The sequence below is a fragment of the Urocitellus parryii genome, chromosome 13 (assembly GCF_045843805.1).
Source record: "Urocitellus parryii isolate mUroPar1 chromosome 13, mUroPar1.hap1, whole genome shotgun sequence".
NCBI classification, from domain to species: domain Eukaryota; kingdom Metazoa; phylum Chordata; class Mammalia; order Rodentia; family Sciuridae; genus Urocitellus; species Urocitellus parryii.
The window spans coordinates 61,280,023-61,401,918 of NC_135543.1; the positions used below are offsets into that span (position 1 = coordinate 61,280,023).

General features: G+C 45.5%; 1 protein-coding gene and 3 pseudogenes across 1 annotated transcript; 2 read left to right on the forward strand and 2 right to left on the reverse strand.

The window, feature by feature from the left end:
- The first annotated feature begins 55,678 nt into the window (after window positions 1–55,678).
- On the forward strand, window positions 55,679–61,320 carry LOC144249969 (telomeric repeat-binding factor 1-like; annotated as a pseudogene).
- On the forward strand, window positions 57,074–59,063 carry LOC144249993 (C-terminal-binding protein 2 pseudogene; annotated as a pseudogene).
- A 1,480-nt stretch (window positions 61,321–62,800) lies between the features above and the next one.
- On the reverse strand, window positions 62,801–99,439 carry Ralbp1 (ralA binding protein 1). The gene is made up of 10 exons (XM_026381776.2): window positions 99,343–99,439; window positions 79,940–80,230; window positions 77,473–77,931; window positions 72,304–72,653; window positions 70,383–70,544; window positions 69,344–69,475; window positions 67,810–67,911; window positions 65,384–65,505; window positions 64,659–64,782; window positions 62,801–63,103 (listed from the first exon to the last, which is right to left on the reverse strand). The coding sequence occupies exons 2-10, from the start codon at window positions 80,181–80,183 to the stop codon at window positions 62,894–62,896; spliced, it is 1,905 nt and encodes a 634-aa protein (XP_026237561.2). The 5' UTR covers window positions 80,184–80,230; window positions 99,343–99,439; the 3' UTR covers window positions 62,801–62,893.
- Window positions 99,440–99,907: 468 nt separating this feature from the next.
- Window positions 99,908–110,098, reverse strand: LOC113177230 (bromodomain-containing protein 7-like; annotated as a pseudogene).
- Between the last annotated feature and the right edge of the window lie 11,798 nt (window positions 110,099–121,896).

A 121,896-nucleotide genomic window follows, 5' to 3' on the forward strand; every position in this document is an offset into this window, starting at 1 on the left:
AGATTATTTTAAGAAGTCAGCAAAATTTCCAGAGCACTCATTGTGCTTTGAGCTCCTTTTTGTTGTAAAGGCCAGATTTCTCTTTCTTGTAAGTGTTAGGCCTCCAGGGCTGGGGTTGCGGCTCAGTTATAGAGCACTTCCCTCGCACATGTGATGCCTGGTGTTCAATTCTCAGCACCACATATAAATAAAGGTATTGTGCTCATGTACAACCTAAAAAAAATAATCTTCCATCAAGTTTGTTGATGTGCGAAAATTTCTGTTTTCTTTGTAAAAAATTGTGAAACCTCTGTTTAACCTGTGAATGTGGAACAAAATTAAGTTATATTAAACATTGTGCTGTGTAACCACCCACTGAAATCTTGGAGAATTTCCAGACCTGGGGTCCAGAGCTTGTTTGGTGTTAGCCCCTCTGGGTTGCTGCAGCTTAAATAAATCTGCTTCCTCTAAATATCTCAGGTGTCCAGACTCATCTTTCATGCATCAATCCCTGCTTGAAATGCTAGAATGTCCTAATTCTTGAAGGGCCTGAAGAGACAGTCTCTCAGACTCTGTCACAGTATGAATTCTAGGAAATGTAATTCATCACAATGAAACTAAATTCAGGTTTCATTATAGGGACTTCCTGGATGTAATATCAAAGTTGCATGATAAAACTTGTATAGGTCTATTGAGTTGCCATAATATACCCCATAAAGATATATAAATGATATATTTGAAAAAAAATTTAATCTGGGGGAAAATATGTTTTGTGAGAAATCTAAAGCCATGCTTGCATTTTGTTTTGTTTTAAATATTATGCTGAAATAATATTAGATTATATTATTTCATTTTTAATCTGAAAAAGACATCAGAATTTTGTACCATAATATTGTCAAAAAGGGAAAATTTTATTGATTAGAAATATGCTTTCCTGTTTTTAGAGCTAACAGTTGAATTAAAGTTTTGCACCAGACACCAAGTCCATCAGAACCTCACTCTGGTGAAACCACATCTTGGTGCCTGCCCAGGCCAGTGCCCATGTGTGCCTGGCTCTTTGCCACCCAATAGATATGAGCCCTGAACGAGCGTGGTGGAACCTGAATTCCAACCCCCTTAGTGCTTATGTTTGGGCCACTTGGACAGCTGTGCTCTGCTTTAATTTCTTCTCTATGAGGACTTGAGTCTATTCAGCCCATGGGGCTGTTGAAGGTCAGTGAAGAACTTCACCAAGTTTTAGGAAGCCTGGTTGCTGTACAGTGTGATAAGGGACATCCTGATAAAGGTAGCTCTGTGACTGACCCCACTCTCTACCTGCTTTCCTTCATGATCTTTGTGGAAGGCAGGGGGATTTTGTTCATCTGCCAGCTCCAAGGCAAAGGGACCCTCCTCTGACCTCTACCTGCCAAACCAAAGAAGGCCATTGTCAGTTCTCTCAGTGGGTGAGAGATGTTAGATTGCAGTTAGTAGTGACCACTGAAATGCAAACAAATAACAGCCAATGTCATGGGTTTCTTTATGTTGCTCTTAAGGCTTTCTTTAAATTACTTTTAAGGCAAGTGGGTAGACAGATAATGCAGAAAAACAACAGGTACACAAATAATCAGAACAAAGAGAGTCAATTAAGAAATACACCAAGAAAGATTAATGGGGCTATTACTAACTCTTGTCAGGGTCAATTGGGGTCATTGTGAAGCTAGAATTTATGGTCATAAGTGTCTCAATAAATTTCAGAAGAGACATTTTCTTAGCATTACAGGAGAAAAAAGTTAAGTTCTTTCTGGTCTTTGACCCCAATACTCACAGTAACATAGTATTTACTTGTAAATGAAGCCCCCCACTTAATATGATGGCCAATATGACAGTTCTGGAGAAGAACAACTAAGTAAAAACTCTACCCCTTGACATGAAGGAGTTGAACACCTGATTGTCAAAAAATGGTGAATGTGGACCCAGTTCCCAGGGCAACCATAAAATACCAATGAATTTGGAGACAGCACTCTTTCCTTCATTGTTCTCTGCTGGGAGTGAACCACTTTTTGGAGAATGCTCTTTGTTTGAGCCTTACTTTATTTTTACTTTAAGAAAAAGTTATCTTGCATTATCTTTGGTTTCTGACTTCAAATTTTCTTTCTTTGGAACACAAGACCTGAGGTTTGGAGTTTCAATCCCCCACTCTCCAGTGACATCTAATCAAGTGCCTTGACTCAGATTGACAGCCATCTACAGGAAGGAATTTAAACTTCACCTTATTCCTCTCCCAGCTTTGGTTGAGATGATGTCTAACTTAGCCTCTGATATCTTACAGTTTGCTTTGAGTTTCTCTGTCTACACTTTCCTCTGCTGAAACCTCTTCCATATGTCACATTCATGCTTTGTCTAATGTCATTTATGTTGTCACTGTTCATCTTTTTTTCCTCTTAATAACAGTGACATTTTTTTTCCTACTGACATGTAGATGTACACTTTCTCTTGCTTTTTGTGGCATTCTTTTGTGCAATGCCATCAGAGAGGCAATGAGGCTCCACTGTTATGGCTGTTGCCTTATGGTGTCCCCCGTCTCTCTTCAGTAATGGGCATCACACCACCATTTGTATAGGTTACTTCCAGAATCTGGAGGGCAATGAGTTAACCACCTTTATCTACTTACAAATCTTCTCATGGGGCACTAGTTGAAGATCCCTCATAGCTAAGAAATATATTCTCAGTTGGTATCTTTTCTTCACCCAAATGGTTGTTATGGTCCTTACTCTATAGTGCCTTTGCATGGACCCCATGTCCCCTCACATTTATTATTCCAAAGGAAAGCCAAGGAATACAATGATTCTTGCTCTTTTCTATGTCAGTAATCCTGTTGTTATTTTTGGACTATCTATGTTTCCAATAGAGTGACACAAAAACTCTTGCTCCCCTACCCCACTTTTCAATACCATGCCCATCCTACTCTGATGAGACCTTTCTAGTCAAATGAGTCAAAACTTTACTGGCCTAGGAACCTCCAAACCACACCTTCCTTCCTCTCAACAATGTACCTAACACTCATCTGTCAATATCAAATTCTCCCACTCTCCTCTGTACCCACCATTACCTGCTCCCATTCCCGCAACACTGGTTTCCCTCATCATGAGTCTGTCCCTATTTAGCCTACTACCAGTTTATACACATTACAAGAGGAAAATGGAGAATATTGACTGGTAAGAACACAGGTACATTTTTCTATGCAAGATCTAAAACAGGCCCAACAGGATTTAGGAAGATTTGCTGATGACCCTGATAAATATATAGAGGGATTCAAACTCAGGCCTTGAGGTAATCTGGAGAGATATAACAATAATTTTGAGTCAAACTCTAACAGAGACCTCAGTTTGCTAAGGTTTGGAGGATGATTTATATTTTCCTAACACTTTATACCTTGTGGGCCCTTCTGCTGTTCAAACTGAGCATCCTCATTGGAGTTATGATGAGTCACTTTGAAGGTGATACAGAGATCACCTGATCATTTGTCTCAAGGCAGCACTTAAAAATTATAGGATGAAACCTATTCTATGACATTGGCATCAATTGATCAGGGGTTGGGGTGAAATCCCAGGACTTTTGTAGAAATATTGAAGGAAGGCTTAGTAAATATACATTCTTAGATCCTTCATCTCTTGAAAGGCAACTTATTTTAAAAGATAAATTTATTCTTCAATTTGCCCCAGATATTAGAAATTACAAAAGTGGTAGCAGGCCCTGGGACTTCCCTTAAAGTTATCCATGCAGGTCTTTTATGATCAAACCAGGAGGAAACATGAAGGGACCTAAGAAAGGAGAAAAGAGGGCCAAGAGACCAATACAATTATTGACTGCAGCTCTTCATGGCCACCCTCTTTTCTTCCCCACAGAACCCTTGAGCCTCTGTAGGTGTCTGTCATCATTACAGAAAGTGAGGGAACTAGAAGAAAATCTGCCCAATTAAGGACAGGTTTCCAAAGACTTCTTGCCCTGTATGTGGCAGGACAAGCCACTGGAAAGTGAAGCACATGCCTGAGCCCCAGTGGCTGGGGAAACTCAGGCAGGAAGATTGTAAGTACAAAGCCAGCCTCAGCAAAGTAGCAAGGCCCCAAGCAATTCAGGAAGACCCTGTCTTTGAATAAAATATAAAAATTGTTGGGGATGTTGCTTAGTGTTGAGTTTCCCCTGACTTCAGTCTCTGGTAACCCCTACCATAAAAACCAGATTTACATTCCCCAAAAGATGCTCTGTCCTCACCACCCTTGCCATGGATAGAAGTTTTAGTTAGGGGTTTTCTAGCACTTTCTGGTGGAAGAAATTTCTGGTCTTTGGAACAGCTCAATGTATCTAATATTTCTCTGTCTCTTGGTATATCAATTTTATGTTGATAGTTGTATCTTGTTGTTTTTCTCATAGGGCATTTGCCTCTAAAGGATTTCCTCTATTTCAGATGTTGAGGTCCCCTGGATAGAGCTTAACTCATAATCAAGAGCATTTCACTGACAGCAAGTATGGAAGATACCTACCCTTATCAGCAGAAAGTAGATATTAGTCACCCTTGTCCCAGATATGATTTAGGGTCTTGAACCTTGGCAGGGGGTATTAGGTAGCAGTTAGTAGTGACCAGTGAAATGGAAACCAATAACATGGCAAGGTCATGGGTTTTCTTTAAAGTTACTTTTTACCCAGCTAGTGCCCTTCTCAGACTATTCTCTGAAGACCTTAAAAGAGCGTACTACAGGGATACTGCCACATCGATATTCATAGCAGCACAATTCACAATAGCTAGACTGTGGAACCAACCCAGATGCCCTTCAATATATGAATGGATAAAAAATGTGGCATTTATAAACCATGGAGTATTACGCAGCACTAAAAATGACAAAATCATGGAATTTGCAGGGAAATGGATGGCACTAGAGCAGATTATGCTTAGTGAAGCTAGCCAATCCCTAAAAAACAAATGCCAAATGTCTTCTTTGATATAATGAGAGCAACTAAGAACAGAGCAGGAAGAGCAGGAAGAAAAGATTAACATTAAACAGAGACATGAGGTGGGAGGGAAATTGCATGGAAATGGAGGGAGACCCTCATTGTTATACAAAATTACATATAAGAGGTTGTGAAGGGAATGGGAAAATAAACAAGGAGATAAATGAATTACAGTAGATGGGGTAGAGAGAAAAGATGGGAGGGGAGGGGAGGGGGGATAGTAGAGGATAGGAAAGGTAGTAGAATACAACAGTTACTAATAGGGCATTATGTAAAAATGTGGATGTGTAACCGATGTGATTCTGCAATCTGTATTTGGGGTAAAAATGGGAGTTCATAACCCACTTGAATCTAATGTATGAAATATGATATGTCAAGAGCTTTGTAATGTTTTGAACAACCAATAAAAAAAATTTTAAAAAATAAAGTTACTTTTATGGTTTTCTTTACGTTACTTTTAAGGCAAATGGGTAAACAGATAACTTACAGAAAAACAACAGGTGTGGAAACCTTAAAGAATAAACAGGGAAAAGAGGGCCAATCAAGATATATATCCAGAAAGAAAGATTAACGGGGGCTATTCTAACTCTTGACAGGGTAAATTGGGGTCATTGTAAAGCTAGAAATTATGGCCATAGGTGTCCCAATATATTTCAGAAGAAAAATTTTCTCAGTAGTGCAGGAGCTGTAAGGTGAATTATGCCTTGTCATTAACCTGAATATTCATATTAACAGAAAACTGACTTGTAGATGAAGTCCTCTGAACAAGAAGGCCACCATGACAGTTCTGGAGAGGACCAACTAAGGTCAAAACTCCACCACCCAACACAAAGGAGGTGAACACCTGATTGGCAAAGAGTGCTGAAGGTAGACCCAGTTCTCAAGGCAACCACAAAACACCAAAAAATTCAGAGATAGCACTGTTTCCTGTTGTTCTTTGCTGGGAGATGACCTACCCTCTTGGGAGTGCTCTTTGTTTGAGTCTTAATTTAGTTTTACTACTAATAAAATTCTCTTTTCTGGTTTTCAGTGACTGACTCAAAGTCTTATTTCTTCACAACAGAAGAACTGGGGTTTGGAGCTTTAGCCGCCCCCCCCCCCCCGCAGTCTCCTATGACAGGAGAGACTCCTGGCCATCTTTGGCCAGGAGAGTCCCCAGTAGGAAATAGGAGATTTGAGGTGATGCTGAGATAGGTTTTCTTGAAAAGCTGGGGAGCTCTGCCCTGAGCTCTCAGAAGTCTCCAAGAGTTGGGTTCCACTGAGCAGCCTGGTTCCCAGCACAGCTGAGTTGTGGGGAGGGGCCAGCTGTGTAAGCGTCTTCACTCCAGGGTTCTGGCTACCTTATCTCTAAGCAGGCCAGCCCCTGGATGTGTGACAGTGAATCCCTGAATCTCCCAAACAGAAACCTCTTGAGATATGCCCATCTTGGGAAAAGAGACACAGTTGTTGGCCAGTTGGTGGTGTTTCCTCTGTCCCTCATGGGCAGTGTTTTGCAATAGATTGTCTTGCCTGGCTTCTCTATGCATATAGGACTAGTTTATACCCCAGAGGTTTGCATGGGTCAGGTAGCCCAGTCCAGAGGATCGTGGGATGCCCATAACAACCAAATTTTTTTAGAAGAAGGATCCCTGTCCAGTCTCAGACTGGAGTAAACATCAAAGGAGATTTGCAGTGCCTTTTCTTCATGGTGCCCATAGGCCCACTCTCACTTCTGAGGCCAGGCCTCTCACAACGGCCCTGTCCCCATGAAAATAGATGCTTCCTGTGTCTCCTCCCTTCCCTTCCCCTCCAAACTCCCCACAATGTTACAAGTCATCCAGAGGATAGCCTCACATTAAGACACAGAGTGCACACAAGCCAGACATAGCACAACTGTCCATCAACAGAATCAGGATGCATAGCTTATGAGACTCTCAGGCACAAAATTTAATGCAGGAACAGTGAGTAAACAGGCTACATACAACCAGAAGATGACTCACAAAATACTGAGTGGAAAGAACAAAATGTACTCTATGTTCCCATCCTTAAGACCTTCAAAACCAGGAGACATACAATTAATCTTTGGGGTGTGAGGACATGGTAATGACAAAATCCAGAGCCAAGGCCACCTTATGGATGTAGCAAGTAGGTCAGGAATACTATGTGTGTGATTCTATGGTGCTGGGGATGCTGTAGGTCCTGACTGGGGAGGTGGGTGTCAGCCCACTCATGTTATAATTCGTCAATCTCCACAGATACATTTCATGTACTTTGCATATGTATTTTATTTCACAAAGATCACACAAAAATAAGCCACTCCTCCTTTAGGCCTGTGTTGGTGTTCTCAGGGCACTGGCCCCCTTATGTCTTTCTCAGATGGTCTTAGTTGGGAAGACAGGGTGGGGAGCTGCCAGGGCCAGAGGACAAACAACTCAGGTGGCCCTCAGCCAAGGAACCTTCTAATACCACTTTCATTCCTTCCCCTGGGGTTTTCTCCTGCCCTCTGCACTGCCATACATTTGCTCCATACCCCCTGTGTTCTGTTGTGTTGACCTGAGAACCTGGATTCCTGACTCTGACAGGCCTGCCTGGAGTGTCATTTTCTGACCAAGTTCTGTTTCTTATAAAGGATTGGCTCTGGTGAAGCAAGCACACCAGCATCCATGATTAATGGAATCTCTGGAGTGGTATTTTAGTGTGAAATTACTCACTTACTTAAAGCTGAGTATGTATGAATATATTAGTTATATAATGATGGGAACTCCATCTCTTTGTCAGGCCCCTCATTAGGTATACAAGGTCAGAATACTTGTCCTTTTGGAGAGGACAGGTATGAGAAGACAGATTCATGTGATGAATGCTGCAGAGCAGTCTGGGGCCTGTGAGAGCCATCACTGAGCATAGCAGAAAAGGGATCCCTAAAGAAGTGATATTTAGCTGGGCACAATGGCAAGCATCTATAATCTCAGTGGCTATAGAAGCTGAGGCAGGAGGATGGTGAGTTTAAAACCAGCCTCAGAAATGATAAGACACTAAACAACTCAGTGAGATCCTGTCTCTAAATAAAAATACAAAATATGGCAGAAGATGTGGCTCAGTAGTTGAGTGCCCCTGAGTTTAATCCCTGGTTTAAAAAAAAGATGTTTATAGGAAATCAATGAACCTTAAATTATGCTACAAGTGATAGTAACAAAAACAACATGGTATTGACACCAATACAGACATATAGATTAATGGTACAGACTAGATGGTACAAAGACAAACCCTCATAAATTCAGTTATCTCATACTAGACTAAGTTGCCAAAAACATATATTGGAGAAAAGATAGCATCTTCAACAAATGGTGCTGGGAAAATGGAAATCCATATGTAGCAAAATGAAATTAAACATGTTTCTCACCCTGTGAGAAACTCTGCTCAAAGTGAACCAAGAATTTACACACTAGAAGAGAGAACCTGTGCCTAAGAGAAGAAAAAGTAGGCTCAATTCTTCACCACTTTGGCTTAGGAGCTGACTTTATTAACAAGATTCCTAAAGCATGAGAAGTAAAATCAATAATAAATAAATGTGATGGAATTAAACTAAAAGGTTTCTTAATAGCAAAGGAAACAATTATTAAGATGAATTGAGAGTCTACAGAATGTGAGAAAATAGTTATCATATGCATAATCTCCAGGATATATAAAGAACTCAAAAATCTTTACACCTAAAAACCAAATAATCCAGTCAATATATGGGCAAAGGAAATGAACAGACATGTCAGAGAAGAATAAATATAATCAACAAATATATGAAAAAATGTTCACTCCAGTTATCTCACTCCAGTCAGATTGGCAACTATCAAGAATATCAGCAACAATAAATTTTGTTGAGGATGTGGGGAAAAAGGTACACTCATACAGGGCATGTGGGGCTGGAAATTGGTGCAACCATATGGAAAGCAGTATGAATATTCTTCAGAAAAAAATGGAATGGAATCACCTTTTGACTCAGTTATCTCACTTCTCTGTTTATATCCAAAGTAACACAGCAACATCAAAGTTTACTGTTGTTCAATTCACAATATCTAAACTATGGAACCAAACCAGGTGCCTTTGAATAGATGAATGGATAAAGAAAATGTGGTATATATATGTGATGGAATATTACCGAGCCATAAAGAATAAATGATGGAATTTGCTGACAAATGGATACAGCTAGAAAATACTGTGCTAAGTGAAATAAGCCAATCCCAAAGAACCAAAGGCCAAACGTTTTCTCTGATATGTATATTCAAATTCACAGTAAGGGAAGGTGTCTAGGGAAGCATGGAGACACATTAAATTAGATATAGGGGAATGAAAGGAGGAGGGGGTATAAAAGTATGTGGGTTAGGAGAATAAATCATACATTATTACCTCATGTGTAAATATGAAAACACAACCACTGTAATTTTATGTCATATACAGTCAGAAGAATGAGAAGTTATACTCCATTATATATGAAGTGCCAAAATCCACTCTACTCTCAAATGTAACTAATTAGAACAAAAAAAGGCAATATATTTGAACACGATAAAAAAAACTTATGATATTTTCACTGGTCCTTTTAGTGACTATGACCCTACATGCTGCACCTATGGGCCAGAAGGGATAGTTGGCTCTTTTTCTAGAGAGTCCACTATCTGTACCGGAAGGGGAGGCCTGGTAAGCATGTTGCTGGAAGGATTTCAACTACAGTTGTCAAACTGAGGGCTGAAAACAGTGCCTAGGCCTGCAGGGATTGCAGAGTCATTGAAAATTGAGTGGAGTCCTTTAGGAATTTACTGCCAGTGTCCATTCTCTACACCAGCCCCTAATATACACCATGGCCAATCAGAGTTCCATGTGTGGCATAGATAGCATTTTGTATTATTGATAGACTTGTTTATTTTCTAACTTTTGAAATACCATACATATATTTTTTTTCAAAATCACTAAATCAAGATAATTAGAATTCTCATTACCTAATTCATTACCTAATAATGAAAGTGATAAAATCAGAAAGTTCCTCTAATTTGTTAAACCTTAGTAGGAACCATTATCAACAGCACCAGCAGCAATGTTCACACAGGCACATCTAAAACAAGTGACCACTTTAACAGGACATATTTTAACTCCAGATTTGTAAACTTGAAACTGTAATTTGGGGTCTTGGAGGAAAGAAACAACTTCTGACCTCCTTGTGGTTCTTCTTCAGATAGGCCAGCTCTTCAGGCAGGTTCTCAACCTGCATCTCCAGGTCACCTCTGGCCAGGATCAGCTCATCCAGTACCTTGTACAGGCCAATGATGTCAGACTCCATTCTGGCATACAGCCAGGTCATTCTCATACCTGAAAATTTGTTTATGGATTTAACACAATGAGTTGGACAAGGCCAACATTTCCAATTCTGGCAGAAATGATCTGGAAAAGTAAAGGGAGACATGGAAAATAAAGTCCTAATATACTAATAGCTTACAACTATATTTTCAACACAAAATCAAGTGGTAATATTAAATGCTTTTATATTAAGAGTTAAAAAATGTTACATTTAAACTATGGCCTGAGGATACAAAAGCAAGGATGATGGTAAAGCCCTACTCTCATTTCACGTTCTATAATTACACTTAAAGATAAGTAGTATTATTCTCACTTTATTGAAGAGGAAACTGAGGTTCAGTGAAGTCACCCAGCTAATATGTGCAAAAGGAAGACTCAAACTTCTGTCTGCATGGTGCAAAAGGTAAGAATTGAAAAGTGTGTTGTCAGTCATGGCCAGGAATAATGGTGGCATCCATGGAAAGGACCTGTTTTGCCTAAAGAGAGACACTGATGGTAGAAGTGATAGGATATTAGAGAGGTGTCAGAGATGACTACCTGTTTCTGCCTTGATCAATGAGGAGGACAGTGATTAAAAATTAGCAAGGTAGAGAAATGGGAGGAGTAGGTTACAGGAAAAAATGATTTATCTAAATTAATTTATCTGAATTTGATGCATTGTACTTCATTAAAAATAAGAAAATAATGTATGTGTGCATGCATGCGTGTGTGTGTGTGTGTGTGTATCAAATAAACACACACACAAATACATATATAGTTGATTCAATGAAAACACAATGGGGATAATTCCCTGCCCAGAACCCCTGCCTTGTGTCTACCCCTTCTTCAATCCCAGCATGCTCTTGCATATTAGATTCTTTCTTCCTTCCAATATCCTTCTGTCATTATCTATTTTCTGATCTTTGGGCCCTGTAGTACCCAACTCCAGGCACATCAGGACCAGGAGAACCACTAGGGATGAATTTGTCCTTGGCCACCCCTCCTTCTCCCAAAGAAGCCACCCCAAACTTTCTCCTCATCTTCTTACAGTCTCCATTGGATGCAGAGGCCAGGCAAAGGCAAGAGTCTGCTTGAGGCCTTGACCTTCTGATCCACAGAGCATCCTGCCTGTGCAGACCTGGCTCTGCAGACATGCCATCTCTGCAGCCACCCAGCAATCTACTCAGAAATTCCCCACCTTTGGTTAATCTGCTGAAGATTTGAAATTCCTTAGATTTTTAACAAGAGGTCCCACATGTTTATTTTGCACCAGGACACACAAATTCTGCAGCCAGCCCTGTACACATGTCCACATCCCAATGGCACAAGCCAGTGAAGGCAACATCTCTGATCTGTGAGTAGCAACCTCATTTCTATCTAGGAAGACACACTGACTTAAATTACAGGGAGGTAAAAAAAAATTACAGGGAGGTACAGGGAAAAAAGAGCTCCTTCTTTTGTTTCTATGAAGTACACAGTCTTATGTGCAATTTCATGTTTCTTCCTAGGTAATGACTTAGGAGGGAACCCTTGGGAACAGAATACAGAAATATCAAATTATGGCCTATTAACTGTGCCTCATCATTTTTTAATGGCTTAGAGTGAAGGCTGCTCTCAATGTTGGTGGCCCTCAGTTACAAGTAGGGAGCATGGGCTGCTTAAATATGACATGGAGCCCTGGGGAGGCACAGGGAGAAGTGATGAAGTGATCCCAGTCTGAGTCTTGAAGCCCCAACTGCCACCCAGTTCTCCCTAGGATGGAAGATCTTCTTACCAGCTTGGGGGATTAGGGGAACCTGACTTGTGGTCCTAGCTTAGCCCTGAATGACATGAAAATCTGTCTTACCAATTCATCACATTGGAAGATTTTTGCTTCTTTCAAAGTTCTTCCTGAGATAGACAAAAAATCCTCATCAAGCCTAAAACACCAGCTTTTAAATTATCTTTTTGCATTCTGCTTTGTGAAAATTAAAATATTTCCAGTATGATCAAATCAATAAAAATCAAAGCAATGGCAATTAGATATTTGCTAGTCATAACTATTTTACTTCAATCCAAGATCCATCACTGCTTGTCTTCAGTGTTGAAAATACTGAAATTCAGCAGTGGAAAGATTTCTGTTCACAGTGGGAGTCGCTAGCTGACGAAGGATGCTCTGAGTTCATTGCTGGGAGTTTATAGTATGTAACTATCTGAGGAAGGATATTCATCATTACAGGGAGTTCCATGAGCAGCTCAGCAAGAAGGTCTAGGGAGAGTTACCTCCCCACTCCAGTCCTATCATTGTATAATAGCCATACAAAACTTCCTTTAGAGAAGACTAATAGGATTTTGGAATAAGACAGTGCTCTAGTTTCAGTAATATTTTCATTTTTTATCTTAGAAAAACATCAATTTAATCAGTAGAACATATTTTAAGACACTCAATTCAATGACTTGTATAATTGTGGGCCTTTCTCCTCTATTATATTCATCACTGTTGGCCTTGATTCTCAGTAGGATTTTAACTGTGTTACAAAAATTTTCTTAAGTGCTTTGTCATTTTTCCTGAGATAGGCACAAATTGCAAACCTAAATCAATTACCATATAATCAAAGCAAATTATTTCCCAGTATAGTTATATTTGAAACTAATGTCTGCTCCCTGCCCAAATACCACTATCTTTAGAGGAGTAAAAGAAAACAAAGTTCTCATATGTTGTTTCCTGAGTCTATTCAGAGAATCCTCTGAAGTGGAAAGAGCAACTGGTGTGGTTCCAGAAAAAGCATGTAGCTTCACATAAACCATGAACTCAAAACTTCTGCTGATGATAGTGCAGTTAACATGGTATCATACTTGGAACATCAACCCAATAAAAAGGCTAAGAGAGATGAAATAATTTCATCTTTTGCAGAAAAAGTGGCAAAAGATTTCCATGTTTCCAATCTGCCAGGTTCTGTTTATTACCTCTCTAAATATACATTTGTTCAAGATACAATCCATAGATGATAAATGTCTGATTCTTCTCAATTATCAGTGGCACTACTTGGAATGCACCCATTGGGCACATTTAGTTACATAAGCTTTTCAACATTTGAAAAGGAAATTGCAAGACAATACTTTGTTCTTTGCAGTTCTTTGCAGGCTGCAAAGTTAGTCTTGGGTCAAGTCAGTGGTAATATTTTGAGTAGAAAGCACTGCTGATTTGGACCCCGTCTTCTCAACACAGACCTATATATCTGTCAACATACATCCAACTTCTCACTCAATTGCCTCCTGTGGAATATGTGGTATAATAAGCAATCCCAAATATCAGAGTCATATTTCTGAATTTCCTTTGGGTATATATTGTTTTTTTCTTTGATTTTGTATCTCTGTTGCTAGTCAACATTCTCCCATGTGCAATAAAAAATGATTACAACTTTGATAAGAATCTATTTTAGATATCCAAAAGTAAAAAAATTAAAACCAACCAACAAACAAAGTACAAACTGTGGTTTTCAACATCACATCAGGTCTTTCTTCCTTTGTAGCTCAAAGGTAAGAGAGTTGGACTGTGATTTATTTGGTTCTTGGTGACTATTCTGGCCCACAAGGTAAGCCAGTTTATGGGTATAGTGGCAAGGAGCAGGAACTCAGATGATGCCCTTTAGTAGAGAAAAAAAAACTTTTACTTTACATCTTAAACTTACATTTACATTCTCTAAGTTTACACTGTCATAGATATCAATTCAGAGGTTGAAATTTGCTCAGTTTTGAACAGCACATTTTAGAGATCTGAAGGCAAATCAGTAACAAAATACTCACTGGCAAATTGTAGTTCTTGTGTACAGTTTGTAAGTTAAACACTGTCCTGTATCCAGGTCCAAGCAGATGGTGTCATAGAAAACATCAATAATGAGCAGAAGTAAAGTACTAGATTTTGAAGACTGATTCACAATGTAAAAGTCATAACTGGAATTACAGAACACGGGGGTGTCAGCTTATTTCAGAGAAGAAATACGGTAATCCTTGTATCAGATGAAAATTTTTCATTTGCTGATTTACAGAAATGTGATTTATAGACAGATTTATAAGCCTGTCTAACAATGATTTGATAAAGCAAATCCATAAAGGACAATTAAGTGCAGGCAGAAAATAAGTCTCCTGAGATTGAGACTTGAAATGTAGGTACTGATGCTTAGGGAAATAAATAGAATTGGCATATTTACATGGCAATAGGAAATTAGATGCAAAATTCAAAGATGAGGCTTCTTGTTTCTCCCTAAGAATTGGTGGAATACACTCAAAGTCAGTAAATGACATCACTAGTAAGATTAATCTATTTTCATTTGTTGTAAATACTGAATTTTATTTTTACATGTAGAGTCTTATGTAATGTGTTGGTTGTTCTACTTGTGCTTTTTAAAATAGTTCTTTCCTGCATTTGACTATATTGATCCATGTTTCTGCCCTTCCTTAATGCTACTTCATTTCTTCCCTTTTATTGATATATATCATATTTTATTTCCCATTGTGATTTCACACAACTCAATTATGCAAATGAAACATCTAAGTAAACTTAACCAGAATCTTTTTTTCCCCAATAACTGGGAACCTTAAAATGTTTAACTTTATAGCCCTTTCCTGTGTAAATGTTATTATACTATCAGAGATCTACCTTGTTTGTTTTTTTAAACACACTTACAACCACAAGAATGAGACTCTTTTCAAACATGAGTATTTTCATTTCATTTTCAAACATGAGTATTCATCCAAACCTCAGAGACTGTCTTTGATTATTATTCCTTCCCACATTTTTCATACAGAAACTTTTATTTGATATACAACAAGTCTTATTTTGACTTACAATTTCCTGAATGCTTTTTTTCTTATGTTCTATATTATATCTTTATGGCTCACCATTGCATTACAGATATTTTAATGTATTTTCTATTTAACCATTTTCTTTCTGTGTAAACTGCTCTTTGGTACTTCCTCCAATTTTTCTTCATTTTTGTAAAGTTTATCATTATTAATTATACAAATTTAAATTGATGTTTTAATTCACCATTTCTTATTTACTTTTCTAATGACTTTTATTCCTTTAATAGTCTTCCCCACGTCTAGGGCTGTAGCTCAGTGGCAGATCACTTGCTTAGCATTTGTGAGGCACTGGGTTTGATCCTTAGCACCACTTATAAATATGAAAATAAAATATAGGAATGTTGCAAATCTTCAACTACAAAAAATAATCTTCCACTGTAAGCATATTTTATTTATTTATATTTTAATATTTATTTTTAGTTTTTTAGATGGACACAATATTTTATTTTTACAGGGTACTGAGAATCGAACCCACCACCTCATGCATGCTAGGCAAGTGCACTACCACTTGAGCCACATCCCCAGCCCTAAGCATATTTTAATATGGAGTTTTTGCAACCATTTTATTTTCTAAGAATTTTGGATGTCTCATCCTGTTGTCATAATGCATCATTTGTCCAGGTTCTTACAGGATAATTGTCATAAGAGAAACTGGTTTTTTAAATATTGTTCCCTTTAAAAGCAGCAAAATGTTTTTAAAAACAGAAAAATTCTTCAAACTATTACATAAGTAAGCATTTTGATAGGGCATATTTCATGTTCATTTTGTGATGGCTCCAAGCTATAAAACACATAACTTGCTACTTTCATATTCATACTTAAAGGCATTTTAGGCCCACAATAAAATTAACCTTTATTTATTATAGACACAAATACTTGATTAAGAAAGTTAACTAATCACAATTTCTAAACCCTAATGAAGAGTCCCTGGCCAAGAGTGAAAAACAGATAGACAAAATTAGTCATCAAGGTTCAGAAAATGTTTCTAAGGTGAAGTTACTGGGATTAAGTGATTTGGCCAAGGTGAACTGAGAATGTTATAGATGCAGATGTCAAAACAAAACTGTCTCACCACTGCTCCCTGATTAACACCATGTCAATAACAGTTCCTGGAGATGGATTTCCAAGTCGATTATTATTTTCAACAAGAAAAACAACAACAACAAAAAAAAAAAAACCTGAAATTTATTCATTTCTTCACCATAATGAAAATTAGCTTGATATTTTAAAAATTAGGATGTTTACTCAATCTCATCTCAGAAGGATTCAGAGTGCTAGAACATCACACATTTAGCACCTGTTTAAAAGCTTGAAGACATTGGACACCCATCCATACAGCACAGTTGATAGTCTTGATTGCATGTACCAAAGTAGGGGAGTAAGAGGAGGAGTCTCTTCAGAGCCACCCATATCCTATGAGAAGGGACCTTTCCTCTCAACCTCAGGAAGAGTCCTGCTGTCTCTCCTGGGCAGCAAGCCCTACAAACAGATGAGGCTGAGGAGACAGCTGGGAGGGAACCCCTGCCCAGAGACTTAAAAACTCTGGGATCAAAGGAGTGATATCTGCAAAACACTGACAGTGTGTTCATGGACATCTTTGAATCTCAGAGGCCTAAAAGAGCTCCACACAGCACTCCATGAAAGGAAAAGGGAAAAGATATTGCCATGACACTCCAATCTGTACCATGACTCAGTGTAAACCACAAAGTCAAAGGGTTGAGGCTGTTATCTACCCACCCAGCCACATGTCAGTTAGGGCTTTTTCTTCTCCCCAGAACAGATTTTTCACAGTACAGCTTACATCATCTCAACAGTACAGCTTACATCATCTAAATTTATGTATTCACCTGTGTGTGCAATCATGGTCAAGCATAGCTTGAACCGGACCACCTCCCACTCTATCCTAATAGACTACAATAGATTGTGGTGCATGTGATATGCTTCTAAACCAGGAAGTCAAGGCACTTGAAGGGAACCTGGAAACATATAAGTAAACCTCAACTTGGGACAAACTGCCCTCTGCTACTTTTTACAATATCAGGGTGCACCTTACTGTAGCTTTCAGGACTGTTTCACTCACTGAGTCCAAATTCAGACTAGTCCAAGAGGTCTCTTTCATTTATTTATTTATTTTAGTCTAGGGGTTCTCAATGACAACACCATTGAAATTTGAGACAGACAACTCTTGGTGGTGTGTGTGATTGTATCATTGTGTTGTGTGGGGGGTATTTTGGATCATTTCTGTTCTCTACCCACTGGACTACATGCCAGCATACCACCATCCCAGTGTGTCAACAAAAAAGTATTTTCAGTCACAAACAAATTGTCTCTGTGGGCATTGTCTCCACTTGTGGAGGACTACAGATGTACAGTTGGTACACCGACCCCAAGGCTGACCTTGCAAACAGCTCTTCAATCTATCCACAATCTCCTCTCCCAGTTCCTGGAAGATACATTCAGAGTACCACCTATTTGCAGAAAAAAATAAATTAGGTGGTATCTTAAAATTTCAGAATCATTTGGATTCTGAATTAATCCATGACAAAAAATATGTACATGTGTACATGTGTATTTATACAGACATACATATACACAGCAGTAGCCAAAGAATCCAACTAAGGATCAATCCTTTCACATATGTACTTTGATCAAGGTATCAGTCTCTTCTGATATCTTAAGCATCTTAGAAGGGTTTTTGAATACACACAAATAAGAACTGTCAAAATTACTACAAATTACTGATGTTGTCAACATGCATGACTGCTGCAGTTTTGCCTCCTGGAGAATGGAACCAACTGAAAATGCTGTTCCCAGAGATTCTTCCTTTGGGGTCAGTACCTTAGGCAAGGGCTCATCCATGATAATCATATGAGGGAGCAACTTGCTTTGCAAGAGTGACAGCTATTATGACAACTACAACATGTCCAAAAAATTATAAAATGTCTCAAGTTTTTATCCCCTGAATGTTTACTTCAGAGTTAGCACACCTGACCATTGACATTATGTGCTATATTTATTTGTCTGCCTCTTTATCAAAATTTAACCTTCATGAGATACCTTATTCAGCATTTGGTTCTATGTGTTCACTGCTGAACCTAGAAAACACTTCAGAATGTCCATTCAGTGCATGGTGACACTGTTGTCCCATTATTGCAACATTGTTTTCTAATTTCAAAGAAAAAAGCTGTACCAAATAATTTTAGTGTTTTCAAATAGAGAATAGGGAAAATTATGACTTTTGTGGAAATGGAAGATAGATTTTCCCTAAAGAACACTCTGGAATTATCCTCAATTGGGCCACAAGCATCAATGGGGAGGGGCATCTATGAGGGCCATTTATCAAATACTTAAGGACTACAAACTCATTTTTAGGTGTGGTGTGGTTTCCACTCTAAGGATGAGGAAAAGTAGCTCCAGGAGAAAAGGAAAGGTGTGAAAATAGAGGCACATCTTCATTTATGGGAATATTGCATAGAAAGGCCTAAAGAAGCCAAAATTCTATACCTACAGGCTTCTAGAAGAACAAGTACTTGATGTGCCCTGGCTGGTTGGAAGATGGGAGAGGTGTGTGGAAAGGAACTTGGACATCTAAGAGCTGAGATTGGTCTACAGCTGACAGAGAGCAAAGCATTGGGACCTCTATGCTACTTCCATAAGGAAATGGCTTCTGTCACACCCAGAAGAGCCTGAAAGAGAACCATAAGCCTCTAGAAGAGATTGTGGCTTTCCTGACATCTTCATTTTTATTTCATGATGTCCTGAGAGCCTTGTGGTAACAACTGTCTCACACAAAGAACTACACAAAAGCAGGAGTTGTCAGCTGCTACTTTTGCACTCTGTAAGAAATGAAAAAAAGCATAGCAATAACAAAAACAAACATGGACCCAATCATTCCTGCAAAATATTTTAGAAGTTGAGAGTATAACTTTGCCAGAAATTTGGGACAGTTCTTGGCTAAGAACTATTTGAATGAACCCCCAACAAATATGAGTCAGGTCCACCTATTCTGTTTGGTAACCAGGCAGCTGACAACTAAATGTCTGCCAAGGCTTACTTACTTGGTTAATCCCTCATCCATGATTGCCACAAATCCTGCTATTGACTTCCGCTGATTTACAATATCATAGAAATAATCAATACCAATGAACGTTGTTTTTCCAAATTTTTTTCAGAAAAAAGTAAATTCAGAACAGAAATATGAACAAAACTTAATTATTAGTTTAAAAAGTAGACTTTTAAACTTCACTTTGCACAAATAGAAGAGAAGTTAATGAAATTCCTACATACATGTCTCCACCTTCAAGAAAGCTCCTCCCATCTTGCAAATCATCTGGTAGGCAACCTTTGTGGCCACAGTCAGTAATGACCAGGTTCTGTCCATGGGATGTACTACCACACACTGGATTCGAGTCAGGCATTGAACACATAAGTATATATATTTTTTAATTTCATCACACCTGTTTTTCCCACCATTGGACAGTATACAAACCACCTGGAAAGTAAGCATACATCAATATCTTTAAGACTGAGTAACGATAAGAGAACTGAAAACTATCTCAAGGTGGAACACTGACAAACTAGTGTCTATTAAGTGACTATTGGAGTCTAAGAAAGCAGACGGTGTAGAATCACATTCCATCCCATAACTATGAGGGGGTGAAAGAAAAAGGCTATAGGATTGGCTATTTGGCAATGTGCAACCAATGTTTAAGTGTGCAAAATCCTTTGTGCCAATGACTCAATTTCTAGGAAGTTAGTGTGAAGTTAACCAGGATAGTTTGAAAGTATTGACAGAAGGATACCAGGATTAGGACAGTCACCATTTGCAGGATGACCTTTATATGTAGGGCACTTGCTAAATACTTTTCTTGACCCAATTTATTCTTTTAGAGACCCACTAATAAGTACTATTGTCCTCATTTTAACTCTGGGCAAACAATCTTGGGAGTTCACAGAAACCACCTGACTTACAAGGTGCCACACATTGCACATGACCTCCAGCAGGACACTAAGCAGTTAGGAAGTTGGGCTCCAACTTGGTCTGTTCCTGATTTAATGAGAAAGAAAAAAACACATTTTTTTTTTTTACTATAAGGATACCTACAGGAAGGTTTGGGAAACATATTTTCTTATCAGATTATAAACTTAATTATATATTAAGTGAATTTTTCTTCCTTTCACTAAAAAGGATGTAAAATTTCAACTATATTGTCTAAATTGATCAAGATTAATAATTTTTCTGCTACTCATCACATTAGTTAAACATCATTCTTTTTTTAGAAAAGTCAACTTTTTCAGGTTTTTAATTACTGGCACACGATAGCTTGTGAAGTTTTTTAAAAGTTTCATAAGAATGAATTCTACTTGACTCTCATATTCTTTTTCTCTTCCATCTTGACAATGTCAAATGCAATATTTTCAAAAAACTAGCCTTCAATTTGTTGTTTTCCTTTTGTTTGCGGTACTGAGGATCAAACCCAGAAGGTTTTACTAGAGCCTCAACCTCAGCCTTTTGTATTTTAAGACAGGGTCTTACCGAATTGCCTTGGTGGCCTACAGAGTTGTGATGCATAGCACTTTCATGCTCTTTCAGTTTGAAGTTGTCTTTCCATTGGGTAGTTTAAAGTAATCTCTAATATAGCTGTTCCTTGGAGGCCATCTAAGATTGCAGTTTTTTGAATAGCCTGGCCCTGTTGCCTCCTGAGAAAACAGAGCCAAGCTGGATCAAAGTACAAGATTGTGGGTGTTTAAGGCTCAACCCGATTTACAACCAGTAAAGAATCAAGGGCTAGGATAAGAGAGAATAGGGACTCAGTGAGATGATCTCAGCAAATGAGGCTGTGATTTCCCAAGGTACCTCCCAATCCCAGTACATGTGGCTGGGAGAATTTAAAGAAACTGACACACCTCCTAGAGGAAGAAGTAGAGAAATTGAAGACCAGGACCTATCAAGGAAAGGCTGTTCAAGTTACATTTTGAACATTCACCACATAGAACTAACCAGATTAATTACACTGAGTGCTGCTGATGATATTTGACAATAGGAATCTTTAAGCTAATTGTGGATGTAAACACTGGTAGGTACAACTGTTTTGGAACACTGATTAATAGTATCTAATGACCTTGAACATTCTACTCCCAGGTGTATCCCCAACAAAATCCCATACTTGTGTGCATAATAGACATGTGCAAAAGAGTATCTATAGTGGAGCTATGAGTAATAGCAAGACTAGAAACATCCCAAATGTACACCTACAATGGAACATGTTAAATTCACTACAATGATATACTAAGCAAAGCAGGAAAGTGAATTTACTAAGGCTATGCCCAAAACTGAATTCAAAGATTGAGCAAAAGACAAAAAAGACTATGCAAATATGATTCTGAATAGGGAAAATTAAAAAAAAAAAACAAGCATCACTAAGGTATGGTGACAGAAATGGGGGTAATATTTTATTTGCAGGATATGACTGAGAGAAACAAACTAAACAAGTACAATGAAGGAAAAATGGTATAATCTATTAAGAATTCATGTCTATGTAAGCAAATGAGAAAATAAAGCATGAAGAATCCCCCAAAACTCCAATAAATACAGGAGGAAAGTTGGGAGAAAAAAGATCATCAGTTGGTAAGAATTGTTATAATTAGTAGCAATTACTTCAGGCAAGAATCAATGCATGCTGAAAAATGGGTGAAACTTAAATGAGAAACAAAAATTTGCATAGCCTTAAAGTATCTTCCCTTTAAAAAAAACATCATAAGAAAAAAATCATAAAATGAAAAAATATCCTCTCAACCAAGGGTCAAAATTAAAATTACCATTTAAACCAACAGCCTGTGCTTGCATATAAAATGGATTGAGAAAAACCCACAACCACATGTGTGGTATTCTGCAAGAATGCATTACTTGAATCTAATTAGGAGGAAATTCACATTGAGAGACTCTACAAAATAACTAGCTAGGAGTTAATTTGTTCCCAGGATGTAGGCTCACTATTTACCTCTCTTATTGTTTCTCTTGCTGAGAAAAAACTTTTTAGTTTAAGTAAGTCCCATTTGTTTATTCTTGTTATTAATTCTTGGGCTATGGGTGTCCTATTAAGGAATTTAGTGCCCGACTCAACAATATGTAGATCGGAGCCAACTTTTTCTTCTATCAGATGCAGAGTCTCTGATTTGATATCAAGCTCTTTGATCCATTTTGAGTTAACTTTTGTGCATGGTGAGAGAAAGGGATTCAGCTTCTTTTTTGTTGCATATGGATTTCCAGTTTTCCCAGCATCATTTGTTGAAGATGCTCTCCTTTCTCCATTGCATGCTTTTAGCCTCTTTATCAAATATAAGAAAGTTGTAATTTTGTGGATTGGTCTCTGTGTCCTCTATTCTGTACCATTGGTCCACCCGCCTATTTTGGTACCAGTACCATGCTGTTTTTGTTACTATTGTTCTGTAGTACAGTTTGAAATCTGGTATCGCTATACCGCCAGATTCACACTTCCTGCTTAGAATTGCTTTTGCTATTCTGGGTCTTTTGTTTTTCCATATGAATTTCATAATTGCTTTATCTATTTCTACAAGACATGCCGTTGGGATTTTGATTGGCATTGCATTAAACCTATAGAGAACTTTTGGTAATATTGCCATTTTGATGATGTTAGTTCTGCCTATCCATGAACAGGGTATATTTTTCCATCTTCTAAGATCTTCTTTATTTCTCTCTTTAGGGTTCTGTAGTTTTTATTGTCTAAATTTTTCACCTCTTTTGTTAGGTTGATTCCCAAGTATTTTATTTTATTTTTTTTGAGGTTATTGTGAATGAAGTGGTTTTCCTCATTTCCATTTCAGAAGTTTTGTTGCTGATATACAGGAATGCCTTTGATTTATGCGTGTTGATTTTATATCCTGCCACTTTGCTGATTTCATTTATTAGCTCCAGTAGGACCTGGAGGAGTGAGGTTGGAGGGAGCCTCACCTGGGACTGTTGTCCCAAGTGGGTGCTCCTTGGGCCCCTTGCATTGCCCGTGGCCTTTTCTGGGTCCACTGGACCTTCAGTAATCAGTGAAGGCCACTGGGTGAGGTTGTGGCAGTGCTCATCTCTCCTGGTGGGATAATTCCTGGCATGGTATCCTTCTGAACCCAGTTTGAGGTGCTGCCCAGAAGGCTGTTGGGAATCAGGGTCCTGGAAGTAATGGAATCACCTGATGGGCCAGTGCAGCACAGACTTGCAGTGGGTGACAAAGTTGGAGTTGGGTTGCCAAGAACAGGGTCCTGGGGCTCAGTGTATAGGTCCTTCCTCATGCCACACAGCTGAATTGGCACTTATCTTGAACTTTCCTCTGGAGTGGCCAGAACCAGAAGCTCCTCCACTTCCTGAGTGTCATGAAATCATAGTGCTTTTGAGAAAATGGTTGGAAGATGGGTTTATGTCCCCCAACATAGGCCTCCCCACAGGCTTTCAGGCTGGGAAATTCTCAGTTTCCTCTTTCTGTCACCATTTCCTGCTGCATAGGGAGGAAAAATGGACACCCTCCTAGATCTTGCCTGCCTTTGGAGTCAGGGTACTGACTGCATTGATGGACAGGGTGACCAAATGTGGGCCACAGCTGAGTGGTCCTGGGGTCTGAGGTTGGCCAAACTCTTTATTTTCTACTAACAAAGTTAAACACAGTCTTTATTTCTTGTTTTACTTCTTATTAAATCAGCAATCCATGCTTGGGGTAGATCAGATAGAAAGTACAGATTGCTAAGATTCCTTGGAATGTGGCCTTGGGTTTGAGTCTATGGATAGTGTTGTGTACAAGTGTTGTTCAGTCATTTAAAAGGAATACACATTGTGGTGGTAGCAAACATACACCTGTAGGATGAACTTGCAAATATACTAAGCCACACGAAGGCCTCACTGTGGTTTGTCAAGATCATCCTGATTCACAAGGACCCGTCTTTCCCTCGCCTTAGAGGGAACAGACCCCAAGTCCTGGAAACTGCCTTTAAGACTCCAAATTTGTTTTGGAGAGGGTAAAAAAACACCAATGTTGGAGAGGACTATGATGAGTTTTAGTTAAAAATTGATTTCTAAATGTGGAATCAGAACAAAGTAATACATGTATAATATGAGCATATATCATTGTTTCTAAATTGTCATGTTAAATTTCATAAATATCTATTAGATCTGCTAGAGTTGATATCATCAGGAAAAAAACTCCATTTTTATCCTCTTCCTGGGAAATATTTTCTATTCCCACACTGAAATTTTTTCTTAAACTTGGTTTTAGCTTTTATTTTGACACCTGTGTTTGTATATTCCGTTTTTTTAAATGGAGGATTACTTGCATATATCATCTAATCACCTGTTTTTAATTCAATGTAATCATACACACACACACACACACACACACACACACAGGCACATTGATCAGGAGTTATTACCATCCTTTTTCTTTATGAGGCAGCAGAAGCACAGAGAAGATACAGAATATGCCCAAGACTCCACAGTGCATTTCCTACTGAATGTTTGTGTCTCCTCCAAATTCATGTTGAAGCCCTAAGGCCAATATGATGGCATGAGAAGTGGGGCCATTTGGAGGTAATCAGATTTCTATAGGCTGGTGGAGGTGGGGGGGTAGGAGCGGGGCATGTCTCCCAAGATGAGATTAGTTTTCTCAGAATTTCAAAAAGAGACCAGGGCTTACTTGCTCTCCACCAATTGAGAATACAGTGAGAGGCAGCCAGCTATGAGCAAAAAGAGGGCTCTTTCCAAGAATTCAATCTATCAGTACCTTGACCATGAACTTCCCACCCTCCCAAATGGGGAGAAATGTTTCTTAAGCTTAGAGTATTTTGTTGTAGCAGCTAGAACTGACTAGGACAGTCAGTGAAAGGACTTTGTGAATATTCAATGAAATAATGTATGCAAAGTGGTCTATGAATATAAGCTATTGCATTATCACCTTCATCATCATTACCATTTTTCCTAACCAAATGGCATAGGAGCTATTTTTCACACCTAATTCAATTCCAAAAGAAGCCACTGATATTTCTCCAGCAGAAAGAGGTTATGACTGCTCCAGATGAGTTACTACCTAGATTTTCAGGTTGTTTGTGGCCATTTTATGGATCTACATAGACCTTTGGCTGCTCTGTAAATGAGTTTTCGGGCCCATCATGAGATTTATACCCCTGTGCCATCAATACCATCCCCTTTTAGGGTGTCCAATATGACCAGTCATTTACATCTTGAGCCATTCTGAAATCCATGTGGATTTTCTCTTCCTCAGAGGTCTATAAAAACATGAATGACAGGTGATGTCACTGAACAACAAAGATGGGAGAGGACAGCTTGAAGAGCATGGAGAGGAGCCAAGCAATCAGAGAAAAAATAACACTAAGAGTGGAGGAGGCCAACCTCTGTCCAGAGGGCTCTGGGAAGAGCCAGCCTGATTTCCTTCTGGGACCTGCTCTTGGGCACTGGCCTGGGCAGGCACCAAGATGTGGTTTCACCAGACTGAGGTTCTGATGGACTTGGTGTCTGGTGCAAAACTTTAATTCAACTGTTAGCTCTAAAAACAGGAAAGCATATTTCTAATCAATAAAATTTTCCCTTTTTGACAATATTATGGTACAAAATTCTGATGTCTTTTTCAGATTTAAAAATGTAATAATAAAATATAATATTATTACAGCATAATATTTAAAATAACACAAAATGCAAGCATGGCTTTAGATTTCTCACAAAACATATTTTCCCCCAGATTAAATTTTTATTCAAATATATCATTTATATATCTTTATGGAGTATATTATGGCAACTCAATAGACCTATACAAGTTTTATCATGCAACTTTGATACTACATCCAGGAAGTCCCTATAATGAAACCTGAAATTAGATTCATTGTGATGAATTACTTTTCCTAGAATTCATACTGTGACAGAGTCTGAGAGACTGTCTCTTCAGGCCCTTCAAGAATTAGGACATTCTAGCATTTCAAGCAGGGATTGATGCATGAAAGATGAGTCTGGACACCTGAGATATTTAGACGAAGCAGATTTATTTAAGCTGCAGCAATTCAGAGGGGCTAACACCAAACAAGCTCTGGACCCCAGGTCTGGAAATTCTCTAAGATTTCAGTGGGTGGTTACACAGCACAATGTTTAATATAACTTAATTTTGTTCCACATTCACAGGTTAAACAGAGGTTTCACAATTTTTTACAAAGAAAACAGAAATTTTCGCACATCAACAAACTTTATGGGAGATTATTTTTTTTTTGGTTGTACATGAGCACAATACCTTTATTTATATGTGGTGCTGAGAATTGAACACCAGGCATCACATGTGCGAGGGAAGTGCTCTATAACTGAGCCACAACCCCAGCCCTGGAGGCCTAACACTTACAAGAAAGAGAAATCTGGCCTTTACAACAAAAAGGAGCTCAAAGCACAATGAGTGCTCTGGAAATTTTGCTGACTTCTTAAAATAATCTCTTCTTGATTAGGAGAGAGACTTGTGTGTTACAGTTAAGATGGGAGTCTTTTGGGAACTATAGCATTACCCCCATTTGATGCTCATTATTTAATCCTTTAAGTCAAAGGGCATTATTATCTTCTTGGCTTAAAGCTTTATATAATGTAATATCATAGTAGTTGTTTCTCTTTTTTAAAAAAAAACACCTGCTTGTACTGTAGAACCACTAGTTTTAATGTAAAGAGGAAACAAACATGGAAGCAATAAACAAGTTCATAGCATAATCCATGCTATGTCAATTAAGCTTTTGAATCCACCAAGAAAAGGAAAACATCCTCCAAATAGTGAGTTTGGATCTCAACTGCAATGCCCAGTAATAATTGAACTGGTATATGTGTTTGTTTTCTGATATTATTAACTATGTGTTTGATTGTTATCAGTCCTAGAGTCAAGACAAAACAATGGACTCTGTATATGACAGAGGTAAGGGGTGGCAATGACAGTATAAGAGTTGTCTGAAAGAGTGAAACAGTCCATTTTCCTTTTGGTTAGTATATCTTTCACCTTGTACATCCAACCCAGAGTGGCTGAAGAAGGGTTGATGTTTCCTCAACCTTAGGGCACATTCAGGTTAGTCAGCATCCAGAGTGACTTGAGCAGGGTTGGTGTCCTTCGGATCTTTGAGTTTCTCTGATGTTTCCTTCTTCCTGATGCTCAGCTTAAGGGGTACAAATTAAGGAGGGAGAGCTGCAAAAGAATGTACATAAGAAAAAGAGATTTTATTTTCAGGAGGTTCCAAAGCAGGCTAAAAGGAACAAAGTATTACATAATGTATATCTCTGCATATGTACATACATGCATTGACATATTTGGTGACACTCTAAAAATTCAAGTAAGGGACTGTAGATAGTGCTCTATGTGGGGGTGTGACAAGAGGTGGGAGATATCCCAGGAGGCTTGAACTATGTAGATCTAACTCAATGTAACTTTAAACAAATTTCAAAACAGCCTATAATTTCACAAGCCTGACCCAACATTCCATATATTATTATTCCATCTAAAAAATGAAGTCAATTCAACCGCCTGCTCACAGGTCAGTTGCCTTCCAAAGGTGCACCTCTAAGTGGGTTGACTTTAATCTCAGAATATATTTCTGCATGGAAATCATGTCAAATGCCTTCCTGGCTCCCAAAGTTTAGGTACTGCTCAACAGCATAATTTTACCCCTGGCTTATCCTCCTCACCAACTTTACTTTACCAGATGCAAACCCAAGGTTGTACCTAGTTCTGCACCCTGGTCAAGGTCACCCAGTTAAGAGGGACTTAAATCCAGCTCTACCCAATCTGAAGTCTTTACTTCTCCTCACACCACCCCTTAGCCAGATAAACTTGCTTACTTCTATTTTTCCTTTCTTGATAATCTCTTGGAAGAAGCCAGTGTTAGGCTAAATTTGGTAGATCTAGGAGGGTATTTTCCCAATAGGCTATTTTTCCTACAAGTCCAGGTATGGCCAGTCTGGCTGTCCCCAGCCTGCTGCAATGTACTGGGGCCTCACAACACTGCCGAGAGACCCTGTGCCCAGATGACCCTATGTCCAGGACACAGAGTCTCCTCAGGGAAGAGTGGAGGAGTAGGAGAAGGAGACACCATGGAAAGTTCAGGAGAAAGGACCAGAAGGTTCTTCCAGGGCTAGACTCCCAGAGCAGCCAAAGATCCCTCTCTATCTTGCCCTACAGGATCAGGTCTAGACCTTGCCAGCAGCTCCCAGGCTCTAACCCCACCCTCTCACCAGTGAGCTGGACCCACCTAGTCCCACCCACTGCCTGCTGTGAGGACTGCAGCCTTTATTTAGAGTGCTCACTTGTTTATTTGGATGAGTTCCCTGAGTCAGAGCCACAACTCCTCAAGGGTCCTGAGGACTGGTGTCTGGACCTGGGGTGACAAAAGGCAGGCAGCATGCAGTGGAACTTGGTGAGGTGACTGTAATGGAGAATGATCAGTTTCCCAGCTCTTATACATCTTGATAGAGAAGCATCCTTGGGCTCAATTCACTGCAATGGCACCATCATGAAATGGTGGCATATGGTGGCAAGAGCAGCATCCAGCTGTTTTGGGCATAGGGCATCAGGCGTCGAAAGTCAGGAGTTGAGTATTGGTGTGAGGTGGGGACGACTGTGGCGGTGTCAGCATGCAGCTGTGATTTGGGAGTTCCTTGCTTCCTACTCATGGTGGCGGTGACAGTGGAAGAATCCAGAAACAGTGGTTGTAACAACAGATGCATCCAGCCATAAGTGTTTTCATCTGCCACAGTGACAAGGGTTTGGCTGCAATTGCAATGAAGTGGGCCCCAGTACTGAGTGTCACTGTCTAGTATCCATGTTAAAGTCTGGTGGCAGCAGGGTGGAGCTCCAGAGTCTGGCAGGTGCAGGAGCAACATGCAGCTGCATCAGGGGTCCATCCTCAGTATAGGGGTCGGGCACCAGGTGTGGTGTAAAGTACAATGACATTGGGGCCTTGGTGGGCATTGTTGGAGTCCATCTGGAGTTTGGAAGTTTGAGTGCTGCACAATGGTGGTGGCACCATAAGAGTTCAGAAGCAGGGGCAGCAACAACAGGCAGTGTCCAGCAGTGAGCATCTTCATCCTGCAGAAGTAACTGGGGTCCAGCTGCAGGACAGTGAAAGTGGCATCCAGTGGCCATGTGGGGAGTCTGGTTGGCTGCAGCGAAGAGTTCCAGGCTGGCATGGCAGCAAGGGCATGGGATAGTGGGTGTCAGAGTGATAAGGTAACCAGTAGCTGGGATGTCCTCTGTGGTGGAGGCTCCAGGCCCTGGTCTTGCACCTGGTCGACTGGCCTGCTCAGGAAGAAGAATGCGGGAGGCAGTGGTACCCAGGCAGCTGCCCAGGACCTTATGCTTCCCACAGCTGCCATGTCTCGCTCTGTCCATGAGCCCACTGTGTGTCTGCTCACCCCATCGCCTGATAGAGCCTCTCTACTGAGGAACTAGGCTGTCTGCTAGGTTGGGGCGGTCTTGGGAGAGAACCTCACCATCCCCAGCCACTTCCTGAGTGGACTGTGGGTGCAGAAAGCAGAGGTCCTAGGACATCTTCACCCCCAAAGTGCATTTCTGTGGCTGGGGGTGGCAGAAGACCAAGACAGAGAACTCGTTGCCCTTAGACTCCCACTGCCACCTGTGCCCTCCACCTTGTCCCAGCCCAGGGATGCACTTGGAGGGTGAGGATTTTTTAGGCCCCCCCACCTCCCACCTCTGCATTCTGCTACCCCAGCCCAGGGGAGATGTAGCTGGGGAGGGTGGGTGCCTTCTCCCAAGGCTGCCCCAGCTGGCAGCAGGCCTACTCATCCCTCAGAGGCTGCAACTCAGGGAGGGGCAGGGTGAACTCAAGGATTAGGTGAGCAGCCTGGTGGACTCAAGGCCAATGCCAGGCATTGTTGGAATGGGCAGCATAAGGTCCTCAGCAGGTGTCTGGGTACCACCTGCTCCTGCGCCCTGCTTTGAGGGCAGGCAGGCCCTACAAGGAGCAATACCAGTTGCCTGGAGGAGCCACTGCAGAGGCCATCACAGCCTCCAGTCACCCTCTGACTCTGAGGCCTGCTGTCCCAAGCTGTCACCATCACCGCTAACAGAGCTCCACACTGAAGCCACTGGAGTCCCCACAGGGCCACCAGTGATGCCGCAGCCACCATCACTGCACTGGGACCAGACTCCTGCCACTGCCAGAGGATGAGAATGCAACTCTCCGGATGCCTGGCTTGACGTTGCCACCTACAGACTCCTCAGTTGCCTTTGCCACCACTGCCATAACTGAACTTCAGACACCAATACCTCCAAGCACAACACATCTTCATGGAATAGCTTAGCAAGACCTTCTAGACAACTTGCAAGAGCTTCTCCATCAGCACTTGTTTCTTTGCCTTGCACTTTCACTTTATGGAGAGGGGCTTCTTGGCAAAAACATAATGGACCAAACTCTGGCAGTTGCAATGAGGTGGGCCCCAGTACTGAGTGTCACTGTCTAGTATCCATGTTAAAGTCTGGTGGCAGCAGGGTGGAGCTCCAGAGTCTGGCAGGTGCAGGAGCAACATGCAGCTGCATCAGGGGTCCATCCTCAGTATAGGGGTCGGGCACCAGGTGTGGTGTAAAGTACAATGACATTGGGGCCTTGGTGGGCATTGTTGGAGTCCATCTGGAGTTTGGAAGTTTGAGTGCTGCACAATGGTGGTGGCACCATAAGAGTTCAGAAGCAGGGGCAGCAACAACAGGCAGTGTCCAGCAGTGAGCATCTTCATCCTGCAGAAGTAACTGGGGTCCAGCTGCAGGACAGTGAAAGTGGCATCCAGTGGCCATGTGGGGAGTCTGGTTGGCTGCAGCGAAGAGTTCCAGGCTGGCATGGCAGCAAGGGCATGGGATAGTGGGTGTCAGAGTGATAAGGTAACCAGTAGCTGGGATGTCCTCTGTGGTGGAGGCTCCAGGCCCTGGTCTTGCACCTGGTCGACTGGCCTGCTCAGGAAGAAGAATGCGGGAGGCGGTGGTACCCAGGCAGCTGCCCAGGACCTTATGCTTCCCACAGCTGCCATGTCTCGCTCTGTCCATGAGCCCACTGTGTGTCTGCTCACCCCATCGCCTGATAGAGCCTCTCTACTGAGGAACTAGGCTGTCTGCTAGGTTGGGGCGGTCTTGGGAGAGAACCTCACCATCCCCAGCCACTTCCTGAGTGGACTGTGGGTGCAGAAAGCAGAGGTCCTAGGACATCTTCACCCCCAAAGTGCATTTCTGTGGCTGGGGGTGGCAGAAGACCAAGACAGAGAACTCGTTGCCCTTAGACTCCCACTGCCACCTGTGCCCTCCACCTTGTCCCAGCCCAGGGATGCACTTGGAGGGTGAGGATTTTTTAGGCCCCCCCACCTCCCACCTCTGCATTCTGCTACCCCAGCCCAGGGGAGATGTAGCTGGGGAGGGTGGGTGCCTTCTCCCAAGGCTGCCCCAGCTGGCAGCAGGCCTACTCATCCCTCAGAGGCTGCAACTCAGGGAGGGGCAGGGTGAACTCAAGGATTAGGTGAGCAGCCTGGTGGACTCAAGGCCAATGCCAGGCATTGCTGGAATGGGCAGAATGAGGTCCTCAGCAGGTGTCTGGGTACCACCAGCTCGTGCGCCCTGCTTCCTGAGCATGCAGGCCCTACAAGGAGCAATACCAGTTGCCTGGAGGAGCCACTGCAGAGGCCATCACAGCCTCCAGTCACCCTCTGACTCTGAGGCCTGCTGTCCCAAGCTGTCACCATCACCGCTAACAGAGCTCCACACTGAAGCCACTGGAGTCCCCACAGGGCCACCAGTGATGCCGCAGCCACCATCACTGCACTGGGACCAGACTCCTGCCACTTTCATAGGATGAGAATGCAACTCTCTGGATGCCTGGCTTGACGTTGCCACCTACAGATTCCTCAGTTGCCTTTGCCACCACTGCCATAACTGAACTTCAGACACCAATACCTCCACAGATTCCAAACGCCAAGGCTTCACTGCCCAGGCTCCTGCCCATGGCTGTCCTCCAAGCCTGAGTGCAAAACATAAGACTCTTCCTTTTATTTAAAGTGTACAGACCATTACTGAGTCATTTATGGTTCTAACTTCAATATTGTGTCTTGAAGAATAAGATGATGGTGAGCCATGATCTGTGGAGCAATAAGAATGTACATATTAAGGTTTTTATCTTGTATGAGTGGGATTTGTAGTGCCACATGACAGTTAAATTAGATCATAGTATGAGTTATAATGGCCTAAAATCTTCAACACTCATTAGTCAGTCCCTCTTGCTCCATAACTGGGGCATCTATCTCACCTCCTCCTGGATGGCCTGTTTATATCCTCTCTCACAGCACCTATGAGCTCTACATGGGCTCCATCAGCAGCTATGCAGTACTGGTGGTAGCACAGCCGGGGGAATGGATTAAACACTTTTAGGTCAACATAAAAGAATGCCACTAAAAATACTTACAATGCCATAAGAATTAGCATCACAAAAAATAAAATAGAAAAGGCGAAAGATTTATATGATCTGAAGAGAAATAAAATAGATGGTTCAGCCAATTTGGAAAGCAGTATGGAGAGTCCTTGGAAAGCTGGGAATGGAACCACCATTTGACCCAGCCATTCCCCTTCTCAGTCTATTCCCTAAAAACCTAAAAAGAGCACACTACAGGGACACTGCTACATCGATGTTCATAGCAGCACAATTCACAATAGCAAGAGTGTGGAACCAACCCAGATGCCCTCCAATAAACGAATGGATAAAAAACAATGTGGCATTTATACACAATGGAGTATTACTCTGCATTAAAAAATGACAAAATCGGGCTGGGGATGTGGCTCAAGCGGTAGCGCGCTCGCCTGGCATGCTTGCGGCCCGGGTTCGATCCTCAGCACCACATACCAACAAAGATGTTGTGTCCGCCGAGAACTAAAAATAAATATTAAAAAATGACAAAATCATAGAATTTGCAGGGAAATGGATGGCATTAGAGCAGATTATGCTAAGTGAAGCTAGCCAATCCCTAAAAAACAAATGCCAAATGTCTTCTTTGATATAAGGAGAGTAACTAAGAACAGAGTAGGGACGAAGAGCATGAGAAGAAGATTAACATTGAACAGGGATGAGAGGCGGGAGGGAAAGGGAGAGAGAAGGGAAATTGCATGGAAATGGAAGGAGACCCTCAGGGTTGAACAACATTACATACAAGAGGAAGTGAGGGGAAAGGGAAAAACACAAGGGGGAGAAATGAATTACAGTAGAGGGGGTAGAGAGAGAAGAGGGGAGGGGAGGGGAGGGGGGATAGTAGAGGATAGGAAAGGCAGCAGAATACAACAGACACTAGTATGGCAATATGTAAATCAATGGATGTGTAACCAATGTGATTCTGCAATCTGTATACGGGGTAAAAATGGGAGTTCATAACCCACTTGAATCAAAGTGTGCAGTATGATATATCAAGAACTATGTAATGTTTTGAACAACCAACAATAAAAATTTAAAAAATAAAATAAAATAGATAATCTCAGAGGGGAGGGAAAGGATAGCTGTGCTGGGGGTTCTGGCACTGGGTAATGCTCAGGAGCTCACATGTGGGAGATGCCTTTGAAAAGTTTAGAACTAGGGAAGTGAGGATACATTCTAGGAGATTGGAGGACTGTGGCCTAATAGTTTCTTGACCTCCTGCCTCTATTGTTTTGGACCCTGAATTTATATTGCTGCCAGGAAAGGTGGTTCTCTTTCAGAGGATGGGATGGCAGCTTGGAGCACCATATGTACCATACATATATACCAAGTGGAAGATAGTGTTCAATATCCACTGACTTGCTTATTGGCAGCTAAGCTTCCTCCTCTTCTTGAAGGTTCAGTGGCCACTGGTGGCTCCATATCTTCCTGTGTGGTCAATGCTGGTGTCGGACCAACCTCTGATTTTGAGGGCTATTTCTCCTCCTTCACAGGGAATGTGATGATATGCTCTTCCAAATGTAAGCAAGTAAATTGGGCCACAGCTGCTGGAGGCAATTATATCACTTGATATGGTGCTAGAGCTGCAGGAGAAAACACCCAACATGACTGACTTTCCTTGGGCCTTTCCCAATTCACACCAGAACCCTGCCTCTGAGAATAGTCCTGGCCCTCCTCCACAATTGGCCACCTTCCCAGACTAGGTTCCACCAGCTGAAGGATGTCAGAGTTGTGTGTCTTGGGAACATATGGCAGATCCCAGGGGCACCAGCTGAGATTCCTCTGCACACACCTTCAGTCATCCGCCCCAGACCCCATCATCAGAGAGCTCAGACTTACAGGATCCGTGTTCTTCAGCTGGGGAAGCACATGGAAGTTCCCCTCTGATTCAGGCATAATGATCAACAGGAAGGTCCTGAGAAGCTGCAGGTTGTCCAAGTCTTGGGACCTCAAAAATATTCTGGATAGAGGTACAGCTGCATTTTGATGATGGAGCAGAGGGTGCTGTGGAATGTGGAGTGAAACAGGGAGTCATGATGGACAGGGCCTCTCTTTTAAACTGGAACCTACCAAGGTCCCTGCATCATGGGTTTCCAAAGAGTAGCCAGGCAAGTCCATGCACCAGATCAGAAGGGCAACCTGTGAGGCACATGTGTGGGGAAGGGGCTCCCCACACTTGCTCTCCGGTCTCTGTACAGAAAAGTAGTGGCAACCTGGGTTTGGATTGGCTGTGTTGGAAAGGGATCCCCACAGGGCTTGGCTCTGAGGCCCCAACCACTACTCTGTTCCTTTGGTGCCCAGAATCCAATGCAGAACAATATGTTCTTTCTACAGGGTAAACCCCAGAGTTGAGTCCTCTGCAGGAAATCACACAGTCCTCTGCCCAGAATCCAATGCAGAACAATATGTTCTTTCTACAGGGTAAACCCCAGAGTTGAGTCCTCTGCAGGAAATCACACAGTCCTCTGCCCAGAATCCAATGCAGAACAATATGTTCTTTCTACAGGGTAAACCCCAGAGTTGAGTCCTCTGCAGGAAATCACACTGGGTGGAAATTGGGATTTGCCCAGCCATAATTTATAAGAGCTCCCCATGAAACAGGAGCCCTCCTGACTGGCCCAAAGAACACCCACTTCTTTCCTTGAAGCTACTCCTCACAAACATCTGGCTACAGGTTTCTATACCTAGAGATGGTGAGGATGCTGACACAGCTCTAACATCCTGTGCCCCTCATCTGCCAAGATGGTTGGTGGGCTTGACTAGCTTCCTGACAATACTGGAACTCCAGGAGGACTAGTAGGTTTGTCTGAATTGATTGCTAAATAATAGGCCAAATGATGCCCCATGGTGGTGCTACACATACATTTGAGTGATGACTGAGCCAAACCACCTACTGCCTAGCTATTCAGGGCCAGGACCCTATTCATTTCTCCCCAGGTGTCCCTATTCTGGCTACATGCAGGTTGGAATGCTCCCAGATGCAATCCACAGACTCCTTCCTAAATGTGGAAATTGTTTTTCCTGAAGCCTCAGAGTGGTGAGGCCTGAGGCAGAGAACTTTCTCACAGGGAGGGGATATGCTCACAGGGTAAGGCCAGAGCTATAGGCTGCCTATAGTTACACAGAACCAGACCTGAGGCAGACACTCTTTGGGCTCATCCTACTCGGTTTTCTAAACATCCAGGCAGGATGCTCCTCTGAAAACACTACTTTCCCCAGAGCTGACTGAGTTCCCAGCACCAAGCAGGAGATGGCCATGTGCCAGGGCTTGGAAGCAATACACATCTTTTACACAGCAGCTCCAGCACCTTCTGAGGAATGTCCAAATTTTGGGAGGAATGCAGTACCTTTCAAGAATTGAAGACAGTAGCTGCCGCATAGTAAGTGTGCATACATTTGTTTTAGTAGCACCACCTACCACTGTGTTTCTGGCCCATGCTCATGGATATGGTTTCTTCATCTCTTCATGGTAACTCAATGTGATGGTTATATCCCCCCTCTAGAGATGAGGAAAATGAGTCATGGTCAGATGAAATGACTTGCCACAGAACACTCAGCTACAAGTGCCAGGGGGGGAATTCAAATCCAGGCTGTCCCACACCAAGTCTGGAAGAGAGTACCGTTATCCACTCATTCAACAAACCCCTATGGGTGCCTCCTGGAAGTGAGTGCTTCCTGTGTAAGCCCAAAGATTCATAGCACCCATGTAATGTAGGTGTCACTTTTACCATTCCCAAGCTTCCAATGAGGCTGCTGACCTAGGAAGGCAAGGCCCATCAGGCCTGTGAGGAGGCTGCACTTTGCATCAGTGAAGCTCCACATGGATTCAGGCTGCTCTGTCCTGATCGCCAACGCGCCTGCTTCCTAAGATCACAGCCAGTAAACATCATGGTCATGGCCAAAGGTGGGTTCATGTCATTCTACAACTGTCCATTCCCACAGAATGTGCATCAGCAAGACGAAAGATTAAGGTTAGCTCCAGACTCTAGGTGACAATGATGTGGGTTTCTGAACTGGAACAAATGTGCCTCTCTGGTGGGTAGTGGTGGTGACAGAGGCAGAGGCTGGGCAGGGATGGGAGCATTTGGGAAATCTCTGTTCTTCCCCTCAATTTTGAGCTTAAAAATCCTCTAAAAAGTTATCAAGTAGAAAACAAGAGGAGGAAGAAGTGTGCTTTGTCACTCTGCACTGGGAGAGGCTGAGGGCAGGCAACCAGAGCTTGGGGCAAACAGACCCAGCACCTCCTTCCCAACCTGCCTCTCTCCAAGCTCAGCACAGCATGGTCTTCAAGGGGCTTTGGGGTCTTTATAGAGAAGCTGTCTGATGGTGACAGCTCAGAAGCCCTGCCTGACACCTCCTCAGAAGGCCTTGAGGGGAGACTCAGATTTAGGGTGGCCCACCTCTCCCTCTCTGTCCCTGGGCTGTCCCTACTTATCTCCATTCCACCCCTGCTCCCTCAGAGGCTGCCAGCTGCTTGCTGCCTGAGCACCTTTGAGCTGCCCTTACCACTTCTTGGCCCAGCAGCTCCTGTCCATCAATAAGCTCTCAGCGCTCATGACACTTCCTCTGAGAAGCCCATTCTGACTGCCACCTAGGAACACCCTGACCCTCTGTCTCCTCTGTTTCCTCAACCATTTCTGAATTCATCCTATTTCTTCATCAGTTTACTTGTCCTTGCTCGGTCTCTCCTACTAGACTGTGGGCATCAAGAGGGTAGGGGCCTTCCTTGTGCTCACTGTTGTCTCCACAGCTCCCCCAGGATTGGAAAGGAGGGCTTGGAAGCTGTGGAAAAGTCATAGGGTGAGGATATAATGAGAAGTGGGTCAGCTGCAACCTGAGGGAGGGCCCTCACCATACCCTGCCATCCTGGCCCCCTGATCTTGGCCTGCCAGCCTTCAGATCTGTGAGAAATCAGTTTCCGATGTTTCAAAGCCACACAGTTGATGGTCGTAGTTACAACTGCCTCCACTGATTAAGACCTGGGCAATCGGAGCCAGGCTTGGGTACTGCACTCTGGACACTTGGAGGTACCCAGGAAAGCTGAGGATGCTCTCTCCATGCAGCCAGTTGGTGTCTGTTTGTACAATATCAGGGTCTGCTCACATGATCCAGTGGAACAATATGCAGAACAATATGTTCTTTCTACAGGGTAAACCCCAGAGTTGAGTCCTCTGCAGGAAATCACACAGGGTGGAAATTGGGATTTGCCCAGCCATCATTTATTAGAGCTCCCCATGAAACAGGAGGCCTTATAACAGGATTTTGGGGGAGGATTTTGTGTCCACTCCTTATAACAGGAGTGGACACCTGGAAAATAGTAAGCCTGCAGGCAGCACTTAAGACCAAAGACAGGCACAGGGGCAAAATCAGCCACCTCTACTGCAAGGGGCTGTGCTCTAAATGCAGCTGCTCTCACCCCTTCAGTGGGGACATCTGTGGCTTGCCTGCTTGGCTTTCATCTCCCTGTCTCATCATTTACCCTTGAATATTTTGGGTGACTCTTTCTTTCTCTCACACAATGATTCAGCCCCTCCAGGCTTGACCACTGAGATCAATCCATCCCACCATGATGGGCAGGAAGAAGCAGTGACCCAGGCTGGCCCATGACTTTCACTATCATCGTTAGGACACTGTCTTTTCCTCCAATGCCAAACTAGAAGATTGTGTCTCTAAAGCTGCTTGGCAGCATGCCACCACCCCCAGAGACAGGGTGGGCAAAGAAGGCAGTGTCGGGAGATGGAGAGAGGCAGTGTCCTGATGATGACGCTGCAACCTCTGGATAAAGCTGTGCCTGAATCTGTTGTGTTCAGCCCACAATTCCCAAACATGTGAACCAAAGCAACGCACTTGTCAGCCTTTCTTTCTCCTGTAAAGTTATGCTTGTTTACTTATTGATCTAGCTAACATTGTTAGGGTTTATCCAATTTGAAAGGTGGACCGCTTTGCTGCTTCATAGCTGTCTGGCCTTGGCTCAAGTCCTTAAACCCTCAGAGCTTCAACTTCCTTGCTAATAAAGAGGAGTTGCTACTTTCACCTACACAAGAGGAAGTCAGCCTTGTAGATTATAGGAGACAAGGCAAAGCACTTAGGATTGGTGTTTGATGAACTGAAGATTCTATAATTCTAGTCTACTAATTAAGCATAATTGACTGAAGAATAACTACAGGGAATGCTTTCAAAGACCCCAGTATCACTGAGTGTCGGACTCCTAGGGCCTCAGCTATCTGATTTTTCAATGTGGCCTCGGTATGACAGCAACTGTTGCATTCCATAGAACACCCACAATCTGAGCTCCTAAAATATCAGGAACAGAAAAAGCATAAAAATATGTATCTTCCATCTTCTCATATCACTAAAAGAAAAACACAGTGACCCATCTGAATTTACAACTCTGAAACCCCTCACCCAAGGGCTCAGGACAACTCCATGGCAGGATCAGGAGGCTCCCCCCAAAGAGCTTGTCCCTTTGGACATCAAGAAATACCCCTTGCATTCAACATATAGCACAGCTCTGGGGCCTGCAGCACCCCTACCAAGGGCTTATCCAGGTGATCAAGCTCATGCTCTGAGAGCATCTGCAAAGTCATCTGTAAGCAGAGGGCAGAAACTGACCCCCTGCAGCTGAGTCCATCTTGCTCCCACTGGAGTGAGCCAAGCAGTCCTTCCTGCATACAGATGGCACCACGAGAACAGGTCAGCAACACTGCTGCACAACGGAAAAGAGACTGTCATTCCAGAGGTTCAGGTGCTACTAAATGGGCAGGACCACAGTTTGAACCCAGGACCGTCTGATTCCAAACTCTGGCCCTTTGCCAACTCCAACTCACACTCCCAGCATAGGTCACAACCACCTGTGGGCTGTTGGTTGCAGCTGCAGAGCAATGTAAAGCACGGTTTGCAGACAGATCCCTGGGTGAACCACTCACTAGCTCTGTGACCTTAGGCAAGATACCTGCCATGTCCTTGTCCCAGTTTTCTAATGCACCAGTGAAGGTGTGTTGTTCACTCCACAGAGCATGGGGGTGGTTAAATGAGATTGTCTATTGAACAGCTAGGTATCATATGGTAATTTTTTGTTTTGTTTGTTTGTTTTTATGCCTTTATTTACTCAGGATGTCTTTAACTGAATCCTGGGCTTCCTGGAGGGGAGCAAGCCTTATCAGCTGCTGTTTTATTATATCTTAAGTACAGCCTTGGCAAATTCCAGGGAGGACCGGTCACAGAGCGTGGTGCCAGCTGGTGGCTAGAACCTAGGGCCCACCAGAGGTGGTGGTCAGCTCTAGAACCTCCTGTGCTTAGAAAGCAGGAACAGGGGGATGTGAGCAGGGACTTTTTAGGAATCACATGGTTGTTAGGGACAGAGGCCTGGGAACAAGGCTCAGGCCATGTCCTGTTGCATCAGGTGCCTGAAGCGTTAGCAATTTTGCAGGCCCCTGGGGGTGCCAAAAGTGCCCTTTCCTACTTGTTATCCCATGACAAAATCCTCACCCAAGCTACTACAGCACCTCATGAGGCTTCTGCAGGGAGACCCAACAGCATGGCACAGGAGACACAAGCAAACAAGAAAGCCAGGCCCCTCTTGCCACTCTCACTATTGAGAACCAGGAAGATCAAGGCTACCAGACACCCAACACTATCAAAGCTCCCAGGAGCTGTGCTGCCAGAGTCCTGAAACAGCCTCAAAACACATCATATGGGTGGGACTGCATTATTCATGAGAAGTTCTGCCCCCATGAGCCTACACACAGGCTCAACTGAGTCAATCCTACAGGACTCAAGGGACCCAGAAATGTCCTTCTTGGAAGTTCTGTGCCCATTCAATGAACAAGGATTCTGCCAGCCCTACTCTGAATGCTGAAAAGTGGAGGCTGAGCCTGGGGTTCCCAGCCCAGAGGCAAAATTCTGCAAAGAATAGGCCGAAGTTTCCTCTTTGGCCTGACACCCTAGTGACCGTGCTTCCTTCCTACTGGTCCCTGATACTTCCATGTTCCTCCTCTGGTCCAAACTCCCCCAGGGCTCCCATCTTACCCAGGGTAAGGGCCAAACATCTCAGCAGCCACGAGACTCTGCAAGGTGGACCCTGTTCTTTCTCTGACCGCATCATCACTCTCCTTCACTCTGCTCTGGTTTCATTGGCCACCTTCCTACTCTGTCTTCCCAGCTCAAGATCTTGCAGGTGTTGATAATTCTGCCAGGAACACCCTTCCTGAACAAGCGTATGTCCTCCCTTCCTTCAACGCTCTGCTCAATCATTATCCCCTCAGCGAGGCCAAGCTGACCACCACCTCTGGTGAGCCCTTTCCCTGTCTTTCTGACCTTTATTTCTGCCATGGAACTTACTATTTATCTACCTGTCCTCAGACTGGATTGTACTCTCAATGAAAGCATGTGAGTAAGTGCTCAATTTGCATCTGCACGGGGAGGGGAGCCTCAGTGGTGCTCAGTTCGTCTACCACATGATGCCATCCCTAACACACAGACACACATGCACACAAACACACACACACACACACACACACACACACACACACAGACCAGGCTGGCCCAAAATGTCTACACCATGCAAGATCTCGAGCTGACAGCTCACAAGATGCAAACATGGCTGCAAAGGGGTGCCAAGCTGAGCAATGGTGGGGGGTGACAAGAGAAGGGCAAATCTCACACACACACACACACACACACACACAAATAATAGCCTTATTTATTCATATATACTCATGCATTACACTAAACAAACTCACAAAAACAGTTCACACCGATTCACATGCAATGTCTGGAAATGCACTTGGACATCTGCAGACAGATGCACATACATTCTCTTACTCACACACTGCAGCCCAAACTCCACACATATGCACACTACACACACACACACACACACACACACACACAGCCATGTGTGTACCCATGCACACTCAGTCCAGACCTGCAGATGCCATCCTCAGCCCCACCACTATAAATGTTCCCTACCTCTACAGGGACCTCAGAGGTGACTAGCTATAAATCCAGAGGCCAGACTAATCTCCACCATGGCCCAAGGGACAGTAAATGGGCAGCAGGGCAGCAGAAGTCTGTTTGTCATTCTCCTGTGTAAGGTGGTTAAGATGATGGGACGCTGCCTGCCAATGGAGCAGTCCACAGACCTGAGACCCCCAAGAAGTGGCCTCTGTCTCCTGGTGGTGGTGGCTCTGGGTACTGCGAATGTGTGCATGCAGGAGGAAGTCTTTTTGTCCCCAAACTGAACCTCTCCTTTGCTGAACGCTGGGCCCTCTTTGGCATGGTCCTCCCCAAACAGGCCTACCTGTCCCCAGGAGCTTGTCTCTCCTTTAAGGCCCCCTCACTGAGACCCACACAACTGTTCCTGCAAAACAGGGGGTCCCAACCAGACACCTCAAGATATGCCCCCTACCTGGAGGATCTTCACACTGCATCCACCCCTGCACACAGCTTAAAGACACCACAGGTACCCCATACTTCCAGCCCCAGAACCCTAAACACATGGGTCACCCCTCCAGGCCTCCAGAGGTAGATGTTCATCCTGGGTGTGCCTGCCTACAGTGTGGCAGCTCCTGTCACCAGGGAGCACCCCTCTAAGAACCATTGGCCCCCACCCAAGTTGGCTGTGCCTTCCCAGATGTGCGGCCTGCACCTACCTTCTTCCTCAAGGTCAGCAGCAGCTTCAATACTCTACAGCAGCTTCTGCCTTATGCCAGGTCTTCATCTCTAGGGGACAAGCCGGTGGGCATGGGTGACCACATGGTAGGAGCATCCAGGGCTGTCCACTCCCCAGCCCACCTTGACCTTCCTTTCCTGAGGGAGCAGGAGCCATGGCTCTCACAGCGTCCTCTGAACAGAAAGGGATGGGGGACCCTTGGGAATATGTGCCTGGTAAGGGCAGTGTGTTTGGTGTGCTACCACTCAGGTGGGCATGGGTAGAGCCAGGGACTGCCAAGTTCTGAACTCAGAGCCAGGTGCCTCCCACTACAGTTGGACCATACACTAGGAGGGCACCATCACCTAAGATCAGCTTGGAAAGTGTTGGGAAATTTTCCTGGAGACCAAAGCCTTCCTCAGGATCTGAGGATCTCCTCACCTGATCCACGCTGCCCTCACATGGACTCATACCAGCATCACAGAGCAATGGTGCAGTAGCTTAACCACAAGAGGCCTCTGCTTCCTGCGGTGTCACTTCAGCGCCCTCTACTGAGGAAGCCGACAGCGTGCACTGTGTAAATGGGAAATGGTGTAAAAGCCAGGCTATGGTGGAGGAGCAAACACTGAAGGAAGGAAGGAAATAAAATCAGAGCCAACATTAATGAACTTGACAACAAACATAACAACACTAAGGACCAATGAAATAGTTGTTTCTTTAAAAAGGTAAACAAGATTGAAAAGCCCCCATGCTAAAATAACCAAGAAAAAAGCAGAGAAAAGCCAAGTTTATAAAATTAGAGATTAAAAAGGTGAAATCACCATAGATATCACAGAAATCCAGCGGATCATTAGAGACTATTTTGAAAGCTTGTACTCCAATACATTGGAAAACCTAGAAGAAATGAATACATTTCTAGATAAATAGGATCTCCCAAAACTGAATCCAGAGCAAAAGAAAACCCAAACATACTAATGACTTGTAATGAGATGGAAGGCTCTTCATTACTGTCTCTAACAAAGAAAAACTCAGGGCTGGATGGACTCCCAGCTGAGGTCTACCAAAAATCTTTGAAGAAGAAGTGATGCCAAAACTCCTCAAATTACTCCATGAAATACAAAGGGATGGAACACATTCCACATTTATAAAGCCAACATTGCATACATACCCAGACCAGATAAGGACACATCAAGGAAAAAAACCTACACATCAACATCCCCAAAGAACTTAGATGCACAAATATTGGATGTACGTTTTCTCTGATATGCAAAAAATAAAGAACAAAAAGGAAAAGGACTGTGGGAAAGATGAGTAGAGAAAAGGGACCAAGCGATAGGGGTAGGGGAACTGAGCCATATTGCATCCGTAAAAATATGGGGAAAATGATAAAGATTTCCAGGAAGTCTTGATACTAACCCCAACAACTGAGACAACCAGTCATTAAGGGAATGGAACAGCTCTCAAAAACTGAGAGGTATCTCATTTCACATGAAACCACTGTTTGCTTGTTTGGGGGGGTGGGGAGAGAGGGGACTTGTCAATTAGCCTACCCTTTAATATAGAAAAAATGCCACAAGATATTTGTTTGATGACATCGGAGGAAGCCCTTAAAGAAACTCCAACACAAGTCTTCACAGGTGTCAGCTTTCTGAGGCAGGCAACATGGCTCTCAGTAAATTAAGTGTCCTGGTAGAAATGTGAAGTGATCCAAATCAAGCTAAAGGAGAGCTGGAATCCTAGAGGTGATGAGCCAACCAAGAGCTGCTCCTGGATACTACATTCCCCCACCGCCACTTTGAGTGGTAGTTATGACCGTTTAATTTTTTCTCATGAAATTTATAAAATAGGTGCAGAATAACCATCGTAGTGTATTCTGCTGTGATTAAGTTTTTTGTTCACACAGAAAACACTCTACTACCATCCCAATTCCAGAAAGTGGGAAGATGTACTCAGGGGGTGCTCTTCCTCTGTCAAAGCAGAATGACACCAATGCCTCAAGGATATGTTACACCCTTGAATTGATTTTTCCCTAGGTTCAAAATAAAGTGAGTTTTCTTTTCTTGTTCTTCCTGGCCCAGGTGTTCTGATGCCAGGCCTGCACTCTCTTTTAAGATGTTTGTGATGGCGATTGGCCCAAGACTCACAAACTGCACAAAGGATCGAAAAGAAGAGGCCACCTCAGAAAGGGCAAAGTGTGGGCAGTGGGGCCCCTAGTGGATGTGACAGATGATTCAGACCCTTCAAGATCAAGGAAGTGGGTGACAGGTGGCAGCTCGTACAGCAAGTGTGAGTCTTCCCTTTACACTTACAGTGGGGGCAAGAGATCAGGGGCCAGCATCCCTTCAACTCAAGAAATATTTTGAATAGGCCAGAAAAGGGGATGCTTTATTTTGCAAGAATGCATCTATAGGCCAAGGCACACGGTCTCCTTTGGGGTGATGGTTGCATTCCACATCTTTAGGGAGTCCAATCTACTCGGTGGAGAGTCCCACAAAAGTCATGTAGGGCACCAATACATGAGGTGGATCTCTCACCCATTCAGCTTCTCCTGCCAGTAGCCATCTGGCTCCATTACCTACTCCATTGCCTTTGTCTGGAGTGGTGTCGAATCCTTCTCTTTCTAGAAGAGACATATTTTCTCTTCTCAGCCTTGATTTTTAACATCTCAGGACTCTCCTGGTTAGAAGGGGGAAGGAGGCATTTTCGGTTGAGCATGGCAGCATTCCCCGCTGATCTGAGCCAGTTAGGAGACTGCTGCCGGGTACTTTGAATGGCTGCCTGAATTTTCCAAGTTAGTCAGTGTCCAGCAGAGGGAGCTCTCTGAAGTCCCAGCCATCTACCTGATGATGGAGACCAGAAACTGAGAGCCCAATCTGTAACCAGGTGGAAAGGAATCTGACCTGGATTGAGGGAGGGATAGAGAAGGTCAAGAGGAACAGTAATTGAACACATGAAAGCTTGGTATGTTCCATCTGGGGCTTGCCTCCTGAACAGACATGTGAGATTTGTAGAGGGGTTGTCAGCTAACCAGGGACTGTGGATTCCCAGGATGAGCAGGACAATCATCTTCTGGTGGTGTCCTTCCTCTTCAGATGTGGTGAAGGAGGGTTAGAAATGTGTGAGTGCGTGCTTAGGAGAAATTCATGAGGGCCTGTCCACTTATCCATGAGTTGCACTTCTGATCTCTGGCTTTTCTATGTCTTAAGTAGGATTGAGTCTCCTGCCTAGAATGTATGAGAAGGGTCCTGAGGAGAGGGCGTTGTCCTAGAAAAAGGAAATTCCTGCATGGAGGTCAGAATTAGTTTCGGCAGCTGTAAAGAATATTGAGTGCTGTCTTCATATTTTCAAAATGGAGAATGCATTCTTCTTAGTGAGGTCTGAATGATCTCATAAGGGTTCAACTGCAGCCCCATTCTGGGGACAGACAGGATGTGGAGCTGGGCAGTAGGTAATATCATTTCCCCTATCAATCTAGTTTCCTGACATAATCAGTCTTCAGTGATTTTGTGACACACACCATGGAATTGACTGCGTTCTTTGCCTTGTTCATCCATTGAAGGAATTTCACAGACACAAATAGTGAAAGTGTGAGAGCAAAGTGTCAGATTATACAAAAACAATATAAAGAAAGCAGAACTCCTGCATGGGTGGGGTCCCAAGGGAGGGTTGCCAATGAGTGGCAATTGTCTCAGGTTTTATAAGGATCTAAGGGTTAAGAAAATAAGCCTCCAGCCCACTCTTGGTAAGGCACTCAGGGACAATGTGCACTTCATGTGCCATTTCTTCCCCTCATGTTAAGGTCACTGTGTTGAAGTTTATCCCTTTTTAACAGATGTCTCACCCTTTGTTTGAAGCTCAGCCTTGCATCTGTGGTCTTTGTATTCTGTTCCACTCTCGTCTTTCTGTTAGGAGAAACTTGACCTTGGTGAGTGCAAGTCTCCTATCTGCCTACCCAGCTCTTTCCCTACCTACAATTTAGGGTGTGAGTCATATTTTGTGTGTTCCATGTTGATTGAGACTTCAGGCATCACACAGTCTCCAAATAACTCCTCAAGATTTGCTCAACTGGTGAATTACTTTGGAGACAAAGGTGAGAACATAATTACATTGAACGAGTCACCTATACTCTCCCTGGGGAAGCTGTCTCCCAATAGTCACCCTCAAGGTACTTCTGAGCCCCTTTCCATTCAATTTTCTACCAGTCTTGGGCATTTAGGTGAAGTTCATTGCCAATATTCAAAACAATATGGCCCTCAAATTGGGCCCACTATTTTTGGCAGCTCTTTCATTTTCAGTCTCTTTTGGACACAGAATTGGCATCTGAGTCACATCTTTTTTCTGTCATAAGCATTCCAATTCCTCAGAAGAGCTGTCTGGATAATTGCATACACATATATGTTCCAAAATGAGATTTTAAGGGACAAAACCAATGTCCTTCAGTGCTCAAGAAAACCTCTTCTAGTGGTAGGCACTTCCCTACCAACTGCAGGAGGAAGTAGAGAGGCATGACCCACAGACCCTTCTGTCTACATCACACCACAGGAACACCAGAGGCTCCCCACTCTCTTGACAAACAGAGAACTCCACTCCTTCACACTGTGGAACTCAATGCCCAGGGTCAGTCCTCGCTAGTCACAGCTAGAGATGCAACAAGGAATAGAGGCAATGGAGTGCATCTGGAGTGAAACTCAACACCACACACCAAACCATCCTTAGCCGACTGCACCAGGAGAAGGCAGATGATAAGAATGGATCCAAAACAAATGTGAGACAAAACTGGGCATGGCAGTGCCTGCCTTTAATCCCAGAAGATGGGAGGCTGAGGTAGGAGGATTGAAATTTCAAATCCAGCCTCTGTAACATAGTGATTCAAATTAGTGATAGCTTCTCTCAAAATGAAAATGAAAAAAAAGTGGCTGGCTCAGTGCTTAAGCTCCTCTGTGTTCCATCCTAGATTAAAAATATATAAATAAAGAAATAAATAGCAGAGACACATCCATCTCATCGGCAGGGCAAATTTAGCACAAATACAAGAAATTTCACAATACAAGGAAACCTGACACCTCCTACATTCTATAACTTTCTTGGCACTGATGCCAAATATTTGAACTTGCCAGACAAACTATGCAAAACATTAATCTTTTAGAAATATCAATGGAATCTGAGAGAATTCAGCTGAAAGACTGAAGGGGTTTAAGGCAGAACATGAACCCAGAGAGAGAATGTTAGAAAAAGAACCAGACTTAAACAATGAGTCACAATGGCCGCCAGAAGGAACTTTGATTTGAAACCCTCACTGAATTGGACAATTTTTGTTGCTGGACAGGAAAGTGGGCAAAAACATTCAGGCTTTTTGAGATATGATCCTGTCCTTCCCTCTACTCTCTGCTCTGTCCTCCTCTCTGTTCTATCTGTTCTCCTGATCCAGTCTTCCTTGCTAGGAAAATCCCAAACTCCTTCCCATTGTTCTTCAACCTCTCTTTCCACATCCTTAGAACCACCCGAGCTGCTCTCAGCCCTACCTTACCTGTCTTCCCCCTCCCAATACACAACAATCTGCTCCTGCCACCCCTCTTACCCCTCCCACCCCTCCTCCTGCCACCACAGCTCCTCCTCCCTCGCTCCATACAACTCCCTCTTCTCCTGCAGCTAAGGCTCCTCTGCCCACCTCTTCTACTGACACAACCTTTCCCCTCCCCCTCCATCCCTCTCACCCCCCTCCTTCCTCCTCTCCTGAAGCCATGATTACCTCCACCCACTCACCCCTCTTTTTCCTGTCAGTGTCCACACCCACTCCCACCAGACCCTCTTACCAGATAACCCAAAGTTCCTTTGTCCCTTCAGGGAAGTGGCTCATGCTGAAGGGATTGTCCAAGTACATGTCCCATTCTCACTTCAAGATCTTTCCCAGATTGAAGAGCACCTTGGGTCCTTCTCTGCTGACATTTCTACTTATATTTCAAAATGCCAATACCTCTCCCAGACTTATGATCTTATCTGGCATGACATCTCTGTTGTTCTGTCCTCCATCCTTACCCCCATGAGTGAGCCCGCATCTAGCAGACTCAGTCAACCTATGATATCAGAAAAAAGCTCAAACAAGCTGAGGAGGGCCCTCAGAACCCTATCCAATATCTGGTGAAAATGGCCTTTAAAGTTTATAATGTCCAGGAGGAGTCAGCTGAACTAGCTAGGTAGGCTCAATTACAGAAAAAGGTAACACTTCAAACCCAGGCTTTACCAGAGCCCTGAGGCCTACAGCTCAAGCAAGAGCTCCATGGAGGTTCCATCATTCCTCTACACCAGGTACTTGCTTCAAATGTGGATGCAAAGGTCACTGAAATCACCAATGCCCAAAGCCACACCCTCCTTCCAGGCCATGCCCTATCTGTAAGCACACAGAACATTTGAAGAGTGACTGCCCCATGGTTGGCCCTTCCTTGTTGCCTCTACATCGGAGTATGACCAGCTAGGTGGTATCTTCTCTTAAACTATTGGGGTTCACAGAAGACTGAAGAAGCCCAGACTTGAGGACCTCCATTACACTCACGGAGCCCAGGATAACAGTTCAGGTAGTGGTTAAGTCCACAACCATCCTTGTGGACACAGGGGCTACCTATTCGGTCTTGCCTGCCCACTCTGGGCCTGTGTTTTCTTCCAAGGACTCAGTTATGGAGATTGAAGGCAAACCCTCCTCCCCAAACTGAACTGCTCAGCTGACCTGTGCCCTGAAGGGACACCCATTCACAAACTCTTTTCTAGTCATTCCATCCTGTCCGATTCCTCTCCTAGGCAGAGGTGTTCTCAAATTACTAAGAGCCACGGTCCAAAATACATCCAGAGAATACTACCACCCATGTCCTTCTTCTGCCTCTAATCTTTACCTCTCTAATAACCAGACAGTATCTACTGTGCCATCGTCCCCTGATCTAGTCGATCTCCAGGACTGGGACATCTTCAAGCCGGTCATAGCCTCCCACCACAAGCCAGTACATATTTAGCTGAAACTGCAAACTAAACTTCCTTTATGTCCCCATTTTCCCATCTCCAAAACCTATAGGGAGCAATTTAAACCCATTATAGACTGCTTACTTGCCCAGGGACCCCGCTTTCCTACTGACTCCCCCTGCAACACTCCCATATTGCCAGGATGCAAACCCTCAGGAGCCTATCACTTAGTCCAGAATCTTCGCCTAATGAATGAGACAGTTATTCCCATCCACCTGGTGGTTCCCAACCCTGACACTCTTCTTTCTCATGTCCCCGCTTTGAGCACTCACTTTAGGGTCCTGGATCTTAAAGATGCCTTCTTTATAGTGTCCCTCCATCCTGACTCTTATTAGCTCTTTGCCTTCACATGGGAAGGTATCATCAGCTGACATGGACAGTCCTACCCCAAGGCTTCAGGGATAGTCCCTATCTCTTTGGGCAAGGCTTGGCATGGGATCTAACTGCTTGTGACTTAGGGGGCAGCACACTCTTACAATATGTGAATGACCTTCTATGCGGTTCATCATTCAAGGCTTGTGAACTCACACTGCTCAGCTCCTCAATTTCCTGGGGTCCCTGGACTCTTGGGCCTCTCCAGCCAAAGCCCAGCTTACTACCTCTTCAGTTAACTATTTAGGTGCACTTCTCACTTCAACCTCTAAAAGCCCCACATCAGACAGAATTCAAGCTCTCCATGACCTACAACCACCCAAAACAGTGGAATACATCCTCTCTTTCCGGGGTCTGGCAGACTTTTTCAGGCATTGGGTTCCCCCACTTTGCACTTCTTACCAACCCCTTATACAAGGCCACTAAGGAGACCCCTCATTGGACCCTCACCTCCCCTAAGCTAGTAGCCAATTCCTTTTAAAAGCTCAGGAATGCTCTTACATATTCTTACACACTCTCTCTCTTCCTAACCCTAAACACCCTTTCCACCTCATTATGGATGAAAGACAGGGTATCACCACTGGCCTGCTTGCTCAGCCAACTGCACCCTCCTATAAGCCGATGGGTACCTCTTCAAGCAGCTTCACTCTATGGTTCATGATGACTACCGAGAAATGTTATAAAATTTTATGTTCTCCTGAGAAGTCAACTTAAATATATCTCTAAAAGACAACAAAGAGAGCCTAACTTATTTAAAGTTTAAAAATGTTTTGCCTCTTTCCCTTAAGAGGGAATTAAAGGCTCTCTTACCTTGTCTGTTTCATGTTTCATATATAATGATAAATTACGTTCACTAGTTAATATTAATTTTAAAATTCTGTATAATTTTTTATAAAATAATATTCAAGTAAAAAATTAAGATTAGTTTCAAAATCAAACATCTTGCCTAAGATTGAACAAGTGGCCACCATACCTAAGTTAAAATTCTTTCATATCATTCCAAGTTAAGACAATTATTCAAGTTTATTTAAAATTAAATTCAGAAGATAGGCTTTTGTTATAAAGATTATTCCTAAAGTAAACAAAAACACTATATATAAATAAGTAAATGTTTCAAATTATAAAAATTATATTCCTTAATTTATAACTATTATAAAATAGTAAATAAGTAAATGTTTCAAATTATAAAAATTATATTCCTTAACTTATAACTATTATAAAATTAAATCTTTTACTCTTATTAGTTTTATATTGTATTATCCTTACAAGATTTAAAACTATTATCTCGTAAAGCCTTATGCAAGTACAAATTTTAATGTAACAACTGAAGGTAATTTATAATAATAAGGTGATTACTTATAAGACAAACAAGTTGTAATTCTGTATTTTAGTATCCATACTGGCCCCAGTTCATACTTTTATTGTTTAGCCCAGTAGTAGAGACTAAGGAAAACCATAAGACTCATAAAAACAAATAAAACAACAAAAATCTAGGCCTCCTTTTGCTGTGGTGCCCTCTTTAGTTCCACAGCATGGACTTTAACAATCCTCCCTTGCATCACAGGTCCCTCTTGCTAATTTTCCTGGCCAAATAAAAATATGTATTGTCACTTCTTGCTGTTTAAATACTTGTACAGTGCTGGGCCATTCTCTAAAGCTAATGGTGGTCCAGTTTATATCAATTTTTTTCCTACAATTTTAAAAATAAAAAGGGGGAAACAAAATCCCATATAATCCCCATAAATCTCACAATTATGTTGAAAAGTTTCAAGATGGTGATATTAAAAGTCTCACTCCTGCTGAGTGACACATGGAGCTTCACTGGGGTGGATGCCCTGGCCAAATTGAGTGCCCTCACAGGTCTTCAAGGGCTACAGCATGCCAGACTCACCATCCTATGGTGGAGGTGATAGGATGCCCAGTGGCCCCATGGAGTGGAGGCAGGGCCAGCTGAGGCGCAGCTGAGGGCAGCGGAGGACTGTTGGGATCTAGGCAGTGTCAGTCCTATCCTGGGTAGGGGGGCTGAAGGTGTTAAAGCCCAAGTGTGTTCTTAGCGCTTTCTCGCGCTTCTTGTTTCTCCACGTGGGCTGATGACCATGGCTCCAAAAGCAGAGATCAGATCTGGGAGCCAGTCTGGGCTCCCAGGGCTCCCAGATGGAGTATGGGTGGACATCAAAGTAGAGGTTGGTTTTGAGGATGTGGTGTTGGTTCCCCCAGGAGAGCTTAAGCCTTTCTGTGTGGGCAGGCTTTGGGGGATGGCAGTAACTGTGGCCACACCAGAGGTTGCTTTCCCTGGGGTGTGCCTTGCATTCTGTCCCTTGGCCCCCATGGTGGTGCTCTGGCTAGGGGCACTGGAGGTGTTCTGTTCTAACTGTGCCCCATGTTGCTGCCGGTTGCTTGGGGTACCTCCTCTTTTGGAGGAGATACACAAGGCCTCAAAAGCTACAATGAGTTCAGGGAGCATGTCATGGCTCCCAGATCCTCTCGATGTCATTGGGACCAAAGGGTAACTAGAGGTATCTTTACTGGCTGTACTGCTTGTCCCGCAAGGTGGGCTTAGGTGTTTCTGGGTGGGCAGGCTTTGAGGAGTGGCAGTCAGGGTAGGAACATGAGTGTTTCCTTGCCCCTTTGTTCCCTTTTCTGTGTGTTTCCCGAGTGCCACGGTGGTACTGTGGCTAGGGGCACTGGAGGTGTTCTGTACCAACTGTGCCCCATGTTGCTGCCTGTTGCTTGGGGTACCTCCTCTTTGGGAGGAGATACACAAGGCCCCAAAAGCTGTAATGAGTTCAGGGAGCAAGTCTTGGCTCCCTGATCCTCTTGATGTCATTTGGACCAAAGAGAAACTAGAGATACCCTTTGTAGTGCTTGTCTCCTGAGGTGAGTTTTGGTGTTTCTGGGTGAGCAGGCTTTGAGGGATGGCACTCAGGGTAGAAATTCTACTGTTTCCTTGCCCCTTTTTAACCTCTTTTGTGTTTTTCCTGGGTGCCATGGTGGTACTCTGGCTAGGGGCACTGGAGGTTTTCCGTTCCAACCTTGCCCCATGTTGCTGCCTGTTGCTTGGGGATTCTCCTCTTTGGGAGGAGCTACACCAGGCCCCAAAGGCTGACATCATTTCAGGGAGCAAGTCTGGGCTCTCTGATCTCCTTGATGTCACAGGGGCCATAGGGAGACTAGAGATGCCCTTTTCAGTGGTAGTACTTGTCCCCTGAGGTGAGCTTAGGTGTTTCTGGGTGGGCAGGCTTTGAGGGATGGCACTCGGGGTAGGAACTCCACTCTTTCCTTGCTCTTTTTTACCCTCTTTTGTGTGCCCTCTGGGTGCCATGGTGGTGCTCTGGCTAGGGGCACTGGAGAGGTTCGGTTGCAAACTTGCCCCATGTTGCTGCCTGGTGCTTGGGGTTTCTCCTCTTTGGGAGGAGCTACACCAGGCCCCAAAGGCTGACATGAGGTCAGAAAGCAAGTCTGGGCTCTCTGATCTCCTTGATGTCCCAGGGACTGAAGACAAACTATAGGTACCCTTTTCAGTGGGAGTGCTTGTCCCCTGAGGTAAGCTTTGATGTTTCTGGGTGGGCAGGCTTTGAGGAATGGCACTCGGGGTAGGAACTCCACTCTTTCCTTGCCCTTTTTTACCCTTTTTTGTGTATGTTCTGGGTGCCATGGTGGTGCTCTGGCTAGGGGCACTGGAGGTGTTCTGTTCCAACACTGCTCCTTGTTGCTGCCTGGTGCTTGGGGTTTCTCCTCTTTGGGAGGAGCTACACCAGGCCCCAAAGGCTGACATGAGGTCAGAAAGCAAGTCTGGGCTCTCTGATCTCCTTGATGTCCCAGGGACTGCAGGGCAACTAGAGATACCCTTTGTAGTGCTTGTCCTTTGAGGTGAGCTTTGGTGTTTCTGGATGGGCGGGCTTTGAGGATTGGCACTCGGGGTAGGAACTCCACTCTTTCCTTGCCCTTTTTTACCCTCTTTTGGGTGTTTTCTGGGTGCCATGGTGGTGCTCTGGCTAGGGGCACTGGAGGTGTCATTTCCCAAACTTGCCCCACGGTGCTCTCTAGTTTTGGGGGTTTCTCTACTTTCTGAGCCTGATATTTGCTTGCGTGATGTCCGACCCAAGGACAAGTCTCTCCTCCCATCTGCCTTTGAGGTCACTGAATGTGTCTGGGTGCTGCCACGAGGACCCACAGTGGAGTTTCTATGCTTGTCAGACCCAAGGGCTGAGTAGTTTAGGCTGCCCACGGTTGTTGGGTCCACAGTCAAGGGTGGCATCGGAGCTGCCCCTGGACCTGGAGCTCCTACGTGTCCATGCTGACGACAGCTGACAAAGCTAGGGGCTCCAGGCTTCATCCCACCAGGAACCCCAGAACTGGGAGGGACGGTGGCTCCAGGGGTGAGAGGCTGCTTCCCCTGCAGAATGTGTCCTCGCACCCTTGGAGCTGGAGCGCTGGAGCTTGCTGCAGGTGAGGGCCTGTGAGTACAGTAGGGCTTTGGGCCCTGGTGAGAGCGCCGGAAGCTCCTACCCAAGGTGGAGGGAGGCCCCAGATGTGGGGGCTGTGGAGGCAGAGTGGCGTTGAAGGGTGTGACCCCAAAGGGGGCCACTGGCTGTGCAGCCAAGCCTGCCAATGTGCTGAGAGAGGGCCTGGGAGGAAGGGCCAAAGCAGCAATTGGCAGGCTGGGGGAGAGCGGTCCTGTGAGATTGGTGATGGGAGGAGGGCTCTGGGAAGAGACAGCAGAGCTGACCCACACTGGGGTGTGGGCCACCATGGTTGTGCTGCTGGGGGGATGGGGAAAGGTCTGGCTGAGGCCCACTGATGCCAGAGGCCTGTCCCCTCCCGGTGGAGAGGGGACCCCCCCATGGGCTTGTGGGGCCATGGCACAGCTGTTCCCAATGGCCTGGGTCTCACCCATCAGAAGACCGTTGATGTGCTGCAGAGCTTTCTTCTTCTCCCTGTCTAGGTCCTCAGCCGTCACTGCACAGGCCAGTAACAGAGGTGGTGGCAGCTTCAGAGGTTCCCCTCGGCGGCATTGCAGGAGAGGAAACTTGCGTTTCCGTGGCCTACTGGTGTCTCCCGTGGGTGAGGACTTCTTCTTGGGAAATGGGTGTCCCGCCCTGCCTTCTGCCACCTTCTCACCCTGGGCCTTCTTTGGGGGAATCCCTGGGGATGAAGAACATCCCAGGGGCGGCTCCCCGTTGGATGGGTCTGGAGCCCTCCTCTTCAGGGCTTGGAGACCTTGCGTGGAGCTGTAGGAGCTGCTGATGGGGTTTCTTTTGGGGCAGGAGCTCATGCAGATGGCCCGGGAGCTCTCAGCTCTGTCTCGGGAGCTCTCAGCTCTGTCTCGGGAGCTCTGGGTGCAGAGGTTACTCCACAGAGGCCCAGGCCTGGGCACAAAGGCAGCCACACAGCTATGGGTCCCCAGGGGCCTAAAAACAGATGCTCTTCCAGTGACCTGAGGGCGCCCCCTCTGATGGTCTCTGTCTACAGGGTGCTCTGCTTGCTCAGCCACCACTTGGCCACTGTCTCCAGGGGCTGTGATCACAGTCCTCCCTGGGCAGGGTTCTTGGGCTGCTGGAAGCTGGCAAGGAGCCACTTCCTGCCCCTGCACCCTACAAGGCGGCTGTCTGAGTCTGCGGCATGGGATGCAGGAATTCATGAAAGCTGCAGTTGACAGCAGCGTCCTCCTCAGGAGACCTGGCATGTGGAGGGAGGAGGCAATAGCCAAGTCTCCCAGAAAAGATCGCAGGGTCCGCAGGACCCTGGAAAAGCACCGAGCAGGCACATTGCGCAACCGCTGAGGAGCAGTTGCAGGATGGCTGCAAGATGACCTGCGAGTGCTGCCACCAGCCCAGGAAGCCCTTAGCAGCCAACCAGTATAGGGATGTCGTCGGCGCGGCCCATGACCCGGCTCCTGGTGGGACCCTTCTGGCATGTCTCTGCCTCTCAGCGCTGGGGGCAGCGGTGAGGGACAATACTTGCTGTGAGAAGTCTCCACGGCAGTCTCAGCGAAGGCGCTAGTGGGTAATTGTAGCGTTGATCTCAAGAAGGCCTTCTTCCGTTGCTCACGCAGCTTCAGGCGAAATGGCTGTCAGACCTGTTGCCAGGACGCAGCTCAGGAAGGAGTGAGTGGAGAACACGCGAGCAAGTGAGGAAAACCGTTAATACTGGACAAGAGGCAGGCTTGCGCCAGGAACGGACGCGCGCGTGCAAATTCCGCGTGCATGCAAATTCCGCGTGCATGCAAATTCCGCGTGCATGTGCAAAGTCTGCATGCACGTGCAAAGTCCACGTCCTTGCACCAGATGCGGAAGAAATAGGCACGTGCTGATGGGCTGAACTCCAATGGACGTGGGGGCAGTCAGAGGGCTGAGAAGGCTCTTGCTGCGGGTTGAGGGTAGCTCTTGGGGCGTGGAGCACTTGCGGACTAGGGTGATGAGCAGGTGTTTGGCTGGCAGTACCTGCACAGGGACAGGTCGGTGCCTCTTCAGGAGTGCTCTTCTCTGAAAAGGCGGGAAGTGCCATGGCCCCAATAGAAGCGCCCCCCATACCTCCAAGCTTGAAGCAGGGGGTAGCCTCCCTGGGCCTCTGAAGGGGAAAGCAATGTCATTAGATAGGCGGTGCACCAGTAGGTGAGCAAGTGGTGGTGGCATCTCCAGGATCTCGCTTGCTGAGGCTGGGAAGGACACCTTGTCCTCCCTTGAAGGTGTGAGCCAGTGTTTGTATCTAGCCTTGCTCTGGTGAGGGTGGGCGGGACTTAGTTTGACAGCCAGGAGCTCTTGCAATGGCAGGAATCCCTCAGCCCATGCCCCGCCCCTGAGCTGTCAGAGGACTTCCACCGGCCCGCGACAGCGCCGAAGCCATAATTCATGGATTATCCAGTCTTACAACTTCTCAATTGAAAACTGTAGACATATGTCCGTTTTTGACAAGAATTGCAGCAGGAAAATCCCTTGACGCACCATTTGAAAATGATGAGCGAATTACACCCTTGGAATCAGCCCTGATGATTTGGGCTTCAATTGAAAAAGAACATGACAAACTTCATGAAGAAATGGAGAATTTAATTAAAATTCAGGCTATAGCTGTTTGTATGGAAAATGGCAGTTTTAAGGAAGCAAAAGAAGTCTTTGAAAGAATATTTGGATTTTAAGGTGGCTCGGGAGAGGCCCAGAGGAGCCGGAGGCGGCCCGAGGAGCGAGGGACAGAGCCGGGAGCCATGCCGCGCTGAGGGGGGGCAGCACAGCCACCGCCACCGCCACCGCCGCAGGGTGGGGTGGGAGGGGCGGGAGCGCCGCCGCCGCCGCCGCCGCCGCCGCCTCCCGGGTGGGCGCCCTTCGCGGTGGACGCCAGCGGCCCTGGACGAGGGTTTCACCACCTTAAATGGTTTTGAGCCAATGAAGCTGTATCCCCTTAAAAAGACGGACAGCCCGTCGCGTGAACTGTAGAATTTGCAGACAGATTGATATTGGGTGCATAGTGGCGTAATGCGCGCAGACTCCTGCGAGTTCCCCTAAGTTCTTAGAGGACCGCTTTGCCTTTTGACTCAGAGTTGCAAAGTTCGATAAAGAATGGCCCTTGTGGATAAGCACAAAGTGAAGCGGCAGCGATTGGACAGGATTTGTGAAGGTATCCGCCCCCAGATCATGAACGGCCCCCTGCACCCCCGCCCCTTGGTGGCACTGCTGGACGGCAGAGACTGCACTGTGGAGATGCCCATCCTGAAGGACCTGGCCACTGTGGCCTTCTGCGATGCACAGTCCACTCAGGAGATCCACGAGAAGGTGTTAAATGAGGCCGTGGGCGCCATGATGTACCACACCATCACCCTCACCAGGGAAGACCTGGAGAAGTTCAAGGCCCTGCGGGTGATCGTGCGGATCGGCAGTGGCTATGACAACGTGGACATCAAGGCTGCCGGCGAGCTTGGGATCGCCGTGTGCAACATCCCGTCTGCAGCTGTGGAAGAGACGGCCGATTCCACCATCTGCCATATCCTCAACCTGTACCGCCGCAACACGTGGCTGTACCAGGCCCTGCGGGAAGGCACACGGGTACAGAGAGTGGAACAGATCCGCGAGGTGGCCTCAGGAGCGGCAGGAATCCGTGGGGAGACACTGGGCCTCATTGGCTTCGGTCGCACGGGGCAGGCGGTTGCTGTTCGAGCCAAGGCCTTTGGATTCAGCGTCATATTTTATGACCCCTACTTGCAGGATGGGATCGAGCGGTCCCTGGGCGTGCAGAGGGTCTACACCCTACAGGACTTGCTGTATCAGAGCGACTGTGTCTCCTTGCACTGCAATCTCAATGAACATAACCACCACCTCATCAATGACTTTACTATAAAGCAGATGAGGCAAGGGGCATTCCTTGTTAATGCAGCCCGCGGTGGCCTGGTGGACGAGAAGGCCTTGGCGCAGGCCCTTAAGGAGGGCAGGATACGAGGGGCAGCCCTTGATGTGCATGAATCGGAGCCCTTTAGCTTTGCTCAGGGTCCTTTGAAAGATGCACCAAATCTCATCTGTACCCCCCACACGGCCTGGTATAGTGAACAAGCATCACTTGAGATGAGAGAGGCAGCTGCCACAGAGATCCGCCGAGCAATCACAGGTCGCATCCCAGAAAGCTTAAGAAACTGTGTCAACAAGGAATTCTTTGTCACATCAGCTCCTTGGTCAGTAATAGACCAGCAAGCAATTCATCCTGAGCTCAATGGTGCCACATACAGGTATGCGCCGGGCATAGTAGGCGTGTCTCCGGGAGGACTTCCTGCAGCCATGGAAGGGATCATCCCTGGAGGCATCCCGGTGACTCACAACCTCCCCACAGTGGCACACCCTTCCCAAGCTCCCTCTCCCAACCAGCCTACAAAACATGGGGACAATCGAGAGCACCCCAACGAGCAATAGCAGAGAATGCTGAAAGGTAATCATTCAGATAAACTTGGGACCAAGAGACAGTGAAAATGGATGAACTAAAAGAGAAGGAATTTGACAGTCTTTTTAACTGACCCTGGACATATGCATCGTTGGTGTTGCAGTGTTAAAAGCTACAAGAGCTAGAAAACTGAAGATGTCGTCTGCTTCCGGAAGCGCTGAAAGAATAGGACGTGATTTATTAACGACCAACTTCTGTTATTGTGTGTTAAGTTTTCCATCTGTGCATCAAATCACAAAGAATAAATAGAGCTTTTTCCTTTATCAGTTCCTTGGGCACAGCAGGTCCTGAGCACCTTGCTCTAGAATGTTGCATCAAGAGTTCCAAACATCAAAATAAAAAAATATTAAGAGGAAATCCCCATCTTATGACTCTAGTCCCTTTGGTCTACAGGGGCTTGTTACCTCTTTTTGCTAATAGGAAGACAAAATTGCTACAAAATGGGGAAAAAACTGTTTGCCTGTGTTAGACACCTGCACCCATAGGATTGAAGACAGTACAGGCTCCTGTACAGAAGTGTCTCCCTCACAGCTGAACTGCATACCGAGCAGGCAAGTTGGTTGTAAGTTCAGTTGTACCCTCTGATGATGCAAAAAAGAAAAAAGAAAAAAGTATTAAGTTTCACAAGTTGTTTATACTCAAATATATTTTCTCAGTTTCAGATCCTCAGCTATTTTATTGAGTGGAAAGTCTTGAACTGCTAAGGGTTCAAGAATAATGTTGCATTTCCTTATGTCTCAGGAAACACTTTTTATGGTAACTTGTCAGATTGTCTATGAACAAACCCACTTTTTTAGACATTGATAAATTCTTTTTTTCACGTGATATTTTATACAAGAACACTTCAGATGTGTTATTAGATGTGACTGATTTTAACAAATCCTATTAGATTTGTATCAACTAGTTACATGTTCTATTCATAGTCTTTTGTGAATCATTGCCTTTTTGTTTAAAAAGATGGCCTATTTTGAGCCTTTGTATAGGTACATTCCTGTTTTTGTGACAAAGAAAAACTTTAACCTGTCCCAAAAGGAAAAATGGCTATCAGAAGTATGTTTTGTTTTAGTGTGAGTTACCGTTACTGTACTTGTTTATTGTAAAAGGTGGACATTTAGCGTTCAGTGCAGTTTTCAATAAAAAGTAATTAAAATTTCTGCTAAAAAAAAAAAGAATATTTGACGCAAACTCTCACACGTTCAGCTACAACCACATGATGAAGAAAATTAAGAGTTATGTGAATTATGTGCTTAATGAAAAATCATCAACTTTTCTAATGAAGGCAGCAGCAAAAGTAGTGGAAAGTGAAAAATCGAGAAAAATAACTTCTCAAGATAAACTTAATGGTAATGATATTGAAATGCAAACTGAAGTCAATTTGGATTCTGCAAGAAAACAGGGTGCTGGATGCAGGGGTCCTGGAGGCTCCCACCAAGCTTCAGAGGAAGGCCTGGGGCCAGGCAGAGCACAGGGGGCCGGAGTCCTGTGGCTGCTGCTGACAGGGCGATGCATGGACACGTGGGAGGGAAACCAAAGCTGTGGAACCACCTGGAAACAGGTCACATGGGCCACCACCAAGGCCACAGGGACAAACCCCACGACCTTGGAGAGAAGTGGAGCAGGTCACAGGTGCGAAGCCGGCTGGTGTGCAGCTGTCCCTACACTTGCTTGCCAGTTGGTTTCAATCTTTGTCCCATCCCAGCCCCCCATGCCTGGCTTCTCCCCTTCGGGATGGAGGTTTACTCTTTGCCATTGTATATTAGGCACATGTGACTTGTCCTTCAACTTTTAAAGAGGCTCGTGCTGAGAGTTTGAGTCTGAGGAGGTTTGGGATTTGACATTGGGGTAACGCTGAGACTGTTAAGCGTAAAGGGAATCTTGGGCTGGGCTGGGCTCAGCAGCAGAGCCCTTGCCTAGCACATGTGGCCCTGGATTCGCTCCTCAGCACCACATATAGGTAAATAAATAAAGGTATTGTGTCCACCACAACTAAAAAAATTAAAAACTAAAATTTAAAAAAAAAGCATATGGGGAACCTCTTGGCAACGCACTGCATGGGTTCTGCACTGTGAGATGGGCAAGAGCTTTGGAGGGCTAGGGTTGAAGGGTTATGGCTTAGACATGAGATGTCCCCCAAAAGTTCACGTGTGCTGCAACTCGAGAAGTTTCAGAGGTGAAATTAGATAACGAGGGATGTGACCTAACGAGTGGATTAATTCACTGACATGGATTAACCAGGTGGCCACTTCGCTTAGGTAAGGTGTGCTGGCCAGAGCAGGTCCTCCCGTGGCAGGTCTTTTGTACCTGGTGAGCAGGGCACTGTCTGCTTCCTGTGCCACGAAGCTCTGCATCACCCTGAGTCCAGGCATATGGTGTCAGCTGACCATGGGCAGTCCTCCGAAACACGTTTCCTCCTCTAGGTTATTCTGCCGGCTGGTCTGGCCACAGCAGTGGAAAAGCTGACCACACACACACATATCGACCTCTGGTCTGAAACACCCACTTCTGTGAACGCATCAACTGGGCCTTGCTGGGCCGGCCGCAGGTGAGAGGAGCCCTAGCCTCCCCTGCAGACCACTGGCAGCCCACGGCGGGGTTTGCAAACCCAGGCTGGGTTAGTCACTGGGACGGGCCACTCTGTACATCTCCACCGGAAGTGAGGGCAACAGATGTGAACAGACGCCAGCCTGGGACCCCCACCACAGTGCTGGTGGGGAGCACTCCCTGCTGGGGGGGACACCTGCCTCAGACTCCCTGTGCCGCTTCCTAGGTTCCTCTCGGCGGGGCGGTGAAGAGGGGTGCAGGACTGGGGTGGCCATTAGAGGCGCATGGGGGGACACGCGAGGCAAGGCACTCCTGCCCGTGAGGAAGTGCCCAGACCCACCCCTCAGCCACAGCCTGCTCGGCTGTTCCAGAGAAAGAAGGTGCACGAGGTCACAGCAGGCGGTGTTTCCCCAATGGCTGTTGAATTTATTTGCTCAATCAATAATGGTCCTGGCAAAAATTAGTTCACCAACGCTGAGACAGTTGTAACGAGACACTGATTTTAAAAACCCATGATACCGTTGAAGAAATCAGAGTTCACACCAACAGAAGAAACCTTCAGTATTGCCAGCAAATACAAAATGAACGTAAGATGTCGGACAGAACAGCAAGAAGGCGTTTATACATTTATATTTGACACCTGACCATATTTCAGTCACCATAATATCTTCTCTCCAGATTTAAAAAAATAGTATGCTGATTTCTATAACAAAGCTTTTTTTCGTACAAAAATCAAATAATGGCCGACAAGTCACAACAGTGCAATAGGTAGAGGATAAAAAACCGCATCAGACAGGTGCTGGAAATAAATACTAACCAGGAGGAGGACAGGGCCTCGGGGTGCATGGGGTCTGTCTGCAGAGCTGCAGGCGGCCTCTCAGGGCCGGCCGGCGAGCAGCTGCCTCAGGAGCCTGGCCTCCCAGGAGCCTCCCGGCAGCCATCTGATCTGACGGGCCAGAAGCAAAAGGGGCGTCCCAGTTACCCCCAGGAGGCGTCTCTTCCTATTGCTCGATCCTGTCGTCTGGGGTCCCTCAGCGGGCTCACTGAGGGCAGGGACGACCTACCTTGGTGTAGGAGCATACATATGGCTTATTCAGGCAGAGACGGGTACATTCTAGCCCAAGCAAGCAATCCAGGTCACTGCTGACGGGAGGGTCTGTCACAAGGAAGGTTTCGGGTTTGAGAAACATTGGTGGGTGGATGCCTCGGGGCGAGGGGGCCGCCTCCGGCCGCCCCAGTGCAAAGGCCTCTGCTGATCACTGGCAGTGAGTAGCCGGAGCCCGCGGGCAGGGCGGGCAGGCTCCACGCAGCCTCCGCCTGCCACCGAGGCCACCTGGTATCGGGCTGCGGACTGTGGTTCAGAACTGTGGGAGGGCTACAGTGGGCAAAGGGACCCGAGAGCCACCGGCCGGCCGGCACACGGGAGGCAGCTCCCCGAATGGTCTGCACCGAGGAGGTGTGAAAGGCACAAGCAGGAGCCCGGGCCGCAGCCACAGGCGGCGCAGAGACCTGGCTTGGTGTCCCCACCTTAATGAGATCCTGATTCTGCTGTGATATAAAAGCAAAGAAACACGATTTTTTTGGTTTAAAAAGAAGCCACTCAAGGGTTAAAATAGTAATTTTAAGTTAACAAAGAAAATTAATTCCCCATAAGCTGACACTATCTGGAAAACGTCCGCTGCTCCGTCCCCGGGACCCTGAGCCTGACGAGCCAACGTGACGAGGAGTCTGAAGAGAGAAGGCGTCTTTACAGAAGGGACAGCGCCGGCCACGCTGGACACTCTGGGCCACAGGCGCCTTCCAGCGCCACTGCCCAGGCACTCAGAGAGGCGTCTCCCGGCGGTCTCTGCTGGGCGACGGCTTTGCGGGCTCCTTAGCCGCCTTCGCCTCGGGCACGCCGTCGCGGGGCTCCTCGTCCTCGGGCTGCTCGGCCCTGGCACGCTGTGTCTGGAGCAGGCGCAGCTGCACCCGCAGCTCGATGATGGCCTCGCGCTCCTCATGGACAGCCTGGTTCAGGTGGTTGTTCTTTATCTTGAGAGTGTCAGAGAGAGGAGGTCAGAGGGCGGCCAGCAGGGCAGCAGAAGGACTCCGCCCCACGCCAGCCCAGGACCTGACTCCAGGGCACGACCCCATCTTCAAAGCGTCACCCCAGCTGCAAAGCATCACCATGCAGAAAGGACATGGTGGCCTGAATGAGCACCCTAGTGCTAGGAACAGAGGGACAGCCTAGCTTCCCAAAGCTTTAAGGACAAAAGAGAAGGGACATTAGCAATAGAGAGGGAGGAGTTAGGCAGGGTGGGAGCGGATCCCTCTATGACAGGGCTGTCCCTCCTGTGAACGGGGCCACTCGGCCTACAGAAAGCCACCGTCCACCCTGGATAGCAGCACCCACTCCGCAGAGTCGGGGGTGCTGGGCGGCAGTAGACCCACACTGCCCGCCCCCTTCCTCCCAGGTATGCCCAGCTCCGGGCAGTGGGGCTGAGGGTGTCGGCCTCGTAAGGGTGGGCACGGCGGGCTCCCGCGGCACCTGGCTGAATCCTCCCTCCCACCCGAAGGGGAAGGCAGCGCCACTTGGCCCAGTGGAGAGGCCACCTGCCTGGAAGGGAGATGGCACTTGGGACCCACCTGTCACTCTCTGCAGCTCACCCCTGTCCCCACCCTAAGGACTCGCTTAGGATTTTGCTTCTGTGCTTCAGGACTGCAACATGCCCAGTGACATGGAAGGGAAGCAGACTAAGGGCCCCTGCGAGGCCTTCCCAAGGCCTCCCCCTGCGGTGGTGACTATCCCAACTTTGGGCCTCCAGGGCAGCTGCTCGGCACTCTGCCCTGCGGCTGCTGGAGGACTCTGCGGTCCTGTCTCGGCTCACACATCATCGCAGACCACCACCTATCTGTACTGGGGACGGAACCCCAGGCCCATCATCCCCGGCTGCCCCCGGTCTGTTTCACTGTAACATGTGCCAAGACAGGGGCCTGCCCTGTGGCCGAGCAGCCCGGAACCTGCCATGTTCCTGCCTGGCCTTCTTCTGTCCTCGGGCAGGCGTGGCACGCTTGGCCCCAGCCACCGAGCGAGCCACCGAGGGGAGTGGAGCTGCTTCACTCAGGGAGGAGGGGAGGGCCTGAGCACCCGGCCTGCCGCCCGCTAACTGTGCCCTGGCCCCAGTTCCCAAGAGCCACGGCTCACCGCTGCTTTGTGGGCTGAAGGCCAGGGAAGCAGTCACCACTCGGCCCTCAGGGAGACCCGGGCCTGCTCCCTCCACTAGCCTGACTGTGCTGCTCCTGACTGGGAACAGAGACCGTCTCCCTACCAGGCAAGTGGCCTCTCCCCTGGGCCCAGAGTGGCAGATGTTGGCCCCATGGGAAGGCGGCCAGGTGCACTGGCCTCTGCGGGTGGGTCCAGGAGGCGCCCCATCACTGGGGTCACCAAACGTCACACCCGCCTGAGGACACCCTGCCAGCAGCCCAGGCCCACCAACTCTGGGGTGTGATGCCCCCTAAGATCCTCTGAGCCAGTGGCCCAGGAAAGCCCAGAGGCAGAGTGCACCCACAGCCTTCCGGAAACCCCCGTCCAGCCACCCGCATGCACCTCCAGCTCCTCGTTCTGCCTCTGCAAGTCCTCCAGGATGAGCTGCAGCTCCTCCTCATCCTCGCTCTCGCTCTCGCTCTCCGAGGAGTACTCCTCTGTCTCGCTCCGGCCATGCTGCTGGCGACTGTGGAAAGAGGCCAGGGCGCTTTATGAGGTATGCTGCCCTGCCCCAGACCCAGGAGCACTTTACGGGGTGTGCCTGTCCCCCATCTCCTCAGACCCAGGGGCACTTTATGGGTTGCATCTGTCCCCCACCTCCTCAGACCCAGGGGCACTTTATGGGGTGTGCCTGTGCAACCCCCCTCAGACTCAGGGGCACTTTACGGGGTGTGCCTGTGCCCCCCCCCTCAGACTCAGGGGCACTTTACGGGGTGCACCTGTCTTCCCCTCCTTAGACCCAGGGGCACTTTATGGGGTGCGCCCGTCACCACCACCATCAGACCCAGGGGCACTTTACAGGGTGTGCCTGTACCCTCCCTCCTCAGACCTGGGGGCACTTTACAGGATGCAGCCTGTCCCCCCCCACCCCAGACCCAGGAGTACTTTACGAGATGCGCAAGTTCCCTATCCTCAGACCCAGAGGCACTTTTCGGGGTGCGCTTGTCCCCCGCTTCCTCAGACTCAGCCCTGCTCCTGAATCTGCAGGAGCCAGAGGCTGCTACTCAGGGGGGCCTGGGGGCAGGAGACACCGGGGCAGCACCAAGCCCTGGGCACCCCTGCCCTACCTCTGGATCTCGGCGATCTCGGCTCTGAGGCGCTCGATCTCCTCCTTCTCAGCGGCGATCTGCCGGCGCAGGAACTGCTCCATGGCCAGGAGCTCTTCCTGCTCCGTCAGGATCTCGTTTTCCTAAAGAAAGAGCACTGTGAGCCCTCGCAGCTCCCAGCCTAGGGGACGTCACTGCTCTGAGGTCTCTTCAGCCCCATTCTGTGTTGAGCCCAAGGTACAAAATGTGTGACCAGAAGAAGGAGTTCCTGGGCCGCACACAGAGCCTCTGGAAGGAAGGACTCTTCTCTCCCCCTCCCCTGCAGCCAAGGCTGCAAGGGAGGACTCTGCAAGGCCAGGTGTGGTTGGCCCAACAGTGGCTTCCCGGGAGGCAGAGTCCCCGAAGGCCTTCTACCACCACAGGGAGGGAGCCAAGAGCGGGCAGCTGAGAGGAGAGGAGGGCACGGAAGGCGCCCTAGCAGGCCATGCTGTCCCCCCACCCTGTGAGGAGACGGTGAACTGTCTGCTTTGGCAGAATTTCCAGTTATAAAACAGCTTTGGGAAAAGAGAATGGAAAAATCACTCTCTGCCCATGATCCAGAGAGTCCAACCTAGAGGAAAGCAGCAGTGCTGGTGAAACCCAGGACGCCACAGACCCTGCCTGTGGGAGGAGCAGCTGGCTGTGGGCCTTCACCGCTCGCTCTTTCCTTCCCAGCAAACAGGAACCAGAGGAGTGAGCAGGGAGGAGTGAGGGGGAGGAGTGAGGGGGAGGAGTGAGCGGGGAGGAGTGAGCGGGGAGGAATGAGCGGGAGGAATGAGCGGGAGGAATGAGCGGGGAGGAATGAGCCGGGAGGAATGAGCCGGGAGGAGTGAGCCAGAAGGAGTGAGCCAGAAGGAGTGAGCAGGGAGGAGAGAGCCGGGAGGAGTGAGCGGGAGGAAGCCCAGGTGCTCCTGCTTTGGCCAACCCACCTAGGCCGACTCATATAAGCTGAAGTGGTTTTAATAAGATTTAGTGATATTTATGTAGCCACTTTTTTTTTTTTAATATTTACTTGACCATTATGACTTTTAATTCATGGCATCTTTACCAGTAAACTGAAAAGGTCTATTAGCAGAACAAGTTGGGAGACAATAAGAATTTGTGATAAGCATTTGAATGAAACTAAGCATTGTAAATATTGCATGTTATTTATAAATCAAAGAGAATATTTATTCTCAAACTCTCAAATGTGTATGAAGTTCTAGGCTGTAAGAGTTGATAGTTTTATATATGATTTTATAGGTTATTTACATATGAAGTAAAATAGGAAAATATATTAAGAAAGGATGATGTTTATAGAGGCCTTCTTAATGTGTCATATTTCTTAGATGTTTTTTGATGATACTGGGGATTGAACCCTGGTACATTCCACTAAATCACATCCCCAACCCAATTTATTATATAAATTATAATATAATTTATTTATTATATAAATAAAATATATATATATATATTTATTTGAGACTGGGTCTGGTGATATTGTTCAGGCTGGCCTTGAACTTGTGATCTTCTTGCTTCAGCCTCCCAGATAGCTGGGATTAGGTGTGTGTCACTGCTGCTGGCTTCAAATGTATTAGTATTTTTTTAATGCATACTCCAGTAATATTTAAGAAATAAAATGATACAAATCCAATGTTGTACATGTTACAATAACAAAAATAAAACCATATTGGTGGGAAAAAAAAAAAAAAGAGTCAGGCTGAAAACCCTGGGGTGAAGGCCTGGTCCAGGACTCTACTCCTGGGCAGTTATGTGCCCCCACTGGACCAGGCAAGGGCCAGAAACACCAAATCTGCAGGACCGGGACCTACACTGAGCTTCTCAAAAGCCACACAGACCAGGTAGGCAGAGCCTCGATGCCATTCCTTTCTGGTTGGATTCTGGAAACTTCCAGAACAGAGTACCTGACCTGAGAATTCAGAAAGACATGAGCTCAGGTCTGCTCTGTACCAATGAAAGATAAAAACCTGCCTCTGACAACTGATTTCACCTGCACAGCAGACATGGGACCAACCACATGTTGTCAGCAACAGCCATCATTTAAAACTTAACCTTACACTTCACGGATCTTACATTTTTAGACAGTAGGAACACATTCTAAGATACTCAAGTCTGGTCTCATTAATGTGGAACAAATGCCAATAACATGTAGATACACCTCAGACTTGGGGTGAACTCAGGGGATTAAGCAGGACCTTTAGGTAGCATCCTGTAAGGAGAATCAGCACAAGGCCACCCCTCCTGCAGCTGAACCTGCAGCACACACGAGGCAGTGCCAAAGCCACAGGCTCGGCCCTCGGACCCCTTCTGTGATTTTGGTGAAAAGAGCCTATAGTTGAGTTTCTTATACTGTAAGTTAAAACTGACGGTTCAGAGACTGACAAAATGGAGACAAAGAGTTAGCTTACCTGGGCAAGGAGAATGTTTATGACTTCTTCATTTTCATTCATTTCTTCTTTGGAAATGTCCTCCTTTGAGGCTATCTCTTGTGCAATCTTGGTTTCACACTCCTGTGGAGCAAGACGAGTGAGTGAACCCGTCAGTCTACAGGGAACACATCCTTAGCAAATCCACACCACCACAATCCAGGATCCTCCCTCTCACTTCATAGGACTGGAAGGAGTCATAGGAGCAGGTAAACCATGTACACGGGAGGGCAGCTGCTAACTGGCCCGGAACAGGATACAGGGCCCAGTCAGCCTGCACCATGCAGACGCACCTTCCAGTGGGTGTGCCTTCCAGCTCTGGAACCCTTCTGCATAAACGACCCTCTGTGGGGCTCTGAAGGGCTGCTAGCATGTCCATTTTTAGTGTACAATTTAACTAGTTGTGACAACTACAAAGTCAAATGACCACGATGACCACCATCCACAATGACCATCATCATGCTACGGAACAGTCCACCATCACAGAGCCCCGTGGTTGTGCCACCACCTGATGGCTCCCAGCAGCCACCCACCTCCTCCCACTACTATGTATGGTTCTTGTTTCTCAAGTCTCCTATAAACTAAACCTATCACTCATCTTTCTCTCATTTTTGTTTTTTTGTTTTTTTTTTTTTTTTTGGTACTAGGGATAGAACCCGGGGGGCTCTGAGCTATACCCCCAGCCCTCTGTAATTTTTCTGACAAGTCTCACTAAGGTACTGAGGCTGGCCTTGAACTTGTGACCCTCACGTCTCAGCCTCCAGTATCACTGGATCTCAGTGTGGGTACCACGCCCAGCTTCCTCTAGCTGCTTTATCACACCCTGCTTTAAGACTCCTATTAGGCTTGCATCACAGCAGATGAGATGAGCTTCAGCCTCCTCATGAGGCCTGGGCAGAGATCACTAACTCCAATTCCAGGCTGATACACCAAGGGAAGAGTTTGACTATGAAAACTAGGCACGGGAATGGGAGAAAAGCTGGGGGCTGGAGAGGAGGAGAGGGCCCATCTGTGGCGGCTTTTGTGGGCCTGTCCTCTGGGCTACTGTGAAGCACAGCAGTCGAGACGCCCTTAGGGCAGCACTCGGTCTTCCCACACAACCCCACAGTGCCCCTTCTGCTCTCTCAGCCTGGCGAGCACCAGCTAGTGTTCTCGGGACCCGCCGCTGGGTCTCAGGATGGGCCTAAGATGGTACAGAAGTGGGGGGCGTCTTGTTCTGGTGCCACTGGGAAGCTCCAGTCCCAGCTGAACACTACAGGTGAAGCCAGAAAATCAGAGTCCAGCTGTGGACTCTTCCTAGAATTAGGTGACAGCGTCCCCCATCTCCAAGACCTTCTAGGCGGCCCTCATCATAACACTTTCCAAAGAGCCGTCTCTTCCCCTGGGTTTCTGCTACCCCAGCAGGGCCTGAAGACAAGTCACCCACCTGCCTGCCATCTGCAGAAGGCTCTATCCACAGTTTTACTTATTTTATTTTAGTATAAACATGACATGCCAAAATAATAAATCCACTCACCTGTCTTTTAGCTTCTCTCAGTTTTCTTTTGAGGGCTGTCAAAATTCTTTGTACTTCCCATAATCTTTCTTCTTTAAATAAATCCTTTATCCCACCCTGCAGATCTCGATGTAAACAATTCAAAAGAAACTCCTAGAAAACAACAGTACATACCAAATAGTACTCCATGTCTCACGACATAAAAATAATGTGCAGATTAGCTCCTTCTCCGTCCAGCGGTGGCATGAACAGTAGTGCTGCCTTCCAGGGGGCCTGTAAGTCCCGCCTGGCCCGCCTGAGTGGGGTTCCCCCTCACTGATGCAGCTCGCTCACTCCCCGTGCCCTTCCCTCACACCATCAACTGATGAGTAATGGGGACTTGAAGAGATAAGGGAAGAGAAGCAAGGATTTGATAATGTGCATGCACAATAAGCAAATGCATAAATCGTCAAATATATGTAAATTTCCTTAAAAGTCCTGAATGTTTTTCTCATCTATATACCCAGAGCAGCCCTTGCATCAAGGTAGCACAGTGAAAAGCCAGGATTTGGCCTCACTCTGGTTGCACAGCCTAGCAGTCATGTGACATAAATTATTAACTTCCCTAAATTCAAGGGTGCTTATCACTAAGATAAGAACTTCCAGGTGGCAATTTCAGCAACTCTGTCCATACAACAGAGGTTTCTTAGAGACAGTGACTGTCCTGGGCTGAGACTTCTCACATTATCTCACTGGGAACTCCTGACATCAGCCCCATATGGGTATCTATTTAAAAAATAAGACACCAGCGCCTCAGGAGGTTGGCGATTTACCTGAAATCAGTACATTAACAAGAAGCAGAAGAGGAGTTCCCACCAGGTCTCCAGTTCTCAAGACCAAAGCTCTCCCACCAGAACATGCTGACCTATGTGGCACCCAACGCCAGCTGGAGAGGCCTGGCTTCCCACACAGGGGGACAAGTGTGAGGGCTCGCACTTGGAAGTGCAGGAAGCAGAGACTGTCCTGGCTCCACCATGCTGGGCCACGGAGTGGCAGGCGTGGTGCAGCGTGAGGCACGCACCTGTCTCCGGATCTCCTCCTTGATACCCGCCTGGGTCTCTGGCAGCGTGGGCATGGTGGCCATGTTCGACCACCGCAGAGGTCTTGTCACTTGCTTTAGTACCACGTTTCCAAAGAGCTCTTGCACGTGTGTGAAGAGCACATACAGCACACGATTGCTGATCTGGGGATGAGATTGCAAGGAGATAGTTAAAACTGTCATTTTGTTTCATTTGCATCTCCAGGTCGTTCAACCTTTAACCCTAGACACAGAAGTACAAGGCAGGCTGTGCTCATCAATGGCCAATTTAAGAAGAAAAATCACAAAATCTGAGTTAAATCATATGCTCAAACACCATGAGGATGGAAGCGAAAAATAGGCCAGAAAAGGGACACAAAGCTGACGACTCTGTTATTGTTTTTGATGACTATGATATTAGCTGATACAAAAAACAGATGCTCTTCATTTCCAACACGTAGAGACACCACGTCCACCCCATACCAGCAGCTCCTCCCGTGGACCAGGCAAATGCTAGAGCACCCACAGGGGTAGGGCTGGCCGGGACCCAGCGTGGCTCTAGAGTACACCTGCATGGCCAGCATTCAAAGGTGGCGGCCACCCTGCACTGAGGACGGGACGGGGCCAGCTGAACTGATGTGAGAAGCTCTTTCCCACACTTACTCCTACAACTCACTGGAATCTGCCGCAACAAGGGTCCACAGCAGGGTAACATTAAGTAACAATGTAACATTCACCAAATGCTAAACTCCCAACTAGTAGAAATGATCATTATATTTTGAGAAACTTGAAAATATTTTTCTCCCAAAATATAATAAATATCCGGGCACAGTGGCACACGCCTGTCATCCCAGCAGCTCAGGAGGCTGAGGCAGGAAGATCACGAGTTCAAAGCCAGCCTCAGCAAAAGCACGGCACTAAGCAACTCAGTGAGACCCTGTCAGTAAATAAAATACAAAATAGGGCTGGGGATGTGGGTCAGTGGCCAAGTGCTCAAGTCCAATCCCTGGTACCAAAAAAAGAAAGAAAGAAAAAAAAAAATATATATATATATATATATAAAATCAACATACAGTAAAAGAATCTTTAGTGAAATAAAACATACTCTTATAACAGTGATAATGATTTATGGTCAGTGCCCTGTATGCTTGCCAAAAAGAGGACTGAAAATAAAAATTCACCACTATTTCCTGAGTAAAATATCAGTACAGGGCTGGGGCTGGGGCTGAGGCTCAGTGTAGAGCACTTGAGTCGCACATGTGAGGCACTGGGTTCAATCCTCAGCACCACATAAAAATAAATAAAATAAAGGTATTAAAAAATAATAAAATAGATATTTAAAAAAGTATATCAGTAACTTGAGAGGAAAACACACCCTGACGCAGGCTCACCTGAGCACAGTAAAGGCAAGCCAATCACAGGTACAGAAAGACACCAATGGACACACCACCCCTGATGCCCTGTGGTGCCTTCTCACGCTACAAGCCTACAGATAGGTCTCTCTGGGACCCACTTTTACAAGCGAAAGCCTGGTTAAATCAATGAACATTCGGTCCTCTGTGCCTGAGTTTGATGTGTACGTGATATAATTAGGCAATGATGCTATTTGATGAAACAGCAGAAACTTTTACAAGTTTATAGATGAAGTCTGTAACTGCAGGCACATGGGCTCTATCTACTCCAATAACAGATCACTGTCACCAAGAACTGCTTTATAACTCCACAAAGACTGTATGACATTCAAATTTCACAGCTACAAGCAAAAGGGCAAACATATTGATCATCTTTCATCTGTTGCAACATCCACCTTATGAAAGAAGACGTAGTCAAGCCAACCCATCCTCCACCACCTCAGGCTCCCAGCTTCACGTACATCTGAAACAGCAAACATGCCCCAACTCCCAGGGCCGCTGGCCACGGGTACCTGCACAGTGGGGCTGAGCACGATGGAGATGTTCTGTATGTTCATCTTCGTTTCCAGTTCCTTGGCAATGACGTGGTCCATGTGCACAATGAGCCAGGAAATGAGAAGGTAGTTACATTCCGGCAGTTCCTGGAGCAAGCGCTGGAACTCCTGCACTTTCTCGCTCTCTGTGGCCTTCCCGCAGGCCTCTTCGAATCGGGGCATCAGCTCTTTGGTAAGCAAATTCTCTGGCAGGTCTCGCAGGTACTGCTTCAGCAAGCTGGCGACAGTGTTGGGCTCGTATTCTTCCAAATTTGGAGACTCCTCTCGGTCGTAGGCTGCTTTTAGTTCATCCACCTTTGATTTAATTCCTTAAACCATTCAAATTCAGAAGAAAGAATACTGAGGGAAAAAAAATCAAACACACAGGCTTTCTTCTCTAGGACATCCCACCCCCACCTTGCTGGGCAGATCAAGAGCAGCCACTGGCCACTAGCAGAACTCTTGACATGAACAACATACCTGCCCGTGGGCCACACAGTCCCCCTGTGGATACAATCGCAAGACAGACTGCACTTCAGCCAGGTGCTGACACACCTGGAACCCAGTTACTGGAAGCTGAGGCATGGGGGTCATGACTTTGAGGCCAGTCTCAGCAACTGGGACAGACCTTGTGTTGAAAAAATAAAAAGCACTGAAGATGTAGTCCAATGGCTGAGTGCCCCTAGGTTCAATTCCTAGCATTAAACTAATTAAATAGAAGATTACCCTTCAAGGGTGAACTTAATCACAACCTAAGTGATAACTGAAAATTTTAACATTCAGAGCAACTGCAAATATGTTAAGTAAATATGCTAACGGATTCAAGAAGAAAAAGAAATTTTGGAAGAATTAAACTACAACCCAAGTGTAAGTCTTACCCTCACAGCCAAATGTTTTCTCTTCAGTCATAAGACTGAAACATAAAATGTAACTTTGTTTACCTAAATGTCCAATAGTTGTAGATAGGCTTACTCTTTTAAAAGTAAAAATTTTACCATTAAGTTTAACTGTTATCTCTTTGAAAACTATTCTCTATTAAGTAATCCCCTAATTCCTGTATAGTTTCTACTTTAAAGTATAAATTCTTTTTCTTTTTGTTTTGGGGCGGGTGCGGGTGTTATCAAGGATTGAACTCAGGGGCACTTGACCACTGAGCCACATCGCCAGCCCTATTTTGTATTTTATTTAGAGACAGGGTCTCACTGAGATGCTTTTTTGCTGAGGCTGGCTTTGAACTTGCAATCCTCAGCCTCTCGAGCCACTGGGATTACAGGTGTGTGCCACTGCGTTCAGCTTAAAGTGTAAATTCTTAAGTATCCCCGCTTCCTACATTTTTGCAGTACCAGTGAACCTGGAGACACTTTTCTACTAGCTACACTTTTCTACTAGTGTTTATATAACCTAAACAGAGCTGGAACTCAAAATAAAATGAACTTTGGGCTTCTAAAAATCAAATCATTTGCTTTTCTTATTGAACAGAAAGAAACTACATAAACTAAATATTTTTCAAACATTATATCAGCTTTTCAATCTTTATGAAATCCACCTGTACTGTGACATGATCCAGTAACAACACTGATCCCAAACAGCACAAAGTAGGTTTGTGCTGTTTTTTTTGTTTGTTTGTTTTTTAGTTTTGACGGACCTTTATTTTTTATTTTTACATGGTGCTGAGAATTGAATCCAGTGCCTCACATATGCTAAGCAAGTGCTCTACCACTGAGCCACAACCCCAGCCCCAGTTTGTGCTGTTTTTTTGTTGTGCTGTTCTAGTTAGTTATACATGTTGTGCTGTTTTCAATACTTAAATTTTAGGCCAATGGTTCAAACGAGCCATCTAATCTGAAAGCATCTATAACCCACACAGTGCTTGCATTTGTGCTCTGGCACTTCTTAACTTTTGTAAAAACTTTTAATGGCATTAAAATAAATCTGTAACTTATCCAGAATCACAATGGCACCATATATAAAAATAGCAATGTGGATCTTATTTTTGCATAATCTTTGAGACAAAAAGTTAGAAAATAATTCCTATTTTCTTACTTTGATGACAATATGAGTAAAACAGGATGAGCAACTGTGAGTTCTGTCAAAGACCTCCTCTCTCCTCTTATGTGATATGTATGTGTATATATAAAACCCCCAACAGTACTGACCCCACAAACCACCTAGGTACCCTTAGAAAGAAAGACCTCCCTGTTCTGGATAGGCAGAGTCCATACTGTTAAAATGACCACACTACCAAATGTGCTGTAAGATTCAAAGCAACCCCCGTCAAATACCAAGACAGTCCAGCACACAGGCACAGGAAGGACTTTCTCGATAGAACCCCTAAATCTCAGGATATGATGCTGAGAACTAATAAATGAGATACCATCAAGTTAAAAAGCTCCTGCACAACAACAACAAAACAATTAGCAATGTGAAGAGAGAACCTACAGAATGAGAGAAAATCTTTGCTAGCTGCTCTTCTGACAAAGGATTAAAATCTAGAATATATACAAAGCCCAAAAAAACTTCACTTCAAAAATTATAACTTAATTAATAAATGGGCAAATTAAGCAGACACAACTCAGAAAAAGAAATACAAATGGCCAACAAAAAGAGTTTAAAAATGTTCCACATTATTAGCAATCAGGGAAATGCAAATTAAAACTACACCAACATTTCATCTCACTCTAGTCAGAATGGCAACTGTCAAGAATACAAACAATAGTAAATGCTGTGGAGAAACGGGAACACTCCACACTGCTGGTGGACTATACACTAGGAACTACCATGGAAATCCTCAGTAGACCAGGCATGGACCACCACAGGACCTAGCTATGCCACTCCTTAGTATTTATGCTGAAGAAATAAAATCATCCTTTCTTTTGGTACCAGAGATTGAACTCAGGGGCACTCAATGAGCCATATCTCCAGCCTTAGTTTGTATTTTTATTTAGAGACAGGGTCTCACTGAGTTGCTTAGCACCTTGCTATTGCTGAGGCTGGTCTGAACTCATGATCCTCCTGCCTCAGCCTCCCGAGCTGCTGGGGTTACAGGTGTGTGCCACCATGCCCGGCTAAAGTCACCTTACTATAGAGATACATGCACACCCATGTTCACAGCAGCCCAGTTCACAAACAGCTCAACTATGGAGCCAGTCTATATGTCTGTCAATGGATGAATGGATAAAGAAAATGTGGTATATATACACAATGGAGTTTTATTTACATAAAGAAAAATGACCACACACCCCACCATCAGGTACGAGCATAATGCACCAATAAAAATACGGGCAAAATGTTTTCCCTTTAAAAACTGGACATTCAAATAAAGAGTACCTGGGAGAGAAAGATTACACAGATACAGTAAAATGTAGATGAGTAAATTAAAAACATAAAATTGCTTCAATTGTCTTTCACATTGGTTTTAAAGTTGGGAATGATATATGAGTGAGGACCAAAAAATCCCCAGCAAAAATTGTTAATGGCATTGAAAAAGGAAAGTCTCTAGCACCCACCACACCACAGCAGGCTGTGCTGACGTACTGTCCAGGTGAGCGCTTGGCCCAGGAGGAGACCAGGGAGACAGCTCAGTTTGAATACTTTCAGAAGAGAGAGAACCTGCCACTCTGACTCCCCAGGAGAACGCACACATCAAAAACAGGTCAGAGAAAAAAAAGAGCCCTTTGAACAAATCCCAGAAACTCTTCAGAGAAACTTTCACCTAATAACAAAATTTTTCATGCCTATCAAGGTGATATAAGGAAAGCAGCTTGTATTATTACTGCTTAAATCTTTAAAAACACAATTCGTCATATATTATTCTTGGGGTTTTTAAAATTTTTTCTTTAGTTATACATGCACACAAGATCTTTATTTTGTTTTTTCTATTTTTATGTGTTGTTGAGGATCAAAACCCAGTGCCTCACATATGCAAGGCAAGCACTCTGCCACTCAGCCCCAGCCCCAGCCCCATACACTATTCTCTAAAAAATCAAAATTGCAAAAAAAAAATCAAAATTGCAAATATGTTTAAGTGTTAATTCTAGATAATATTAAGGAAGTATCATTCAAATTCATTTCTTGATTGACTTTGTTTTCTATAAAATAGTAGCTCAACTACTCTTTTAAATTTTTTTTTTATTTGTAGATGAACACAATACCCTTATTTTATTTATTTTATTTTTGTGTGGTGCTGAGGATGGAACCTGCCCCAAGTACCCTAACACTGAGCTACAGCTGCAGCCCCATAGACCAACTACTCTTACGTGTTAAATATTCAAGGACAAGTTACCTATTAGATTGTGTAAAGATTTTCCTAAGTATCAAAAATATCTGCCCCTTCTCAACAAACTTAAGTATTAAATCTACCTGCTGCAAACGTGTCAGAACCCAGTAAGTGGAAAGCTTCTTAAGCTCTGCAGATGTCCCCAGTGCACATGACTTAACTCACAAAAACATGTGACCAACAACTGATTTCATAAAATAACTCTCTGAACAGAAGTGGGTGATGCTGGAGGTGAGTCATGGAGCTGAGGGACGCAGATGCCTCCAGCTCAGAACCTCACCCAGAGCAGCATGGTGTCTATTTTGGAAGAAAGAAACCTGTTTACTTTTAAATAAGATACCATTTGCTTGATTTTAGACACCAAATATAAAATAAATTTGTGCCAACTATGAAACAAGTTTTCATACACACTGGATGTAGATAAATGGAAAACTCTCTTCAGTGATCCACTTACTAGCTGCAGGGGGCTAGCGGCAGCATTTGCACCTGGGGCCTAAGCATTCAGTCAAGCTCAGAAGCCACAGTGCAAGGCTGTCAGAGCTTCCTTCACTGCCCACCACCTCACTGCAGGCCCTGCCACCACTGAGCTTCACGCAGCCCAGAGGGCAGAAGGGAGAGCAAGCGGGCTCTGAGCACAGCCCTGCTGGACGATGCTCCCCAAATGCTTCCCTCCATCCTGTCCCTGCTGCTGTGAGCTATGAACAACTCAGGTGCAAATGCTTACAAAAACAGACTGTCAGACAAAGAGGTGGTGGCGGCTGCAACTGCAAGGGCCAGGGAGACGCTCGGGCTGCGGCCCAGGCCACAGCGCTCCCTACAGGCTGGAGACAGCAGCTCAGGTCCACAGCCCAGCAGCGAGGCGCACCCCATACCTGACACTCTGTAGATGCCCTCGCACTTCATGCCATGCTTCTCCACGTGGTCCACACACTCGCGGAACACGGCCGGCAGGCGGACGCCGTCGCACATCATGGTCCTCTCCACGGCAGCAGCCAGAGGGATCCCAAAGACAGGCCTGAGGCTGGGTGTGTCCACCTGAGGCACCTCCGGCTCCTGGATGGGCTTCTTCTTTTTCTTCTTTTCCTTCCACTGTTTGACAACGTCAGCTGCCGTCAAGTCCTTTGACTTCTTCTCCTTATGCTTTTCTTCTTTGTGCTTTTCTTCTTTATGCTTTTCTTCTTTGGGTTTCTCTTTTATTTTAAAATCCTTCTCCTTCTTTTTAGAAAAGCTGGGCTTCTTGAAAACATGGATTCCCTTAGACCTCTTCATTTTGGAAGGGCTTTCGGCTTCATCTCCAGAACTATCTTCCTGAAAGGCAGCATAGCCTTCAGCTGCCAAAGAAACGCAAGGAGTGTGAGTTACGCGTGTGCTCAGTGTCAAAGTGGCCATCTGCTTTCTGAAAAGAGCACAGCTGCAGAGGTGCCCGGGCACCAGCTCTCTGGCTTTCCTCCTCAGCCCTGCAAATGCAGGCTTTGTGCTCAGCTAGCTGCAAGGGATGGCAGTGCCCCTGCCAGCCACACGAGGGCAACAGGCAGAGCACAGGCCTTGGCCCTACAGTGCAGGCGTGTGAGTGGGGTGCTAGAGGTCCACACTGAGGACAAACATGATGGGCCCTGCAGCAGAGTGTCCTCTCTCCCGGTGACCCTGCCCTCCACCCAGGCTCCTCAGCTGGGCTTTCAATGCAGTCTCAAGGCACCACAGAAACCGCTGTGATGGTTCCTGACAGACTTGGCTCTCCTGTCACCAGCTACTGGGCTCTTTCTGTGACTGGGGCAGGGACCACAGCCACCTCTTGGGAGGACTGCTCCAAGAGGTTCTCCCCCTCTTGGATGGTGGCCAATGTGTCACCCCTTTGCTGGCAGAGTAGCTCTGCTCTCTCACACTGACCTAGAGCCCCATGGCCTTAACACCAGGTCACAATTAGCTTTTGTGTTTTGACTGTTTTTGAGACAGGGCCTGCTCTGCTGCTAGGCTAGCCCCAAACTCCTCGGCTTAGTGACGTTGCACCTCAGCCTCACAGCCCATGGCTTCTGTTTTTAATGTCTCTAACTCCCCCATTCCTTTTCTTAGCTAGCTATAAGCTACTTTATAATAAAATCAAAGGTATTTCATAAGCTACCATCTAACTAAAATACCATGAATCTTACACTAACCAGCAAAAATCTTAAGGACAAAATACCATGACGTAAAGCAAGAAGAATTGTCACGCACTGCTGTCGGGAATGTGAACTGGTTTGACCACCTGGAAAGCTGTTCTGCGAGATCTCCTGGAGCTGCGAGACTCAGGGCCTACAGTGTGCATTTCCACGCCCAGGCACACACAGCAGAAATGCATAAACCCGCTCACCAAAAGACAGGCATGAGGGGCTGGGGCTGGGGCTCAGTGGCAGAGCGCTTACCTAGCATGCATGAGGCACTGGGTTCCATCCTCAGCACCACATACAAATAAACAAATAAAATAAAGGCATTTTGTCCATCTACAACATCAATAAATAAATAATAAGGGGAAAAAAGGTAGGACTGCAGGGAAGTGCTCCTCACAACAGTTGAAAAATGAAAGTAGCTAATGATAATGCAGCAAAGCGGGTACATCCATCCTAGTGTGTGAACACAGTGAAACACTGTCGGGCCACAGAGGTGCACAGTCACTGCTGGGAGCAAGGAATAGGACTGGGCGGAAGAGACAGCCGAAGAGGGGGCAGGCCATCAGCCGGTTGTCTCTTGAGTCCCTGGGGCTAGGAGCTGACCTGCTCCCCAGACTGCAGCGCTGAGCCATGCGCTATGCCTGCTCCACAGGACAACCAACACCATGAGATCCAAAATAAATACTGAACTTAAACCAACTCACCCCACCTGCCTTTAAAACACCCAAGAGGCTGCATCCTCCCAGTGAATGGGAGCCTCAGAAGGTTGTGGCACTGGCCAATGACAAGGAGTAACTACCTTTTTCAGTTCCAACCAAAGTGTGCCCCCAAATGCCCACAAAAACTACTGAGAACGTAAGGCTCTCTCAGCCAAAATTCCAGTGTCTATTTTTTTTAATATTTTTTTAGTTATACATGGACACAATATCTTTGTTTATTTATTTTTATGCGGTGCTGAGGATTGAACCCAGTGCCTCACATGTGTGAGACAAGCGCTTTGCCACTGAGCCACAATCCAGCCCTCTTTTTATATATTTTAAAAGATGTCCTCTAGAAAACTTTTACCGTATTTGGAAATTTGGTAATTTGTGTGTCAAATTAAGACCCCAAAATACAACTTCAATAGGTGAAAACTGAGACTCTGAAAGCAAGAACGTGGGCCACGCCAGCCTGACTGTGGGCAGAGAGCACTCACTCCTCTTCTCCTTCTTCTTGAACTTTCCTTTCTTCTTGCCATGGTCCTTCTCATCCTCCGACGCCGCATCGGCGGGCTCATGCAGGGCGTCATGGGGGGGCGAGGGCTCGCCCGTGCGGTACAGTCCAGGGAATTTTGTGGGGCTGATCTCCTCGGAGCTGGGCGTCCGGGTCAGCCCGCTGCCATGCTCGGCCCTGCGGTGCTCGCTGGGGCTGCTGGTGGGGGGCAGGAAGCACTCGGTCATGCTGAGACCAGACAGGGAGGTGGCTTCTCCTCACCTGCCCATCACACCTGTGCAGAGAACAGAGGCATCAGTCTGACCATCCACCAGCCAAGGAGCGCAAGATCGCCCCCAGCAGCACGCCATCAGTCTTCGCCGACAACCAAAAGTAGTTCCCCCACAACTCCCCTTTAAAAAGCCTTCATTTTATTATCTCAAGTTCCCTTCTCACAGCTGAACACGCTAGGACCTTCAAGTATCAGTAAAGTAAACCAACTGGAAATCAGAGTTGGGGTTCTCCAGGCAGAACCCACAGTTCCTTGAGAAAGAACTAGCTAATGTAAAGGGCCTCGTTTTGACTGCTACGCACCATAAAACCTCACTGAATAATATATTAGGCTACTTACGTAACTACATATGAACAGCTCACATCATTAAAATTTACAATGCTTCAATGACAGACTGAAGGAGTCACACAATCACAGGTCACTGACTGTGACTGCCCGCTGCATGCGATTAGACAAGCCTGTGTTTCTAAGAGCCGTTGTATTTTGTGCGGCAGTTACACTTAAGCAAAGGAGCCCTCCCTGATCGACCCTAAAACACACAAAAGTTTTACTACAGCAGACACCACCAAAGGACAAACAAGAAGAGTTCAAAATCTGGTTGCTTTGTTTTCTTCTTTAGACACAGAGTAGTCAAAGTGCCAAGTTTAAAAGCTACTTAGATTAATTAGTTCTTCCTCCTCTTTAACATTATTATGATACTAAGCTGAGGTTATTTTGCAGTTTTAAAACTCCATAAGCCAAAAGTGAAATATCTGGTAGATCTGACCCTGTAGTCAAAAAGACCTTAAAGTTAAAAGACAAGCAAATATCAAAAACGTCTGTCAGCTGAGATAGGAAATTTCTTTAAAAAGCAAAGAGTTCTTACAAATGAATGAAAATAGAAATAAACCAAGAGAACTAGACAATGTGAATAGGCAATTCATCAAAAACTTATTCACATTTCACAAATATACAATGAAAACAATGTTAAACTTCAATGATAATTTAAGAACAATAGCTACTTTTCTATTATTAGACTGGCAATGTTTGAGGCAGGGTCTCACTAAGTTGCCCAGGCTAGTCTCCAACTTGCAACCCTGCTGCGACCAGCCTCCTGAGTCGAGCGGGGGCAAGCACCACAGTGCCTGGCTCAATCCTTGTGTTCTCCTTGATGGACCCTGTCTTTTGGCTATCACTTTTTTGGCAGGGGGTACTGGGGATGGAACTCAGGGGAACTTGGCCATTGAGCCACACCCCCAGCCTATTTTTTTGTATTTTATGTTCAGATAGGTTCTCACTGAGTTGCTTAGCGCCTTTTTACTGAGGTTGGCTTTAACCTCGCGATCCTCCTGTCTTAGGCTTGAGCTCCTGGGATTACAGGCGTGTACCATGCACTCAGCTGGATATCACTTTTGAAAGTGCACCCTATCTTTCCACTAATCCAAGGTACCTTAAATTTAGGCAAACATAGGACTCAAGAATTCAGAGGGAGGTACAGTTCAATCAGACAAGTGATTACATCTCACAGATAAGCAAACAGTCCCAGCATCCATGGAGGCTGACACACAGCTTGTGGGAAAGAGCACAGCTTCCTGTCAGACACACAGCCCTGCTGCACCCGGCCATGCTCTCAACTGTGCTGCACGGCTAAGTCACTCCATGCTCCACATCAGGCCTGAGACAGGCAGGAACCTTCTGGATGGTGGAGAACACTCATGGCTTCGTCAATGGCTACATAACTTGTACATTTACTAAAATCCACGCAACTCTTCACTTCAGGTAGATGGATTTCTTGGGATATAAACTGTAACCCAACAAAGGTGCTTAAAAATAAAAGATCAAGCACCAACAACCCTGGCCCCAGGAGTCCTTCCTGTGATTTGACCTATTCAGCACAGGTCACAGGGGCTGCCCCCTGTGGGGCCAGGACCCTCTCAGCAGACCTGCACCACGGCACTGACTGCACCCCATCTTCTTCTGAACACAGGCCCACTGGGTCCATCTGAGTCCCACACTTAACCCAACCCATGGCAATGCTTGAGGGCTTGTTTAATAAACTAACAGAACCTCCTCTGTTCTCAGCAAATGTACCGCCAAGACAAAGATCAGAAAGAATGAGTCTCACGGTTGGCCTTAAATTTCAATTCAGGATACAGATCCAAATTTTATAGGAGTTCTTAAAGTTTCCAGAACTTTCCTAAATTAACCTTAGTACAGCTTGTAAGAAAATTGGTACTTTTCCCCCTTTCCACAGAAATCAAGGCTCAGAAAGCTTAAGTAGCGTACCTAAAAAAAATCACAGAGCAAGAGGTACGGCTGGGAGCCACTTGACTCAAAAAACCTCTTCCCACCACACTGCCCTCAGGAGGACACTGCAGGGAAGAGTGTGGGGCGGGGTGTTAGATATTGTGGGTAGCCCTGTGGGCGTGGGCCCTAGGCAAAGGCAGGAGACCAGCTTAACAGCAGCAGCACTGCCAAGGCACCCTGGGAAGGGCTTCGGGAGACAAGGGGGGCTGGGAAGGACAAGGAGCTATGGTGGGGGTTGTCACCACCTGCAGAGCAGGCAAGTGATGAGGCCACTGTGAGGAGGAGGGAGGGGTGCTGGCAGCAGCACCAGACAGCTGCTGTTCACTCCTGCTCCTGGGGCACCGGCAAGTCTTCCTGGTGCACTGCCCTCCTTATGCATCTTCCTTACTAGATGGACAAAGAACATTTTGATCATAAAGCATTTAACAGACTATGTTGTAAGAACTACTCAGAATCAGTAGTTGCTACGTGCTATGGACTGTGTCTCCCCCAACCCCAAGTTAAAACGTAATCCCAAGGGTGATGTATTAGAGGCAGGGCCTCTTGGAGGTGACTAGTCATGAGGGTGGGGCCCTCATGAACACATTAGTGTCCTGGGCAGAGGCTGAAGAGACCAGGGCTTGCTGCTTCCACCCCTGGGGACGCAGGAGCACCACCACCTATGGAACAGAGAGCTGGCCTTCCCAGCCTCTAGAGCATGGCAATGCCGCCCTCGGTGCTGTTCCAGGAGTCTGAAGGGACTAAGAGGACCTGATCACCACAGAGCTGGGGCAGCTGCAGCAGCCCTGAGGGCCAGGGCCAGCAGGCAGGTGATCAAGCAGGAAGGGAAAAGCAGCGTGTTCACATGAGGACAAGGGTGCAGAGTAACCTGGGGGGTAGAGACACCACAAGCCTGAACGCCATGGAAGCAAAAGACTTCAAATGGCCAATGGAAAATTCGAGTATAAACATCCAGAGGTAAGGAAATACCAAAACCCAGAAATTCCTATTTTTGTGGCAAGAGATAATTTGGTATACATTTTTAAAAATTTAAATAAACCATATTTATCCCTATTCCTCCTGATAAATATAACTAAAACCCCTAGGTATCAGATTTTTTAAAAGAAGATGCCAGGTGTGGTGGCAGACACCTGTAACACCACAGCCCGTGTAACACACAGCTAGCTACTCAGGAGGCTGAGCAGGATGTTGGAAGTTCAAGGCCAGCCTGGGCAACTTAGCAAGACCCTGTCTCAAAAAACTTTAAAAAGAAATTTGAAAGGAGGCTGAGGACGCAGCTCAATGTATAGTGCTTGCCTAGCATGTGTGAAGGCCTGGGTTCAATCACAGCACCAGGAAAAACCGCTGGGAACTCAGCATCTCCCAAGGCACCTCTCCCACCTCTCAGGGTCTTGTGTGCATTTAGCAGTGCTGGGGATGGACCTCTGGGCTCCTATGGGCCAGGCAAGTGCTCTGTCACGGAGCTCTGTCCCTGGGCCCTAAGGTCCTCTGGCCTCACATCACAGAGGTAGAGCAATGATGCTGGAAACGCTAAAGCTACGAGGACTCTGTGTGGTGCCAAAGCCCACATGACACACAGACGCATCCTGGAAACAAAATGGGGAACCCAAGAAACACTCCAGGTGTAGAGCTAACTGGTTTTCAATAAGACTCCTCCATGCTGGATGGGGAGGGGAAGCCCTCTGGACACGTGGTGCTGGACACACACAGATAATAACGTGACTCAATTCCTTGCATCAAGTCACACACAATTCATGACAAATCACAGACCTAAAATGTAAAGACTAACAACTATAAAACTTCTAAAACACATTTTTGAGACCTTTCAGCAGGTAAAAATTTCCTGGAGAGTACCAGAACACCATAATGATATTATCAATAAAAACTGAACTTCTCGTCAAGGCGCTACTATGAAAATGAATGGCCAGGCCAAGACGTCTAAACACACGTACAGTCAGCCCTCCAAGTCCAGGGGCTCTGCTTCCCTGGAGAGCCAACCACACATTAAAAACCTGTGGAAGGAAACCCATGTGTACCGAGCATGTGCAGACCCTCCCTGCCATCAGGCCCCAGGCCACACAGGCATTCACATGGTGTCTGCACATATCAGGTGCTCTGAGCAGTCTGGAGAGGATTTACATTACATGGAAGGATGTGTATACGTTGTATGCAATAATATGCCATTTCTTTTATAAGGGACTGGAGTGTCCGTGGGTTTTGGTACCCACAGGGGTCTTGGACAAAACATCCAAGGGAAGCAATCCCCTGTGGAAAATGAGGGACAGCTCTGTTTATGGGTGTGTATCAAAGGATATTATTTAAAATTACAGTAAGATGTCCTTCAACTCAAAAAAGAAAGAGACATAGCTTTCCATCACTATAACAAACATCGAGAAGAATCAACCTTAGCTGGGCTGGAGTTGTAGCTCAGTGGTAGAGCGCTTGCCTTGCATATGTGAGGCACTGGGTTCAATCCTCAGCATCACGTAAACATAAACAAACAAAATAAAGGTATTGTGTCCACCTACAGCTAAAAAAAATATATATGTATATAAAAAGAATCAACCTTAGAGAAAAGGCTTATTTGGGCTGGTGGTTTTGGAGGACTTGGTCATGATCCAGGGCCCTGCTCCTCTGGATGCCACGAAGCGGTACATCACTGCAGGGAATGTGTGGAGCAAGCCATTCACCTTGCGGCTGGGATGGAGAGAGAGGAGGGGGACTGGTGTCACTGTTCCCTCTGAAGAGCCACCTCCAGTGATCCAAGAAAAGGCCACCTCCATGGGCACCACACCAGGTTCTAAACCCCTCACAGATGAGTCTCTGGGAACATTCCAGTTCAAACTACAGAACAACCTAACACACAAACTGCAGAAGTGTGCAGTTTAAAATGGAAATATACCAATGGCCAGTAAGTACACGATGAAAGCCCCGCATCACTAACTATCCAATACATGAAACCGAAATCACACTGAGCTACCAACAACAATGGGGAAAGGACAGTCCTGACCCTGGCAAGGACCTGGGGCGACCAGTCTTACACATCAAAGGGGCACACAGTTTGAGCGCTCTGGAAAACTGCTTGAGTGTCCTGGTAAACACACCTTGGCAAGACCCAGCAACTCCACTCCTGAACATCTACCCAAGAGAAACGGAAACAAAAAGAATTCCGATCAGATCAACTCTGCCCACAGTGTGGACGCTGGGCTAACACCAAACCACTAAAAACTAGAAACACCCCAAACCTCCTGAGCACCAACAGGACAGGAGGAGGAAGCTCCACACCTGACCTGGGATGGGTCCCAGTCAGAACGCAGATGCTCCAAAAGCAGGCTGTGTGTGCACAAGAACGCAAATTTCATGTTTAGACTTGGTCACGGCCCAAGACATCACACTGCCTTTGTGCACGTATTCCAAAGCTGCAGAGAAGTTCAAGACACTTCTAGCCCCAGCACTCCAACTAAGCAAACTCAGCCTCTACTCACAAAGTTCTAGAACATGGCTTCATCTAGGTGTCAAAGGAGCTGAGAACTGGGGGGAGGGGAGAAGAGGCAGCAAGCAAGAAACAAGTAGCAAGAGAAAACCCTCAGGGTCCGCTCATGGCTGCGTTCCCCTCCTGGACAGGCACGCCAAGTGTGGCCAGCACAGTGGGTAAAACTTCACACGGTGTTTCACCGAATACAAACTGTATCTCAATAAAAACTCTGAGTAGGAAACTAAAAAGGCCATGGATGCTTTATAAGCCATTAGCTCTTCAGAGCCATTAGCTCTTCTCTTGCTGCTCCACTTGTGTGTCAGTATGCCACCCCACACACACGCACACACTCAAAACACTACCACAGGAATATTATCTCCAAATCACACCAACATAAAAGCATGTGGCTGACACCTGGGGAAAAAAAAACAACTTCCCTCCAGAGAGAACAGAAGGTTAAGAAAGTCACTTCTACATAACCAACAGAGAGTATAAGTTAGAAGTGGAAAGCATAAAGCCACAAATCTGGAATTACTCGTTAGAACCAAAACATTTCTACCTCTGAAACTGAATGATATTTCAAGTTCAAGAACAGGCATAAAATTGAGATGAAGCAAAAAAAAAAAAAAAAAAAACCTCAAACTGAACTAAACAACTGTTTCAATTTCTCCAAAAGAAGAGGATATATATGGTTCTTAAAATAGTTTTTCTGCTCAAGCACCAGTATTAATTAGCACATATAAAAAGAATCACTCACCTGTGCAAAAGGACAAAGCAGCATAGAGAAGAAAGTAATCAAGATGGCTAACTTAAAACCTCCTGGAATGACTTGAGAATAAATCTCCTGGTGTACTGAACTTAATATCATCTAAACATTAAAAACAGAAGCCAGAAAGCCAAGAGCCTGCTGGACTAGCTCGCAAGTTCAGATCCAATATTTTGCAAGTGCTCTTTATTAATAAATAACAGGCTTAAATTTACCAGCAGTTTTTTCTTATCTTATGGTTCTTAAAAACAAGCAGCAAGTCTCATCTCCAACTTGCGGCCAACAAGGGGATGTTGGCCTGGCACGGCCTGAACACTGAGCGCGGCACAGTGGGACCTCCTGCCCGGGAATGCTGGACTCCCCCAAGCAGTCTCTATACATAGCTCTTCCAGTGAAGTAGAAAGAATCTGCCCCAAGCCTACAGGGTCCAGGTTGTATAGACAACTAAGTGCCCCACACTGAAAGGAGAGAACGGCAGAAGATGCCCTGACACGTCAGGGAAGAGGGATTACAAAGATGGTATGAAGGTTTCCTGCTGGTGAGGGAGCCGGAAACAGCTGACACACAGGGTGGGAGCACCCAACAAGGACACTGGAAGCTTTAGGGTGCAAGGGAGTAGTTTCAAAACTAATGGGTTCCCAAAATCATTCCAGGTTTTAATAACCATAAAATAAAGGCAGTTATATTTTATGAGACATGCATCTCATGTCTTCAAGACCCTACAAAAACAAGGCAGCAGATGAAGCAATAGGGAGACCTGAGATTCCACCCTGGAGAGCCCCAGCGGGAAGGATCAGGAAAAGCCACTTGTGCCCAACCAGTCCACAGGGAGACCAGAGAGGAGTCCCCAAGGGCAGGAGAAATGCACACTGGAGACTGGAAGCGTGGAACCAGGGCAGAAGAGTACCAAATCCTCCTCCATCATGCTATCTTATTGATGGATAATGTCAGCCACCAGGATCTCAAGAACAAGCAGCTGGATTATATGACTTCAAAATAAGAAAATACCAAAAGAAACACCTAACAGAGAAGAATTCCAACCGTGAGGGGTGCAAACAAGCCGGAGCAGTTTCCACCTCAGGTCCGAGTGCTGTCTGGGTCCCCAGGACGACATCCAGGCTCAGGGGTTCTCCAGAAGGACCCATGGCATGCGTAGCACACAGCCATGCTCACCACTGGGATTTACTATGGAAAGGAATACCGTGCAAAGCCGCAAAGGGAAGGCAGGGGTGCGAAGCCCACAGGACATCAGGGCAAGCTTCCAGGGCCGTGGGTCACGCTAGATGTGACTGCATCCTCAGTAAGAGGGCGTGTATGGTTGCCGGGCACCACAGCCATCAGCTCTGAGCTTCTCTTAAGGCTCTCCCAAAGGCTGCCTGACATGGACCCAACTTTCAGACTCTCGGCAAAAAAAAAGCAGGTGCTCAGCCACATCTTACTTGTGCGTCACTGGGGATCTGCTCACCTCGGGCCCCAGAGGCCAGCCTGCTGTGCCAGGCTGCTGTACCAGCTCTCTCCAACACAATCTCACTTCCTATGCCAGCCTGAGGAGTTACTCTGATTAGACTCTAAAATATTTTTAAAAATCCACATTCCACAAAAAGGAAGACTAGAAATCTTTCAAAATACAAGGGATTTTCTCTTAAGATATGAACATTACTATTCTTACAGTTTTTACATTTATGAGCTGAAATGGGTCAGGGGTGACCTTTCAGACTACGCAGAACAGGCAGGAGGCCGAGTCTCACCAGGAGTGAAATGCTCTCCACGACAGTCTCCAGTAAACACCAACCAGCATTCACTCAGGCGTGCCCATCCTCTTCCCGCACACCCCACAGGAGGACCCCCATCCAGCTCAGCTGTTGTATAACTCATCCTTCACTCTAGCAACACTGTCAGGGTGCACTGAACAGACTACACTCTGGAGTTAGTGCTTTTTTCTATACCCTTCTTAAATGTCATCAGACTTAGGTGCTCATCCACACACTTTTAGTTAGAGCCCCAGATGTGACTCAGAGAAATTCACTTAACCACATGGTGACTTCAGGTTTTCCACACAGCCTCCCAATATTGTACACTTTAATTATATATAATTAAAGCAATATGCCTAGCTGGGCATGGTGGAGCACGTCTGTAATCCCAGTGACTTGGGAGGCTGAGGCAGGAAGATTCAAGTTTGAGGCCAGCCTCAGCAACTTAGCCAGACTATTTCACAAAGGGCTGGGGATGTAGCTCAGTAGTAGAACAGCCCTGGTTCCATGTTCAGGAAACAAAGAGGCAGGGCAGGGGAGGGAAGAGTGAGCGAAGAGAGAACAGTCAACCCCAGGTGTTCATGGGTGATGTGGTTCCAGGAACCCTGTGGATAGCAAAATCTGAAGAGGCCCAAGTGGTTTGTATAAAATGGTACAGTGTTCACATATAACCTACAACCCTCCCTTATTCTTTATCACTCAATTGGTTATAACACCTAATGACATGTAGAGGCTATGTAAAAAGCTGTTATGCTGTTCTGTTTAGAGAACAATGACAAGAAAAAAAAAAAACTGTACATGTTCAGTAAAGGTACAATTTTGGCAAGTGTTTTTTGTTTGTGTTTTGATCCCCATTTGGTTGCATCCACAGATGTGGGACCTGTGGACACAGAGGGCCAACTGTACACTCACCTAAAGGCACCTAACGTGCACATTATGAAAGGTCACTAGCTATAAATGAGATTAACAGCACACAAAAATACCATTTTAGGACTGACAAATCACTTCATTTTTAAAGAATGGAAGTGAGGGCTGGGGATGTGGCTCAAGCGGTAGCGCGCTCGCCTGGCATGCGTGCGGCCCGGGTTCGATCCTCAGCACCACATACAAATGAAGACGTTGTGTCCGCCGAGAACTAAGAAAAAATAAATAAATGTTAAAATTCTCTCTCTCTCTCTGTCCCCCCCCCTCTCTTTAAAAAAAAAAAAAAAGAATGGAAGTGATATGCAATTTTATTCTCAACCTATCAACAATAACTGGCTCTTAATTTTGTGCTCCTGAATTAATTTAACCTTCACTTCATAACGAATTACCACGTTTCATAAGTGTCAAGCTCCAAAAACAATTGTATCATTATTTTTGTTTTCAATAATCTTTTATGTAAAACATTCACATTTAAACAACCTTTCAGGATGATCTGTTTGAAGAACTTGATCCAAATATAAAGGACCCATGGCTCTATCACATCACAGGTGCTCAGCAAACATTGAGTCCCTTCTTCTCCACATCACATCACCACTGTTCATAATGGACATCCGCACATTTACACACACCTTTAGTTATGTTATGACATGCCTCTGGAAGGACATGCAAGGAAATATAAGGAGCCACCCCTTGGGAGGGATCTTGGGTGGCTGAGGAAACTGGGTAGAGAAGAGACATGCTTTCATCCTTGCGAACTGTGAGCATGACCTTTAAAAAAAAATAATGTTTTAAATGGTTTTAACTAAAAGTGCAACAATATTATTTTCTTCTCTTCTAACATCGCCCTACAAGAGAACTGGAAATACAAAGATGGAGAGGCAGTGTAGGAAAGTAATGGGCTTTGGGGTCCAACAGGTCGCCTGGACTCAACTCTAAGCTGTCTGGAACATGGGCTTGACCTTTCACTAACTGCCGCAATCTCTGTGCTGTTATCCAGCTACAAGGCAAAAGTACAAAAGTAACTAAAAAATATATGCCCCACATAAAAGTCTGGAAGAGTTTTACCACTTTTCATTTCCTTAATTTTCTAATTGAAAAGCCCTTCAGAAAATTTCAGTTACACTTTTAAAATACTATATACTCAAGAAGACAAGAAACTTGAAAAAAAATACGGCACTGGACATGATAAATAGTCATTTTTAATAAAACAAAAATAAGTAAAGGATAGGAACAAAATGCACATATAAAAGATGTTCTTAAAATGAAAGAACAGCAATGAGAAATGCCCTTTTGCACCTACCAATTTTCTAAAGGCAAACAAGTTCCATACCCAGGACTAGGGAAGGTGGCAACACTAGGGGACAGCACACCTCTGCAAGGAAGGGGTGAAGAAACAGTCTCTTACTGTTGGCGGAAGCATAAAGTGACATACGTCAGAGACATCTTTAAAAAGCTAACAAATGAATACAGTGGTCCAGCAATTCCAGGGTCAGAACCACAGCCCTCAAATACAAAACAATGAGCAGGATGTAAATAAAACAATATTTACCTCAGCACTATGTCTGACAGCCAAAAAAATCTTCATTACCTTGTATCTTTAGAAATATAGCAGAGGGGCTGGGGATGTGGCTCAAGCGGTAACGCGCTCGCCTGTTATGCAGGGGGCACTGGGTTCGATCCTCAGCACCACATAAACATAAAATAAAGATGTGTGTCCACCGAAAACTAGAAAATAAATATTAAAAAATTCTCTCTCTTCTCTCTCTCTCAAGAAAAGAAAGAAAGAAATATAGCAGAGAAGAAAGAAAAGAAAAAAGTGCTACAAGAAACTCACTGAACTATCGTGATACAGGCAGCTTAACTGGCAAAGAAATAGCCGGAGAGACGGCTGGCTGGAGAGCTGGCTGAACGAACAACAGTGATGAAAGGGGCAGAATAAGGAAACCAAAGTCCACCCTCCATGACAGAAACGAAAAATTGGCAAAAACTGCCATAAACATCTTTTTCAGAACCCTGAAAACTACCCAAAAGCTTACAATAACCCAGACAGAGCTTACTCAGGAAAAACAACTGAATCTTGGTAAGAAACGAGTTTTGTGATGTTTTAACACACCCTCTGGTCACATCCTGGGGTCCCCAGATCAGTGACAGCCTTGAAAATCACAGCCTGTATTTTTAGTAATGGTCAGTGGAATAAACCTCCTCAGCAAACACAGCGTTTGGCCTATCTGTGGACCCGTGAAACACCTACTCAGAAGACGGGTTTTATTTGACCCAGCGCAACTGACCTGGAACTCTCCCAGAGCAGAAGTCACCGTGGTGCGCGAGGAGTGCTGCCAGAAGCACTGACAGACACGTGGCTCAGCTACTGCAACTGAAGCAGTGGGTAACAGGCAAGCAATGATGAGCAACCATCCTAAGAAGGAAGGCCACAGAATGCCACGGATGGGAAGATGGGCTTGGGACAGCGCCAGCTTCCTTTTAGGAATCCAGAGGCAGCCTGCGTGCACAGAGGCTGTGCACGTAGGTGCTCGGCAAAGAGTTGAGAAGGTTCTATACTCTGACCTGTCAAAGACCCTGAGGCTCTGCACAAACAGGAAACCATACTGGCTGAGTGCTTTAGGTGTCCCCAACAGGGGACAGCACACCTCTGCAAAGATAGAGATGCTTTTGCTTCCAAGAGTTTAAGAAAATCTCTTCCAATCATTGCCAAGTGAATAGAACAGAGCCTTCCACTAGCACACATGACAAACCCCACAGAAGTTACAACAATTAGTCCAGAAAAGCCAACTAAGGACAACTACAATGACCAGCATCAACAGCCTAGAGAAGGGGAATCTGACTTTCAGTTGTCATATTAGGATATTCACAAATGTTCAGCTTAAACAAAATTTGTGGGCATGCAAAGAAACAAGAAGAAACAGTCCATGCACAGGAGACAACAGGATCACAGAAACTGCTTCCAAGAAGGCGTCACTGGACTTATTACATAAAAACTTTGTCAGATATTTTAAGCATATTCAAGCACCAAAGAAACCATATCTCAGGGCAGGGGTTGTGGCTCAGTGGTAGAGTGCTCACCTAGCATACACAAGGCACTGGGTTCCATCCTCAGCACCACATAAATGTAAAATAAAGATATTGTGTCCACCTAAAACTAATTATATATATATATATATATATATATATATATATATATATATATATAGAAAGCCTATCTAAAGAAACAAAGGAAAGCAAGAGGATTCTGTCTCACTAAAAAGAGAAGTCTGAAGGCAAAGATTATTAAACAATGAATCAAACAAATCCTGAAGTTGAAAAGGACAATAACAGAAATGAAAAATTTGCTGGAAGGGCTCAAAAGCTGATCCAATCAGGCAGAACAAAGAATCATGAACTTAAAGAGAGTCAACTGAGATAGATCAGTCCAAGGATCACAATGAAAAAAGAATTAGGAGAATATAACAGAGCCTGAAAGGTATCTGTAACAACAAAAGACTGCAAATATTCATCACAGGAGTCCCCAAAGAAGAGAGGAAGGAGCAAAAAGAAAACCCGAGGACAGCATGAACCAAACTTCCCAACGTAAGGAAGAAACTTAACAAACTCAGGTAGGATAAACTGGAAGAGATGCCACCACAACAAGCCTAGATAGCTGAAAGACAAAGAATCTGGAAAAAAGCAAGAGGTTACTTACCAGATGCCAGAGACTAGAAGGCAGAGGCAAGATGTAACCAGAGAACTGGGAAAAACCCATCAAGCAGAAGTCTTTATCTGGCACCTTATCTTCAGAAATTCAAGGAAAATTAAGACATTCCCAGATTAAGAAACATGGAGATCTCAACACTTAGAAGACTCACCTACCCTACAAGATACTCAACAGCATCCACACTAAAATGAAAGGACATTAGACAGTAACTCAAATCTACAAGAGAATAATGGCAAAGGTCACTACACGGGTAAATACAAAAACTGGTACAAATGTAGACTTGTCTGTATCTCTTTTCTTTCTCTTGATTTAAATGACAATTGCATAAAGCAATAATTATAATCAGTGTTAAACATACAATATATAAAGATGTATTTTATGACAATAACAGCATAAAGGGGGTGGGGTTATGTAGGACTAGTTTTTTATACTATTGAAATTAAGAAGGTATTAATCTGATACCTTAATCTGTTATAAAACTGTTATCCTAGCTATGAGGGACACTGAAGCAGAAGGATCCCTCAAGACTATTGAGTTTAGGCAATATACTGAGACTCTGTCTTACAAAAGAAACAAAACAAAATGAAATAGCAGTATGGAAGAAGTTCTTCTTTATTAGTAATTACTTTAAATATAAACAAATTAAACTCCTCAATTAAAAGGCAGGTATTACTGGGCATGTTGGTACACACCTATAATTTAATCCCAGCAGTGTGGGAGGCTGAGGCAGGAGGATCACAAATTCAAAGCCAGCCTCAGCAACTTAGCCAGGACCTAAGCAATGTATTGAGACCCTGTCTCAAAAGAAAAAATAAGACAGGCTAGGGGTGCAGTTCAGCAGTTATGTGCCCCTGGGTTTAGTCCCCAGTACAACAACAACAAAAGACAGACATTGGCAATGGATTAAATAAATTACCCAACTATATGCTATCCACTGACTCACTTTAGATTGAAAGGTATAGACAGGCTGAAAGTAAAAGGACAGAAAAAATATTCCATATGAAGAGTAACCAAGAGACTAGACTGGCTAGGCCAACCCTACACAAAATGGTCTGCCTCTTGAGTATTATGTAACGACAATGGTAAACCCATTAATGAAATATTAAAATCATGAACATATGTGCCTTTAATAACAAAGCCCACAAAAGACACAAACCAAAAAATGAGAGAACTGACAAGAGAAACAGTTCAACAACAGGAGGGCTCAATGATCCCTTTCAGTAACACACAGAGAGACTGGAAAAATATATAAACCAATGACACCAAGCAAAGCTGAAGAGCCACTCTGCCACACGACCCCAAGGGGACGTGGACCTTCTCCAGTACAGATCACCAAACAAGACTCGGGAAAACACAAGAATGAAAATCAAGCATATTATGTTCTCTGATCATAACAAAATAAAACTGGAAATCAATAACAGACAAAAATACCACAAAGTAAAAAAGTACGTAGAAATTAGGCAACACATTCAACAAACTAGGAATATAAGGGAATCCCTCACACTGAAAAGGTCACAGTGGAACCCATGGCTGACATCATAGCCAAGGTGAAAGGCCGGAAGCTCTCTAAGAGTAGGAAGAAGATGAGGAAGAGTGCCCTTCCACTCAGCACAGCTCTCCTGGGGACCAGGGAAGACAGAATGAAAAGATCTGTCCGCAAGAGGAAAAGGTGAACCTGCTGCTCTCAGTGGATGGCAGGATCTTATATAGAAACCCCAAACAAATACACTAGAAAACGACTGGGTAAAGGAATGCAGCAAAGTTACAAGACACACAATGAAGACAGAAAATACGCAATGAACATGACAAAAAGGAAATGAAAGACTTACAAAATGAAAACTTATGCTGAAAGAAATGAAAGGAAATCTAAATAAATGGAAAGACATTCAGATTGACAGCCAGAGAACTTAACACAGATGGTCCCAACTTAGGATGCGTCAGCTAAAGATCCCCCCACTTCGTGTGGCTTTACCAGGACGCAAGTGCATTGTACTGGGGAGCACCTGGACTTCCTGTGGTTCAACTCAGGATTTTTTGATTTACAACGAATTTATCAGGGCATCAGCTGCATTTTCAACTTAAAATATTTTTTAGATTTACAATGGGTGTTATGGCATGGCTCTGCAATGTCCCCAGAGCCTCCTGCGTTCAGAGGTAGAATACTGGGAAAGCACTGGATCATAAGGGCTCTGACCTCCTCAGTGGATTACTCCACTGATCCTGGCTGAAGAGACTAGCACGGGGTGGTCCCACTTGGAGAGAAGTCACTGCTGAGTGCCCTGGGAGGGCCTATCCTTCCCTCTCTCCTCCCTCTGCTTCTTGGGGGCCTTGAACTGACAGCTTCCTCTGCCATGCCCATTTGCGAGGGGCCCGAAAGAAACAGCCCCATAAAACATGGGCAGAGACCTGAATAGGTATTTCTCCAAAGACAAGACACAAGCAACTGCCAAGCACATAGACACACCGTCACCCACCACGGAAATGGGAGCAAACCCGCCAGAGGACACCACGGCACACTGTAGGACAGCCCAAAAACCCAAGGGAATAGCAAATGCTGGCAAAGATGTGGAGAGTTGGACTATGAAGTGGGATGCTGCTCTGGACACGGCTGGCAGCTGCTCAAACGCTATGCGTGAGAGCCCCACAGGAGCGCTTCCCGACTCTTCTCACACCAAGTGATCGTTGTCATCCACAGCAAACCCCAGTTCTCCAACCTCCGACACCAACTGGGCGCACTCTGATTAGTCCACAGAACCCAGTGTTCGGCACTTGCTTCAGCTACAGGTCACAAGCCCACGGTGCCACCTGCACTGACCAAACAGTCACAGATCCAGGTTCCCTCAACCCCTGGCTTGGGAGAGGCTGGTAAAAGGTTTCTTTTGGGGCTTAATGTAAATGTTCTAAAACTTACTGAGAGATGGATGCACAACTCTAAATACACTAGCCACCATTGAACTTGCACTTTAAAAGGGTTTTAATATCATGGGTCTGTGAATTATATTTCAATGAAGACACTGTTTAAAGTAAAAGATGTTGTGTGAAAGGTTTGAGTCCTTGCCGTGTTAAAGACCGCTCCCACAAGGCTTGGTCACCTTCTGCTCACCTGGCCCCCTCCCTTCACAGCTGATACAGTTACTCCCCAAGTCCCCACTGCACTTCTGCAGGACCCTGCCTCGCTTAATGGCTGCTGCGCTCCTTTCCCAACCACTCCATCAAAATCACTTAGTTATTAAACTCAATAACTCATAGTTATCAAATTTGATAGACTCCTAATATAATCCTGTTTTACTCAACTACTCAAAGAATTTAAAGGAACACTTTCCTTAAAAAAAAAAAAAAAAAAGATTTTTCTTTTCTCCAAAGAATTGGTTATTGTGTTAGCTTTGTGTCTCTATGACCAAAATACCTGCCAGGGACAACCTGGAGGAGGGAAGGCTTATTTATATTTAGTTCTGGTTCCAGAGGTTCACTCCAGGGTGTCAGTCCACTATTCTGGGTCCCAGATGAGGCAGCACAACATGGCTGAAGAGTGGGTGGAGCACTACTCCACTCAGACAGCTGGGAAGCAGAGATCAGGAGAGGGGGCAGAGGTCACAGGGAAGATACACCCTCCAGGGTAGTCCCCAGGGGCCCACCTCCTCCAGCCTGCTCCACCTGCCTAGTTACCACCCAGTCAGCCCTCTCAAACTAGGTTGGGCTGGTTAGGTTGCAGCTCTCACAATCCAATCACTTCACCTCTGAACAGTCCTGCACCAACAGAAACTTTGGGGGCACCTCATGTCCAAACCACTAACTGTTGTCAAGTACAGCTTCCTTTTTGATGACATTCCTTCTCATGATTCCTCTGTATCTCTGAACACCTAGGAATTTCCTTTTCCAATTCTTCCTCTTTCTGGCTTTAAGTGTCCCTGTTCTCCAAGGCCTGTTTCCAGAATAACTTGTTATCCGTAAACTCTTCCCAAGTGGTGCTCCCCTAAATCAAAGACTTGAGCCACCACTTAGAACACAAACAGATGGCTTCCCTTAAGAAACTGACCACTAGCCAGGCATGGTGGTACATGCCTGTAATCCCAGAGACTCAGGAGGCTGAGGCAGGAAGATTGTAAGTTTGAGGCCAGCCTCAGCAACTTAGGCCCTCAGCAATTTAGTGAGACCCTATCTCAAAACACAAAATAAAAAAGGGCTGAGGATGTGGCTCAGTAGTAACATGCCCCTGGGTTAAATCCCAATACACACCTATACACACACCCACTCCGCAAATCAACCACTACCCCTCTGTACATCACTAAACACCCATGCTTTCTCCAGTCAAAGCAATATTAAAAACATAAGGCATCTGTGGACTGGTAGTATAGCCCAGTGGTAGAGCACTTGCCTAGCATGCATGAGGCCCAAACAATTTATATTGCAATGTATATTGCACTCACTGATGATTCAAGTAAAAGATCAAGTCTGACCTTCTAAAGGGGCCGTGTGGTCTAATCCATATTCAAACCATCTTTATTTGGCACAGAACCTACCACACAGTAATTCTTGTATTCTAAATAATCAGCACTTTTCCTTGTTCCTTCTTACAAATGCTAACATAAGCTTCTATCATGGATTTTGCATTTTAAAAAGAACAAACATATTTTTGGGTTATCTGAACCTGATCTCTCCTTGCCAAGCAAAAACTCTGCAAATATAGCTGCACAAACCATAACTGCATGAACTTGATGTAAGCCTTCTGATACCACTTCCGTCTTTTTACTTTAGAGAAAATGGTCCCTGCAAGACCTACAGTAAATAATGCTTTTGAAGAGTGAGAAAATTAGGTCATCTTACACTGCTTCTTGTTACTTTTTAAAAATTTACTTATCAGCAGTTACTGTTAAAACCAGCATATCCCACTTGGACCTATAGAGCATCAAACGGAAATTGGGACCCACTGCCTACTCCTGCCCATACAGTCCACAGTAATTAATCCCTTTCAGAAGACAATCCAAAAAACTGTCAAATGACGCAGACAATTCTGAAGAGAGAAGTGAGGTTTTCTTTCTCATTGAGTCTCATTTCGTTAGAAGTGCTGACTCTCTGAACATCAAACCCAAATGGGCCTACACCTTATCACCCTCCAGTATTTGGGGAATGACTGCCAAGTGCGACAGAGCACTGCCTGAAGGATTGCAGCAGGATGCTTCCACTCCAAGAGGCAGAAACTTAGTGGAAATCTCCCCACCGAGGCTGGGCAGGGTGCGACGCTCACTCAGTGTCCACATGGCTGCACGTTCAAGATACCACGAACTAAGGTTCTCCTGACCCTCGAGCATGCTGCTAGGCCTCCAGCCAAAGCGCGCCGCTTGCTCAAGGAGTGGCCACCTGCAGTACCTAACGCCAAAACTTAAACTAGCGTGACCACTTCTGGAAGAGGTGGGGGCTGTTCTGTAAACCTGTTTCGCAATGCTGAATGCAGAAGAGGCGAGGGCAAGCTGGCCCGCAAGCCTGCGCACCAACACCCTGGGAGTGATCTGGGAAGGGAAGTCTCAACTCCAACGCAGACGAGCAGTCCACTCCCGCCGAGACCTGCAGAGGACCCTGCCCGCAGGCGCCAGGCCCGCAGCCTCCCCTGCGCGCTGCCCTAGGTGCCCCTCGCAGCCACCTCCGCTCACGATGCCGAACGCCCCCGCTGCCTCCTCCGCGGCAGTGCCCGGTGCCCCCCGCAGCCTCCTCCGCTCACGGTGCCAGGTGCCCCCGCAGCCTCCTCGCGCTCGGTGCCCCCGACAGCCTCCTCGCCCTCGGTGCCCCGTGCCCCCAGACAAGCCTTCTTGCGCTCGGTGCCCCCAGACAAGCCACCTCCGCTCACGTTGCCGGGTGCCCCCCGCAGCCTCCTCTGCGCGCGGTGCCCGGTGCCCCCCGCAGCCTCCTCGCGCTCGGTGCCTGGTGCCCCCCGAAGCCTCCTTGCGCTCGGTGCCCGGTGCCTCCCGCAGCCTCCTCAGCGCACGGTGCCCCGAGCCTCCCGCAGCTCGGTGTTGGCCAGCGTCCCGCCCGAAGGCCCCGCACCGGAGTGGTGAGCCAGGCGGCCGCCCCGCGGGCGGAGGGCCGAGCCCGGGGGCAAAGAAGAGGAGTCTGCTCCGGAGGAGCACCGCGCCGGCCACGCCCCCCGCCCGAGCCCGGTGACACGCGAGGGCAACCCGCGACCCCGTGCTACCGTCCCCCGCGACTGACCTGCGCCGGCCGCCGCGCAACCGCCCGCCCCGCCGCTGCCACAGCGGCCGCGGCCGCCGCCTTCTGCGCCGCGCCCCGGGCCAGCCTCGGGCGCCCCATTCCCACCCCGCCCGGCCTCCGCCTGTTTACAAGGATTGGGACGGAACAGGACGGGCCGGCCCAGCGCGCGCGCACGCGCACGCCCTCCTCCCGCCGCGGCAGTCTTCGCGGCCCGCCTCCCTCCGCTCTGACGGCTGAGGCCGCCCTGGGCGAACGCCCGAATCCCCGCGCGCGGCACGCCGGGAGTCGTAGTCCTTGGAGTCTCCGTTTCCCCGCGTCTGAGGGCGCTTGTCCCGGAATAGAACTATAGCATCCAGAATGCACCGCGCCTTTCCCCGGGCTCGTCGAGGAGACTGGGGTCGCGCGAGAGGACGCGAGAGCGCTGGTGCACCCTGGAGCCTGCGCAGTGCTAGCCCGGGGCATTCCGGCCCTACGCAGCCCTCGGCCTATCGTGGCGCTGTGGCCTTGAAGAGGCGCTTGCTTCTCGCGCTCTGGCCGGCCAGTTCCTACCTGCCTCTTCGGCGGCTCAACCGCGCCAGCCCATCTCGCCAGCCTCAGGGGTCCTCCCGTCCTCGAGAGGGCGTGGGCGGGACGCTGGCTCGCGTTTGGAGAGGCGGTGCCCGCCCGTGGGCGATGCGGGGAGAGCTCCCGGGGTGGAGGGGCGCCGGCCCTCGCCGGGAGCTGGCCGTGACCTTGTGGGACTCGCGTTCTGAGGTTGTGTAGTTCGTCGAAGACCGCGGGCTTGGGGCGGGTGTCCCTGCAGCCCCCGCCGTTCCTGCGAGCCAGTCTTCAGAGCTGCGTGACTAGGCTCAGCGCTCCCGCTTCTGGCCACGAAGCCGTTGCTTCTGCTGTGCATTTCCTTCCCGCTCTCTGTGACCACTGGGATGGCCCTGGGAACGTGCCAGTTACCGTACTCTCTGCCTCTGGCGACACTGATGGGCCGAGGAATAGACACTGACCCAAGCTGGGCATTATGGAGCCCTGGCCTGAACGGAAACAAGTGGGGAGGGAGAGGTAATTGCTGAGGTCAGGTTATGCTTGAGGCCAAACGAGCTGGGGCGGACGACAGAAAACCTCACTGGCAGAGTGAGGTTTGTGATTTCACTCATGGTTTGTGCCCCTCCTTAAGCATGTGAACCCCTGAGCCAGGGGGCGAGCCAGCACGTGCAGTCCGCCCTCTATCACTACTGAGAGGTGTGGACAGCCTTCTCAGCGGAGGCAGCAGCATGGCCATGCCTTCTGGCAACCAAGAATTTCAGTAAATTTCAGTAGTCATCATGTAACCCAACCAGAACCAAAGAGCACACAATCCCCTGGGTTGGGGATTCTAAAGCACTGCAGCCTCCATGCTCTTGTATGTAATATGAGCATCTGAGGTCCGGAAAAGCAGTGGCCAGTTTGCTTTTACAAGGGGACACGAGAGAGGGATGAGAATTTAGGGGAGGACACCAGCAGGGCCTGAGGATGAAGTAAATGCTGGAGAGAGGAAGAGAAACATTGTGTGGTGGCATCATGAGCACTGCAATATCAAACCTCGCCATTTTATACTGTGGACCCTCTGTCCTGTAGACTTAAGAGTCCTGAGCCATCAACTTCCTGTGTCATCTAAGACAGTTGGTATTAAAATTGTAAGAGTTATAACCGATTTGGTTGTATATCTTTTACGTGAAAGGTCCTGACTAACACAGGTTCCTTTTTTTTTTTTTTTTTTTTTTTTTTTGGTACCAGGGATTTTGAACCCAGGGGCACTTAACCACGAACCACATCCCCAGCCCTCATTTTACATTTTATTTAGAGACAGGGTCTCAGTTACTCAGGTCCTTGCTAAGTTGCTGAGGTTGGCTTTGAACTCACCATCCTCCTGACTCAGCCTCCTGAGCTGCTTGGACTACAGGCCTTGGCCCCCTTCCTAGGACAGCCTTCTCAGGCCCTGCCTCCACCATCTTGGTGTCCCTAAAGGAATGAGGGCTGGGGGTGTGGCTCAGTAGCAGAGCACTTGCCTCCCTGTGTCAGGCCCAGGGTTCCTTCTCTAGTGCTGAAAATCAAATAAGTTGGAAACATACATAGCATGTAAGCAGTCATTAGGAGGCACGGCCAGATGTAAAAGTAGACTTAAATGACAATATTGCTAGAGACAAAGAGGGATGTTTTATTATGGTAAAGGGTAAGGACTATGGCAAAGGGGTAGGAAAACACAAAGTTAAAGATATCCATGCATCTGAAAATAGGACCCCCCCTAAAATAATGCAAAAATCACAAGAAATGAAAACAAACTGAAATACTAGTCATATGTAGGAAACTCCACCTAGAATAACAAAATATACATGTTATTTTTTTTTTAAATTATCTTTTTGGTACCAGGAATTGAACCCAGGGCACTTAACCACTAAGCCACATCCCCAGCCCTTTTTACTTTTTATTTTGAGACAGGGTCTCACTGAGTTGCTTAGGGCCTTGCTAAGTTGCTGAGGCTGGCTTTGAATTTATGATCCTCCTGCCTCAGCCTCCCAAGCTACTGATATTATAGGTATGTAATACAGCACCTGGCTACACCTTTTTTGAGTACAAATAAAAGCTTGTGCAGGATAGACCATAAGGTTTGACAAAACCCAAGTATCTGTACAATTCTAAAATATAGAAAACATTTGAAATATGTTCTCCTACCACAATGAAATTAAATTAGAAATCAACAAGAGAGAGAAATCTGAGAAATATCTACATGTTTGGAAATTAGACAACATATTTGTAAATAACCAATGGGCCAAAGAAGAAATCATAAGGAAAAGTTTAAAAAAAATACCCTTTTTTTTTTCTTTTTGCAGATCTGGGGATCAAACCCAACGCCTTGTGCACATACTGGACAAGTGCTCTAACACTGATCTGCACCCCAGCTCCAGAAAGTACTTTAAAATGAATGAAAACAAAACCACGACATATCAACTCCACGTGAAGGGAGGGACCTATAGCTACACTTGGAGGAAAGTCGGTGACACGCCACAATTATCTTAGAACCAAGGTGCTCAGAAGGTAGAGGGAGTATAACCTAAATTGAATAGAAGCAAGGAAATGAAATGATGAAGAGAACACAAATTAATGAGTTAGGAACAGAAGAAAATAGAAAAAAGACCCAAAAACTTGTTCTTTGAAAAAAACAAATTAGGCTAGGTGCAGTAGTGCACACGTGTAATCCCAGAGACTTGGGAGGCTGAGGAAGGAGGATTGCAAGTTCAGAGTCAGTCCTAAGCAATTTAGAGAGACCCTGCCTCTAAATAAAATATAAAAGAGGGCTGGGAAGGGGTTGGGGTTGTGGCTCAGTGGTAGAGTGCTTGCCTAGCACGTGCGAGCACCACATAAAAATAAATGTATTATGTCCAACTACAACTAAGAGATAAAATATTATTTAAAAGGGAGGAGGGGGCTAGGAATGTGGCTCAGTGGTTAAGTGCCCCTCAGTTCTATTCCCAGTATAAAAAGAAAAAAAAGAGAGAATGAATTGATAAACTTTTAGCTGCGCTAAGGAAAAGAAAGAAGACATAAATTACCAAAATAGAAATGAAAAGAGGGGGATTGTCTGAATTTGCAATCTTGTGGGTAGCAAGGGTGGCTGGGGTTGCACTGCCAGCATTGAGATATCTAGCAAAAGTAGCTCTGATTTCACGAGTTTGCATATATTCAGCCAGCAGGTCCCTGAAGTTATGATCTGGGGCACGTGTTTCCTCTGTAAGCCTTGAATCCATCCATGTATTTCTGACATTTGTGAAAACTTGCTTTATGATATGCATAGTTTGGCTTGCATAGTGATTCTGAAAGACCAAAGCAAATGTTGTTGTGTAACACAGTTGTGGTAGTCTAATTACTCTTAATAATAGGAAATCAGTGTGGAGCAAAAATATGCACCAGGAATCAGTAGATGGAATGCGGCTTTCCACCCCTCGGCTTTTATTTTATTTTCAAATAAAATATTTAATTACAAAAAATTGTGTAAAAAGAGGGAGAACACTATAGACTTAACGGAAATGATGAGCATTAGAAAGAAATATGAAAATCAAAATTACAATAATTAAAAATTTAGATGAAAATGGAGGAATGCTTAGGGAGAAGGAATGACTAAAGCTGACTTCAGAAAATCCTTTTTTCCCACTTGGTGGTTCTGGGGATGGCTTTGTACAAGCTGGGCAAGTACTCTACCACCAAGCCACATCCCAGCCCTTTTTATTTTTCATTTTGAGACAGGGTCTCACTAAAAGTTGCCCAGACTGGCCTTGAGCTTTCGATCCTCCTGCCTCAGACTCCTGAGTCTCTGGGATGACAGGCGTGTACCCTGCATTCCACTTAGAAAAACTTAACAGACACATGTTGAGTTTTGAAAAATTAAATTAAAAAAATATAATTCTTTCCACAAAGAAAAACTCGGGTCCAGTTATCTTCACTAGTGTATTCTATAAGATAGTTAAGAAAAAAATTACATAATCTATTAAAGCTCTTTTAGAAAATAGAGGAATAAGGAACATTTCCCAGCTCATTTTATGAGGCCTATATGACCTTGGTAACAGCCATGGACATCAGCACAAAACAGAAATGCAGACCAATAACCTTCAAGAATCATACATTCTAACAGGGTCAATTTTCTGACACTTGAATTACGTCTCAGAAATGCTATTTTTATTTTTTAAATGAAGTTATAGGACTTCTTTTTTGATACATCCCCAGCTCTTTTTATTTATTTATTTTTAAAATTATTATTATTATTATTATTATTATTATTATTGGTGCCAGGAATTGAACTCAGGAGAGCTTAATCACTAAGTCACATCTCCACCCCTTTTTATATTTTTTTATTTACAGATAGGGGTTCACTGAGTTTCTCAGGGCCACACTAAGTTGTTGAGGCTGGCTTTGAACCTGTGATCCTCCTGCTTCAGCCTCCCAAGCTACTGGGAGTACAGGCAGGTGTGCACCACCACACCAGGCCTACTTTTTATTTTTTATTTTGAGACAGGGGCTTGCTAAGCAGCCCAGGCTCGCCTGGAACTTAAAATCCTCAACCTCCCACATCACTGGGATTATAGGCATATAATCTGGCAGAAATTTCCTTTTTTTTTTTTGGTATGCTGTGTTTAAAAGATAAGACCTTTGGAACACATTAGAAAAACAACACCAGAACCACAGGACTCTGCCTTTCCTTTTTGTAACGGTTCCCCTCATTCCTTGCTGCTGTAAACAACTACTCTGGTCTTGCTTGTGGTCACTCACAATTGGCAGTGGGTTTAGCTGGGGCAATGCCATGGCTAACAGTCTCTCTGCAATGGTCTCTCCACACTAGACTCGCCCCCATTCCCTATACACAAGCATTGTTTATTCCCCCACTTACAATATCATTTATTTATTTAACTTATTTTCAGGAACAATTTGGTTTTAATTTCTTTAGTGGGGAATTGTGGAAAATATGGAACATTAAGGATTTCAGTTATTTTGAGGACTTTCTTTTTAAGGGATGACCGTGAAAAAGGCATGTTCCAAGGTTCTCTGACACATCCTCCGACACACCCTGGGAAAAGGCCAAGGGCTAACCTTGCTGGTATGCACAGCCCTCTCCCAGGTTCAAACTTTGTTACCTCATAGAAGTTCAATATCTGGAGCATTAAAATTAACTGTTGCAAAGTTTAATTAAAAGCACAATCTACAAATAGTTAAGATATTTTCAAAAGCATTTCCAAGTTCAGAATGAAAAAAAAAATGTACATAATATATAATCAAATACCAGTGGCTTCAGGTCCCTACTCCTTCATAACCTTCCGTGTGATCTGCGCAATTGTTCTCTACAATGGGGAAGGAATGGAAATCCCCATTGCTTTTTCAACTCCATGCATGCTTACAAGGCACCTGGAGTTACTTGCTGGGCAAGTTCTTCAAGATTATTAGTCACCTGTTTGACGAGGTGCATTTCTCTGTATCATAGACCCAAGGGACAGGTTATACTGGGAAGGGGTCTGGTACTTGGTCGCTTGTTCTAAGCTTCCTGGAGCTCCCCCAGCAATCTCATGGTGTCCTCGAGTTTCTCGGAAACACTTCGGCCTCTTCAGGACCACACTTCACCTGGAGCACCAGGGTGTTCCTGCTTGCAGTGCTGTGAGCCTGTCATGAGCGCAAAATGCCTGCTGGCTCTACTTATGTAATCCAGGGTCCTAACCTGGCCTTCTTCTTGAGGCAGTGATGTCTCGACTCCTGCCCTCCTTCTGTTGAAACATCCAATAAACTATCTGCCTTCACAGATGGATTATCTTGGCATGTGGCCAAAGATTCACGGCTGCTGAAATCACTTGGAAGGTCAGAGTCTTCCCAGGGGTTGAGCAGATTAAATCAGGCTCATCCTGAGGGATGTTTGCCAATGTGGGGCATGAGAACCGTGGGGTCCACAGTTGAGTATAACACTGGGGTTACTTTGTTCCGTTCATGCCCTTGGAACAGCTGCAAGGCATTCACTGCAGAGGGAAGCCTCCCGCTAGCCTTCCCAGTCTCACGGGGCAGTCGCCTGGTTCTCCTACAAGGAGAGCCACATGGTGGAGAAGTCCCAGGGCTCCTGTTCCACCTGGTTTTCTTCTTTCAAATTGGCACTAACAGTTGGCTGGCCGCTGGGTCAGCTCCCACCTGAGTCCTGGACAGACCGGTCAGTCTGCTCCTCTTCCCTTTTGGAGGCGCTGCTTCTCCACTATCTTAAGCACATCTAAGTCTTTCTTTGTATCGTCCTTATTGGGACTTTTGAAGGCTTGGGTTTTGGCTTCTGCAGAGTCCCCCCCCCCCGCCCCCGCCATGGCTGGTAGCCTCTGTCCTCCCTGCTCTGCCAGGCAACTGTTCTTTCTGCTTTTGAGTTTTCTGCAAGTCTGCCGTGAAGTCTATGCTCTCCTTCAGCTCTGGATTCTTTCCTAGCTAAGAATTTTCATTCCTGAGTGCAAAAGCTTCTTTGCAACTTTACAGTAAATGGTCTCTGGCTTGTTATGAATCACAGCATTGTTGCACATTAGTTGGAAGTTATCCTTTAGTTCTTCCATGGACTGAAGACTCTGTTCTTGATCTTTTCTTTCATGGTACTAAAATCCAAGGGGTGTTTAATGCTCATGGAATAGCCAGTAGCAATAGAAATTATTTTATTTTTTTTTTTTAGCAATAGAAATTAAAAGAAAGCATTTGGGTCTTTTCTTTGCAATTGTCTCATCAGTTGATTCAAAGCTTCTTCTTTTTTAAAATTTTTCATTATTTATTTATTTATTAGTTGTACTTGGACACAATAACTTTATTTTATTTATTTATTTGTATGTGGTGCTAAGGATCTAACCAGGGCCTCACAAGTGCTCAACTGCTGAGCTACAATCCCGGCCCCCATCAAAGCTTCTTGAAGGGGTGTCTGTTCTACTTCTTGTTTGGCTAAAGAGCTTTCGAGAAGCTTCTCGGGGTCAAGTCTAATCTTACAGGGACATGACCCTGGAGGTCTTTCTCTGCCATGCTCTGCACAGGGTCTCGATCTCACCAGATCATAGTGTGAGGCCCATTGTGAGAAGATGTCCTCCACAAAGCAAGTCACATGCCAAGTCCCAGATGCCAGGAATGGAAAAACAGACTCTGCCCCTAGATAAGAGGCCCCAAAAATAATTTTTAGCCATTTATTTGCAAGAACCTCCTTGATTTCTGAAATAATATGTTATGCCCCTCCAGGCCCTACCCATCATTTCAAATGAAAGCTGCGGATGAACCAGCTGTCTTTTCGGCCACTCCTCAGCCTGATTCTGATGACTGGTAGAGCACCTGGCATGCAGTAGGTGATTAATCCATTTTTGTGCAACACAGCCTCTAGAACTCTTGGTAGGAAGTGACAGAAATCACATTCAACCTAAAACCAAAAAGGAGGGTCTCCTGATACACGAAACCAGGAAGCCTAGTCCTAGCCACAGCTGGGTGTAGGGCTTCTGCGCCTGGTCAGGACTTGCCCTCTCCTCGGGCTTTCCCCTTTTTGGTGTCAGGCTCACAGGCTGGCAGTCTAGTCTCCCCACAAGGTGACACTGCCCACCAAAGCATGTGTTCTCAGGTACTATGAATGTCTTCTTCCTCTATTTATGATGCCAACATCTGCCACGCACAGAACCACTGGGCCAAGAACTACATGTAAGTTAACACATGTGACAACACAGTGACTGAGAGCATGAACTTGGGAGCCAGTCTGTCTGGGTTTAACCCTCCATCTCTGAAAGTCCTAGATCACACTGAGTGCTTTCTAGCTAACACTATAGAGGGAAGTTATTCTTTTTTTTTTTTTTTTTTTTTTTAGGTGTGGGGGATTAAACTCAGGGGCACTCGACCACTGAGCCACATCCTCAGTCCTATTTTGTATTTTTTTATTTAGAGACAGGGTCTCACTAAGTTGCTTAGTGCCTGGCCATTGCTGAGGCTGGTTTAGAACTTGAGATTCTCCTGTCTGAGCCTCCTGAGCTGCTGGGATCACAGGTATGTGCCACCATGCTGGGCTGAAGACAGTTATTCTTGTATTTGACTATGACTGTGTTTGAATGTTCCCTGCAGTCCTTGAGATTAACAATGAAGGTACACTAATGATGTGACTTGAAATCTGGCACGGGGGAATGGGTCATGGAGAAGCCACTGTGAAACGCTTCACTTTATACCTGTACATCTCTGCTAAGTTCCTCTTTCTCATTCCCTGCGGAGGTCAAGATCAAATTACTTTTAAATTCCTCCTTTCCTTCTGAGTTTCTGATTGTTAATTCCTCCTCCTCAAAAGAAAACAGCAGAGCTTGTTCTATTTGTAGACTTTCCCCCTCTGCTTCATTATAGACCAGATGGAGAAGACAACACAGGCTGGCCATCATGTTGGCTGATTGTTGAAAATAAGTGAACACCCTCAACCCAAACATAATGTTGGATCAAGGACCTAGGAATTAAACCAGAGACCCTGAGCCTAATGGAAGAAAAAGTAGGCCCTAATCTCCATCATGTGGGATTAGGCCCCAACTTCCTTAATAAGACTCCTATAGCACAAGAATTAAAACTAAGAACCAATAAATGGGATGGATACAAACTAAAAGGCTTTTTCTCTGTAAAAGAAACAATCAGTGAGGTGAATAGAGAGCCTACAGAATGGGAGCAAATCTTTACCTCAAGCACATCAGATAGAGCACTAATCTCTAGGATATATAAAATACTCAAAAACCTTAAAAAAACAAATAACCCAATCAGTAAATTGGCCAAAGAACTGAACAGACACTTCTCATAAGAGGATCTACAATCAATCAACAAACATATGAAAAAATGTTCAAATTTCTAGCAATTAGAGAAATGCAAATCAAAACTAAGATTTTATATCACTCTAGTCAGAATGGCAGCTATGAAGAATACAAACAACAGTAAGTGTTAGTGAGGATGTGGGGGAAAAGGCACACTCATACATTGATGGAGGGACTGCAAATTGGTGCAGCCAATATGGAAAGTATGTGATTCCTTGGAAAACTGGGAATGGAACCACCATGTGACCCAGCTATCCCTCTCCTCAGTCTATACCCAAAGGACTTAAAAACAGCATACTTCAGGGACACAGCCACATCAATGTTTATAGCACAATTCACAAGAGCTAAACTGTGGAACGAATGCAGATGCCCTTCAGTAGATGAGTGGATAAAGAAACTGTGGTACATATACACAATGGATAAAAGGGAATAAAATCATGGAATTTGCAGGTAAATCGATGAAGTTGGAAAACATAATGTTGAGTGAAACAAGCCAATCCCCCAAAACCAAAAGCCAAATGTTTTCTTTGATATGAGGTTGCTGACTCATAATGGCAATGTGGGGAGCATGGGAGGAATGGAGGAACTTTAGATAGGGCAAAGGGGAGGGAGGGGAAGGAAGGGGAGAAGGGGGTAGGATTGATGGTGGAATAGTTAGCATCATTACACAAAGTACATGTATGAAGACACGAACGGCGTGAAAATACTTTGTATACAATCAGTAACTTGAAAAATTGTGCTCTATGTGTGTAATATGAAATGAATTGCATTCTTCCATCGTGTATAACTAATTACAATAAATAAATTATTTAATTAAAAAATAGAATAAAATACAAAAAGAAAATAAGTGAACACCACCTTCTCTGGTTCCATCCAAGTCCTAAAGACTTTCCAAGAGTAAGTAAACTATGAAGCGAGATTACACTTAGGAACTGCAAATTGGTGCCACCAATATGGAAAGTATGGAGATTCCTTGGAAAACTTACTTCCATTCATCGAGCTCAGCATAGTTATTTTAAGTTTCCACCAAAAGCCATGAAGACAATGATTTGTTCAATCATTTCTGGGGGAATAAAGTTAAAATTTGTGTCATGGAATAAATTATAGGGCTAGGGCTGCAGCTCATTGGTGAAGCACTTGGCTAGCACGTGTGAGGCACTGGGTTCTGTCCTTAGCATCACATAAAAATAAACAAATCAAATAAAGGTATTCTGTCCATCTTGACACACCACGGGGACTCACCTGAAAACCCCCACCTCACCTCCCAGGCTTTCGGAAGCGCCGAGTGGTGTTGCTCAGTCACGTTGTGTGTCATGAGGCAGACCTTGGGCTTCGGCCCTGTCTGTGTCTCTTTCCTTCCTGTCTGTCCCCACCTCTTTCCCTTGGTAGCCAGCACTGGAGATTTCAGTCCTGCTGGATTCCACCATGCATGGGACACACTCCTTTAACAAATGAATTTCTAGTTTTCAAGTGTCAGGGAGTCAGTCTGTCTCCTCACTGAAGTTGAAGCAAAAAAAAGGGCCTTAGCCAAAACAGGGCTTCGAAGTTTGAAGTTTGAAGTTTGAAGCCATCAAAGAATTTCTTCATAGTTGCTATAGTTGCTATCGGTAGCTTCTGGAACTAGATAGGACTGTAAGAACAGGGTGGTTCTGCCCGGGACGTCAGTGAAGGGGCCAATTACCAAGGGCCACCAAATCAATGTAACCTCCAGGGAGCTGGATTCCAAAGGGCAGGAGCCCTCCTGCTAAATAAAGGAGGAGAAATGTCCCTCTAGTGAATAAAGAGAGTTCCTGGAGCCAGGCATGGTGGCACAAACCTGTGATCCCAGCCCCCAGGACTCTGAGGCAGAAGATTCAAAGCCAGCCTCAGCAACTTTAGTGAGGCCCTAAGTAACTCAGTTAGATCCTATCTCTAAATAAAATATTAGAAAGGGTTGTGAATGTGGCTCAGTGGTGAAGCACCTCTGGGTTTAATAGCTAAAACAAGGAAAAAAAAAAAAAGTTCCTGGGCTGGGATGCAGCTCTGAGGAGGAGCAGATGCCCAGCGTGTGTGGGTCCTAGGCTCGGCCCACAATCCAGGGTGAGGGTCATTTTAGCTTGCGTGGCAGGGGCTGCAGGGCAGGCATCTGCAGCACAGCAGTACTGGAGGACAGTCGGCAGGTGCAGGCCTCCTAACAAAGACTGAAGCATGCAGAAGCGGTGACCCCAAAATTTATTCCAAGGTTATTTATAACCAGACGAATGAGGCTTGCAAGAGAATATTTATGATATTGTTTTTAATAATGAAAGGTTTGTTAGTACAGGACTAAGTCAATTATGATAAATCCATTGTAGTAGACAGTGTCTTTCTTTTAAAAATCGGATCTTCATGTGTTGACATGGATGGGGCCTACTAGACAGCAGACAGCAAGCTGTTAGTTACCTCCATGGGACAAATATGAGAATATGTCCATCGTCTCTGTGTTAAGCTAGGTCTTTAAAAAAAAAAAAAAGCCATGGATTGGGGCTGGGGCTGGGGCTCAGTGATGGAGCACTTGCCTAGCCTGTGTGAGGCACTGGGTTCAATTCTCAGCACCACATAAAAATAAACAAAATAAAGGTCCATTGAATATATATATATATATATATATATATATATATATATATATTAAAGCCATGGATTATGAGGAAGGCAATAATGATATTTTTAGTCTGGAAAAAAAATCCTCCGCATTTTTAACTTGCTTCCATCAGTGCCACAGCAAACAGCAGGACCCTGGGCTGAAGAGATCTATGCTGTTGCAGCCCGTTTGCTTATTAAGGATGCAGATGAGAAGTCACTACATGACTCTATTCAGGTGCTAGTGGCAGCTCCTTTGTCCAAAGTCTGAAGGCAAGAACTGTGATACAAAGTAACTTATATGTTTCCAGGGAAATAATGTAACAGTCTGTGTCAATATTAAAAGCATTCTAGAAGTTGCCAGAATCATGTCATAAATTCAGAAAGACATACAACATGAAAAAGATGTAATGCAACAGAGTCCTAAATTGAATTTCTGAGCTCGAAGAATTGTCATATGCGATACAGTCACAATTTAAAAACACGTTTGTTGACTTATTGGAATTTTGATGGACTTAGGAAATTATTTGTATGCATCAAGTAACGTGTACACTTGTCTATCATAATTTTAAAAGATATCTTCTTTTTATCGATTTTATGTAGCAAATAGACACATTTTAAAATATTCCATTAATACCAAGCTAGAAACAAACCCGGGACCCCATAAATGCTAGGCATATGCTCCATCATTGAGCTATGCTGCCAGCTGTTTTGTTCACTAATTTTATTTTGAGACAGGGTCTGGCTAAGGTCCTGAAGTTGGCCTTGAACTTGGAATCCTCCTGCCTGAGCTTCCCCGGTAGCTGCAATGAGAGGTGTGCACACTGCACCTGGCTCTTGCCATCATCTTTCATTCCTATCTCCCCTTTCTCAATCTCTCCTTTCTGAGAGAAATCTCTGGATTAATAGCTCATTTATGGTTACTGAAAAGACTGTTCAAACTTGGCCTTGAGTTATATTTTTCCAATCTTATCTTCATTAACAAGCTCTGTTCACAGTAAAATATCTCTAACCTCATTGGGATTTGTATACGTATCTTTCTCCAAGATTTTACAGAACTTCCTCCTTATCTGTGGTTTTACTCTCTGAGGTTTTAGTTACCTGAAGTCAACAAGAAGGGCAAGTGCATCACAGTAAAATATTTTGAAAATGAAGAGAGCAGGGTGGAAGGGGTGGGTGAGAGAGAGAGAGAGAAGCTACATGAACATAACTTTGATTACTGTATGTTGTAGTACTTATTCTATTTTATTGTTAGTTATATTTGTTAATCTCTTACTGTGCCCAACTTATAAGTTAAACTTTTATCACAGGTATGTATGCACAGAGAAAAAACATATAGTGGTCATAGGTTTGGGTGCTACCCCATTATGAAGATATTCTTTTGTTTTCCCCTAAAGATTATGGTTTTGGTTTTTCAGTCTAGGTCTCTGATACATTTCAAATTATTTCTTAGGTAAGGATGATGTACAGATCAAAGTTTTTTTTTCCTTTATAAACATTCTAGTCATTCTAGTACCATTTATGAAAGCTTTTCTTTTCCTCATTAGAGAGCTTTTTTAAAAAAATTTTTTTACTTGTAGGTGGACACAATAATTTTATTAGTCTATTCTTTTTTCATGTGGTGCTGAAGATGGAACCCAGTGCCTCACATGTGCTAAGTAAGCGCTCTACCACTGAGCTACAGCCCAACGTCTCATTGGAAAGTTGTGATCAAAAATTAAATGACTCAGCCAGACGTGGTGGCTCAGGCCTGTAATCCCAGCAACCTGGGAGGCTGAGGTAGGAGGACTATAAGTTCAAAGCCAGCTTTAGCAACTTAGTGAGTCTCTGTCTCAAAATAAAAAATTAAAAAGAGATGGAGATGTGGTTCAGTGGTTAAGCACCTTTGGGTTCAGTCCATAGTAATCCCCCCAAAATTAAATGAGTGAGCTAGAGATACAGCTCAGTGGCAGGGTTTGCCTGGCCCATAGGAGGTCCTGGGATCTGTCCTCAGCACCACAAATATAGAAATCAAAACCAACTGACCAAACGCCTGTGTGATTCTAGGCTCTCTGTTCTGTTGAACCAATTCATCTACTGTTCTACCAGTGCCCTAATCATGACGACCACATAATAGTGCTCTTTAAGTCATTATTATAACAGCTTATGTTTTGCTCTTTTTCAAGATACTTTTGGATATTCTAGATGCTTTCATTTCATATAAATTTTAGAATCAGTCCTTATGCACCAGGCCCCAGGTTTGATTCCCTACAACCTACAAAGCATTCAGTACAGGAACCGAAGTTGCATTATTTCAAGTTACAAAGACTAACAAATAGAATAAGTAAAACTAAATTAGCTATAAAAATCAAGGGCAATCATGTGGTTTACATTGTCATCTTTTTGAGCAAGTCGTTGTTAGATGGTATCTATTTAGTCTAAAAGTAGTGGTACAATTCACAACAGCCAAACTATGGAGCCAGCCTAGGTTTCCTTCCACAGATGAACGGACAAAGAAAAGTGGTAGAGATACACAATGGAGATTTATTTCGCCATAAAGACAATTGAAATTATGTCATTTGTAGGAAAAAGGAAGGAACTGGAGAACATTATTTTAAGTGAAATAAGCCAAAATCAGAAGGTCAGGGGTTGTATGTTTTCTCTCAAATGTGGAAGCTAGAGAGGGAAAAAGGAAAAGAAGGGTGATCTCATGAAAAATCCAAGGGAGATGAGTAGAGGAAAGGAGTGGTGTGGGGGGAGAATGCTGGGGAGTGCACTGGCCCAGTGGTGTGGTTAGATTGTGTGCATGTGCGTTTGTATAACAACAAACCCCACGATGATGTACAACTACAAGGCACCAACCAAAATGGGGACAAAAGAAAGTAGTGCCACCTAACTGCGTCTGTGGATTCATGGAGGATCCGCAGGAGTGAAGTGCAGGAGAAGGCCAGCCTCAGGGAGCAGGCCTGGGGGTGGGGGAGGCAGCCTAAGTGGGCTTTCGTCATCCCAAGTCTGCTCAGTTCAGAGTGTTTAAAAAGCAAGTCACATGTATCATAGTGCTAAAAATTAGTTGAAATGAGAAAAAAAAAATTAAATGGAGGCGTATCTTGCATTATGCCATCAAAAATAGACCAAGCAGCTGTTTCCAATGCTTGCAATTTTGGGCTACAAAAGACCCAGTTTATTTTTATAAAATTTCTCTTTTGTTTCTAAATGAAGAGATGGGGAAGATTTCAACCGCTCTTCATTGCCTTTGTTCAGAAATCACACATTGTGAGTAGAGGTCTTCCATCAGTGAAAAACCAGACTGATTGTTTAAAATTCTGTTTTCTCTTCAATTATTCGTTTTTAGAGAACCAATGACAGTTTGATGTGCTGTGTGAGAATCGTGATCACAGGGTATGGATCTAGAGGAAAATGTCTTGACAGGAACTTAAAACATGATTTTTTTTAAATTCTCCTCGTTAACTCTTACAAAGTAACTACCTAAGTGAACCACGTCTTCCTTATTCTTCTTCCTTTTTTGACTTCAATAAAATACACGTAGCCTAGAATTTGCCCTTTTTTTGGGTGGGGACAAGGAGCCAGTACCAGGGCTTGAACCCAGGGGTACTTAACCACCAAGCTACATCCCCTTTTTTTACATTTTATTTAGAGACAGGGTCTCACCAAGTTGCTCAGGTCCTCACTAAGTTGCTGAGGTTGGCTTTGAACTCACCATCCTCCTGACTCAGCCTCCTGAGCTGCTGGGACTACAGGCCTGGGCCCCCTTCCTGGCAGGCAGGCTTCTCAGGCCCTGCCTCCACCATCTTGGTGCCCCTGGACTCCTACCTAAGGGAATGAGGGCTGGGGTGTGGCTCAGTAGTAGAGCACTCCCTAGCATGTGTCAGGCCCTGGGTTCCATCACTAACACTGAAGAACAAAACAAGTTGGAAACAGACATAACAGCCAAATTTAGAGTAGGAACATTGCTAGAGATGATGAGGGATATTCCATTATGGTAAAGGGCAATGGTAAAAGGGTAGGGAAATACAAGTTAAAAATCATGCCATACATTTGAAAGTGGGAACCCCCCAAATAATGCAAAAATTACAAGAAATCAAAACAAACTTGAAATATTGGCTATATGTAGAAAACTCCACCCAGAATAGCAAAATATGCACCCTTTCTTTAAAAAGAAAAGAAAAAAAGTTTGTTTGTTTGTTTTTGGCACCAGGGATTGAACCCAGGAGTACTGGACCACTGAGCCACATCCCCAGCCCTGTTGTGTGTTTTATTTAGAGGCAGGGTCTTCCTGAGTTGCTGAGGCTGGCTCCAGAGGCCGTTTGAGCCCCTGGGCCTCTGACCTGCACCCACTCTGGGGTGGAAGGGTGCTGGCCCAGTCTTTTTGTGTCTCAGTGAGGCCTTGGGGATCAGCCCTGTGCCCACAGACAGGTTTGCCACTCCTTGTGTGTCTACACCATGCTTTGCTGAGGTGTGCATTTGCCCTTGGACATTTTGGATATTTCTACCTTTTGACTATTGTGAATAATACTGCTGTGAACATTGGTATAGATATATTTAAATATTTGTTTGAGTCCTTGCTTTGGACTTTTGGGGAAAGGGCCAGAAGTAGAACTGCTGGTTCATTATGATTAGTCTATGTTTTTTAATGTTTTTTTTTAATGATAAGTCTAGTTTTTTCAGTGTTCCAATTTGCCACCCTCACCAATGCTTATAATTTTGTCCTTCTGTAATAAACATCCTGATTAGTGTGACATGGTGCCTCATTGTGGCTTTGATTTGCACTTCCTTGGTGATGAGCGATGTTGAGCATCTCCCTAGGCGGTTTTGAATCTTTTTTGGAGGAGTACCTCCTGTGTGAGCCCTGTGCCCTTCCCTCACTGGGGGGCTTGCTCTTGCATGTGGTAGGACTGCAGGCCTTCTCACGTACTCTGGAGGCTCAACTTTAGCAGATAATTGACTTGCAAATATTTTCTCTCATTCCATTCCCTCTGCTTCCCCACCTTGAGCAGTAGTTTTATACGCAGTAAATTAGACTGAATGTATGAGGGTTAAAGAACGAAAACTGCTCAGTATGCCAGCCCCCTGCCATACAGTGTGGGCCTGGACTGGTCCCCAACAGCCACTTGTCAGAGGCCCACAGTGTCACTGGGAGGTGGCGGAGCTCTCACAAGGTGGAACCTAGCAGGAGGTGTCCAGGTCACTGGGGGGCATGCCCTCGAAGAGAAACCTGGCCCCTTCCTTCTCCTCCCTGGTCATGAGGTGAGAGGCTCTGCCCCACCCCATGCTCCACCATGACATGCTGCCCCACCAGAGGTCCAAAGCAAGGGGCCAACATATCATGACATCATGGCCTGAGGCCTCCGGAACCATGAGCCAGAATAAGCCTTTCCTCTCTCTCTCTCCCTCTTTCTTTCTCTCAATGAAATGATTAGATTGATTTTTGGTAAGATTATTCTGGTAATTCATTTAAGGAAGGATTGGTATGGGTTGAGATTAGATTTGAAATGCACGTTAAACACATTTCAACTCACTTTCCCCCTTAGCTTTCTCTCTTTCTAAGTTGATTATTACAAGTATTATGTAATAGTAACAGAAAGCTAATACCACCCAACTAGCCAGTTGCATCTGCTGAGTGATAAATTCCCCAGTGCCAACACATGAGCTGATTCATCTGATCTGATCCTTGAATAACCATTTAGTGGCTTGTAAACAATCTGTTTAAGGCTGAAAATTTAAAGAAGTAATTGCTGCATTATTATTTTTTTTTTAATCGAAGTAAAAACACTGACCTCTTTCAGCCATCCGTTGAGAAGAGCTGCCCTGTTCCAATACACCTGATCTATGGGGACCGGGGATGTAGCTTGGTGATAGAGCACGTGCCTAGCATCCACGAAGCTTCGGGTTCACCCCCAACACCACACAACACACACACACACACACACACACACACCCCAACCCCTGATTTATGAAGCCATTGCTTTGAAACTATTCCAGGACTCACCAGGAGATGCTGCTTCCGGGAGTGGGAGACGTGGGGCCCCTGCTCCCCCAGGCCTCCCTCCAACCTTTCTGGATGAGACTCACAGTGGGTTGTCACCCCACACTGGGAGCAGGAATGGAGATCCAGTTGTGCAGTTTTTAAAAGACCTGGACTTGTATTTATGAAACCTTCTCCATGCTGACTTTAGGATGAGCCCAGTCCCCCTCAGTCTCTCCTGGAAGGTCCCCCCACGAGACCGGCCAGTGTGTTTTCCCTGGGGGAGAGGAGAGCAGTGTCAGCCAGGCAGATGCCCCCGGAGGAGCTGAAACTACTGAAGACACGCCTGCTTGGCTCGGTGCCTGCGGTCCTGCCCAGGCCCTCAGCTGTCGTCCATTTTTATTCATCTATAAGAGCCAGTTCAGGGTAGAGGGTGAGGTCAGTGTCAAAGCACTTGCCTGGGTTTGATCCCCAGCCCCACCCATAACCCACTAATTCACTACTAAGGAGATTTGGTTTCATTCTTAGGGGGGAAATTACCAGTTGATATGACATTTGAGGTTGTTTGAAAGCTCTGTGAAAGAAAAGCCCCACTGTGATCTGGAGGCAATTAATTTAGAGAAGCATGATTTCCAAAGGTGAGTATTATATTTCAAGAGCTGATGAATGACATTTGAAACAAAGTTTTCCCCCTCCTTTTGCAAAGACTGCTTTGACATGACTGCTTCTGGGAATTTTGTGGCAACACATATAAAAGCGTTGAACTGGTTGAAGTTGACATGCAAAGCGTTTGAAGTTTGTCTTTGATTCTTAAAAAAAAAAAAAAAGGAGTTAAAAAAATAAAAGGGGAAGGAGATTTGACATCACTAAAACATTCTGAAAGTTTTCTAGGCTCATGCTACAGCACTATGGAAACCAAAAACAAATAGAAACATTTTTCAAAAGGATGGAATTTGGGGACTTCCCCCAACTTTCCCTGACCTCCCCTCCACAGCAGGGCAGAGGCTGAGGCTGAGGCTGCTCCCCTAGGATTAGGCTGGTGAGTAGCAAGGGGACTTCCAAAAGGCAGTGCATGGACATGGTAGGGCAAGCCCAGGGGAGTGGCCAGTGTGTCCCCTGCCTGCCCCGAGCAGCCCTCATTTCCTGCTCCCTGACCTAAATCAGCCGCAGGAGAGAAGGGAGGGCCAGGAGCAGCCTGCTAACCTTGAAGATGCACAGTGTGTGCCTGGAAGAATCGGTGTTCCCCATGAGCTGACAGGGAATGCTCTAGAATATTAAGGGGAAAGCAAGTCACAGAAAAGTAAGTTAGTAGGATTCCACTGGTGCTTTTTATAAGGGTGTGCATGTGTACCTGACCTGCAGGACAAATGCAGCCACGTCCCCCACAAGAGGCAAGCCCGTCTTAAGAGCCCGTCTTAAGGCAGGCCAGGCCCTCTCACTGTTCCTGCCTGGGGACATGCTCCTCACTGTAAGGTCTCCCTGTTGCCCCGAGGTGTGGTGGAGCTGCCTGTGCAGCCTGCAGAGGCCTCCTTCCCTCTGTACCATGCCAGCCCAGTGGGCCCCCCAAGCCCCCCTAAGAACCAAACAAAGGCTCAGATCACCTGACCCTCCAAAGGTAGCAAAACCCTAAAGACAGAGGCTGCTGCCTGTGAGAACGCTACCTGTGGGTGCCCCAGCTTTGCCTGGTGGCTTCCCCTGGGGTCTGCATCACCTGCCCCCTCTCCCTCTTACAGCCCAGCTATACTCCCTGCCCCTGCCCACTCTGAGCGCTTCTGTCTTCCAGGCTCCGTGGCCTGGGCTTTCCTCTCCTTTTCCAGAGGGATCTATGGAACCCCTTTGCTTTGCAAAATGGCATCTCTTTCTGCTCTTGAAAATGCTCAGACAGGGGCTGGGGCTGGGACTTGGTGGTGGAGCACGTGCCTAGCACATGTGAGGCTCTGGGTTTGATCCTCAGCATTGCATAAAAATGAAAGGATAAATATAAAGGTATTATGTCCATCTACAACTAAAAAACATTAAAAAATGCCCCAAAACAGAGTCTGTAATGGGGAGTGAGGCGGGGAGGGGCAGCAGTCTTGCTAGCTGTGCTGGGTGGAGCAGAGCAAGGGGGGGTTCATCCGTCCACAGAGCCACGCGTCTGATCTCCTGAGGGGAACCTGGAAGGGGAGCAGGAGGGAATGGTTGGAAGGGCTGCCCTGTTCTGCTCCACACACTTCTTTCCCTATTGCTGCCGTTGTCTCAGTGAGCATGAATTTGTGGTTCACTGTCAGTACAAAAAGGAAACAGAGGTGACTCTATTTGGATCTACATGTCCCTGGAGGCCCACGAGGTAGAGACTGGGTGACCAGCCTGTAGTGCTACTGGGAGGTGCTGGGGCCTAGGAGCCAGGCCTGGTAGGAAGAGGTGGGTCCTGGGTGTGTCTGCAGGGGTGCTGGGACCCTAGCTCCTTCCCTTGCCTTCCACCCGCCATGAGGTGGACAGGACTTACTAATCACGCGTTCTCGCCCTACCATGCTGTGCTTCCAGAAGCCCAAACCAATGGTGCCAAGTGACCATGGGCTGGAACTTCTGCTACATGAGCCCAACAAGCTTTTCTTCCTCCTAAATAGGCTTTTCAGGTATTCTGTCACAGTGACAGGAAGCCAGCTACCACGGCTGGCTCACACCAGGTGGAGTTGTGCATGTGTTGGTCCATGTGCCTTCTGCTTTTCAGGGGCCAGGGACAGTCTCTGAAGTGAAGCCACCAGAAGAAGCCATGCCAAGCATAGAAAAGGAGCTGCGATTGACACATGGCCTTTTAAACCTGGTGTTGGTGCTCTGGATGGCCCTGGTGCGACAGCTCGGCTTCCCACCACCAGTGTATACATAGGAAGGGAGAGTCCCAGGCCAACCTGCTCCAAGACCGTGACTTGCTCCAAAGCTCTGTAGGTAACACTTGGAAAATACCCTGTGGGATAGGCTGCTTCAAACACCTGTCTTTGCTTTACCACGTCTGAAAGAGCATCGTGCAGGTAACAGGGCACCTCAGCTGTAACCTGCTCGAGGCACTTTTCACAGATGAGGGAATTTGCAGTAACTCTAACAGAGTTCTCAGAAAGTTGGGAGTGGCAGCCCTGGAGGAAAAACAGGCCTGGCGGGTCATGGGCGTTTAGATGTGGGGTGGAGGTCTCTTTCCTTCCCTCTGGCTCCTTTCTACCTATCTTTACTCTATCACACCTCAATAAAAGGGAGAGCAGATCAGCCAGGGCTGAGCAGAGGTGATGGGCCGAGGATGAGAGAGGAGCAGTGTGCTGTGAAGACAGGAGGGACCAAGCCCTGGCTGTCCGCGTGCGGCAAGCTGGGAAAAGGGGGGGCGATTCCCTCCTCGGAACTCCAGAAGGAGCTGAGCTCTCTGATCTGACCCAGATGGAACTGAATCCAAGCTTCTGACCTCCAGGCTGCAAGAGATCAAGCTCGTGCTATTTTTGACCACCAGGTCAGTGGAGGTGATTTGTTATAGCAGCAACAGGAAGCCCATACACCAGTTGAAGCCCAGCATATTTCAGCAGCTGGCCCAATGCTAGAAACACTTATTCATAAACTATTTCAAAAAATGCATTGCTAAAAAAATCAGAGACACTACAGCAGTTTTTAGCTGAGCATATGAATATCAAAGGCCATTTGCCATTCGGAGAGACATATCTGAAGCCCGCTCTTAGTGGTGGTCTACCGCTTTGCTTTTTTTTTTTTCTAAAGGAAAAGCCAGTGAGACAAGAAAAGTGCCCTTCAAGGAAAGTGCTTGTTCAGCGGTGCACCCAGGAAGCTCTGCTTTGTGTCTGTCCTGGCTCCAACTTGCCAAGGAAGAACAGAAGATGGTGTCCCCAAGCGACATCTGCTGCTGTCCTTGGTGGCCGCTGGCACTGCACTCCAGATTCCTCTCTGGTTTCTTTCCCTAATTCTTGGAAAAATGTAACCGATTCGTCATAGGGAATTTGGTTTTGTTTTCATTACACCAACACAGTTTTCAGGGGAAAGGTGGAATAAAGCAAAAATTTGCAGTCTGTGAGTAATTAAGTGTGCTTTTAACAAATGGGAATGTTTACTATTTAATATTTTCATTTTGGAACATTCCAGACATATCCAAAAGTAGAACAGGAACCCCCAGGTCCTCATTGCCCAGCTGTGGTAACAGTCACTACCTGGCCGACCCCAGCCTGTAGCACTTGAAAACAAGTCCCAGACACTGTATCATTTCGTAAGAAAATATGTGATTATTTTATTTTAATTTTTATTCTATTTATTGTTATTATTATTTTGTGGTGCTGGGGATTGAACCCAATATACATGATTATTTTAAAGAACAGGCAATACAAACAGGAAGCATGAAATTCAAAAGTTGGGAAACAAAGTCAGCAAGAAGTGAGTCACAGGGCTTCACTCCGGGTGCCTTTCCTAATTAGTTTTTCCAAAGAAGTACAACTTTGTTTCTTAAAAAGGAAATTTATCCTAAGAAATCAGCATCCAAATAGAGCTTTCACTCAGTGTTTGTCATGGATGGTGCCTTTCGTGAGAGTGATCTGAATGGACCATAGACCACACCTGGGGTAGATGGATTAATATTTGTGGATTGAGTGATTCCAGAGCTACTTAAAGGTGGAAGTTATGCGAAGCTTAGTCTTTAAGGAA

Excerpts from the sequence above, each read along its gene's own strand:
- Ralbp1 (XM_026381776.2), bottom strand. The coding sequence starts at position 80,183 with ATGACCGAGTGCTTCCTGCCCCCCACCAGCAGCCCCAGCGAGCACCGC. Across the intron at positions 70,545-72,303 it reads TGCTCAGCCCCACTGTGCAG|ATCAGCAATCGTGTGCTGTA; the intron begins GTACCCGTGGCC and ends TCTCATCCCCAG. Across the intron at positions 65,506-67,809 it reads TAAACATTCTCCTTGCCCAG|GAAAACGAGATCCTGACGGA; the intron begins GTAAGCTAACTC and ends CTCTTTCTTTAG.